This window comes from Callorhinus ursinus, unplaced genomic scaffold (genome assembly GCF_003265705.2).
Source record: "Callorhinus ursinus isolate GAN/ISIS: 27379988/994484 unplaced genomic scaffold, GSC_fseal_2.0 scaffold17, whole genome shotgun sequence".
NCBI classification, from domain to species: domain Eukaryota; kingdom Metazoa; phylum Chordata; class Mammalia; order Carnivora; family Otariidae; genus Callorhinus; species Callorhinus ursinus.
In genome coordinates, this window is record NW_027397079.1 from 8,492,729 (window position 1) to 8,636,907 (window position 144,179).

Genomic DNA, 144,179 nt, shown 5'->3' on the forward strand with positions numbered 1-144,179 from the left:
AAAAGACTAGGGAATTATAAACATGTGGCTTGATGGTTTTGTTTGTTCTCATGTACTTAGGGACAGTCTTCTTGAAAGTGAAAGAGTGACTTTTTAAAAAGTCATAGTCCATAGTTTAAAGGCTTTTAATAACACATGTGTCTGTTTTGGTTACCGAAAAAATTGCTTTTTTCAAGCTTACGCAATTATGTGATCTAAACTTCGTTATTTCAGCATTGTAAGTTACTAGATGAAATGAATGGATGCATATTTATTCAGTGTGTCCTACTGCAAGTAACTATAATAGGTGGGAAAATTAATACAAAATATACAAAAGCTGAATGCTTTGGAATGGCTCAGTCAAGGAGAGTCAATTAAAAAAAGTTGTCCAGTTAGGTCTGCGCAAGCCAACTATCAGTGTTTTAGGCTACTGTGAAATGTAGCAGAGGAATATTATTTTTTTGGATTGCTTTGCAAGTGACATTAATTTCTCAATTCCCTTTAATGAAATAAAAACTCTAAAGCTAAGCACTGCAGGTATTGTATATGCAGGAAAGCATATAGCCAACTCCAAAGACAAGATCTTATTCCTATAACAAAAGCCTAGTGAATTAGTATACAGGCATATAAAAATTTATATTTAAAGCATGATTATATTCTTAATAATCTTCACTTTTTTTCGACTAACCAGTGACTCACTATGACTGCTAGTTATCTGTGGTAAGACCCTTCCACTCCAATACATTGTAATCTTTATTTATTTTTTTTAAGATTTTATTTATTCATTTGAGAGAGGGAGAGAGACAGAGAGACAGAGAGACAGAGAGCACAAGCAAGGGAAGAGGCAGAGGGAGAGGGAGAAGCAGACTCCCCACCGAGCAGCGAGCCTGATGTGGGACTCAGTCCCAGGACCTGGAGATTGGGACCCGAGCCTAAGGCAGATGCTTAACTGACTGAGCCACTTAGGTGCCCCTAGATTTTAATCTTTAGACACAAATTATACCACAAGCAGAGTTTAAAGACCCTTATTATTTTAAGATCTTTAACTTTGGACAATGAAAATTAAATACCTCATACATTCTGTAACTATTGCCAAATTCAATGCCAAGGGACAAGTGTGATTTGACAAAGAATCTCAGTTGAGATTTTGTTACCATTTTCATTCAGAGATGCTATTTTCCCTGCACTTAATTCTCCTTCCACCCAAACTGTTTTTGATTTTAACAGAGATTTTATATTTTTATCTGAAGACCAATAGCCCAAATTCCATTAAAAGGGGAGAAGTTAATCTTACATTTTTCTTCGTAGAAAGCATGTTCACAAGGACTCTTGAAGTGTTACCTAGTTGGTGACTGACAAGTGCTGGTCAGTGCTTCAGTGATGTCTGAGTACCTCTCCACACAGAAAGGTGTAAATTGTAAGATGTGACTTGATTGTGTTCCCATAAACATCGCAGACACAAGAGGCAGAGGGACTTGGGGATAAAATGCCACCTGCCTGGTGAGCAGGGCATCCCTTACTTCTCTCAACTTTGTAACAAAATTCTAATGAAGACCCTTGCCCGCCCCCTCAACCCCGTCCCCCCAAAACTGACCCATGATATGTAGTGTCTGGGAGGAACATGTTCAAACTAGAGAGTTGAAATAAAGTTTTTAAAAAGCTGATGATGGATTGGTCTTTTGCTTTCTGAAGTAAAGCAGTCAAGAGGACCTGAGTAAAATTGAAAGTCCCAGTATAATTCTCCCAGTGTGACGGGTGGCTTGAGAGATCACCAAGGGCCAAGGCAGCTCTCCTCTCCTGTCTTGGTGTTAAGTTTTGAGGTGTCGAGGTTCATACTCTCTTCTTCTTCCATCTTCATACATCATTTGGAGATTACAATTTCCAGAAAGTGCCAGTCAGGAGATTGTGGGGGTGATGGTGTCTTAAGATAGAATCCCTGTGACTTCCAAGAACTAAGAAAAATGTTCAAAAGAAGCAAAATGAGGGATGCTTGCTGTGCCTACCAATACTTAAAAATAATTTAGGCTAAAATATCACAGCACTGATGAAAGAATAAAAAACAGATGGATTAAAAAAAAAGCAGATGGCCTTGGAAGCAATCAACAGTTCATAAGAAAATAATGCATAATAATGCATACATAGAAAAAGAATACCACACACAGAACTCACATGAAGAAATAATTATTTAAAAGTATTGGTAGGGCAATTGGCTAGATGATTTGGGTAAAAGTTAAATTAAACCATACCCTACAATTTCTGTTGGTTTAAAGAGTTGGATTTTGTAAATGCTATTCAGAAACCATTTAGTTGTTTTTAATGAGATTTTTTAAGATGGAATAATTGGTATTTTATGTTCTAGATTCTCCAGCAAATTTGATTGTAAGTTTGTTTTTTCTCTGGGTAATTTTACTTCCTTATGCTAGATATTCTACTACTCTACAAATTTCATATTCTAGGAACAGAGCATGTCTAGTGTAATTCTCATTGTTGTTACTGTTTGAAGGAGCCTCTGAATGTGCCTACCAAGAAATCAAAGTCATTATTGTGGAAAAGGAAAAGAGGCATGACAGACTTGCCCGTAGAACATTTTCCCACATGGAGAAGAGAGACAGGTTCATATCCCAGCTTCCTGTCTTACGGTGACTTGTAGATGTTCCTCTCTGAATAATGACACCATTTTCTCCATCATTGACATAATTCTGAAATACCTTCTAATTACTGCAAAGAGAAGGAGGCTATGCATAAAGGACATGAAAAATAGCAAATAGAGAAAAGGTCTGAGTCTATAAAAATTAAAAAAAATGTTTGTACATAGACTATATAAACTACAATACCAGGCTAAAAACAAATTAAAAAATATATAAACAAGTAGATAATCAAAATTAAATTAATATTGTTGTTTAAAAAGTTCATATTATTTGATAAGTCAAGTAACCCAATAAAAATTGACAAAGAATAGGATTCTCATGGAGAAATAATACACGAAGGCATGTTCTACTTCACTACTGATCAAAAGAATTACAGATTAAAATAATTTAAGATATCTTTTCCACCCACAAATTAGCTGGGATTCTTTTAAAGATAATATTTGTTGGGTTGCAAGGAAACTTAGAGCTCTCGCAAAATGGTAGTGAGAGAACCAAAGGCCATATCTTTCTAGAGGATGATTTTGGGACTATGTATCAGGATCCCTAGAAGATCAACACATTTGACCCATAGATTTTACAGATAGGAACTAGCTTAATTAGTCCCGCCTCTCTCTCTCTCTCTAAAAATAAATAAATCTTTATTTTTAAAAAGATTTTATTTATTTATTAGACATAGAGAGACAGCAAGAGAGGGAATACAAGCCGGAGGAGTGGGTGAGGGAGAAGCGAGCAGGGAGCCCAATGCAGGGCTCCATCCCAGGACCCTGGGATCATGACCTGAGCCAAAGGCAGATGCTTAACAGCTGAGCCACCCAGAGCCCAATAAATGAATCTTTAAAAAAATAAAGCAAGGAGAGACTAATTCTCAAAGGAAAGATCTTGTGGAATTGGACTAAGCAGATCAATCTTTCTGCAAAGGAGTAAACAAATATGGGGAAAAATGAAATAGGTTTTTATCTTATGATGTGCCGAATTCCCAGTGATGTACTAAGTAAATATTTGAGTACCCTTTACATGCAAAGTCTTCTGTTATGGCCTTTGTATACACTGTTGTGTTGAATCTGTATAGCAGTACCATGCCGGTGTGGATTAAGAGTTGAGGCTTAGAGAGGTCATGTGGTCCCACAGCTTTTGAGGAGTCTCATGATTTGAACTGTGTTCTTCCTACTACACTGAAGGAAACTCTGTCAGAAGAGCTGATTTGGGGCAATTAATTTTTTTTGCATTTCATGTCGACAAAATGAGATATGGGAAAGTGCTTGGGATTTAAACACAGTTTTAAACTATTGCTATTTCCTATATGTAGATTATTTTTCCAAAATAAGATGGCTTAGAATTTTGGATAGATATCCAGCCACCTTAAAACTTTGAAATCTAGCCTGCAAAGTTTTTGTGATAGTCTAATCAAAATTTATGTAGATGGTTGTTTTATTCCAAGACCAGCATGTGCAGAGAAAATCATTATAGAAGAGTGTTAGGTAATTACAGCAAAATAAAAGTATCGTCTGAAAGTTGAATTTTTTTAAGGATACTTAGGCTTTCTTGGGATTTGTAATATATGGAGGATGGTTTTTTTTTAATTAACATTATATTAAGTCCTGTTTTGCTTATTAGAATTTTTACATTATATGTGCACACACTTTTTGGTCTGATAATTTTTATAGCTTTATTTTTAAATTATGACATCCCCTTCCCCAAGCTCTCAGAATTTTATACTTTAACCTTTAACCCTTTTCAACAAACTATGCTTTGAACCACATTGACTGAGCTTTCTGTTGTTCATCTTTTATAAAAACTACTCTGTATTTCAGTAGATCTCTATAAATTTATTTTCTTTCGAAGAAGGAAAGAGTAAAAAAATTAAATTCAAATCTGCTAGAAATGGATGAGAATTCCCCACATAGCTATTCCCGAGTTATGGTATTTTTTTTCCAACAGCTGTTTAATAGTTAAGTCTAATCTTACAAGCAAGTTATATGTTCAGGACATAGTGTAGCCTCCTTTGTTCAGTGTAAAGCATGGGAACATTATGCTTTGCTCAGTGACATTTTCCAGATCATGTTGCCTTTAAAAAATGCAGTAAGATTTCTCTCATAGTGTTTGAAAAGTGCTGATTTAAACTGAATTTCTAAGGTTTACGAGTAAAGTGTAGTTTCTTAACAATGAAGGAAATTCATACCAGAGTGATAGGAGAAATCTTAATCAAGTAGAAATTTGAATACCACATTTATTTCCAACCTAATGTCATTAATATTTAAAATTTCACATTTGTTTCCTCTTTGAAACATTTGTTTCCTCTTTCTGTATTTTTTATAATTTTTAAAATTAATTAAAACTGTCCCTTATTTTCAGAATATTTATCTTGATCTTTCAGTCTCTAGACTTTGTGTGCCTCTTTACATATTAAAGGGGAAAGAGTTGGAATTGATATATTTGCAGTACCAAGTTTCATGACCTAATTTGACAAAAAGTATGATTGAATTCCAAAATGCATTACAACATTGTTTTGTATAATCACAAGTGGTGACGAATTAAGGTTCTAAAATTTGATAGTTGGCTGAGTCCTAACATTTTCTCATTTTGCTCTCTTAGAGCTTTGTTGCAATTTGTAAATGAGGCTAAATTTCTGGACACTTTAATTCTGATTAAAAAGGATTTGGCATTTGAAACTTCCAAAGATTATGGGAATTACTTATTGAGGGCTTACTGTGGATCAAGCACTATTCTAAACCTGAACATATTTGACAGTTTTGCAGCCAGCAATCAAGGAATTAAAGAATTTCTCTTGGAAGTCAACAACCGTGGCCTTGATTCTTGTTCCCGGTGCTGAATGGGGTCATGAGCTCATATCTTCTGCTTGGAAAACCATTTATAGATAGCCACAGTTACCTCTGGAGTTCCTTCTGCCAATTAAATAACCAGATTAACAATATATGAAAAGCAGACAGTCCGTATAAGCTCACTACAATAGGAGACATCTTAATGTATCAACTATCTATGCAATTAAATTTAAGACCCATGTTGGGAGCAAGTACATACAAGTATTTTACATACTTATACATACAAGTATAAAGACAAGCATTTTATCAGTTTCACTTACAACTCAGTGGAGCTATTACTCAAAAACCTTCAGGTAGAAGTTCAAGTATAGCTGGGATGTTCTTGAATTAGTTATTCTCTTGGAAGATCTTGTTTACTTTCCTTGCATACCAACATCCAACACTATTCAGGCACTCTGCCTTGAAATAATTACTTTTTTCGTCTCAAAATGTTTTTGATCCATATTCGATTCTTTCTGGCCAATTAAAATTTGCACATAAAGAGGAGTTGCAGTAGAGTAAATTGCGTCCCTTCCAAATTCGTATGTTCAAGTCCTAACTCCCAGTGTTACTGCCTTTGACTATAAAGCCTTTACGGTGGTGATGAAGGGTACAAGAGGTCATAAGAGTCTGGTCTGCTAAGGCTGGTGTCCTTGTGAGAAGAGACACCAGAGATCTTGTTTCCCCCACATGTACACAGAGGAAAGATCATGTGAGGACAATTAGAAAGCGACAAAGCGGCTGTCTCCAAGCTAGGAAGAGAGGTTTCACCGGAAACTTCCAGAAACAACATTGGTGGTACCGTGACTGGGACTTCAGCCTCCAAAACGTGAGGAAATACATTTCTGTTATGTAAGCCACCCACATTGTATTCTGTTAAAGCAGCTGACCAGATGATGGCAGGGCAAAGTGTGTTTCAAATGAGCTGAGTTTATACTGGCTCCTTCTGAAAAATTAGGCATGTCTAGATAAGTTTTCTATTTGCAGATTCAAAATCTTGGGTAAAGCCACTCTTCATAAGGGAAGAGAGAATCAAGGTATATGAATTTGGTCCAAGAATAGTGGCTCAAGGCTAAAGGAGAAGGGCTGATTATAAATCCAGCCTGGAGGATGTTCCAGCTCAGCTCATGTGGCATTGTGTTTGTGCTTTGGTCTAAGGCTATCAAATAAATAATTTTTTTTTTTTTAGTGGGGGGAGGGTCCAAGGGAGAGTGAGAGAGAATCTTAAGCAGGCTCCACGCCCAGCGCAGAGCCAATCTGGGGCTCGATCTCACAACCCTGAGATCATGACCTGAGCTGAAATCAAGAGTCAGACACTTAACTGACGGAGCCACCCAGGTGCTCCTCGAATAAGAATTTTTTTAAAAAAATCTGAATTAAAATCCTTCCCCTAAGTCCTGTTTTAAGCATGATTTTGGCTGGGACATTTTGCATAGGGGTTAAGACCTTTTCCCCTCTCCTGATGAAAGCATGGTGACCTTGTGTGGTGTTCTGAGCACACTTGCTCCCCAATCCAGGAGGGAGGCTTTCATGCTCCCGAGTTTTGGGCACAGCTTCAGCCGCAGCTGCCCCTGTGGGAGATTATGGCTTTGGCAGAGAACGGGAGGTTGTTAAAGTAATTCAGTAAGGTCAACCTCCTATTTTAGAGCAGTGATTTGAAAAAAAAAGAATTTGTGAAGGACCTTTTAGAAAAATAAAATCTTTCCCCTTCAATATCTTGATGTAAAACAGACAAAAGCCGGGCTGCTCAGGCAGAGCGAAGAGTGGAGGTCTGGTGCTCAGCCTCGGACTGAAAGGAACACACACTGATCGTCACTGCAGAAATGGGAAAAATATTTGCTAATCATCACGTGCCCAGTGTTTCCATGTGCTCTCTGCTTTTCCACTGCGTGTCTCCAGAGGAACTTTTCACAGTTCAGGGCTGCAGGCCCTTTTATTGTAAAAATGAAAGGTCGACTTCTATCATTGCTAAAAATCTCTTCTAGGTCTAACTCCAATTCTGGAATTATCTGAGATGCAGCAGAGATTTGGGTGTGTTCAAGAGAACTTTGCACCCTCCGGTATCTCTTCAGCCCGATAGGGAATGTGGGTTCCCACACCATATGTGGAAGACTTTTCTTGTGTGTGTTCTATCAGTGAATCGTGAGGGGACAACGGAGCTTATCAGTGTCTCAGACACAGGGCAAACCAGTTGTGGAACTTGTTATTTAAAAAGAAATCACATCGAAATTCTCAAGTGATCTGAAATTGAGGAAAAAACATCTCTTTAAATCCAGAGATGAGGAAATTCTTTGTTTCCCCAAGATCTTATCAAAAGCATCTCCCCATTAAGTGACTGATGTGGCATCAGGGTGCCACGTACACAAGCCAAGATGGATGTTATTATCTCTTGCCACGTATCTTGTGGTGTTAATGTCAGACTTTTACCAGTGAAATTTTCAAATAATCATTGTGGTGTTCATCACATTTGCTCAGGAGATACCATAAGCCAAGTCAAGAACTCTTCAACAGATAATGTGATTTTGCCTCTGCCATTCTTGTTCACCAATTACAGAAGTTTTTCCTACACATTTCAGGAACATATCCCACCTTCCGTATCACTGTCCCAACAGGTCATGAGACCTCTTCCTTTTTTTAAATTTTCCTTAAAATTCTAATGTGCCTGCTTTTTGTCTTCTTTCCCTTTCTGATGGTTTCTCATTTTTCTTCTGCTTTTTTTTATTATTATTATGTTCAGTTAGTCAACATATAGTACATGATTAGGTTTTTAAAAATTTTCTATTGTTATGTTAATCACCATACATTACATCATTAGTTTTTGATGTAGTGTTCCACGATTCATTAGTCGGGTATAACACCCAGTGCTCATCACATCACATGCCCTCCTTAATGCCCATCACCCTGCCACCCCATCCCCCCATCCCTCTCCCTTCTGGAACTCTCAGGTTGTTTCCCAGAGTCCAGAGTCCCTTACGGTTTGTCTCCCTCTCTGATTGCTTCCCATTCAAGTATTCCTTTCTGTTTTCACCTTTCCTGCATTTCCTTCCTCCCTTCCTTGTCCTCCCTTTTGTTAGCAATGCTAGTCTGTCGTCCTTTATTACTGTGTATCTACAAGAAACATAAGCTTCAAAAATAGCTATTTTAAGACACTGTCTCTTACTTTTGATATCTGTCTATCCAACCCTTCAGATAGAATCAGAGGAAGCTGGGGATAATCGATCTGACACAATCACACCTGGTCTGATTGTCTGATCGCTGTGTGCTTTCTCTTGCTCGCGATACATAGTTTCACCGAGCAGCAACTGACAAAAACGTGAGTAGTACAAACATCAGGATGGGAATAAGGAAAGGGAATAATCGGGAGTTACAGGTCATTGTTTTAGACAAGTAGGAGATAAAGGGAACAAAATAGTGCATTGAAAATAAAATCTGTCCGAGAAAGGCGATAGGAAATACAAGGAATGGGGCATATTAGAAGACACGTTTGTCACACACACAGTAGGAAGGACTGAAATCTTGATGGCAAAAAATATCCATATGACACTAGTACTGAAGAAAAGTTTGTTTTTAACCTGAACATATCAGTGGCATAGTTTTATTTGTGGTGTGATGATAATCGCAAATTTCTACTGAATTTAAATATATAAACTTGAATATAAAGAAGATTAATTTTTCTATTAAAGATTTTATTTATTTTAGAGAAAGAAAGCAAAAGCAAGGGCAGCGGGGAGGGGCAGAGGGAGAGGGAGAAGCAGACTCCCTGCTGAGCAGGGAGCCCAATGCGGAACTCGATCCCAGGACCCTGAGATCATGACCTGAGCCAAAGACAGACATTTAACCGACTGAGCCACCCAGGCACCCCAGGAAGATTATTTTTTTTAAAAGATGAAGAATATGTGTAGCTGCCTTAAAATGAAAAAAAAAATCCATGACTTCAACAGCACACTACAAATGTTATTATAAAGTCATATAAAGTAGTGTTGAATATACAGGAAACATTTTTTTCTTTTAAAAGTATTTATAAATCTGGGGTGCCTGTGTGGGTGGCTCAGTCGGTTAAGTGTCTGCCTTCAGCTCAGGTCATGATCCCAGGGTCCTCGGATCAAGCCCCATGTCAGGTGTCAGGCTCCTTGCTCAGCGGGGAGTCTGCCCCTCCCTCTGTGCCCTCTCCCCTAGCCCCCCACCCCTGCTCATGCATTCTCTCACATGCATGCATGCACACTCATGCTCTCTCTAATAAATAAATAAAATCTTTTTAAAAAAAGTATTTATAAATCTTATTTGTAAAATTATTTCTGATTGAGACCATTTCAAATTCTTACCCAGTGAGTCATTATCTGGTGGATTTCAAAGAAGTTCTGAATGGTGCTTCCCAGTTGTATGTATCAAATTAAAGCAGGTTTTGTTGTCTGTGTGGACAGGTAAGTCTCATCAAGCCTGATGTATACTCAGCCCTGGTGGGTGAGCCCATGAGCAGTATCTGAGCATTTTGAACTGTGTACTTGTAGATAATGTAGATGTCATGTCCTGGTGGTGAGGGCCAGTACCTAATCAGATCCTATCATCTGAATTCCAGATGGCAACGACATTGAAGTCAATCTCTTCTTCAGTGGCTCTGCCTGGATGAAGTATGGTAGATGTGCATCTGATTGAGGTTCGTGACCAGTGCACAGGGAGTCCTAAGTTTTGCTTTCTGGTGGAAAGTTGCTCGGTTTTATTTTTTCACGATAATTACTTTTTCCAACAGTTGAGACTTCCCAAAGTCTCCATGCGTGACCACCTTTGATATGAAGAAATCAGGAAGAATGATTCTTTGAGCTATCTAAATTACTTAGAATTTAAGAAGTAGAATAAGAATTATGGTATGAGGGAGACAGGATTTTTTATGTATAATTTCATACATGAAACATTTTTAAAAAAACATTTCCTCTTAAGGGGGTCACTAATTTCAAGAATAGAGCTTTCTAAACATTGAAAAAAGATTTTTAGGGGCATCTGGGTGGCTCAGTTGGTTAAGAGTCTGTCTTCGGCTCAGGTCATGATCCCAGGGTCTTGGGATCGAGCCCCACATCAGGCTCCTGGCTCAGTGGGGAGTCTGCTTCTCCCTCTCCCACTCCCCCTGCTTGTGCGTGCTCTCTCTCTCTCTCTCACTCTTTCAAAATAATAAGATCTTAAACAAAAAAAGATTTTTAAAAACATTAAAAAAATGTTCCTTTTAATGGGGTTGCTAATCTCAAGAATGGGGCTTCTCTGAAGTTCTTAGGAATGTTCTATGTGTATGTTTTACCCCCTCTGTATGTAGTTTAGTGTAAAGTTTATAGTAAACTTTGCAACTTCAGAGGTGGGACTTCATACACAATTTTAACTCAGGTTCCTTCTTCCACAGGGCAAGAAGCTGAGACTCAGAGGGTTTTGGGGATTGGCTCAGGGGCACAGCGAAAAAGTCAAGATTAAAAACCTGGCACATAATTCCCAATCCAGTGCTGCTTCTGTTACAGCATACTTTTTAGAGCAGTAAGAGTTGTGAGCTATGGAACAAAGAGAAGAAAAAAAGCCTGTGAAACTTAGGTTTAAAAAAAATTTTTATTTTCAAACCATCATACCCATTTGCACTTCCACAAGCTACCGGGTAATTATTCCCCACTTAAAAGATATCCCTAATGTATACTAAAACTTCGAACATGAACAGAAAATGTTGGAATTACTTTATGAAACATGTGACTGACTTCCTTAGATTGTTCTCTGGGTGCACTCTATGGCTTTTTAGGATACACTATTGGATTTATTCAGAACTTTCTAGAGTGCATCTCTATAAAAATCGGACCTGTTCATGCTCTTCCACTGTAGCAGAGTGAAATAACTGTCTTCTAAATATCCTTTTCATTTGCAGTTCAAAAGGTAAAGTCCCTAAAAAAGCATCCTTTGAAAAGTCTGCCAGAGAAAGCTCAGATCTGGGGGGGCAGTGTGGTAGTGAAGGTGAGGTGAGGGCAAGAGACCCTTGCTCAGCTCTCTGCCCAGCAGCTGCTCATTTGTGAACTCTCCCAAGTAAGGACTTTCATGGGCTTTGGCAACGTGCTAAAGAAGGCTGTGTATGAGCTCTCTGACCTGCTGTGTCTGCTTCTTCTCTCCCACTGTGAGTGGAGCAGGGACCTCGGAAACAGGTGAGAGGAAGCATGTGACCCTTTCTCCTTGCCTTAGAGAAGTGCCTTCTCGGCAGGCCAGTGAATGCCGCTTATGGTCACCACTCAGACTTCTGGGATGAGTTGTATGAGGACAAAGGTTATTTTTAGAAAGTCTAATAATGGAATCTATTTCGCTTAAGCCGTTAGCAAATTAAAACCCTCTTCCAAAACAAAACAAAACAAAATCTGGAAGCTAAAAGTTATACAATTGCTTTTTTTTTTTTTTTTAAGATTTTTTGTTTGTAAGTAATCGCTATAGCCAACATGTGGCTCAGACTTACAACCCCAAGTTCAAGAGTCACATGCTCTACGGACTGAGCCAGCCAGGCGCCCCTTCCCAATAGTTTTTTAAACTGAATGGACAGTATTTGGTTTCTAGGCCTAAAATTCTGTGTATAAACTTTTAAGATTTCCATATCTGTATTAACTGTCCCTGCAAGCGTCCAGTGTTTTCGCATCTTTATCCTTGAGATCTGGCGGGGTTGGTATCTCGACACTCATGGGGAGTTTACATTCTCACTGTGTTTTTTTTAGCTTTTTGCTGAATCGTGCTTGCTAACATTCTAAATAATTATTTAGCCTTATCTCTAGCCTAAACTGGCACCACAGAATCTCAATTATTATAATTTAGTGAAGTGAGATTTTTTAATGGTCCACATAAAATTGCAAGTATGTCTGGCAATATATTGTTTTTGTTCATGTTACTTTTGATTTTGGCCAAAATTATTATATCTCCACGGAAAAATTAAGTGCTATTTTTCTGGCATGATTCATACTTTAATTTTTGGTCTAGTGATTTTTTTTTTTGGCTTACCCATATATTCTGAGAAACTAATTGTCAACACATACTTTAGATTTTTTAGGGCTGATAGTAGTCATTGTATCAGGTTCTCATATGCTTTACATGGCCTTAGGGGCCTGATTTGAAACTTTGAATACATTTTTTCCTTAAATTTGCTAAGAAATCAATATATTCCCAAAGTATCAAAACTAAAAACGATTAACCAGATTGCTATAGCAAATTACATAGGTTTGTTTGCTTACATTCTTGGCTTAGATGTGATGAAAAATGATGGCGTTGAATCTCAGCTGAATTTCATAGATGGTGACCAGTTTATGCCCTAGGGGCTATGTCTTCCCCTCAGGTGGAAAGATGTTATTTATGTTGATTCCATTTTTCCTTTGGTAATCATCCCTGACTTGGTTCTTATAGAGAAATATTGGTAACACTATAGCCTTGGTCAAATTTAGTTATCTTTTTCTTTTGTATTATTACTATTATTATTATTGTTTTCTACTGTGCTCACGTTTGAAAATGACCTAGACCGTGGCTTGAACATAGGATGTACAATGCATATATTTTCTGCCTAAAGGCTTCAGCCATTCTCACTAAAAAATAGGAAGATGGTCCATAAATCTATAATGAGAGAATTTCAAAAGATCATTTTTTTTCCCCAAACGTGAAAAATCTGACTTTATAAACTGGATGTTTAAGTTATGCAGAGCACATAACTGCATTTCTCTAAACACAACGTGTAACGTTATTTTAAAAGGCAATACGAAAACACTCAGGGCATGTTTAAGGCATCAGTCTTTTTAAATATTTTTAAAGAAAACTATCATATGGTAAAACACAGATACTAATATTTTGAGTAGTCGCCTATACCATGTAAAAAATGTTTTTGTTAAATTTGCAATCTTTAAGAAGCTCATCTTTTTGTAGCTCTCTAGAATTTTCTTCTCCTTTCAGGACTCCCTGTTTTTGTGGATTTGCTGTAGCTGTGTCCTTCTGTGTCCTGCTAGTAGTTATGTATTATTCTTTGCCAGTAGCTAGAACATACCAGCAAATAATCCTGTCAAGAAGCAAACCACTCATATGGTTGTATTTACGTAGGCAAAATATTTGTTCCCAGAGGAAAGTATTTTAGCGTGATGCCCTTTTAAACACGAGAGAAGCACTTCAACTGTTACTGAAATGTTTCCTTTTTAACATATAAGAGCAAGTAAACATGATTTCCAGTTTATTTTATACACGGCAGATAGGAGCATTTCAGCTCACAAAAAGTATTTTAGCTGGTCAGAAGGAGTTAAATATCTGGGAAAGATTCTTTTTGAGTAAAATTTTATAAAGCCATTTTAATACATACTGAGAGATATGAAATCAAGTGAAGAGTCTGAATGATCCCAGTGCACTGAATAATTTCACATGGACATGCTAAGCAGATGAATTTATAAGCTATGTTCCGTATTGATTCCCTTGGTTATAAATTCAAAAGTGTCATGTGCTAACACATTTATAATCATTACATATATTAAGAGATGAATTTCAATAAAATGTAATAGCAACTGTTGTCCCTCTGGAACTTTCTCTTCTAGGATCACACTTTTTCATAATAGTCAAAATCTGACAGCTGGTTGGAGGAAAGGAGGAAGGGCAGGTGGAGATGAAGTATATCATCTCATATCATCAAGTTTTGCTTATAGTGGAAGATAGTAATGGACTGAACTTACCAGTTTATAATACAATTTTCATTTTATTTTAAACATATTTTGCATGATATAAAAATATTGATCACAGTGAGCTTTACCAATTGTTATTGCTATAAAATGAATGCAGAAACAATATTTTTAGTGGAAATAAATTATATAGTCATTATTATTTTTTTTTAATCACAAGAGAAAAACCTCAGCTGTCTGGTCATTGGCAGAAAAACCAGTCATTAAAAGAGGTCTTTTGCAGACGAGCTCCAGTCCATTTCTGTAGAGTTATCCACACAGGTCAGCAAACGCTGACTTCTGTCTTGCTCTCCATGGTCCCACAAAGGTCTCTCTGTTCACAGACAGTTCTAATGTGGCAACACAGTTTTCCAAGACAGAAAACTGACAAACTGGAAAATAGTACAGTCTTAGTTCATATGCGGTCTTTTCCAGTATGAAGGGACACAACGACATACTTCTTCACTAAATATAAGTCCTTGGTCACAATGCTTTGGTCGATTTGTACACGGTCTTCTGTAACAACTAGGAAAACAAAGAGGAACACATTTTTGTTAAAGGCCAAAGCAATGAATTCATTATGCTACAAACAGTTGTTTTTCTAAATTTAAAATGAGAACAAAGTTACTCATTTTATCATAAAATTATTCTTAGGTTTATGTCTTATTGAAATTTGTGCTGAGAATTACAAACTGTAGGAGGAATGGTAAAGCCTAAAAGCAGTCTTGCTGATAGAACAGACGGGAGAGTGAGATGATGTGAGCGTTGGTTCTTTTGAAGGGCTCTCTGCTTCGCGGAGGAAAGGAACATACAACAGATACTGTGAAAGTGAGTGTGTAAGGTCTTGCCGATGGGGTGTGAGCATAGCAGTATGGCAGAGTTCACAAGAGTCTGGGACTTGTATGGAAGCCCGACTTGGAAGTGATTAAATGAAGCCATGTTGGCAGGACTGTGGTCCTCAGTGGGGAGACCCACCCTCATCCCGTCTCTCTGCTGGGCAGACAGCCGGCTGAGCCATGGTGGCCCTCTCCCCCTCTCCACCTGGGCTCCAAGTGACAAGAAGGTGGGCTGGCGGGGGGAAGGGGCAAGGGACAATGCTTGCTGTGGGCACCCCTCTCTTCCTGTCCTAGACTTGCAGTTTCCAGCCGTGGTGAAAGGACAAATGATCAAACAGCCCCGTTGCTCCAGCAAATGGGAGCTACTTTTGAAGAAGCTGTGGGAGTGTGAGAAAGTCCAGTGCGAGAAAGGGGTGTACGTCCAGGGAATAATGCAAGATGACCCGGCAGGGAAATCAAAAGAACACTACAGAGAAACTGCGAATGTGAGTCTGAAGTTTCATTTCTTGTGCTCTAGCAGAAAAAAAAAAAAAGAGTATCTAGTTAAAATGTTACTATTTTTTTTTTTATTTCTAAGTACAGATGCATTATTATAAGACTTCTGGTATTCCTTTACTAAAAAGATGCAATTATACACAAACAATGAATCATGGAACACTACATCAAAAACTAATGATGTAATGTATGGTGATTAACATAACATAATAAAAAAATAAAATAAAAATAAAAAGATGCAATTCCCAATAATCAATGAAAGTTGCTGATTTAAGGCAGTGGACAAAAAATATATACTCTGCCCCCCCTCTTGGAATAAATATTAAGAGAAAATGAGTGTACACATTTTCAAAATATTCTTTTTTTGCTTCAATATATATGTAAACCTAGAAGTATATCCTTAGAAAAATGAACACAGGAAGAGTTTCAATAAATAGAAGATAGAACTCTTTTCTCGTAAGTTAATATAAGAATTCTGTAGAAAAAATATGATGGCTGGTTAGTCTTATGTAAACATAAAATCAGGCTTTCCAAATACACTAGGTTCATTCAGAAGGGTTCAATATACAAAATGGTTTAATAATCTTCAATAAGATTTAGTATCTACATAGTATTCTGCATTCTTGAAATATCCTTCTGGTAGAGTAGGGATATGCAAATAAAATTGGAATACAGTGATTGCTCAAAATATCCTAAAAAGGAAACAAAAGGATCCCTGTAAGGTACTCTAAAGCAATAATGGAAGAAAAAATGTCATCCATAAGGTACCTAGATTCACTGAAGTTCCCTCATGCAGCAGCTAAAATGTTAGTGTGGATGGGTCATCAGAAATAGGAATTAAAATGGGAGCACAAAACTTGTGAGGATTAAAAGATGGACATTTTATTTGCTGGGGAACGTTAATGAACATTAATGCAGATAGGAAATTGTAAATAAATGAAATTTAAGTCTTAAGTCATGTGAGTGATCATCTTTTGCATGGGCATGATCACCATCTCTAAAGACCGAGTTTGGAAGAAGAGGACCCAAGTGGAGGTGATGAAGCGCAGATGGTCTGAAAACCAAAAGAGCAGCCAGGGAAGGAAAATGTTACGTTGTTACGTCAGCCAAAGCAAAGAAGGGAGCTTCAAGAAAAGGTACAGAAAAGACACGCCACACGAAGACCAACTTGTCCACTGGCTTTGGCTGTGGAGTCTGCTGAGACCTTGAATAGCACTTTAACATGGCACTCTCAGGCTTAACCTGGGTTACAGTTGGTTGAATAAATGAGAGATGAAAGAGGTCAATGCAAGTGCTAAATGCCTGGGTCTTGGAGCAACCTTGAAGAGGACAGAGCTTTATTGCTAAAGTGTGCTCAGCATCATGGTAAGATGCTAATAAAACAGAAGATTGGGAACTCTCATTAATTGAGGGGAAAGAAAAGTAGTCGAAGACGTCAAACGTATGGGAGAGAGAAGGCCTATGTCTGGTGGAGCCGTGTAGAAGGAAATGCCAAAAGCACAGAGCTGGCTAAAAGAGACCACCTAACCATCAGATTTATTAAGAGGAAGTAGTTCCGGGATTAACACTGGGAGTGTTTGAGTCCAATAGTCTCATTTTGTTCTTCTTGGTGAAGAAGGGGGCAGATCAACGTTTAAGGAATGAGTCTGGAGTAATCTTTAACAATAAAATTTATCTCTCTAATTCCGGGAAATACTTAAATATTTTTCTAGATACAATTCTACATTTAGTGGCACTATGCTATCCTTCGGAAATTTTGCATAAAATTTTCTGCACTTGGAAGAGTTGTCCTACATTATGATGGCATCATAATTTTTGTTGGGGGAAGGTCTGCCATGTTTGGATGTTCTGGAAATCCTCCTCACACGACTGTCCTGTGCATCTGTCTCCCAGCGCATGTTGAAGGACCACTGCCTCAGACTCAGCCTCGGGGATGAGCAGTAGGAGTGCATTCTGAGGTTGGATCTGGTTTTGGTTCCCAGGGCTCCTATCTTGCTTTTTTCAGGAGTAAACACAGTCTCAAGGAAAACTTAGCATCGGTTAGAAAAATAACAGAATTCGTCTTCCAGAACTGACTGGTCTCATTCCAAAAAGCCACTGCCATTTTGGTTGAGGAAACAATCCCCAGTTAAGAGAAAGGAATACACTTCATGAAGATTTCTTACCTGCATGTTTGATGTTGAAATTTCTTTCCTTTTAAGAGGCATTTCTGTGAATTTTCTGTACATTCACAGGCACATTTTCCAGGGTTTAGGGGTTGATTTCTTGGGCAGGTTCTTTTGCATATGCACTGGCATGTGGTTTCATCAAATTCTCTGTTGGCCCCACATGAGTTGGGTAAAAGTTTGTTTTTACAGACACACTGGCATGAGTTTCTGTCTAGTTCTTTGTGAGGCCCACAGCTGGAAGGCCGGAGCCCCCCTTTGCAGACACACTGACACGTTTCTTCATCAAGCTCCTTGTTGGGTCCACAGATGTCATGGAATCCATCTGCAGAGTCTAGACAAACACAGTCAGACATTGTTACTATACCTTCCTTAGTTCTGGGTGTGGTGTGAAACCATTAAAAGCATTTAAAAGTGTCTCTTTATGTTTTTCATTAAAGGGTCATACACAAACATGGGTATGTTCCTTTACCAGGAAGTTCAAAACAATATCAATGTCAAGTAGAAAATGTCCTGTTTGGTAGTCACTTATTCCAGAGAATGATGATCTGAATATTGTACGTGTGATCTTAATATTAAAATATTTGTTAATCAAAACAGAGATCCTTGGCATTTCATCTTTAAAATATCATTCTGCTTACCATCTCCAGAATTTGAGGAAAAAATAAAATCTTGCTGAGCCAGGCATCTGCAGAGGTGATTATTCCAGATGTAATTTGTGGGGCAAGTCTTGTTTGCAGCTTGGCACCTTTGGGAGAGACAGACGAGTTAATAGTCTAAGTGGTACCCAGAAGGGATCATCGCTTTTCTTAGCTGCGTATTACAAAACCAATGCATGTTTGTGAAAAAGCTGTAAAATGATATAAGAATATGTGAAATGAAATGTGAAAGTTCCCTCTCAAAGTATCTCCCTCACCCACATATGCGGCCAAATTCTAATCCCAGAGGTGACCACTTAGTGATGTGGTCTTCTATCACTCCAGACTTTGATCTTGTTAAGGCAAATACTTTTATTTGTGTAATCACATGGTGGTTTAGTTTGTGTAAAAAAGGGGATAAGCCTCTTATATTACTCGGAAATTTCCTTCTTCCACTAAACAATACATTGTGGATATCTTCATAGGTCATTTCAAAATGTTCTGCTTGTTATTGGCTACATAGCAGTCCATAAAATGCATGAGTACATTATTCTCCTATTGGTCGCTACCGAAATTGTTTCCAATTTGTGGCCTTTTCAAACAATTCTACAGGAAACATTTTTATACATTTACCTTTCCTGACTTATTTCTGAACCAGAGATACCTATAACTATAAAGGGTCTATTAATCCAAAATTTCCACTCTACACTCCACCAGAAGGTCATTGAAGACCTTGCTTCTTGTTGTTATTGCTGTTGTTCTAGTTTTCCCTCCCTCCCTCCTCTTATATTCTCATTATCTGTTTTAGTAAAAATTATGAACATATGGGCTTCAGTCAAGTACACCAAGTGCCCCCTTGCTCCAGCGGTCTGACGGCTGGCTAACTGGGACTCCTTCATATTGGCACCTACATGAAATGAGCCCTTTAGTGTGAAGCTTCTCTGTCCTCTGGGATGAACAGATGTCACAAGCTCATCTTGTCCATTGTCTCCTCCACACCTAGAATCAGCTATTCTTTCAAGGAGCCCTAATTCTGTCTGTTGGGAAATGGCATTTGGGATTAGGTTTGTTCAGTGCCATCAGGTTACATTACTACTCGACCTTTCCAGGGCACAAAGCTAGAAAACTCACGTATATCCCACAGAATGTCTCCTTTAGTTAACATTTACCCATTAGAAGGATTCTGGGCTCTAAATATCTTTACAGAATATATATAAAGCTCTCACTACCTTATTTTTCAACTGAGATTGGTACAGGGGAAATAACTGTATCTTTCACACTCAATATCGTGAACAATATGTGAGGGAAGAGCCTTGAGTTACATTCCAGACTGGTAGAACATAACGATCATGTATAGACATCTTAACAGGTGCACCGACTGTAAACAAACAGGTCACGTGCTTTGGATGTTGCTGAGAAAAGTTTCAGAGTCCTACTGTATGATAATGCAATGATAGGCCTTTCTTTAAAAGAAATGATGTCTCGTATAGCACCCCAGGAAGGACTTTTTGGAGTGTAAGCACATCTACTGTTGGTAACCATTTTTCCCTTGACAACCGCCTCTAAGGATTTATGGAATCTCTCCTGCTCAGCAGTCTTTACAGCAAGCAGCTCCAAGACCCAGAGAATCTCTACGTGTCCCATTCAGTGGGAGAGTTTGCCTAAAACACCCTCCCACACCTCTCCATACCACCGTGAAGGGCAAGGACTGTCTTACCCTTGTAACATTCTTCAAGGGTCATGTCTCCAGCCTGATGAAGACCATCTATTATGGAAAGTTTTCTTGAATTTATTTTTCATTTTTAAAAAGTTTTTGAATGCTGTGTGTTATTTGCTGTCCCACATCATAAGCTAATAATTTCTCACTCAGCATGCAAATAATAACAAGTAGCCATGTGTTAATAACCATAATAACTGTTGGATGATCAAGGAAACAGTGTTTGAGCATTTTAGATGCTACAGGTATTATCTTTAAGCTCTTTGTAGGAAATTAGTTATGTTTGGGGTTTAATTTTTCCCATTTAAGACAGTAAAAATTTGTTTGCAATGTATATTTTTTTGAAATAGGTTATTGATTCTTAAGTAAGAGATACCTGTACCTAGTTCTAGGGGAAAAACCAGTCATAGTGCTATTTCCAAATATAATTTAACATTACTGGTTTTAAATTTACTTCTTGACTTCATACTAATAACTTCCATTAAAATTTTTGCTCCCAACAATCTTTATATTTGCTTAAGTACATATTATATATGTGTATGTATAATAATAAAATATTTGCCTTACCCTGCATATACCATATGACTTTCTCTTTATAATTTTATTTTTTGGAAAACTTATGTGATGTCAGCTAAAATTACAAGAAAATATATATTCAGAGGAGTTAATTCTGATCCATGTCCACAGCATGCTGATCCTTTTTGCAGTTTTTGGTTTATGTTTTCAGTGTTTCTTTTTGTAAATAAAGAAAATATGTATGTATGTATATATTTTTCCCATTCTGTTATCCAGAAGATAGCCTCCCTTACATGCTCTTCTAGACCTTGCTTTTCCACTTAGCTCTATGTGTTGGGGAACATTATACCTTCCTAATAATTTTATGTATTCCCAAGAGCAAGTCTTTACTTACCACGTATTTTGGTCATTACTGTTTTATTGGTTAATCATAAATGTACATTGTTTCACAAAAAATTCAGATAGTATTTATCAATTCTCCAAAACAATATCATTGTTTTTTTTTTATTTTTCTACTATCCAAATCTGTAGTCCCTTCCATCAAATAAGATGTTGTTATGTTTAGTTATATAACAGTAATGCAATAAATCCTAGCTGAATGAAACTCAGACCACTCCTCCATAAATGAAGGTAAATACGTTTTGCCCGTGTTCCCTCAAGGTTGACATACACATGATTTAAGTGACACACTCCCACGTTGGTATCAGGAGGGTACAGGGCTATGGTGGCTGCAGTAGAAGGGCATGATCATTTTGCCAATATGTGATTTATACCTCTATTACCTAAGCCAGTGTTCTTCCAGTTGTTAGTTGTAATCCATCAGTGGATCATGAAATCCATTATAAGGGTTGGGAAATGCATTTGTAAAGTCAAAGAATGACATGTAATAAAATAAAATATTACCAGAATGCATGTGATAAAGATCGCTTTCTGCAACTATATTTCAGTCTCTATATGCATATATTTTTGTTATATATGCACATATAAATATGCTTGTACATGCTCTCACACATACAACCTCCCCCTCTCCCACATGTGGTGTATGTGTATGTGTGTATATGGTTGCAATGTCCAGTGTATTCATTTTTTAGTTACAGTCATTAAAGTTGATAAACATATCTAAGCTATTTATTTTTATGGAAAAAAGTGTCAAGAATGATCTCAATCATTAGCCTAAGTGAGACTGGTCCATACTGAGGTCTTCAAATGCAGGAGAATGTGCTAATGTCTCTGTGCTGAAGTGAAAGTTGGTCTACAAAACTGTTCACCCTAAAGGGGTAGGAAAATAAAGCATTTCCTATTTCTCATGTAGTGAGGGAAAAGAAAGAGTTTTGCAATATTTCACATCCTTAAAAATATAAATTCAAAAAATATGGACTGTGTGTAGAAACAGATGAAGGAATGCATTTCTGAAAATGTCCTACAAAACAACAAGGTATCTAGTGCCTAGTTTTACAGCATTCAATAATTCCCTAGAATCTGGCTACACCAGCCTTTTTGGTTTTGCACATTCACGTTGAATAAAAATATGGCCTTCTGAATAACAATTTCAACTGTTATACCTGAAGTGTTTTTGCCAACATAAACTTTATATTACAGACTAATTACGCTTTGCTCAAGGTGAACTAAATATTTTAATTTCTAATATTCTTAAAAAGCTTTGCCAAAATTAAGAAATTACTACTTATCAATGTTAACATATTTTAATGTTGAAATTTGAAATCTTGCTAGATACCATTTAATTAAAAATACATATATTTGCCTAGGATGCATTTTCATAATTGCAAAATGAGATTCCCTACCCCAAAAGTGAATGTCAAGTTCTTAGCATTTAAAGCTTCTCATGTGAAAAAAAGACCCATTTCCAAAATCATATCTTAGAATGAAAGAAAATGTTTTTAATGTGGATAGAAGTTAGCATAATTTACTTATCTCCTACATATCTTCATCTCCAAAGCATTTTTATCCTATTGAAATTTTTCAAGTTCTGAATATTAATATGTGTAAACCTATTAAAACTTTTAAAAAGAAAGTATTCTTGTATACTCTATTTATGAAACATTGATCCAAAGATGCATTTTGTCTGCAAAGCCCATGATTATGCAATTATTTGTAAAGTAGGTGTTGAGAAACACATGTAAATAAAGTTTCCTACTTTCCTTTCCCACCCCTCACCCCAAACACAACCACAATCCTGTTTATAATACTCATGAAGGAAAAAGATGCTTTTCTAAGAATTATCTCAGTACCTCACTCAACTGGTTAGGTTACTGTTGCTAGTTAAAACCAGAGGACAAAAATTTAAGGGTATATGGCTCAAGAATGATGAATTTAATGATTAAAATTATTCTGATCTCGCCTTTATCTCTCTTTTGAAATTTTGAAAGACCAGCATGTTCTGTGTGATAAAATCCTACATATTGGGTAATAGTTGCTAGTTCTTGTGCTCTGGACACAACAGTAGGCTGTTTTGTGCATCCCACTGTTTGGGTTCTTTCATCATCTCTACATTTTGGCAATAGAGTTTCTATATGCTTGGAAATTCCCTGACTCCCCAAATCCATATTTAAGGAATGCAGACACACTCCCACCTTATGTTTGGCATTAGTGAGAACTGAGCTGAATGTAATATATTTTGTAATATATTACTCAGTGAAAAAAAAAACCTGCATCTGGATTTATTTAAACTACTTTTGATCCACTTTACTAAATATCTCTTAAAATATTTCATAGACCGTTCAAAATGAATGTCAACATTAACTGAATACAAATTCAGCTCATAGCACTCAATGACTTTTTTAAAAAGCAAATTCTTTCTGTGGACATGAACTGTGCTATTAATCAAATACTCTCATTGGCATCTCTTTTCATAAGGTGTCTTCACAACAATCCAACTGATTAAAATTCTGCTGATCATGCAGTACCTACAGTACACAGTCTTGTTCCTCAAATAGCTATCCTGCCTTAAGTCTTAAATGTGGAATGTGATCTGTGATATTAGTTTGAAGGCATATACTGTGAGCTTTCATACATCCCTTCTAAGCATCTTTATATCATTCAATGATCTATCCAGTAAGATGATCTATATCCCATTAAGAAAACATATACAGGGTGGGGTGGAGGGGACTCCGACCGTGTTAATAATTTTGATAAATATCCAAATATAGTTTTGATTCCCTAAATGCCAACTGTTGATGTTATCTGAACTTCACCCACTGTGACTAACAATCACTCAAACCTGTAATTATATTTTGAAAGAATATCCATCCAGACCCTCTGGCCCAAGAGAGTTGTCGGAATAGCAGCTAGAAGGGCAAAACTTTTCTTTCATTATTAGAACCACAGAGCCCTGGGTAAAATACTTCACCAGTTTTATTCCCGAAGACTTTGAACTGTGTTCATCCTGAGTTCTTCATGTATGACCCTTGAATACACTTGACTATCTAATGCAAGGTGTAGAAAATGACTGATAGATTTGGTCTAATGTAGACATTTCTTAAAAATAATCATCAATGCATTTTAGTTGAACTTGACATTAAGTTGACAAACTCTTTGATCTATTAGTTCCTGCCTCTGGGTAACACTGCAGTCACAACCTCAGTGCAGAGGATATACTGATGGAATATTCTCAGCCATAGACCTTTTGCTATAATTTCTACCAGTTAGTCAGCAAGTCATAGCAATGCTGTGCTTCCAACTGTTATCTTTTAGAAGGCAGAAGCCAAACGGTCCAAGGGCTCATATACTGGACAGCCCAGTTAGCTTCCTTTTAGAAAAAAATACATTCCAGGGTCTGGAGACTCTTACTTGAGTTCCATGGGTGAATCAATTCATATCAATAGGTGCTCATTTGAAGGTGTTGGACAGTATTTAGATAATAACGAGCTTTGTAAAAAAAATGAACAGAAATGTGAATTAAGATTTCAAAAATAACTGCATATTATCATGAGGGTTTTAAAATTATAAAGAGGATATTTTCAGGGCAGAATACAGATGCATGTTTTATGGGAGGAAAAGCAGTTTCTGATCAATTGGCGCAAGACTATGTCCTGGTTTAATTGGCAGATGTGTTACCTCTGCATTTCTGCTCTCATGCAGTTTATTAAATGTATCATGCTATTCTATCTCTCTTTTTGGTGAAGCAAAAATGCATGATCTTGAAATTGAAAGGAAAGAAAAAATTAAAATGAGGAGAAAACCCTCATGGAAATTCAAGCTTCTAAGCATTAAGACTGAGGATCTGTTATAAATTAACAAAGACATTGAGCACTCAAGTTCTACTTCAAAGGTTGCCAGGGCTATAAATCTACTGTGTTGCTTGGAGAAGAGATGACTTCTCACACGAATGAAATTTTCCTTAATAAGCCCGAATAACTCTAACTTCTTAGAAGCAAATATATTTTAGTTGGTGTCTTTGTAAGCAATGTTGACATTTTTGTAAAAGAAATGAAAACCAGTTAACAAATAAAAACAAATAAGCCTTCAGGCTAGGTTTTCCATTTTCTCATCTTTTTTCACCCCTTCTTTTCCTCTCTCACCACACCAGGACTCTCCCCCAAAGACTGATATAACCTCTTTATCAGGTTGAAATCATCCATATTTTCTATTTTTAGTACTTATTAAAAAAAATTCAAGGTACCCTGGCTCTGCTGAGCATGGTCTTGTCATTCCTCTACCAAAAAACTCCCCGTGCTACTCCAGTACCTCTACAGAAAAGGTGAAACTCTTCAGGCTGGTGCCCAAAGCTTCCAAAGCACAGCCTTAGCATTGCTTTTTAAATTTAATCTCCTCTGGCCTTTACCAATTAACACCCAAGTAAATTATTCTGGTCTATTCATTGTCCCCAGAATGTGCTATTTCCTTGAGGAACCCTATAGGACATTGTCAATGAGAACCAACTGACCAATAAATTTACCCCTGGGTAAAATTCACTTTAGGTCACTTGGCTTTCAAATGTGACATCTCTCTCCTTTGATTTTACTCTCTTCCTAATAAGTAGCATAGTGCCTTCCCTATAGTAGGTATCATAGAATAAGCATGAACATTCATTCATTCATTCATTCATTCATTCATACAATGGAATACCATACAGGTATTTAATGAACAAACCAGGCCTGTAGACCTCAAAATGATTAGATGTCTAACGCACACTGTTGAGAGAAAAAACTAATGTCACCACTTTAACATAAATATTTTAAACAAAGCTGTACTATATATTCTTTTGTCATATGTTAAAACATCCATATGCCATAAAACTGGAAGAGCATGAATGAGAATACAATTTCCAGGCAGTGGTTACCTCTGGGAACAGAGGATGCAGAATGGTGACTGGGGCTTTGGGTTGTATCTTAAGTGAATATGACAAAATATCTGTTGAATTTCAAGTCAGGGTGGAGGGATATATCATTTTGTGGTGTTTTTTCTTGTCCTTTAGTATATGTTTGAAGATTTTTTTTTTAAAGAAGTTAAAAATACAGTAAAGACTGCATCCCCAGAAGAATGGATTGGCTCCAAATTTAGTTTGAATCTCTGGTTTGCTCCTCTCAAGTTGTGTGATGTTGGGGAAAATGACTTAATCCCTCTGATTCGGTTTCTCATATATAACTGAGAATTTCACCTTGAGAATTCACCCTGTTTTTCCCTCTGCCTCTTTTCTCAAGGGCATTGTGCAACATAGGTTATCAATAAATAAACACATTATCTCCATTTTATGTCCTTCAGATAATGGAGTCAGTCCTAGTCATTCTTGAGCTTGATCTAATACTTGATCATCTCACCACTTCTTTCCTTGAATTCTCATTGGTTTTTACAATCTCCTTTGGATTTTGTAATAAACCGTTTTTAGTCTTAATTTTTCTGACTGTTCTTAGTTCCCTGCACATTGTTTCTCCCAGTTTCTTCAATAGTGATAATCCCCATGGTGTCACCAGCTGTTTCTCTTTTTACGGTCTATATCTTCCTTGGTTGGGTTTGTCTCTTCCCGTGCTCGACCAGCTCCATGCTGGTAGCTACCAAAGAAGCGTGCCCACCTGAGCACCCTCCCAACTGCAGATCCCACTGCCTACCGAACATTTCACTTTGATTTCTTACAGATACCACAGATACCAATATGCATATCCAAACCAAATTCTCCTTTTCCAATCCATTCTTCCCGTGAACACGTGTTCCATCTTTGTATCATCCTTGTGCTTTCATCCTCAACTTCTGCCTCTGTGTTCTCCCACACATGCATTTCCCAAGTGGTGGGCTTTCTGAAAAATGTCTTTCCACCTCTTTTCTCTCCATCCCCATTTCCACTGCTATGGGTCCCACCCTTGTTATTTCTCTATCAGATTATTTCAGAAGCTGTTTCAATACTTCCACCTCCTATTTTGCTCCTCTAACCCACCTACTACACTGCCTTACTATACTAGACATACTTGTGTTTGTACTCTGCCATGTGAGCTGCTTTAGTTAAGAAATTATGTTACCCATTGTTTTAATATCCCACATCTCCTAGGATGGTGTGACAGACATGTCAGACTCAACATAAATAGCTCATGAATGAATGAATACTACTTCTACCAACTAACAAAATCTAGGGCATCACTTCTTAATCACAAATGACTCCCTCCATAGAAAGAGACCCTCCATGTAAGGGGCCATGGGAATCCATGATGTTCAAGTTGGCAGAAAATATAAGAGGAAATAATTGGAAGGAAAGAGAATAATCTGTGAGAACATCAATAAGAATATTGCTATCTAACCACTTCTAGAGATAATCTCTTCCACCTCTGGAATTTCTGATCTATTTTGGTGCTGCTGGTATAGAGACTTGAAAGGTTTTCTTTTTTCTTTCTTTTTTTTTGGTAAATACTAGAAATTCTATAAGATATTGGGGGAAAACATGGGTTTAAGAGCTAAAAAGACTTGAATTTTTATTTTTTCTGGCACTCTTCTTAGCTGTTAGGTTTATATGTGCTAATTAACATTTCCAAGGCTCAATTTTCTCATTTGTAAAATGTCTGTAAAAATAGCAGCCAAAATTCATTGAATGCTTACTGTCAGGCATCAGGCACTGTGCTAATGTTGAACAGGGATTACTGATTATAACATCACTGCATCCCTATGTGTTGGTTTTGTCTTCATCATTCTCATTATTGCTCTTATTCTATTACAATATTATACAATGCCAGACTAATAGATAATATAGCACAATGTCATTGAATAGGTTGATCATGAGGATGAGGTTATAAATGTTACACTGCATTGTTATTTATAACATTTTGATTTATGTTTTGTTTTGTAGATGAGGAAAATGAGTCATGAAAAGTTTACAGAAGTTAGCGAAACTGCAAGCAGAAAATGAATTTTCTAAGCAGGAAGCCGCATGCAGCATGCACACCCTTCACCCCTGTGCTCTGTGGCGTGAATCATCAGTGTAGCCACCTGGCGGGGCTAGTAGTATGAGCATGAGGCGATATGGGCAGATGATTGTGCGGAGTAATATTTAATGAACTACTACTACTAATACAGATATAACACGTGTTATCTCTCCTTAACTGGATTAGCCAGGCTCATGCTTGGTCCTCTCTCTCACTACCTTGAAGCTTTCTGTGCCCATTTTAGAGGCTCAACAATTATTTTATGAATCACTTATTTTATGAATGATTCATTTATTTATTGAATTATACTTCTTCATAAATAACGCAAAACAAAATTGTCTGCTACTTAATTAATCTCATAATAATGGGAATATAATGCCATGCACTTGAGAAAGGTATGCCTTATCTTCATCCTGACAGTGGTTGCTGAGAGTGCAGGGTTGGGGAAGGACTGGGGCCACTGCTGGGAAATTTCATACTCTATACAAAGGAGGGCTGGGAGGCTCTCTCCGCTGGGGAATCATGAGAATCTTAAGAGATTTGACTTAGTTACCATAAAGATTTTAAGCAATCTACCATTTTAAACCTAAATGAATTTCAAAATTATAGTTAGTAAAAGGATCTGTTTCTCTTGGCTTTTCAAAAATCCATTTTTTTACAAATAATTTGCATGTGATAAAATGCTCCTATTTTAAATTCACTGTCTTCCCCCCCACATTTATGCACCCATGTAACATTACCACAATCAAAATGTAGAACATTCTTATAACCCCAGGCATTCCCTTTGCCTCTTCCAGTCAATCCCCATCACCTGTATCTTCAGGCAACTACCGAAATGCTTTCTCTCAATCTAGATTCTAATATTTGCCTTTTCTAGAGTTCTTATAAATTGAGTCATACACCATGTGTTTTTTAGTTTAGCTTCTGTCACTCAGCTTAATGTTTTGAGATCCATTCATGTTGTGCATATCAACAGTTCATTCTGTTTATATTGCTCTGTAATATTCCACTATATGGATACACTGCAGGTTGCTTATGCATTCACCTTTGATGGACATTTGGGTTGTTGATTTATTGGCTAATGATGCTTATGTGAACATTTGTGGGCAAGTTATTGTGTGGAAATATGTTTTTATTTATCTTGGGTACATACCTAGGAGGCGATTTATGGATTATAATTGTAAGTGTATATTCAAGATCATAAGAATCTTCCAAAATGTTTTTGCAAAGTGGTTATACCCTTTCTCATTCCCATCAGTGATATATGAGTGGCACCTCATTCTCTCCAACACTTGCTTTTGCCATTTCTTAATTTTGGCCATTGTGGCAACTGTTCCTGTTAATTTTTAAGAAATGGTTTTATAACATAGCTATATATTCATTATATATAAATTATCATCATAGCAGTTTTTAATTAAATTGTGGGTCACAATTCACAATAAGTAGAGACCAACATTCAAAAAAAGAGAAATAGAATAGAAAAAAAGTGAGGGCATCACGAGTAGTAAGGCGTGCACTCATAATGGGGACAATATCATCTGTAAGGGAGTAGAAACTGGGTATTAGGGAGGAGGAATCAGATCTTGCAATGGTTTTTGGCTCTCAAAAACCCAACAAAAACTTCTGAATCAGTGTTTAATTTCTTTTGGGTTTTATGGGCTGTCATGTGAGCAGCACTGGCATTGAAGATATCCAAAGTATATGCAAGATAAAAGCTTTACCTCAAAAAGTTGAAAATAGAGCTGCCCTATGACCCAGCAATTGCACTACTGGGTATTTACCCCAAAGATACAAATGAAGTGATCCGAAGGGGTACGCGCACCCCAATGTTTATAGCAGCAATGTCCACAATAGCCAAACTGTGGAAAGAGCCAAGATGTCCATCGACAGATGAATGGATAAAGAAGATGTGGTATATATACACGATGGAATATTATGCAGCCATCAAAAGGAATGAAATCTTGCCATTTGCAACGACGTGGATGGAACTGGAGGGTATTATGCTGAGTGAAATAAGTCAACCAGAGAAAGACATGTATCATATGATCTCACTGATGTGAGGAATTCTTAATCTCAGGAAACAAACCGAGGGTTACTGGAGTTGTGGGGGGTGGGAGGCACGGGGTGGCTGGGTGATAGACATTGGGAGGGTATATGCTATGGTGAGCACTGTGAATTGTGTAAGACTGATGAATCACAGACCTGTACCTCTGAAACAAATAATACATTATATGTTAAAAAAAAAAAAAGAAGATAGTAGGAAGGAAAAAATGAAGGGGGGCGGATATTGGAGGGTGAGATGAACCATGAGAGACTATGGACTCTGAGAAACAAACTGAGGGTTCTAGAGGGGAGGGGGCAGGGGGATGGGTTAGCCTGGTGATGGGTATTAAAGAGGGCACGTACTACATGGAGCACTGGGTGTTATACACAAACAATGAATCATGGAACACTACATCAAAAATTAATGATGTAATTGTACGGTGATTAATATAATAAAATAAAAAAAATGTAAAAATAAATTACAGTGAAGAGAGGGCTGTCATGAAGGAATTTCTCTGGACCCAAGTACTCCATCTCAAAATCATAGAGAGCGACATTTTTTTTCATGTGTCTGTTAGCCGTTTGTATGTCTTCTTTGGAAATGTGTCTGTTCATGTCTTCTGCCCATAACATAAATAAATAAATAAATAATAAATAAAATAATAAAATAAAATAAAATAAAATAAATAAAATATCATAGAGCAATAGGTGCCTGGTGGCTGCTCCTTATACTCAATCTCTGGTGCGTTGGTGAGTGACGTAAGCTTTGGGAATTAAGTAGAAATAGTTTACATTTTATTATTTAATTCTACAGAAGTTATTCAAGCCATAGTATGTCACATGCTGAGAAGAAAGAAGGGGTTACACTATCCTACCAAGAATCTAGCAGCTACAGAAGTTGTAAGTTGTTTTCTCATATGAAGCAAAAGTTAAGTTCTCTAAAAAATTTGAAACTATTTAAAAGAAACTATTTAAAAACTTATCTTCCTTTTCTTGGAAAAATAATTGTTTGGAATGTTTTCTTTAAAAAATATGTTTGTATTGTTAGGTATTTATCTCAATTGGTACTTTCCCTATGGGATTTGATATATTACCACTAAATAAGTAAGTAAGTTACCTTAAAGGTTTCTCAGCAAAAACTAGTTCTAAAATTATGTTCAATGTTAAAAGCTTTTACATTTTTAATTTAACTTTTAACTACGAAATTTTTTTGTCATTTTTAATCCTACGTTGCACTACCTTTTTTATGTGTAAAGCCCAAATATACATATGATACATAAGGAGATATAAATAAGTCTATGGTAGTAAAATTTTACAAGGGAGGTGATTAGAGAAAAGGTCTATAAAAGATCCTTGGGGGGTGATAATGAAAAAAGGGTTGGGTAGCACTACAATAAAGGAAAGTGTTTTAAAATAATACTTTGTTTTACTTTTACAGTTCTATATAACTACATGTAGTTACATAGTTATTTACTTTAAATCTATACACTATATATGATATATACATATCATATAAACATAGATATTGCATTTCTTATTGTAGATAGTGGTAAAAAAAAACAATGAAAAACACAGGTGGATGAATCAGATATGAATCGTAATGGTAATAATAAATCCACCCTTTGTGGATCCTCTCCTAGACGCCAGGCTCTGTTCTAACCACCACAAGAGCATTCAGTATTCCATTCATTCTGCTTTACATCTTTGTGGGTTTACATATAAGCAAACTGCAGTTCAGACACGTAAAATACCCAACCTTAAAAAGTGACTGAGTGGCCAACCAGAATTCGGGCTCAGACTGGGCTCACTGGAAGGCACAGGCTGTTTACTCTTTTTGTCTGTTCTTGCCATTGACAGTATCTTGCCTTTGACAGTATACAGTGTAGTAGTTATAGGGATAAGTAATAGTGAATATCTGGGCAAACATGCAGTTGCTACAAAACACTGCAGATAAGTAAGTTATTTTATATAACAAGCAATGGTTGGTCAGTAGAGTGTATTGTTTAGTCTCCAACTCTGGAGTATGATTACTTGCTTCATCTATAAAATAAGGCTAACCTTGCTACCAACTGCAGAGGTGCCTTGGGGGAGGGTTAGACAAAACAGTGTATGTAAAGGGCTGAAAGCATGGTAACAGCTCAATAATTTTCAAGTCTGATTAGCTGGATTCTGTGGAGGTCATGAACCTACCTGTACCTCAAATGCTCACAGCCCAGTTGCACATGCCCATCTACAGACCCCTACAAATTCATGCAAGGAAAAAGCAAATACAGTGATTGCTATGGGCATTCAAGAAGCAGCGATGGCAGTGGTATTTGGACAAGACAAATGCAGGACAGAGACCTTTACCTGAATGCTGAGAAGTGGAGGGAGCTTTGGGAAGGCAGAAAAGAAAGGGCATTTATTTTAAGCCAGGGCCAGAAAAGAAGGAAGATACAGAGCAGGAAATGAGCTTGGTCTTCAGGGAATGAGACTTTATGAAGCCCAGACTCAGAAATGAGAAGCAAAACAAGAAAGGAAGGCTGGTCAAGGGACAAGGAGGTGAGAAATTTGTGCTCAATTCTTTTGAGTCGCTGGAAGCCACTGGCAGTTTCTGGTCAGATGAATGAAGTGGTGCCTTGTAAAGCTCACGTGTGACATTATGCAGGAGCTGGAGAGAGATCCGACACAAGGAAACCGGTCTGGACAACATGGCCTGAGATCAGACATACATGCAGAATGGAGTGGACAAGGGTGCCAGTGGTGGAAACGAGATACATGCACAGGTTGGAGCAAATCTCTCCTCCCTGCCCCCACTCCCCGAATAAATAGTGCTGGTGTGTGACATCAGGAAAAAAAGTAATTAATGACAACTGTGTGATTTCAAGGTCTAAAAGAATAGGAGAGAAAAGTACTATGAATAATGTAGAAGTAAACAGAATAAATCTTTGATGTCTGTACCTATTCTAATATAATTATAAACACAGCAATATAAGAGATTTGGATGTAATATTTTAAGTCCATTTGAAACATAACTTTGGGAACAGCATGGGGATCATGGCCAAAGCCCTCAGAATGGATGAGTTGCCACAGGAGCTGGGGATACATCTCTCTGACTTTCGTGAGTAACCTGCATATACAACTTCGGGGGTTTTGGGCCCCCAAGCAGCAGACTCAGTTTAGGCACAGATGTCGGTAAGGCCTTTGTGTTCCCATATTAAGGACAGACTGCACTCCAATTAGGCTATCCATAGTTTTTTGTGTGTCTCTGGAAAGATAAGGCCTCCTCTCTGCCACACTAAGTAAAGCAACCCTGGGGAAAACTACGAGCATTATCACATTTATTTTCAAGTTTTAAATAGGTTTTTTTTTTGGTAATATATATGTTTGCACATCAATTTATTTAAAATTTTGTTACAAATGTCAAAGTTCAGTAAGTTTTATTCACGTGCATTGGACATCCTAAAGACCAAAGAGCTGCAGCCTCATTTTGGGGCAGAAGGCAGAAAGTTCCTAGATTTTTGATGACAATGCATAATGAGTCATCATAAACTATTCACAGTGTCAACACTTGATGCTCTATGCAGGTCCTTCGGTATGACCAAGTGCAGCATCTGCTGCCATTTACCAGCCTAAAAAAAATATGCTGAGAAAGGAATCTGAATAGCAAATGTTACTTTGAATATTAATTTGAAATAATAGTAAGAGAAAATTCTTTCAAGTAATTCAGTATTTCAGTATTCAATCCTTGCTGAAATAAAAAAGATGAATAGAGAAAAAATAATCGAGATTGAAGAAAGGCGACTGAAGGCTAATGATATAAAATAATTTTTTAAAATATTTTTTGTTTTGGACCAAAAATCTTACCAAGGCTTAAATGGTTTTAGGTTTAACATCATTTGTGAGTTTGCACACTTGATTTCATGGATGTTAGATCAGTTAGGCCAAATCACTGATGATATGAAGAGTGGTGGAAAGTGTGTTATCCCATAGAAATACTGGTTTTATATTGTGAACTACTTTGTCTATAAAAAGGGCTTCCCTGTTTCAGTTTAATTTTACTATTGTGGTACAGTATCAAATTTGTCTTCTTTTGTATTTGATGCAAAGCATATTATAGCAAATTTCACAAAAATTCTTCCAATAAACTGTGTTTACTTGAAAATAATTTTATATTAGTAGAGGATGCAGAAAAAAATAGATTTAATTCATACTCACTGTGGTAGTGTTGCTGGCAGGGAACGTCTAATAATGGAATGAACTTGTCTGTAAACGTCCAGTTTAGACATGCATCGGCAGGAAGTGTGATTGGCAAAACTGATTGTTACTGGTTTGGGGCCTTGAGAGAGAGGCACTGTAATTTCAAACAACTACAAAGAAGGGACAAAAAGAAGAAAAAAATTATATAGATGCTAGAAAGCATTTTTATGGTAAATGTTGGAGTCCAAAAAGAGTGAGATTAACTCTTTATGATTAGATAGTGCTGCATAATATATGCAGGACGCAAAAGTTTTTTATGATTACATCGTAAAAACTGTTTTGCTTCTAATCAGTATCCTTTATCAAATAATAAAGAGTCCGTTTGCTTATCTCATGTCACTGTTATAAAGCATATTAGAATTTTGATAACCAGCTAATGATTATGGAGCAGAGATGCGACAGACCACCATGTTCAGGGAAAAAGAATTTTTTCCAGAGTCCTAGCTTATTCCAGGGGTTATTAAAAAGTGGCACAGATATAAGTATCTTTGTGATATAGGAGTAAAAAGCTATTGGCCACACAACCCAGAAATGTTTGGTTAAGTCCTATTCTATGTAAACTGAATACAAAGACATAAAATACATAGAAGTGAAATCGATTTTTCATTCCAAATTATATTTCTACCTCAAAGTAGTTTTACATTTGTCCAAGATATCTTATGAATTTATTATGTTCAAAAGAAAAAGAAACACATTTATCACTTAATAGATAAAGGTTTGTTTCTGTTATTTTGACAAAGGTGGTATGAAAGTAATAAGTTTAAAATAAGGTAGGGCATTATACATGATTGTGGGCTAGAGTCTCAAAATTTAAAGTCTCATTCTTGTCCATTGGGAACTTTAATTCTCCTCTTCCTTCTCCAAAGTTAATGTTTTAAATTGAATATACAAAAAAAAAATTAGTGATTAAGTAAAACTAAGTGGATTTAAATTCCTAAATTTCTTAAAATCTGAATTATCAATAATAACGGTAAAAGTGAAATCCTGGCCATTACCTGCTTAATAAGATCAGTCTGTAGTAGTCCTATAACTGTAGCTAAACCGCTTTGGTGTTATTTGGTGCCTTTTTGGCAATCTGAGCAGCGATAAAGATGATGACAAACTCCAGAGCCTTGTGATTGGGCCCGTCGCTCTAATTTCATGCCAACAGTTAAAGATCATTGAAAATCTTTAGGGAATTGTATAAGTTGCCAATTTAGTACTACAGGGAGATTCATGGAAATGGATTTTGAAGACTGAAACACAGAGATATCTAAACTATAAACTGCACATTTTCTTCATTTGAAAGGTATTCACTATATATTCATTGAAAAATTCAGCTACTTACTTAGCATAGGTGCCTTAGAAGGAACAGGGTCACACCCCGATGGGGCATTTTTAAATAGCAACCCCACTTGTAAGTTGTGTGAACTTGGAAAAGTCATTTAATTTATCTAAGCTGTGTATTTCTTTAAAAATCAGTGAGCTGAGGAAACATCTGACCCATTGTTGATACGACTGTTATAAAAATTACATAAGCTAATGTATATGAATGTGATATGCATAGTGATTGCCATTTAGATGTATTATTTTTTGAATATATTCTCAAGATTCTAGAAATTCTCCAGAATACTGTCCATGCTACATAGATAATCTCAACATATAACCTCAACATATCCCAGTATTATGACTCTGGCCAGTTTCTTCTCTAAAAGGACATTTGTTTATGCAGTTTGGGAGAAACCTTTTATTAGATGAAATGTCACTGGCAGAAATTCCTTGCACTAGGTAAAACTATTTTAAGAGAGAGAATTCTGCAATGTCTAAATACACTACTTAGGACATTTCTGGACCCTACATTAAGAACCAGTGTAACAGAAGAAACGTAAAGTTAAAAACCAGTGTTTAAAAAGTTGCTTATTTAATTTTTATATGTATAAAATTTATAAATTATTTAAGCCCTGTAATAGTAGAAATGGTAGGAAGATGTACAGGTCTGCTCATAAAATCGTAAGAATTTATGTCTAATAGGCAGTTAGATTTGGGTCTAGAGCTTAGGAGAGCCATTTAAAAGCCGACAATGTTTAAGCCGTCCTTGAAGTCTTAGACATCGATGAGATTACTTGGTGAGATCACGAATGAAAGGAGGGAATGTCTAATAATAGAAACCCGGGGAACAGGTAAACTTAAGGGATGAGAAAAGGCAAACGAAGTAGTAAATATGTCTGGGAAGAAGGAAGACATGGAGATGGAGAGCCAGGAATGGGTTACTGTCAAACCAAGGGAAGCCAAGGGAAGAGAGGAGAGCTTCATAAAGGTGTCTGTGGAAACAGGGTTGATGTCTCGGGGCAATGGAAGTGTAAGGATAGAGTGGGAAAAAAATGGGTACCAAAAGCAGCACTAGGGGCGCTGGCAGGCTGGGCTACAGGACAGGGGCAGCGGGGCAGGGTGGGAATGGAGAGAAGAGGCTTCACGTGACCAGAGGGAAAGCACTCAGATGACTCACGCCAGAGGGAATTTTACTTAGAGGATAGGATGCATGTAATCACTGCAGGATCTGGCACTGTCTCAAGTGACAGGAGGAAGAACAGAGCCCGGGAGTGAAGCATAAGGCACTTCTAGAGCTCACAGCTATTGTGGAAGCATGCCTGATGCTCCCCAACCCTACGCCTCACGGCACCTTTCCTACACCTTTCCTCAGGGACTGCTGCATCCCAGATTCCACCCCGGCACATTTTCCTAAGGGCAAAGAGAATGCAGTGAGCACCGACAACCGTCAGCCAGTGCTGGGGGGTAATGTCCACAATCAGGACCTGCCTGTGAGTAACAAGTGTACACTTCGGAACTGGGGCTTTGAAGAATGTTCTTCAAACATTCTCATCTCATGAGATGAGAACACTTAAATGCGCATCTAGAAAGCATCTTCCTGAAAATAAGCCTGGTTCTGTACTTTCCAAATGGTGGAAGAGATTTGTGGTCCGTGAACACACGGACTAAAGGGATAAACGGACAGGTAAAGAGGCACTAAAAAAAACAAAAACAAAAAACAAAAAACAAAAAAACCCCAAACAAACCACTGTTTAGAGAACTGTTTTTTCCTGTAAGTTGAACATATTCGTAAGCATTAAATCTACAGTACAGGGGAGCCTGGGTGGCTCATTTGGTTAAGCGTCTGCCTTTGACTCAGGTCATAATCCTGCGGTCCTGGGATGGAGCCCCGTAGTAGGGCTCCCTGATTAGCAGGGAGTCTGCTTCTCCCTCTCTCTCTGGGCCCCACCCCCTACTTGTCCTGTCTCTCTGTCTCATATAAATAAAATCTTAAAAAAAAAAACTACATTACAATGTGAGAGAAAAATTTACTTATATAGTACAGTTAAATAAAACCCCCAAATTTTAACTACTGATGTTTTATTTCTCTTGTTTGAGTCTAGGTAAACAACTGACCAGCTGAATTCAGTTAATTTGATCAAAAGGAATAAATATTCTGAAAATTTAAAGTAAAAAAAAAAAATCAACCCAAGACTTTCCTTTTCTTGAAACACATCTTCCTCCTCCAAATTCTTACCTGAATTTTCTACCTAGTTTCTTTAATTCTCTACTTGACTGTATCAGTGTGGACAAAATTCAAGGGTCCAGAGAAAGATGCCTTGACCAATATTAAAAGTAGAAAGGTTCTTGATAACTAACTTTTCTTCCTCTATCAACGTCAGAAAGATGAGGAGAGTGGCCGTATGTGTGTGCATTAAGGCACAATTGTACATAGAGTGGGTCTGTCATATATTGAAGGGGACTCTTTAGTTTTCCAATTTCTTTCTGCACTGGTCTTAAATGTGTATATTGATTCACTTTTCTCATTAAAAGGATTATAAGGTTTCTACTACCTTTTTACTAAGTATGATGAATTCCGTTTTCTTCCTTACAGACCAATTTGTGAATTTTGAATAGCTATACTGAATCCCTAAATTACTAAAAATATTCATAGGCTTTTTTCCTAAAGATAGTATATGCTTAGAAAATGTAAACTTTTTTGAACTAAAAATATTAATAATTTGAATCACCATATAAACTCATAAGGTGCCCTCTGCAAATAAATATAGTTTCCAAATATCCAGCAACTTCCGTCCTTTACCAGAGATAGAAGAATAACCAAGAGCGGAGTCTTAGATATTTGAGTCCTGCACCTGAAATGTACTGCTTCTATGACTAGGAAGAATTATCTCATTTCCCTTTGCCTCCATTTTGTTACCTATAAAAGAGTGATAATAATGGTGTGATTTCATAGTGGTGTTCTTTGGATGATAATTCTCCTTCAAAATTGAGTTGAATCTTTGAGGAATTAAAATGTTTTTGTTTAAAACTTTACCTTTAGTTTTCAGTAACTATTAATTGAGAACCTATAAGATGCATAGTGCCGAGCACCTTGCTAGCTTCTCAAGATAAGTCATCAATCAATTACCCTTGCCACATACAACTCTCTTAGTACCCCCCTTTCTCTCTCACACATATATGCACACACACACACACACACACATATATGTTACTAGGTTAGAATTTTTGAAATATCAAATAGTTTATCACAAATGCTGTTAGCAAGAACCTGCATTTTAACTCTCATGAAATCTGTGCTTGCCATTATAGAAAGATCTAAACCAACACAGTAAATAACTGTAATTTTCTCTCAAAAGAGTCAAGGTCAATCCATGCACATCACTGTTGAAACAATACATAAATTCTTTAAATTTCAATAAAACAAGAATGCCTATACTAGACTGTTTTGTGATTTTCCTAAGACATTTTTATGCTATAAAGTGAACTGTTCTTGAATAGTACATAATAATAGCTTGTACCTAATTTAGGATGTAAGTAGTAATAAAATTCATAATGGAGACTGATGGTATACTCTCTGCATATGCCTGTGAGAGGAGTTGCTGGTTTTGAAGATCAAAGTTTATATTAAGATGGCATTTAAACAAGCCTGGAAATTGGAAAAAAAAAATCTGTGTGTTCTGTAAAACTTCAATAGACAGGAGGAAACGTCAAACATTTCCAAATGAGATGTTCCCAGTTGTTATCTACTGGAATTCCTTAATAAGAATATCTAAGAGTCGATTCTCACCAATAAGAATGGACTTCATGTAAAGCCACATTTTGAAACAATAGATTGTTTACACCAGCATAGCAACAGTTACAAAGCAACAAGTCTTATTTCTACTTATCTTGCAGGCTATTCCAGAAAAAGGTGTAGAACTTCCTTACTGACGAGATCCTGGATTACAGTTTAGTATTACATTTGAAAGGGATGTTTGTGTGGGAACAAATATCAAACCAAAAAAAAAAAAAAGCCTCCCTTTACGACATCTTTTTTTTATACCTCAAAACATAACCAGTTTCTCCTTCTAGCATATCTCATTGCTATCTTTAATTTAAATATTCCAGCCTTGAGTCCATTAAGTATAGAAACAAGTTGTAGCTCCTGGAGAGTATGGTTAATAATTGTAAACTGGAAGAGAGAAACTACATGGCATTTAAAGAAATAATCCCTAAAAATGGGAAAAGGTGAAAATTAAGGGTCCACTGTGTCAGCTTTTCAAGTGAGCCTACCAACCACAGGGCCTGCTCTCAAGGACCTACAGAATTGAAAGTAGGTCTGGGAAGAGCACAGGAGAGCAGATGGTAATGGATTTACATTTGTACTGAATAAATTTTCATGTATTGTTATACATAAAATGCAGATACAATGCTGCAATTAAAAACCCCAATTCAGGAGTTTTAGAAATACTGAATAAAATTTGTGCACAGGATCAATACCTGGAGAAGTTGGGAAAAAGGGGTATTTTAAATAGATGCATTATTTTTTTTTCTTAAGGCAAATGTTACCCTTAAACTTCTGATAACTGCTATTGCTATAGAGCTTTTTCCCCACATCTGGATAAAACCTGATTTCCAACAACTGTGCTTGCCAGATATTAATTAGCTAAAGATTCCAAACAAATCACATTCCACTTGTTGAATACATATGAATGTAATCTTTCAGACCACTGCAGTGCAACATAATACCTCTAAGTTGCATTCCATAGTTCCACATTTTACTTAGGTTTAAATACACTTTGCTAAAAAGAAAATTTTGTGAAGCACTCAGCTCAACTCAGATATAATCTGGGATGTTTTTGCTAATATATATGCTTATATTATTTCTTTATAAAATAATAAAAAATATAATAGCTTGTTTTTTTAGAATGGCAACACAGAATTTTAAATACTGCTGTGCATGTCCATCAGAAGGAACTAGAGGAGACCCAGCTCCCACAATGAGTTGGCTCCTTCCACTGGCACTCATGAACTCAGCAAAGAGGCTGTGGTTTCTTCAGCTCCAACCCCAAGATTTCCAAGGAAGCCCCATGGGTTTGGTAGTTTTCTTTCTCATTCCTATCTTCAGAAAAACTATGTAAGGTAAATACTAACATTTAAATAACTTTTTAATCCAGATGTTTGGCTCAGAAGCAGATGGCTTTCTTCTGCTTCTACTCGAGTCATCAAATAATTTATCTTCTGCAATATTCACTTTCTCCTTTTTGGTTATATCTCTTAAATATACAACTTCTCGTAAGAAAGTATACTGAAAAGCATGTGTTTATGAAAGAGGTCAAAAAAGACACCCAATCTACTCCTCAGAAGCAGATACCTGGGAGAACTTTGAAGCAGTTGTGACCTATTAGTTCACTTTGGAATGCTTAGTGCATATGGTTTCACTTTTCAACTAATGGCTGGCTTCCTCACACATTCTGCTAACCTGCCCTTCATTGAGCCCCATAAAAAAAATTCTAGGAAGTTTTTATAAAAAACTTGGGTCTTAAATTACTTAAGTACATTGTCCTTAAAATTTATATGATTCTAGTTGGTGACTTTTGTTGCTAAAGGATGTGTCTGGAACTCCTTTAACAAGACAAAAACTCTTTTTTCCCCTTCAGAAAATACAGCAGTAAGAAACTTCTTTTATGTTTGAAAGAGATCCTCACATGCTCCCATTTATAGTACATTGAAAATATAATAAAAAATACACTTAGGAAAGGTACTACTTAGGTGTAAGCTTTTACAAGTTGCAATATTAGCAAAAATGTTAAACACACACGAAAACATTGCCTTCAGGAGTTTCACGTCTCGCTGTCCTTGATGTGTATTTCCATAAAGCTTTGCATTTCTCTTTCACAACACTTAAGACTATTTTTATTTACTTGATAAATGTTGATTGCCTTTCTCTGCTAACCTGTAAGCTCCATGAGTGCAGGATCCATACGTCACCGTATACCCATTATATGGCAGAGTATGAGGCGCCACATGGTAGGTGCTTCATCCCACTTGCTTAATTGAATTTAAATTAAAATAATTGCTTTTACTATTAAAAACAATCTGAGTGGATTCTTTGGGTGGGAGAAGAGCATGTTATTAAGAAATCAAAAGGAGAAATGGATGGGACTATCAATGATTAAATGTTGGCTTTCCCTTGGCATTGGCTTTTGCTCTTCTTTCCTGATACATGAACCCTCTAAGTAGTAACAAGTACAACAGGACTTCAAACAGCATTTATCAATATGATGTCTAAGGATCCAATCACCGCTGCAGAACTCTGGAATCACATGCCCAATCTTCTTCTGGTATCTCCACCTAAATATCACTCCGATTTTTCAAAATCAGCATATTCACGACTCTACCCTTGACCCTAAATCTGTTCCCTTTTCTTTAGTCATCAATTTAGTGCCTAGTGTTTACTATGTGCCAACAGTGTGCCATGCTCCAGGGTAAAAACCAAACCCAGTCTCTGCTTTCATGGAGTTTAGAGCTTAGGGACTAAAACAATCTGACAGATAAGGTAATGATGCTAACATATGGGCAATAAAGGATGATATGGACCATACAACAAGACGCCTTAGAAGTGACATTCATATCTAGGCCTAAAGATGAGCAGAAATTAGCTCGATGAGGGGGGTATCAGGAGGTGTGTAAGGAGATGGTTCAAACACAGAGTTTTGCAGTGACTCCGAGGTAAGAGATATTGACAAAATTTAAGGAGTAGATAAATTTGGGTCCTCGTGGAAAGTAGTATTTAGGGGAGAGCAGTGACAACTGAGGCTGCAGATTTAGGCAGCAGCCAGGTCATGGAGGGCCTAGTAAACCATGTTGAAGGTTTTAACCTAAAGAAGGCACCTAAAGGAGAGCGCCATTCCAAAGATTTAACAGCTTAGGACATTTGTATCGACCAGTCAGAACACATGCTAGCCTGAGCAGGAACTGACTTCTCATTTAGAAAACAAAACCTCACTGCTATCATGTGGCCAGTGGATGGGAGGGAGATATGGAGATATGGGACCAGTCACGAGGCTGGCCCAGGTGATGATGAATGTGACCTGCATCAGATGAGATCAGCAGGATGAAGAAACGGGATGGATTCTAGCCACGTTTGGAAGGGAGATTTAACTGGAATTATTGATTGGGCTTTAGTGAAAGGAGGAATAATTGGGATTAGCCAACAAGATGAGTGGTGTCATTTATAAAGAGAATACTGGAAGAAGAAAAAGGTTTATTTACTTGCTTGTCTATCTGTGTGGGTGGGGTGCGTGTGGGGGAATAGGTCATAACTCCAACGTGGTGCATTTGAACCAGGACCCACCAGAAGGGAAGCCAAGTCACAGGCTTGAGTATGGGAACCACCAGAGAAGTCAACTGGAGATAAGGGTCTGGGTAATCCCCACGAAGAGCAAAACAATGTAGATGAAGACACCTAAGGACAGTGTGTGGAGTCAGAAAGTAGGTGTCCTGGGGCAGCACCCTGAGGACTAAGTACCTTATTTTCAATGCACATCAAATTTTTAATTCAAACTGCAAATCTTTGGAAAATTGAAGTGCTAAAATGAGACTCCTCTGCTGTATAATACATAACATGTAAAAACACTACCACTTTGCAGGTCAGAATTTGTAAGAAATGTGATTATTGCATTGTGTCAAGCCTATCAAAAAGGATCAAAATAAAAGTTGAAAACAACAGACCAACAACAAGAAACCAGACCTCAACAATTTTATAGGTAAATTTTGATTTTTCCAATGAGGAAGCAGGCAAAATAAATGATTTCAACATCATGAATCTGTTTTAAAGACCTTGCTAAATTCTCTAAAACCTGGAGGTGAAAGAGGATGAAATTCAGTGAGAACTGATTCCATATGATCTAACATAGACTTAGTTTTCTTTTAGCAAAAATATCCTATTTGGGGTTACTGGACCAAGTTTTATTTTACCTACACATACCTTCAACTTAGCACTACATGCTCTTAGCCTGGAAGCCTTCTACTTTCTGAAGCCTACAACCTTCTGATGCCTCCAACCTGACAGAGAAGTTTGTGTGCTGTTATGCATACACACTTATCCTTGAATAAATGCTTTCACTCTGGCACCCATTAGGTCGACATGGGACCTAATCAAGCCACTGGAGGGAATAAATATGCAGTGGTCCCAGAAAAACCAATGGTGAACAGAAGACTACATTCATTCATTTTGTTTACTAACAAAGATTTTTCTGTTTTCCAAGTTTAGACTTTATCTAAGGCACTTCTGGTAGCTATTTGGCACATGTGTAAAGTGTGTATTTAGTAAGACAATAGTTAAGAGGAATAGAATGGTGACTTCTGCTCACATCAACTATGAAAGGGAAAAAAAGGGGAGCATTTTCTCTTCCATTTGTTCAAAAACAGGATATTTTTAAAAGACTGATCTGAAATTTATAGCCCATACTTTGATTAGGCAATAGGATTGGTTTATTTAAAAATTACACAGGTGAGTTAATCAACTATTTTATTATTACTGACCTTCAAGGCAGTAGTTTTAAAATCTGCTTCAGTGGATAACAACGAGGGTAAGGACACCTCCCCCTGGAACTGTGGGGTAAGCTCTGTGGATGTGTCCATATCTTCATTTTTTTTTTTCTGATGAGAGGGTCGGTTTTAATGTGCTTCCAAAAGGGGATGTATCCTAATTCCGTAACCGACACTCAGGGAACTGATGAACAACAGAGATATGTTCTTGGCTTTATGGAGGAGATGGACATTAATCAAATAATAATGGCTATATTGTTATAAACTAGGATTATAAGCTGTAGTGAGTGCTATGAAAGATAAGTATGGGAAACTATAAAGCATTTAAAAGAAATATAGGATCCAATCAAGGAGGTCAGAAAAGTCTCCCCCAAGGACTTGTTGAGCCATGTGATAGAAGAACTGGTACCTCAGCAGGGAGGAGACTAGCAGGAGAAGTTGACTTAAAAGTGTGAGCAAGGATGGAGGGCTAGAGGGGGCACAGTGTTTCCCAGGGACTCAAGGAAGCCTAGAGCATTCAGGAGCACAAAAAGTTAAGGACAAGGGACAGTTATGTCAGATGGTTCTGTGGAGGAAGGCAGACATTTAAGGCTGTGATAAAGATTTTGGTCTTTTTCTAACAGTAGTGGGAAATCATTGAAAGGCCTTTATGCTGGAGACTGACACCACCAGATTTGTGTCTTAAAAATATCACATTTGGGGGCCATTAAGAGAATGCATGGGGACGAGGGGAAATGGAAGCAGCAGAGCAGAGGGCAGGGTTTTTCATTAGCTGGAAAGAGCATGAAAAGCATGTTGGACTACAGTGATGGTGGTCGACATGGGGAGTCAAGATACTTAGGGGACAAAATGAACATCTGATTTGGTGACAGGCTGGACGTGTGACAAGAGAAGGGACATGTCAGGGACGACCCCTGTGTTTCTGACTAGCGATGAAGTCACACATCAGGAGGGGAAACCACAAGGCCAGGGTGTTGTTTGCATTGAGTGTGGTGCTGGAAACAGAAAGCTCGTCTAAGGGACTACTGCACAAAACATTTTAGCATGTCTATCTAAAGAAGATATCTTTTGAAATATGTGATTCAAATATTTTTTCAAAGATTTTATTTATTCATTTGTGAAAGAGACAGAGAGAACAAGCAAGGGGAGAGGCAGAGAGAGAGGGAGAAGGAGACCCTCTGCTGAGCAAGGAGCTCGATGCGGGACTTGATCCCATGACCTGAGCCGAAGGCAGATGCTTAACCATCTGAGCCACCCAGGCGCCCCTATGTGATTCAAATATTAAAATAATAAATATTACACCTTAAAGCATGAGGCTTTTTTAAAGAAAATTCATTAAAACATTTTTTTCTATCAACAAGGCATAATAGAAGAATCTGTGGAGGAAATTAGTAATGAAAAATAGCTTTACATATTGTCAACTGGCAACTGATTTTCACCAAGAAAATAAATTAACTCCAACAAAACAAAACCCCAATGCTAAAACAGTTATTATTCAACTTTATACTTTCACAATATGAGCACTTTGAAAGTAAAGTTTCATCTAACAATCGAATCCAATAAGGCATTTTTGAAATGATATATAACGAGCTTTCAGTAGATACATTTTGTTTGATGAAATAATTCTTCAAAATCTGTCTTTTGAGGCTATTTCATGTTATCCCATTTTTTAAAACAGATATAGCCTTTTGGTCTTTGGAAAACACAACTGGCATATCCAGACTTTTGAAGAACCACCAAACTGATACTGATTTAAGTCAAATCCCATAACAATAATAATATAATCTAGAATATATATCATATTGCTTAATCAAAGTATTTAAAAATATATGCTATTAAAGGCATTCCAAAAATGTAATATCCTCACTCATATTTATTTTCTCTATTTTTAAAAAAATGACATTTCAAGAAACTCAGAAGGCCAAAAATCCTTTTATGGAACTTGGCTTAAATATAAAAGCAGCAACATTTTTAATATTAACATCTTTTAAAAAAATAAATGTTAGTTTTTTGGGGTTATCCTACTGGAATAAGTATTTGTTTTGATTAAAAAAAGTGTTAAGTTCCAACACTTATTAAAGATTTTTAAATCCTGTTTTACTTCAGGGTTAAGATAAGATAAACACTTATTATCCAGTAAAACCTGTTAAATTAGTAGTATTTTACTCAGAATAGTGTACAATCTACAGTTTCTTAGCTCACAAATTCCTAATTACTGTTTGATAAAGATGGAGGGGTGAGGGTGGGGGATCCTACAAAGGAGTTTTGCTGTGCTCAATCACTATAATTATGTGTCATTCTATTAAAATATAAGAATTTTATCGAGCACAGAAATGTTATCCCATGACCCATAAACATATATTCTACTGATTAAGTTTCTAAATGTGTGAATATATTTAGAATTATGCTGCGTCTCTTGCTAACGTTTGCCAGAAGGAACACTGTGTCATTGTGCTGGATTCTAGAAGGTAATCAAGAATAGATAATCTCCTTCTGGCTGTGCTTAACTATGATGATAACAGGAATGATGTCAGGCCACAAAGCATCACCTTTTTTTAAAAATTTTTTTAAAGATTTTATTCATTTGACAGAGAGAGCACAAGCAGAAGGAGAGAGAGGGAGAAGCAGGCTCCCTGCTGAGCAAGGAGCCTGATGTGGGACCCGATCCCAGGACCCTGGGATCATGACCCGGGCCGAAGGCAGCCACTTAACCGACTGAGTCACCCAGGCGTCCCAAAGCATCACCTTTTAATTTTTTTTTTTTTAATCTTTAGAGTTTAGGCACAGGTAAGTTGAATAGAAAACTCAGTTTTATAATTTATTTATTTTTTGTTTCCTCTTGCAAGTCTTAGTATCTAAAATGGTTAATTCCTTCATCAGGCATATGAGCAATACAAAGAAATACATTTTTTCCCCCAAAAGGCAGTTTGGATTGTACAAGAGGACAGTGTCTCCAAACCCAGAGCCCAGATGATCATTAGAGTAAAAATTTTAGAAATTTCCAACAGATGAGAAAACGCAGTTGAAGAAACTCAGGTAATCTTAATTTTCATTTCCACTTATTTATATTAAAATCAGAGTAGATTTTATTAATGGGATCCAAGCTTTTGGTCATCTCGTTTCTGTGAGAAGAAGCTTTCATTATATGTATTCCAAGTGTAGACATTATTTGACTAAAAATGTTAATTTGTTGTCATTCCACATTGTATCAATTAAACCTCACATCACATTTTTGGAATTATTTTTCAAAATAATTGTGCAGTTCTGAATGTAGCCACATAAACTGATTGGAAAAGTCTTTCAGCCAAACACAAGTTTCTGTTTTGGGAAGTTTGCATCAGCCCAGCTCATGGCCTGGGCCTCTCCAAACATTTCTGTGCAGAGGACAGTGGTACACAGCCCTTTAAACAACACTCTGTGGTTATCACCAGCTCATAAACATGCCCTCTGATAGCCAGCCTCCTCTTTCACAAAAGACCTACCATGCAGGTTAGCGCATCTGCACTGAAAATCCCGGACCAAACCTTAAAGTAAGTTTCTTGGTTATTATTTTAAAAGCTTCACATCTAATGTGATGGGACTTTACAGGTCACTCAAAATACCTGAGATTTAGTGTCAGAATATTTTCTTTGCTTTCCAAATGGACACAATGAGTATGCTCAGAGTGTTGGCTTATTTCAATATTACACTGCTGTTGTACAGAACACACGTTTTGTTACACATTTTGAACTTGTGATTTGTGCTGTAGCTCTTTAATCAGAAGAAAAGTAATTGATTGCCAAATAACAATATTTAGATCAGACACACACACAGACACACAGACACCCACATTCATATGTATATTTATTACCTGCTTCCCTTGGCTTTGATTAGCACTATTAGGAACAGAGCCCATAAAGCAACAGTAACTTTCTTTGTGAGATAATAGTCTCAACACCACAGAATACTGAGAAGTTCACTTCATTCCCCAAAGACAACGGAAGCAGCTCAGAAGGACCCGGAGTGACTGCAGAGGGACCAAAGCCATGGCCAGGGACTGAGGTCAGGGACTGAGCAGGCCCCCCATGGAGCCAGCACACCTACCGTCTTGCTGAGGTGGCTTGTGCTGGTGTTCATGCACTGTAGGCCCTCGCTGTTACAGCAACCTCCACATCTGTAGACGGACACACATGGAGGTTTAAAGAAGGTGTTTGTTGCTGCTCCAAACTCCTTCCCCACATCTATACACACCTCACGTGGTATGCACTGAGTTTTTCTCCACTCATTATCAATACCTGTCGAGTCATAGGGAAGGCCGTAAGTTACACAGAAGCCAGCGAGGGGGAAGAGCCCACAGCAGTTGGAAGTCACATTTGATTTCAGATTTTCAGACTGAAGTATAATACATAATGTTAAAAAAGAAAGAGTTGACAGGATCCTAAATTGCCTGTGGATTGGAATTCAATATAATATTTATTTAATATTTAACAGAGCAGCAAATGATATTTTCTTAAAAAACAAATTTCTATAGCCAGGTAACACGCTAAATTAGGATTATGCTTTCTTAAAACAACACCGATTTTTCTGCAGCACTTATGTTTGGTTTTCTTTGCTTAAGAAAATGAAAATTTAATAGATAGGTGTTTGCAGGACCTGCAGAGAGAGAGAGTCACGCTCATTTGCTATAGTGTGTGCTATTTTTGCGGTCTCAAAGCAAAGATAAACAACATGATTTAATTTTTTCTTTCTAAAAGGAGATGTAAATGAGGAAATTGCTATGGGTTTCGACTGAGTTCAAAGATCATTTTCAGGCAGGCTATCTGGCAGCTTTGGGGAATGTCACTTGAAATGCAAGGGTATCTTCCATCAACTGGGACATGTATCCTGAACTAAGTGTCTTCAGGAAACTCAAATTTTCCTATTCCTTTTATGCGCTCCCTTGGAATTCTGTTTCCAGTGAGTTAGGGGTTTAGCCCCAACACCGTGGACTCTTTAAATATTGCATTATAGATGATGTACTTCTTAAATGTTCTAGCTTCTTTTTTCCCATCTTTTCCCTCAAGTAACATTTTTAGAAAAAAGAATATAAACTATGGGTTATTCAAACTTGAACCCATTTTGATTGCATGTGTTCTCAAAATAGTTTGCAATCTTAAACCCTGGTAGCGATTACTATCTAACAACTGGAGGGAGTTATTTTTTTTAACATAGTCCACCACTTTATACTATGCCATTTATGCAGCATCATAATTTTTTGTGATGCTCTCTGCTAGATCATTTAGTAGCTTTCCCCAAGTCCAGCTCCCAAGCCACCTGTGAAACAGCAAGGCAATAAGAAATCTTGGAAAAGATGATTTGGGGTGATTTAGAAATTAAGCATTTCTGAATCCAAATCAGAAAATGTACATGCAATTATTTTGTAAGATATAGAATGTTTAAATGGTTAAACTGAGACAGTGTAGAAAATATATCTTCAGGTTTTTAAAATTTTGCAACGGAGTATCACCTTAACCAAAAAAAAAATGTGTTGGTAGGCCTGTACCTTTCTATTTTTATATTTCGAGAAATCCTCTTAACCACTCACAGTGGTTAAGTTATAAAATGCCATATTTTGAAAATCTTTATTCTTATTTTGTTTGCTTTCAGCCCTAAAGGCATTTAGTAGTACAAAGGTTGAAATTAAACAAACAAACAAACAAACCAAAACCAGGCTGGCAGATTTCACTGGGTTGATATATAAAGCTTATCATATATTTTCTTTCCCATACTTACTTTTCAAGATCTCTGCATTATAATATGCTGCAGCAAATTTTACAGTCTCTTCTGTTCTTGCATTGATGTTGGGCTGTTCTTTATAACGCTGCCAGCCGCCTTTCCTTAATTGACACTTGTACATTTTCCAATATTCTGGGTAGAGTACGGTCATGAGCTCATCTACACTGGACACTGACCGCAACTGTTCCTCCAGATCTTTGCCTGCATACGCCTATCAAAGAAACATGCAAGATCCATCAGTTATCAGATTAAGAGATTTGAAAACGAATGAAAATAACCTCTGGGTTTAATGTTATATATGTCAGATCCTTATTAAAAATATTATTAATTATCCCTGAATTACTTAACTTTACTTGGTAAAATTATATTCGTCTTTTAATTTGAAGCAATACCATGATTATTTTTTTTGCCTCTGTTGTACCATTAACAATTTATTATACTTGCTTTTCACAAAATTATCCATCTCTTTACTCATCCATGATTAAAAATGAAGTACTGACAACCAAATTTGTAAACTATATATTTGGTTTTTAAGGCAAAAATTTTGTGAGACATAATTTTAATTTCCTAAGTAGCTTGTTTGATTTATAGTTTTACATAATTGGCAAATTTTTAACTTTGAGAATTTATTCAATCTTGTATTACCCTCCAATACATATAAACTGAAGTCCACTCTAATGCTTTGCTTCGCTTTTAGTTATCAGCATCAATAAAATATAATTAAGCAGTATGCTTGAAATTAGGAAACTTGGTTTTACGGAAACTATTTTAGAATAAATACTTCCATGAAGAATGGGGTTTCAGTAACAGTATTACAGGTTTATGTTTTGGCAGAACCTCCCAAGTATTTCCAAAAAAATCTGATTGTTGAGATTTATTTTTGCTATGAAAAAGACATGAAAGAGTTTGGAGAACATTAATTCTGCTCTTAAATAACTGTCTATATTAGTGTGTCCAATTAAGTAGAACATCCCAAGTTATATTCAGGTAGTTATCACAATTATGAAAAAAAGAGTTTTCTAAATTATTCTTTGAAACTAAGGGAAAATGGGACATTGTTTAACTTCATATACAAAGTGAAATACAACATCAAATGTTTATTTTATACCGTCATGCTTATCCCAGCTTTTAAGTCTGAATATGGGAGGAAACACATCAGAAATTGGTCTTAAAATTTAGCATGCACAGGAATCAGCTGGAGACCTGTTAAATGAAGTAACCACCCCCCACCCCAGAGGTCTTGGATGGAGATCAACAGTCTACATTCTAATAGTTTTCTCCTTTCTAGTTCTTGATGTACAAAATTAATATATTTGCTTTAAAAGTCAAAATACTATTTAAAGTCTTTTCACCATGATTTTGAATAATCAGTTATCCTGATGTAGGTGCTATTTACACTTTATTTTGAGAAATATAACTAATATTTCTTTTATCTAGAGCCTCATAGGCAGTAGATTATAAAAGGTGTTCCTTTCTATTGGATAATAAAATTGGCTATTAATTTTAGGATTTCCCTTTCCCTCATTTATTGTGTCAATGGGGTATATCACTTAATCTCTTTAGGTCTGTGTTCTGAAAATATTGATATTAATCCACTAACATCTGGAATATATAGGGTGATCCCTGATATGCCATACAGCCATACAAAATATAATTCCCTCGAACAGATGGAAGGTGGGGATGGAGAGATCCCAGCTTAAATGAAAGTGACAACATCTCCTCACACAGTTTCCCAATTGTTTATGAAGTATTTGTCTCAGGAAAAATCTCATATATGACACAACGCTCAAGAATCAAAAATATCTCAGAATCTAAAAGGATTGCAAGTGAAGAGAAAGGTTGCAAAAGTACATCGGTAGATTTTTGGTCATTGCTACCTAAAATGAAATGTCATGGATGGGTTTCTGTCTGCCTCTGCTAGCCTGAAGAGCCCTTGAACCAGCAGGAACACCATGGGACTGTGTGACTGGTGGGTCCCTGGGATTCTTTTCCCCGTAATTCGGCTGGAATTAAAGTCAAGTTGTGACCTCAGCTGATCACCTGAAACTCACACGAAGAGGCATGAGTGTCCATTCTGCTAGGAAGAGCTTCAATACACACACACCAATGTTACACGACACAAGGAAAGGTACACACCAAGGCGTACAGAAAAAAGACAGTGGGGAAGAGGGGCTTTCAATTAAGTATTATTCGAAGTTTTAAGACAATCAAAATTGTACTTCAGATTTTGTACTTCAAAATTTAGAAAAAGAAAAGAACAATAATTGTATCTATGACAGAAAACCCCGTTACTCAGTAGATAAATAGAAAAATGTAAGCATACAATTCACAATAGAAAAAATACAATATAAAAAACTGAAAAAAAAAAGCACCAAAGCCAAACTACAACATAGGAATAGAAAATAAAAGTTATATTTGTACTCTTAGGCTGAAAAAAGGCTTTTCTAGGTGAATATAAAGATAAAATGTAAACTGTATGGTAGAAAATACTGTAAACTAAAAGACAACAAAGTAGGAAAACTATTTGCAATATACATGACAGATGGAGAAGGACTAATATTCTTAAAATATCACATGAACATGTTAATGACAAAAAATAAACAGGTACTTCAATAGAAAAATGGGCAAAGATCTTAAACTGAATATTCACTGAGAATAAATATGTTAATATGTATTTGGTGATGGTAAAAGTGAAGGAAACCATAATTTCTTTCAGTCCTGGTGGGAATATAAATTTGTAAAGCTATTTAAGGCCAATGTGTTTTTTCAAATTGAAAGGACTTAAAAACAAGCTCCATTTTAGACAGCAAATTCACTTTGGAATTAAATTTTCCATCCAATAGAAGTGAGAATATAATTATGCCAGATATATGTACAAATTCATCATGGGGCTCTCTATCATAATGAATTTAAAAAACAATCTATACAGACAATAATAAAGAACTGATTAAATAATATACAGTACAAACATAAATGTGATAATACAGATGTATAATTGAGACATGTAAAGAAGTTCATAAATATTTTATGAAGAAGTATTATACAACTTAGGCACAGTACACAGGATGTTTATATATGTAGCAAATCTTTTCACAAAACCAAATTCACATCTAGATTGTATACATACATTTGTGTGTACAGACAAGAGTAAATGGTATGCAGCAAAAAAAAATATATATATATATATATATCCATGTATATATATCTTCTCCAAATTGCAGAATTAAGGTAATTATTATGTTCTTCTTTATACATTTTTGTACTTTAAATTTTATTTTTTTTAAAGATTTTATTTATTTGAAAAAGAGAAAGTGCACAGGACTGGGGGAAGAGGGAGAGGGAGAGGGAGACGCAGACTCACTTCCCACGGAGCAGGGAGCCCAACTCGGGCTCATTCCCAGGACCCTGAGATCATGACCTGAGCTGAAGTCAGACGCTTAACTGACTGAGCCACCCAGGAGCCCCTGTACTTCAAATTTTAAATAATGCACATATATAATTTTTTACTATTAGAATGAAAATTTAAAAGTAATCATCTCTAAGAGTATTGGCTCTTATTTCAGCCTTCATTTGCTTTACTGTTCTTATGTCTCTATAGAGCATGCCTTTGACATACTACTTAATTTAGAGCAACCACTGACAAAAGCAGAAGCTATCATAGACAAAATGGTATAAAAATAGCTTGATAGTGAGAAATTAGTTTACTTATTCCCATTAGACTTTATATTATATCTGTGGAAGTAAAAGAAGCTTTAGTATCAAAAGACTAGATTTCCTTCTTGGCTAAAGACCTTATTTAATTGGGGAAAATTAGATTTCATTTCTTTGAGTCTCACTTTACTCTGTAAAATGGGAATCATAGTATCTTTCTCTTAGAATCTCTGTGATGATGCAAATAGACATTTGATATACAAGTATGTTATACATCTTATCAGTAAGGGTGGAATTACTTGTCATTATAGCATCTTTAGAGAGCAAACACACAGTACAGAGATTGTTTTTTAGATAAATTGAAAATTTACTCAATCTGGAACTGTAACTCTCAGTATTGTACCAGTTCTGGGATCATATTTCTTTCAATCCATCTTCTGCATTTTTGCTCTAAATGAGCAGCAATCTAGGAATTCAGTATTGTCAACTAAGCGATAGGGCTACTGAGTGAAACTGGAGAAGACCCAAATCTTAAGGATAGATACTGCCAGTTAACCATGGCACGTTCACATTCATATTCTACTTTTGAGGAATTAGAGGGGTCCTGGTAAATCTAGAAGGAGTTCTGAACCAGGGACACACTCAAATCTTTCAAGTAGAAGTGCTATCCATGTGAAAGGTTCCTTCTCTTTTCCTAGATCTGTTGAGGTGATCATACAGTTTTAATCCTTCCTCTTGTTAATGTGGCATATCACATCGATAGATTTGTGAATATTGAACCACTTTTGAATCCCTGGAATAAATCCCAAGTGATTATGGTGAATTATCCTTTTAATGTGTTGTTGGATTTAGTTTGCAATTTTTTTTTTTTTTTTAGTTTGCTAATGTTTTGTTGAGGAATTTTGCATCTATGCTTGGTATCTAGGTCAGAGATACTGACCTGTAGTTTTCTTTTTTTTGTAGTATCTCTGTAATCAGGGTAATGCTGACCTTGTAGAACAAATTTGGAAGTTTTCCTTTCTATTTTTTTGGAGTAGTTTGAGAATAGGTATTAACTCTTCAAAGGTTTGGTAGAATTCATTGTGAAGCCATCTGGCCCTGGGCTTTTGTTTGTTGGGAGCCTTTTGATTACTAATTTAATTTCATTACTAGTAATCTCTGTGTTCAAATTTTCTATTTCTTATTCAATCCTGGAAGATACATATTTCTGAGAATTTGTCCATTTCTTCTGGGTTGTCCAATTTGTTGGCAAATAATTTTTCATAATATCTTCTTATAATTCTTTGTATTTCTGTGGTATTGGTTCTTATTGCTCCGTCTTCATTTTTGATTTTATTTGAGTCCTTTCTCTTTTTCTCTTGATGAGTCTGGCTAAATGTTTTCAATTTTGTTTATCTTTTCAAGATCCAGCTCTTAGTTTCATTGACTGTATTATCATTTTGTCTTTTTTTCCCCATTTCCATTCTAATCTTTACTATTTCCTTCCTTCTACTAGCTTTGAGCTTTGTGCATTCTTCTTTTTCTAGTTCCTTTAGGTAGGTGTAAGTTTAGGTTGTTTACTTGAGAATTTTCTTGTTTCTTGAGGTAGGACTGTATTGCTATATCTAAATGCTTTTTTGAGTCTTCATGTTCACCAATGTTTTCCAGCATGTTGAGGCACTTTGCTTAAATGTTGATATATTCCTTTTATTTTCCAAAGGGATTTAATACATCTGACAATAGAAAGTGTCTTACAAATGGATATTCAACTAATAAAAACCCTCAAGTAATCTAAAAATGAATCTAATTCTGTACTCTACTTTGGAGGGATCAATTAGGAGGTTCCAGTAATGACTCTTATTTATGTTCAGCCTGTATGAATTTGCAAACAACAACCTATGTGACATTCAGTGGAGGATTTTGAGTGCTATGGAAGTCAAGCTGAGTGTGTGATGTCAAAGGCAGGGAGCTACAATCAGGAACAAACCCCTTCCTTGATAATTCATGTACCTAGAACACATTCCCTTCTTACTCTAATAGGAGAATGATGATTCCAGAAGTTCCATGATGAGAAAGAATTTTGGGGATTCACTTGCAATCTGTAATTCCCCTAATTATGAAGAATCATAGTATAAAGTGAACACTTGAGGTGGCACTGGCTATGGATCCTAATCACGCTTACATTTTACACACCTAGCTTGCAAAACCTGGTTTCCTCTTGCTTCTCTTTGTTGACTAGGGGTTGTCTAGATGCCTGCTAGGGGCATACAGGTTGTCCTTCCTCTCCCAAACTGTGACAACACAGGGAGTAAATAATAAGTAGCAAGTCATCTAGGATTAATGTTAGTAATGGCCCGGCATTTGCCAGTGAATGAAAATTAGTTTTTTTCAGAAAACCCTACAAATCCAATGTCAATAATCTCTTCAAACAACAATCTTAAGTTAACTGCTATGCTATATATAGACTTGGCACTCATTTGATAATTTTATGAAGTTGAAAATTCATGAGGAAATGTATATACTTTTTGGAAAATTTTCTTTCACTTAAAAGAATATACTCTTATCAAATAGTAATAATCAGAATTGAAGGAGTGGGCAAGAGTCCACCAAAGATAAGTTTGATCACACTACTGTATTTTCATTAAGTGGCCAAAAATGTCATAGGCAAATCTATTTAGTTGTCCAATATATCTATATTTTGGGGGAGAGGAGGTAAGTAACTTATTGTTCAAACTGGAAAATAAGGGATGTTTGCATTTTTTTCTTAAACTGTGTATATACTATCTTTAAAAAGTCTGGCTCAAATACTTTATATTTGAAAAATGCATATATTCATGGACAATTTCATAAGATAAAGCAAAAAAGAAAATTAGTTGGTCAAATTATCAGTTTAATAAGATAAGAAATTTACAGAGGTGCCTGGGTGGCTCAGATAGTTGGGCATCTGCCTTCGGCTCAGGCCATGATCCCAGGGTCCTGGGATCTAGCCCCATGTCTGGCTCCTGGCTCAGCGGGGAGCCTGCTTCTCCCTCTCCCTCTCCCCCTGCTCATGCTCTCTCTCTCTGTATCTCTGTGTCTCAAATGAATAAACTCTTTTTTTTAAAAAAGAAATTTACTAAAAAGTTTAAAAGAAAATATTTTTCATATTATTCCCATCATATACATCATTCCTTTGTTCTAAGAAACCAAATTATCAGTAGGGATCAATCTATTATAAGGCAATTATCAAAATCAGTAACTCTATATTACACTGGGATTTCTTTCTTTCTTCTTTGAAAATAGGGTCAGATCCAATCATTAGAATAAGTAGTTGCTGAAATGATTGTTTCCCTAACACAGCAGAGGAACTTTTTATTCAGTCCTTCTTACTTAACACTGGCAGTTGCACGACAAGTGAACTGTGGGTTGTTCTGTTCCCTTCAGATAACTATCCATGCTAGACAAATTTGTACATTTGAAAAGTATATCTGATTGATGAAAAATACCTTTTTAAAATAAAATCTAGTCATGGCAGAATGTAGAGGGTTTTGGATTTGAAAAATCACCCAATACATAGTTATAAAATTCATTTTATTTATTTTTTTTAATTTTATTTTATTTTTGAGAGAGAGAGAATGACACACAGAGAGAGATAATGAGAGGGCTGAGGGTCAGAGGGAGAAGCAGACTCCCTGCTAAGCAGGGAGCCCGATGTGGGACTCGATCCCGGGACTCCAGGATCATGACCTGAGCCGAAGGCAGTCTCTTAACCAACTGAGCCACCCAGGTGCCCATAAAATTCATTTTAAAAATCACCTTTAGTAGGGAGTCATAAATAAATATGTAAGAGCAAATGATATCCTTCTAAGGAATAGAAACTTGTAAATGTCTTATATAACCTTAGCAAATTATTTTACCTAATGTTTCAGGGAAGGTGTCAGAGTCAGGTTCTTTCCCTCACAGGTCACCCATCACCCATGTCTACACCAACCTGATGTGCCACAGATAGGCATCCTCGGAAGCAGACATTTACATTTCAGTTTAATATTGGAAGTTTTTAATTGGAAGTGTTAAATTTCAATTTTTTCCTAATCCCCTGAAATATATTTTTGTAAATTTTGAAAACAAGGTCATAATAAAGAACAGAATCTTTTTTATGTCTATTATTGATAGCATAAATTTTTTCAAAAAGTCATTTTTAGTTTATCACATATATGAATTAAATTAAAAAATTAAATATTTACTTCATTATCTAAGTAAACTCTTAGATTTTTAAAAAATATTCACTTTCAGTTGTTATTGTTTAGATAACTTTCTAGTTTAATGCCAATGTAGACAGTCATATTTGCATAATCCACACAATGGACAAGATAGCTCTATATATAATTTCTTGCCCCCAACACTGAAAACCATTCACTTTTTATTTTCGAATGGAATTGGTTTTCCTTCCTTGTAGAATGACAAAATGATCTCAGAACTATTAATTCCAACCCCTGTCCATGTATAATGGCAAAAATAGCACCAGAGAGATGAAGCCAAAAATCATGAATGTTTTTACTGACAAGGGAAATACCAAGGAACTAAAACGTATTACTCTAATATGCCAATATTTACATATTGTAGAGCAATGGCTTTAAACCAGGAATGATTTTCCCCTCGGGTGATTTGGCAACATCTGCAGACATTTTCACTTTTCAGAACTATGGGGTAATGCTACTTACTGGCACTAGTTAAGTGAAGGCCAAGAATGCTACCAACCATCCTAAAATGCACAAGACAGCTCTCTACAAAAAAAAAAAAAAAAAAAAAAAGAATTATCCAGGCCAACACTCACTGGTGCTGCTATTGGGAAACTGCAACTGACTAAAAGTGGGCTTTGCCATATATTAGCCTCTTAAGAATACGTCAGAAGGTTAAAATTTGCATGAATTTTATTTTCCAAAATCCCTAGAAGCATCAGAATGAGTAAATGAGTAAATGGGGAATGGTTTTAAATATGCTCAGCAGTTGGACTTAGTAATTGTAACATTCTTTTTTTTTTTTTTTAAAGATTTTATTTATTTGCCAGAGAGAGAGAGAGAGTGAGAGCACAAGCAGGGGGAGCGGCAGGCAGAGGGAGAAGCAGGCCTCCTGCTGAGCAGGGAGCCTGATGTGGGACTCGATCCCAGGACCCTGGGATCATGACCTGAGCCGAAGGCAGACACTTAACTGACTGAGCCACCCAGGCGTCCCTAATTGTAACATTCTTAGAGATACTTTCTTACCATCCAGGGTAACATCTTATTTTTCTTTTTACATAGGCATTTCTCCACACCTTTGTTTCATAAGGAGAAGAGAATGTAGCAGTTTAGACATAGTCTAAACTGTATTTAGTAAATTCAAAACATTTCATAATTATTTTCCTTTGATTGCTTTCACTTTTTCTTTTGAAGTTTAAACTAATTTCAAAATCATTTTGCACATTTTTTCAATGATGCTCTTGTAGAAAGTTATTTTGAAATTACAGAATGTAATGGGTTATTATAATATTTCTTTTCAGTAAAATTTTTTCTTTGCTATTTTAAAGGCTAATTTATGTTAATGCTACTTAATTCTGGAAATAATATTAATAATACTTTAAAAATCCTTAATTAATGAATAATATTCACACAAGAAAGTGAACAAATCATAAGGACACAGTTTCATAAATTGTTACAAATTGAACACTGCACTGTAATTGTACCTAGATCAATGATACAGAGTATCAACCACATTCCAGAAACTTCCTTTTTTCTCCTCCGTGATTACTCTCTACCAAATATTGCCATTTTGTTATATTTCTGCATTTCTGTTTTTGACCAACATAGTTTTTAGTCTTTTTCAAATTTTACATAAATGGTATCCAAGAGCATATAGTATTTTCTGTTGGATCCTTTCCTCACCCTTATGTTTGTCACATTCATCTCTGTCGTTTGAAGCAATTGGTTTTCCTGCTGTCTCGTTTCTCATTGTATGAATTACTGTGATTTATTAATCTAATCTATGCTCAGCATGTCTTTTGATGGACATAATATGAATTTGGGGGTGGTATATAACTAGAAATAGGATTGGTGGTTCATGAGGTATGCATATATATAGCTTATCAATATGACCATTTTCTAAAGTAATTTTGCCAATTTATACTCCTGAGAGCTGTATATAAGAATCCCTGGCTCCATATCTTTGCCAACAACTAGCAGTGTTTGGTTTTCCATTTTAGCCATTCTGATGGGGTTGTGATAACACTCGTTGTGGTTTCAATGTATAGTGAACCTTGATGACCGATGATATTGAGCACTTGCATGTTATTTGGACATTGGGTTATCCTCTTTTAAAAATTGTCAATTAAGAGCTTTTTATTCATCCCTGTTGGCTGTCTTGTCATTGACTTGTAGGAGTTCTTAATGTACTCCGGATATAAGTCCTTTATCGAATATGTATATTGTAAGCATCTTCTTCCAGTATGAAACTCATATTCTCTCTCAATGGTGTTTGCTAAGAGAAATTAAAGAAATCTACATAAATGAAAAGACCTATCATGTTCACAGATTGGAACACTCAGTGTTAAGTTGACAATCCTCCCCATGTTATCTATAAATTCAATGCAGTTCCGGCAGAATTTCTTATAGAAATTTCAAACTGATCTTAAAATGTGTGTAAAGAATCTAGAATAACTAATTTTATTTAAAAAAAGAACAACATTGGAGGACTCATATTATCTGGTCTTAAACTCTTTGCAGTAATCAAGACAGTTTAATATTGGCTTCAGAATAGACTGATAGATTAGGATACAGAATGCAGAAAGAAACAAATAAAAAACATCCATACTGATGATCAAAAGATTTTTGACAAAGATGCCAAGGCAAATAAATGCAGAAGGGGTAGTCTATTCAATAGAAGGTGCTAGAACAATCAGTTACCATATGCTAAAACAGAAACAGAGCAAAACAACAACTAAAAAAAAAAAAAACAGAAAAGCCCCAAAAGACTTCCAAAACCAGGAAACAAAACAACTTAGATCCTTCCTTCTCACAAGCTCATAAATTAATACAAAATAGATCATACACCTCAAGGTAAGCATTAAAACTATAAACCTGTTAGGACAAAATGTAGTTTCATCTTTGTGAAGTTGGATTAGGCCACAGTATCTTAGATATGACATCAAAAACATGATTTATAAAAGAAAAATGGTAGGTTGGACTTCATCAAAATGGAAACTTTTGTTCTTCAAAAGACATCAGTAAGAAAATTAAAAGACAAGCCAAACATGGAGGTAAGATGTTTGAACATCATATTTCTGATAAAGAGCTTGTATCTAAAATATATGAAGGTCTTCCAAGTAAAAAAAGAAAGACCACCCAAGTTTAAAAAGTGGGAGGCAAGACTTGAATAGATGTACCTCCAAAAGATATGCAGATGGCCAATAGGTACTTGAAAAAATGTTCAACATCACTAATTAGTAAGGTAAATTATTCAAATTAAACCACAAGTTGTCATTACACACACACACACACACACACACACACACACACACACACACACACACCAGAATGACTATAATCCAAAAGAATAACATATTGGTGAGGATGAGGAGAAATTACAACCCCCCATTTTGTTCATAGGAATGAAAAATATACACTTTGGAAGATAGTCTGACAGTTTCTTAAATAATTAAGCATATGTTTATATGGTCCAGTAATTCCACTGTTAGTGAAGCAGCCACACAAAGATTTATATGTGAATGTTCATAGTCACACTATTCATAATGGCCCAAAACTGGAAAAAATTTTACAAACGCATCAATGGGCTAAACATGAGCAAAATGTGTTATAATGGAACACTATTCAGCAGTTAAAAGGAATAAGCTACTGATAGATGAATGAACCTCAAAAATATTATGCAAGTAAAAAAAGCCAGACACAAAAGACTATGCACGATATAATCCCATTTATAAGGAATTTCTGGAAATTGCAAAACTATAGAAAGTAAACACAGATTGGTGATTGCCTGAGCCTGAGGGTGGGAGCAAGGATTCAGCACAAGGGTACTTTTTGGGGTAGTAAAGATATTATAAAACTGGACTGTGATGGTTGTTGTACGTCTATAAATCACTATCCATTTACAGTGAGCAAATTTTATGGTATGTGAATTACACTGCAATAAAGCTGTTAAAAATTGAGAGTCTTCTCAATCCCTCCGCTTGTTGTGATGAGCACTGGATGTTATCTGGAAATGTTGAGTCACTACACCTGAAACCAATATTATACTGTACATTAACTAACTGAAATTTAAATAAAAACTTAAAAAAATGAGATTCTTCAACAAAATGAGGGAATAAGCCACAAAAAAGACATACAACCCAGGAAATTAGCATCCTCATACTAGAAAGACATGAAGAGATATACATAGGACTTGAAACTTAACTAGTGGCAGAACGAGGCCTCCAGGAGAGAAAAAAGAAAAAAAATACAATTTCTAAATTAATTGCTATGTTTTGTTACTAATTTTCAGTGGACTTTTATAATTGTTTTGGAAGGTCTATAGAAAATTTGTGGCAAGGCCAAGCAAACACAAACAAATAATTAATAGTTCTAAAAACCCCCAAAAACTCGTACAAGAAGAAAAGTTACTCAACAGTAAATAATACGGTTCATGATAAAATAAACAATGTATGTCTGCCCCCAAATTCAGATATTATGTAGCTCCTTTAAGAAGATGAATGGATAAGAAGTTGTGTGTATGAGATGCAGAGGGTGAGTGGATAAAAGGAGAGATATTGACCAGATCCGTATCTTCTAGAATAACAAGCCAATAAATAAAATCTAAATGCAAAAAATCAAGATAGAGCACCAAAACATGGAGATGACTACCAAGAACAAACATTAAAAGACTTGAAAGAGGTTGTATCTGGAGAACAGAACTTAGGGATAGGAAAGGATGTGGCAGAGGAGTTTTTTCATTAGCAGAGCTGTAATACCATTTTCCTGTTAACTATTCCCATTAATCATTCAATAAAAAGTTAAACTTGCCATCATTCAAGAATTTGGTTGAAATGTACAACCCGATCTCTTAGCATATGAATCCCACTAAGGAGTTTTAAAATCCTCCATAATTCACATCCAACTTTTCACACAACCTCTCTCCCCACTGTTCCCCGACATGAATCTGTACCAACAGATGATTCTCCTTGTGCCCCGGTGTAACTTGCTTCATAATGCAGTCTCTCTGTCTCTCCTCAAATTATTTCTTTTTTTTTCTCATCCATGAAAATGGTACCCATTGTTCAAGACCACGTTTACCTATTAATTTCATCCTGAATTTTTCTTTAGTCATTTAAGCAAACTTCACATCTTGGCTGTTGATTATTCACGCTGTTAATGTGGGGTTTAACTGTAATCCTTTTACTTGCTGAGTTCTCTTTGTGTATGAGAAACTATTCCGTTTGTGGACATGGAGATTGGTAAATAGATTTGAGGGCTATTGAGTGCTAAAATGTAGAATACTTGATCTGTATTAGCAAAGTGAGAGAGAGAGGCAAATGTCTGTGTGAATACAGAGTTTCTGGCATGAGTGACAAAAGGTGAATACAGAACACTGTGGGAGGACCAGATCTGGCTGGGGTGGGGGCACACAATGATTCATTTCAGACACTCCGGTTGGGAAGCATTTAAGACATTCATGTGGAAACTCTGAGTCGACAGAACAGTGACTCTACCAATCAGAAGCAGCCTATCCTGTAAATAGAAATATGACAGTTGTCTATGTGTCTAGATGGAAAATGAAGCCAATTATGCGGCTGAGATTGCCTCGGAAGAAGGTACAGAGTGAGCAGAGAGCCACAGTGAACCCAGGCTGGGGAGCTACAAGACCTGACATTCAGACTCCAGAGCATGAACCAGTGAAACAGCAAAAGGAGAGTTTGGAGGAGCTGGTGTCATGAAATTTAACTTAAGATAAGAGAGTGTTTCTGAAAGGAGGGAATGGCTTAAAAGGAAAGTTAAATTCTTCTGCAAATTTTGTAAGATGACAACCGAAACCATCAAAAGGACCAGAGCCAGGGCAGTGATCCCTAGCTGAGTGCAGGGCAGAAAACAGGCAGAAAAATAAAAAGGTGCAGTAGATTCATTAATGGGTGAATTACCCAGGAGAATGGGAATTCTCCTAACCAGTTCTTGCTAATTTGTTAAAGGAATAAACCGAAGTTTGGAGGTTTGTGCTGGTTTGAGGAGCCCCGAGTAGGTTCTTAGGGGAGCCAGAAAACATCGCTCACAAAATATGTGACTCGCCAGTTTCAAAGAATAGATTTCAAATCACCTCGTCTTTTTGTGGACTCTATGAAAGTAGAGGATAAGGCCTGTGTAAAGAGCTTCAAAATTGCTCAGAGAGCCAGGAAATGAAGTGTGGAGAGAATAAATGCAAAACACAGACATTAAAAAAAAGTCTCAGAGATTTAAATGTGTAAAACCCCATAAAAATTTCTAGAAGAAAATCTTTGTGCTCTTGGGTGAAGCAAAGTGTTTTTAAATTTAATACCAATAACAGGATACTTAAAAAAGTAAAATAAAACAAAGTACAAATTGTATATTTGAAGAAAACTGGAATGTGTGCTTCTGGAAAGACACAGAAGCCACACACAGAGAAGATATTCACAAAGCACAAATCTGATAAACACTTGTTTCCAAAATAGAAAGGAACTCTCAAAACTGAATGATAAAAGATGCAAAAATGGGCAAAAGATCTGATCAGATATTTCACCAAAGAAGATAAATTGTTGGCAAATAAGCACATGAAACAATGCTCAACATTATTGGTTATTAGGAAAATGCTCACTATAGATTTAATGAGATACCATTTCACATCAATTAGAATGGATAAAATTCAAAATACAATACTAAGTGCTAACAAGGGATAATATTATTATAATAATAATTATAATATGGGTACCTGGCTGGCTCAGTCAGTTAAAGCATCTGCCTTCAGCTCAGGTCATGATTCCAGGGTTCTGGGATCATGGCATCGGGCTCCCTGCTAAGCGGGGAGTCTGCTTCTCTGTCTATCCTTCCCCCGTGCTCGAGATCTCGTGATTTTAGCCATTCTAACTGGTATAAGGTGGTATCTCATTGTGGTTTTGATTTGAATTTCCCTGATGATTAGTGATGTTGAGCATCTTTTCATGTGTCTGTTGGCCATTTGTATGTCTTCTTTGGAAAAATATCTGTTCAGGTCCTCTGCCCATTTTTTAATTGGATTATTTATTTTTTTGGCACTGAGTGTAGAAGTTCTTTATATATTTTGGATATTAACCCTTTAGTAGATATATCATTTGCAAATATCTTCTCCTATACAGTAGGTTACCTTGTTGTTTTACTGATAGTTTCTTTAGCTGTGTAAAAGCGTTTTATTTTGGTATTGTCCCAATAGTTTAATTTTGCTTTTGTTTCCCCTGCCAGAGAATATATATCTAGAAAAATGTTTTAATGGCCAATGTCAAAGAATTTACTACCTGTTTTTCTTCTGGGAGTTTTATGATTTCAGGTTTCAAATTCAGGTCTCTAACCTACTTTGAATTTCTTTTTGTGTATGGTGTAAGAAAGAGGCCCAGTTTTGTTCTTTTGCATGTAACTGTCCAGTTTCCCAGTCCCATTTGTTGAAGAGACTATTTTTCCCCCATTGTATATTATTGCTTCCTTTGTTGTAGAATTGACCATATAGGTGTCAGTTTATTTCTGAGCTCTCTATTCTGTTCCATTGATCTATTTTTTGTGCCAGTACCATACTATTTTGATTATTTCAGCTGTGTATTGTATCTTGAAATCTGGGATTGTGATACCTCCAGCTTTCTTCTTTCTCAAGACTGCTTTGGCTATTTGGGGTCTTTTGTGGTTCCATACAAATTCTAGGATTATTTGTTCTAATTCTCTGAAAAAATGTTGTTGGTATTTTAATAGGGATTGCATTAAATCTGTAGGCTGCTTTGGGTAATATGAACATTTTAACAATATTGATTCTTCTAATCCATTAGCGTAGAATATCTTTCCATTTGATTGTGTCATCTTCAATATTTTTCACTGACATTTTACAGTTCTCAGAGTGCAGGTCTTTTACCTCCTTGGTTAAGTTTATTCCTAGGTATTTTGTTTTTTGGTGCAGTTGGAAGTGGAATTATTTTCTTCTTTTTCTGCTACTTCATTATTAGTGTAAATAAATGCAACATATTTCTGTATATTAATTTTGTATCTGGTGACTTTACTGAATTCATTTATCAGTTCCAGTAGTTCTTTGGTGAAGTCTTTCAGATTTTCCATATATAGTATCATGTCACCCACAAATGGTGAATTTTACTTCATCCTTACCAAACTGAATGCCTTTTATTTCTTTTTTGTCTGATTGCACTGGCTAGGATTTCCAGTACTATGTTGAGTAAAAGTGGTGAGAGTGAACATGCTTGTCTTATCCTGATCTTAGAGGAAAAGCTCCCGGCTTTTCACAACTGAGTATGATGTTAGCTGTGGGTTTTTCATATATGGGCTTTATTATGTTAAAGTATGTTCTCTCTAAACCTACTTTGTTAAGAATTTTTAACATGAATAGATGTTGTACTTTGTCAAATGCTTTTTCCGCATCTATTGAGATGATTATGCTTTTTTAGCCTTTACCTTATTAGTGTGATGCATCATACTGATTGATTTGCAAACATTAATACACCCCTTGCATCCCTGGAATAAATTCCACTTGATCATGGTTCCAATATTTTCTTTTTAACTTAAATGACTGGCAAAGCAACTATTTCTAATTTTGCTAAAGATTAAAGATCTCTTGCTATTGAAGGAGTTATTCCCTGGTTTGAAAGAAAGTATTTCCAGTGGCTTTCTCTGTAATGGAATTTTGTTTATTCTCAATCTACTGGGAATCTTTTTTTCTTGCAGTATACAGTTCTCTCTTCCCTTGGAGTTCCTTCCTACATGATTTACTGAATGTAAATACATTCAAAAACACCTTTTAAATCCTCACATTCTATTAACATTTCCCAAAACTAGTTTCAGGTACAAATGAAAACTTGTCTTCTTATCTTCAGATATTTTTCAAACATCCTTCTCTTTTCTCCAGCACTTTTACCTATACTTTAAGGATCAAAGTTAAGATTGCAAAGTACTTCATCATGGTAAAATTAGTGATTATGTGTGTTATTTTAATAATTTTAATTTTGACAGTATGGAATAACTCATTCAGAACAGTGTAAATTTGTCCACCTTTTGGATCTAGAAAGATAGAATACTGACTTATAGGTCTTTGGCCTAGTTCTATTCCATACACATTATAAAATAGGAAAGAAAAGGAAAAGAAACAAAATATTAGGAGCTACATACAACTACCGTTTCTTTTTTTCAGCACTGGATGTTTTGGACAGAGGCTCTTAGAAGAAATCTTCCCAGAAATGAAATTCTTATCTTTTCCTATTTGGTTGTGTAGGAAGAATTCAACGGAGCAAGAGATTGTGAAACATCATATTCAAGAACTTGCAAATGGACGCTTCTGAATGGTGACACTTTGAATACAACACTGCAAAATTTAAACTTGGAGGACCTAACACTGACCTTCAAGTGTGAGGAGACACTGGATCAAACAGCATCACAAAGCTTCAGAGGGGTGCCTGCCATTTGGGTCATTTTCTTTTCTTTTCAAGATTTCGTTTATTTATTTGACAGAGTGAGAGAGAGAGAGAGCACAAGCAGGGGAAGCAGCAGGCAGAGGGAGAGGGAGAAGCAGGCTCCCTGCTGAGCAGGGAGCCCAACGTGGGGCTCGATCCCAGGACCTGAGCTGCAGGATCATGACCTGAGCCTAAGGCAGACACATAACTGACTGAGCCACTTAGGCACCCCTGGATCATTTTCAAAAGGCTATCTGAAAGAACAACGAAATTGTTTCAGTGACATCTCATAATCTTTTGAAGTCTATTTTATGTAAATAGACACATTTAGCCTTCTATAACATCTAAAATAGCAAAGACTTTGGAAACTAATTTGGGGTTAATTGCAATAGATGTACCTGTTCATTTACAAATGGACTTAACATCCATTGTTTCCTGCTAGAGAAAAGGCACTATCTCCACCGTGGAGCATCATCTCCTCCATGGAGACTCTGCCTTAATTTTTGTAACCAGAGAAATTCTGTAAGGGCTCTAGGCTTGAAAACTGTTTGTTGAATAAGAAAATATTGGAATAATGTGCACCTAAGTCACCAATACAGAAATAAAAGGTTATATGCTTTTGGACAATGATGGCTAATTATCCTATAGTTAAATTTTGTGGTGTTTTCTCTTGATTTATAACTTTAAAAACCATGAATCTTTCTATGCACTCAATATAGAAGTTAAGAGCTTAGTTTTTAGATCTAGCCTTAGAGGTTACAAACTCAGCTGCATATACATTATTTAGTCTCTTTGTGCTTCAACAAATTCTATTGTAAAGAAGATGTAATAAATTTTGCCTCACTACTTCCTATGATGATTAAGAGATGATGTGTGATTTCAGCCATTCTGACAGTTCTGAGGTGGTATCTCATTGTGGTTTTGATTTGCATTTTCCTGATGATGAGTGATGCTGAGCATCTTTTCATGTGTCTGTTGGCCATCTGTAGGTCTTCTTTGGAAAAATGTCCATTCAGGTCCTCTGCCCATTTTTAATCAGATTGTTTCTTTTGGTGTTGAGTTGTTTATATAGTTCTTTATATATTTTGGGTGTTAACTCCTTATTGGATATATCATTTACAAATATCTTCTTCCATTCCTTAGGTTGTCTTTGTTGATGATTTTCTTTGCTGTGCAAAAGCTTTTTATTTTGATGTAGTAGGTATTATGCTAAGTGAAATAAGTCAGACTGAGAAAGATACCATATGATTTCATTCATAAGTAGAATTAAAAAAACAAATTAATGAACAAATAAAAAGCAGAATTGAACCTATAAATACAGAAGACAAACTGATGGTTGCCAGAGGGGAAGGGAGATACGGAGTTGGGCAAAATGGATGAAGGGGAGAGGGAAAACAGGCTTCCATTATGGAATGAATAAATCATGAGAATAAAAGGCACAGCATAAGGAATATGGTCTATGATATTGTAATAACGATGTACTGGGTCAGAAGGTAGTTACACTTGTGTTGAACACAACATAATGTATAAACTTGTCTAATCACTATGCTGTATATCTGTGAAACTAATGTAACATTGTGTGTTCGCCATACGCAAAAAATAGAGATAATATGCGTACAGAATTTAGTATAATTCTTGGTATACATAATGAACACCACATAGTGTGAAACTATTTTCTCTGAGGCTCCAAGAAAATATGCATGTTAAAGTTAAATATATGCACATATAAGGAATGAAAGACTCCATCTTGGCTCTATATATTCATTTCAAATGAGAATATCTCTAGTAGTGATTTTTAAAATGTTTCTTCTTTTATGAAATTATTACATATTTCCTAATTGCTTCAACATATTTCATATTTCTAAACAGGGTGCTGTTCACCAAATTAAAAACGATTCTTAGCTAAACATAGAGATAGAATAAAACTATGGAGTAAATATTTATCAATGAGCTACACAATGAACATAATTCGTTTTATTTTTAAGGATACATTTAAATAAAACGATCTTTCTAGTTCAACAAATGATAATAATTGTTTTTTTTAAAAACCATTCTTAAGGGGCGCCTGGGTGGCTCAGTTGGTTAAGCAACTGCCTTCGGCTCAGGTCATGATCCTGGAGTCCCGGGATCGAGTCCCACATGGGGCTCCCTGCTCGGCAGGGAGTCTGCTTCTCCCTCTGACCCTCTTCCCTCTCGTGCTCTCTATCTCTCATTCTCTCTCTCTCTCAAATAAATAAATAAAATCTTTAAAAAAATAAAAAATAAAAAATAAAAACCATTCTTAGGGCGCCTGGGTGGCTCAGCTGGTTGGGCGGCTGCCTTCGGCTCAGGTCATGATCCTGGAGTCCCGGAATCAAGTCCCGCGTCAGGCTCCCCACTCAGCGGGGAGTCTGCTTCTCCCTCTGACCCTCTTCCCTCTCGTGCTATCTCTCACTCTCTCTCTCTCAACTAAATAAATAAAATCTTTAAAAAACATTCTTAAACAAAATATCTAATGTATCAGTGTATAAATTTTAAATGGTTATACAAAACATGCACTATTTATAAACCTGAGTTGTAATATTAAGAGACCACCCACTTTGTTGTAATAACTAATAAACACCCTAAAATAAAATGCAAACCAACACTAAAAAAGAAATGTAAACTACCATAAAAATACATTAATTAAAGGAGGGAATTATTATAAGTTTGTTTGAAAATATTCTAAAAATGTTCTGTAACCGTTATTTGAGATGCTTTTCAGATTAAAAAAATAGAGATTAATCCAGAATTTATTCCATGTTTCTAAAAAAATTTGTCTTTCAGTGTTCATATAGTTAATGTAATGCTCATAGCTAAAAATTATTTGAAAAGGAGAAATACTTTCCTTCACTTTATAAAAAATGCCCCAAATAACAATATAGTGTTATAAAACTTTTATAGCATATCTTTGCTTTTTCCCAATTAAACTCTCCTTGGAAAATCACATTAACTCTTCATAATTCCTTATATTTTATTCCATAGTGGCTATTTAAATATAATCCATGATTCCCATAATAAATAATTTCAAATTTAGTTTAAAATATCCTGATATAGTTCTATAAGCTGCAGATGCAGAAAGCACAAAATGAGCAGAATATGTTTCTGCTCTGAGAGATACTTTTCCACATTTCTTTAGTTGCTGAATAAAAGTGTATTGGTTTGGGGGATGACAATAAATTGAAGAAAAATCTTTCTAATATCAACTTGACAGAATAAGATGCCGGATCTGGGGGCAAACAGTGAAAATAAACTACAGCTTGAAATTCAGAGAGAAAGGCTTTGAAACTTTTTAAGAAATAAAACAAGATAAGTCACGGGTTGAAGCTTTTAAATCTAGATGCCAGGCCAAAGTGAGGTTATGTTTTGGAATTTTAGTAACTTTTGATGGACAGGTAACCCAGGGGAGATTTTGCATGAGGTCTGCATCTGGGCCATAGTGCCTCAGCATGCAGCTGAAATCAAACCTTCAAGAGTTTAAAGTCACTTCGTGGATCACCTTATCAAAACAAATCAGACACGAGACTTTTGGTAAATACCATATTTAAATGACATGCTAACTTGGTAGTTTCCATGCTGATTGTTGGTATTAACCATATTTTTATAGTTTGATGATGGTAATACTGGTCCTCAAAGAAATCAACCTCAAGGCTAATTAATCAAGTGCAGGAAAATTTAAGTGAGCCTTCAGCTGAGATCTGTGTTTCTCTGCTTGTTAGTTGCTTGGGGGTTTTGTGTTCAGGGGCTGTAAAACCAGTTAGGAATATGCCAAAACCATAGGTTTCAGATTTGAAACTGTTTTCAGAACACACACACACACACACACACACACACACACACACACAACCCCTCATCTTTTTACAGTTACACAGATACTTTGATCACAACCAGCCTTTTCTAATATTTGGAATATTCACATTATTTCTAGAACTTGGCCTCAAATGATTTTGGCTGTTATTATATTGGAATTATTTAGAAATATTCTGGAGAAAAAAAACCTGCTACAGATAATGGAGACATTTTCAAAAGCCAATATTCCAAAAATGTCTTAAGCAAACTTCTCCTCTGTCCCAAGTTCAGGTAATTTTTTTCCATTATACCTCAAACAGTTCTTTACCTATAGTATGACCTCAATTAATACTTATTGACTGAAATGAATAGCAAGTACTCAACAAATGCTTGTGGCATAAAGTTGTTAATCCATTAATTAACGAGGCCAATGAGAATTCCCTGAATTTGAGAGATAAAACAACAAAAAAAACCCCTAAGGAATAAATATTTAGTTTTATAGTCTTAATTTATCAATGTCACTGTCTGGTATCTCTTATGGATTGGATCTTTTTGTGTGTGTGTGCCACCTGGAGCTCAGTTTTAAAGCTAAAGCTCCATTTTGATGGTTTTCCATTATGTAAAATCATCATCTCCTAGTACACTGGAAAGTTAGAGAACACAGGAAATGTGTTTGGTTCACTTAAATCCTAACATTGTAGCATGGAAGCATTCTTAATATAAGAAACACACACACAAAAAGGACTATGTTAATTCCAGCTGGTTTAACTGTTGGAATAATGACTTATTTTATGTAGATCATGTGTGTACCCAGGGCTCTGCTAGCTGGACAATCAACATTGATGAAGATTATATTGGGATGCCCTGCAGGCACTCTAAAATGTGAGAAATCCAGGCCAGAGTCTACTTTGGGGCTTGATTTATCTGGTAGGGTTATCTTTAGTATCGTAACAATTGGGAAACTGCCAAATTGCTACTGAATTATGCTGTGTACGTGATGTCTTAGATCTCTAGTTCCTAATTTTAAACTAATCGAGTACATAGTGTCCCTTAAGTCCTAAAACACATTCTGCTGTGAATGATAAAAAAAGATAAAGTGTAACCTTTAGTTGAAAAACCATTTAATGGGTATTTTAAATTGAACTGTTCAGTGCAACTGTTATTGATTGTGCTGTTCATTAAAAAATAATATTCTGGATTATACCCAAGATCTACATTAGGGAAAGGAAAGGGGCACGAGAATGATCATGACTTTTCTTGGCAGTGACCACATTTAAGAAGGAAAACCATAAATGATGTAGTATTAAATTAATTCTGTTATTTAGTTAAGTGTGGTTCTTCTCCTTCTTCATATAGTTCAAATGCATGGCTTAAGGGGAGATCATGGGTTTGAACTGGTTTGGTTCAAATCCTAGTTCTTCTATGTACTTTTTGATTTACCTTGAAGTAATATTTGATACCTTCAAATAATTATTCATAATAATTCTGAGTCTCAATTTTATTATGTTTTAAATGTATTTCATAATAACTATCTTTCGGTCATTCTGAAGGTTAAAATGCTCAACGTCTTCAGTAACTACGTATCACCACATTCATGCATTTTGTTGGCACTAATTTTTAAGTTGACAACTCTATTCTTAGTGAATTCTGTTCAAATTCTTCTATGATTGGTGGTGTTACTCTTGCCCATAATGATGTGAAAGGTCAGAAATTCAAAATTCAATTAACGCCCCACCCCCAATATTTATATGGTAAAACACGGGCCAGGTGCTAGAGATGGCAGGTGGAAAATGTCTCCTAACTTGAGACAGCAATGACGCAGGTATCAAAGCCACCAGTCAGCTAACCACACAAGGGAGCCCATTTGGGTGTTGGATCAAGGGAAGAGGAAGAATCAAATACTAAAGGCCGCGTATACTCACGGAAGGACTAGCAACCCAGGGGAATGAGGAGAGTAAGAGGGAACACAAGAAGGAAGTCAAAAGGTAGACATGGGCCATGGGGCAAACACTGTTGTTGAGCAGGCCTCCCATTCTCATCGTACATTCTCTCCTTCCTGTCACTGGAAAGGCCGTGTGAACTCAAAGTCCCCTGGACAGAGCAGACAATAAGAGCTTGTTTTTAAAGTATTTATTTTCATTTATTTCATTATTATTCATTTATTTTCATTTATATTCATATTAGAATACAAATGCTGAAAATATTTGGGACAAGAAAATCTGTAAAAAATTGTGTAGGTAGCTATTTGATATGCTTTGCTTACTTAAATGAAAATGATACCCAATAAAAAAAATCACACAGTAGAATCATAAAATGAGGGTAAATGATTAAAAGGCTTCTCTGGGGGCGCCTGGGTGGTTCAGTTCAGCGTCTGCCTTCGGCTCAGGTCATGATCCCAGGGTCCTGGGATCGAGCCCCGCATCGGGCTCCCTGCTCAGTGGGAAGCCTGCTTCTCCCTCTGCCACTCCCCCTGCTTGTGTTCCCTCTCTCGCTGTGTCTCTGTCAAATAAATAAATAAATAAATAAATAAAATCTTAAAAAAAAAAAAGTCTTCTCTGACAGTAGACTAGAAATAGGATGTAGCATGCACAATTACGTAGTCATCACATATATATTCTATATAATATATACAAATAATATATGTATAAGTATATAAATATATAAGGCAATATATATTACAATGATATATAAATAATATATAAATTATATAATATAGGTATCAATTATATATAAATAAGTATAATACTCCAGGGTTGAGGATACTCAGGTCTTTCCAGTAGCAATGGAATATTATATTTCTTTTTTCTTTTTTTTTTAAATTTTATTTATTTATTTGAGAGAGAGAGAGAGAGAGAGAGAGAGAGAAAGAGAGGGACAGTACAGAGGGAGAAGCAGACTCCCCGCTGAGCAGAGAGCCAGATGTGGAGCTCGATCCCAGGACCCTGGGATCATGACCTGAGCCAAAGGCAGACACTTAACGACTGAGCCACCCAGGCGCCCCAATATTTCTCTTTCTATCTCAAAGCCATTATCTGACTCAAAACTTTTCCTGCTTATGGCATTAATAGAACTTCAATGTAGTAAGAATCCCCATATTAAGAAAGAAAAATCACTTTATGTTGAACATGTTTGTCAGTGATTAATCCTGGACACTTATTCCTGTGAATTCACTGACTGTCTAGCTATAAAGTTGTTGGTTACATAACTATTTCAGTGTGCTAAGGTATATAATACCAGCCTCTATTCTATAAACACAGTTTGTTGTGAATGCAATCTGTGATGAGTGAGGTTTTCAGCCAGAATAAAGAGAATGCTCAGAACATGCAGAGAATTCAGAGCAGCACACACACAACGGAAGCAGAAAGAAATACCCTATTTTCTCAGAACACCGGAAGTGCCAACGGCAAACATTTTCTTATGAAATATCAAGGTCCCTTTCTAAATGAAAAGGTAACTCTCCATTCCCTTTCAATGTAGGGTCCATATGAGATGGGCCTACAGGTAACAGAGCTCACTAAGACATTACCACTTTCTTTAGGGCCTTAGGATTAAGTCTGATGCTCAGCAGGAAAGATTTCAACATGTCTGCCCCAATATTTTGGTAATCCTCATGTAATGATATACAGGTGTTGGTGGGAAGGAGGCCAATCAACTTGTATAAGCTTATAATAGCAATAGTTATTAAAATTCTTATTGTTAATGACTAGAATCTGTGCCAGTTGTTTAAAAGATACATTATTGCTTCTCTTATAATGGTACTTCTCTGTAAGGTAGAGAATATTAACCTTATTTTATAGCAGGAAACTGAAGTTTAGAGAAGTTAAATAATTTGCCAAGGGTATGTAGCCAGAAAGCAGGGAGACAAGATCCAAATCCATATTCCTACGACATCACAGCCTGTGCTATTTGCACTACAGTTCAGTATTTCCATGTAATTATAGAAATCTGTAAATTGTATAATTTTATACTCTCCAGTAGTAGTGCACATTGGGAATTAGGTGTGTCTTACACTTTGTCTCAATCCTTCCCCTCACAACCAGCTTTTCTCCCAGTCCAGCTGGTGGAAGACACACCATCTTTGGTAAGTGTTAGTAACAAGGACCAAGGTTTTAAAGACAGATAGCCCTGAGTCCGACACCAGCCACTTATCCTTGGAGATTTCCAAATGTCACCTTTTCCTTGAGTGCTTTGGGAAGATTTATCAATTCCTTGCAGTCACCCAGTTGCTTGGGTGCACTGATTTGAACATCCCTTGCTTGCACACTCACTCTACCAGTGATTCCAAAGCTTTTGCTAATGAATATGCCAATATACAAATATATATATTTCTTTGTGTTAAAAACATAAGTTCCTGGGTCCGCCTCCTATAGATACTGATTTATTAGTTCTTTATCACTGGGCATCACTGCATATGATTCCAATCTCTGGACCACTCTTCCCACAACAGCCCCTGCACAGTGTGGCCAGTCTGAACCAGCCAGGAACTGTGGGGTTAGCTGACTTCCCCACTGCCTGCCTACAAAAGTAGGTTCCAGGAGCTTTAATGTTAGACCATGTCTCAAATGATACAGCAAACATCCTGGCCTAACAGCTCATGTGGAAAAGTGTGGGTATTTCAGGTATTTAAAAGTTCATCCAACACCAGAACTGTGATGTCCCACTAAAGTTGCACGGAAGCCTGCTTGATCACCGATCACAGCTGGAGCACTGTTTCCAACTGTAAGCACCTCATTCCAAGATGGAAGAGGATGATCCAGATGTGGACAGAAGGGACAGTTAGAATTCTGAAAGTCAGGAAGGAAGGGATTGTTAGGAGCACTAGAGATAGACAGGGTGGGAAACAGAAATTCAAAGGAAAATATATCTTTTTCCACATACTTATTGTGTTCAGATTTGGAAGACATTTTCTGTTACCCAGGGAACAGAGCTAGAACCAGTGTGCAAAGGTGAATTTTTGATTCATCCTAAGAAATAATTTTCTAAGATCTAGAGCTTTCCCATAATGTAAAGTAGTGAGGTCAATACCAAACAGAAGCAAAGTAACTTGTGAGGGATGGTATGGAAGGTACTTGGCCAGAGATGCTGGAGAACACATTGACACCAGAAGATGATACTGGAGGGCATTTTCTATTTAGTAGTCACTAGGTTTTTTTTTTCCCCCCACCATTTATATAAACAGACAAGCAGCATGTCTCTAGCTCACAAAACTGATATCCCTCGCCCAACTAAAGTCTGTGCTACTCTTCTGCTCTGTGCCTAGAGAACATTAACCCATGCTAGGCCAATAATGTTCGCTCTTCTGGGAATTCCAAACTCATCAAATATAGAGGGAGATGATCTTTGGAACTGGACACCTGAATGTAAATATGTCTGAGAAAAAGGTGTGAAATTTTACTGCTGAGCTCAAGGACAAATCAGGAAACTTTCAGAGTCCTGGCTATGCGGTCTTGGTTCTCTGCACTAAAACGGTATCATTTTTTCTAAAGAAAAAAAAAAATCCCTTTTAAATTAGCAGTCGGTAGGAGTCAGTGTCTGTTACTTGCTAATAACATACTTTTGAAAATCCCCCCCATAAAATAAAATTCCTAAATATTTTATCTTGGTGCTTGTATTTTGGAAAGTTCTTCAAGTTAAGATATAGGTGATAAAACTGAAGGCTACAGAGATGTTGGTTGGTTGATCCTGTGATTTCTAGGAAGCGTAAAGCAAACGAGAGGAAGTTGGTTACGATATGAACATTCACAATAGCACACAAACAACATTAAACCACTACTGCAATTCCAAGCAACAGCAAAAATTATCAAAGGTCACCAGGCATCAGTTATTCATAGAAAGCCACTAAAGTAAGGCAGATGCCAGATGTTGATAAACTCTTGTTTGCTTAATTTATTAACCAGATGCAGAAATTTACTTATTGCTCGAATGCTTGGGTACCACTGAGACATACACTTTAGGAATATGCGGATAGGGAGATAAACAGCATCCTTTGTGCATCATGCTGCGTGACTGTGCATGCTCAATGAGTGGTATCCTCCTGTTCACGGTTCCCATTTCATAATTCAAAGACCTGACACCATAAAAATACATCATGGGATCGTATCCTGTGACTTAGTGTATAAAATCTTAACAGCATGGTTCTATAAACTTCGAAAATGGAAGCAAAGGGAAATGAGATGCACTTAAAAACCAATTAAGATGGATACAAATTGATGTTGTGAACTGATTATGTTCTTCTTTTAGGGCACTGTATTAAAATACACTGATTTGAATTATTTATACATTAATGATGATGCCAATCTTTTTTTGAATAGTAAAAATACAGGCGGAGATAAATTAGATAAAAACAATTCTACTATTTTTAAAGAAATATCACAGTCAGTATTCACTCAGAACTATAACGAATGTGATTGCAAACTCTGGGACAGAAGCAAAGACTGGACAAGTACACCATGCAAAGCTTACGATAAAGCTTTATTAAGCAGCTTATGATACAGGGAGATGACACGAGGGCCAGGACGAAGGAGAAGCTGGCTTAGACCAAGCATTATTTACTTGGCTTTGATCTACCATGAGTTTAACCTCATTTTTATAAAAATATTAAAACAATTCCTTTGGGATTGGCAAAGGCTTTTTAAATATGTGTTGAGGCATTTAATATGTGAACCAAAAATCCTGGAAATTTTTTTATATTTTTTTAATTTATTTTAATTTATTTTTATTTTTTTAAAGATTTCATTTATTTATTTGAGAGAGAGAGAGAGAGAGAGAGAGAGAGAGACAGCATGAGAGGGGAGAGGGTCAGAGGGAGAAGCAGGCTCCCCACTGAGCAGGGAGCCCGATGTGGGACTCGATCCCAGGACTCCGGGATCATGACCTGAGCTGAAGGCAGTCACTTAACCAACTGAGCCACCCAGGCGCCCCTGGAAATTTTAGATTATACTAGGACTGTACCAGATTTATTTTGTATGGATCCCTTTATTATGTGATGGGTCACATTACTATATGATTACATAAGTAAAATTCATTTTAAACTAAGAGAAATTTTTTTGTGTGTTTTAATAACAGCTCATAGATAATTGTTGAGGTGACGAATTATTATTTAGTATTAAAAAACACACACACACACAAGGCAAATCAACATAGAAGTTAGAGCATGGTCCTGGAATAAACAAATATCTGAACCCAAATTTGAGCTTTATGAGGTTAGTGCTATAATATCTATACTTGGCTGTTACTAACTTCATTAAGTCTCCATTTCTTCAGTTATAAAACGAGAACAATAATGTCCATATATTTGGTTGGTTTGTGAATTAAATGTAAAAAAGCAATGAGTACAGTGGCTGGATATGCAGGTATAAGATAAATGGAGTAAGTATAAGATTGAAAGGAAGAAAGAGAGAAGAAAAGAGAGAGAAAGAGAGCAATTGGATAAATAACTTCACATTTCATGTTCTTTGTTTCAGTTTTCTTATCTATAAAATAGACTAACAAAATAAGCCCTATTTACCTTCTATAAAGTTTGATACAAAAATGATTATTAAAAATGAAAATGTTGTTTTTTGAAAAATTTCATTAAATTGTGTTAAAACTTCTGAACTGGATCTTTGCTGTGAGGTGCCAGGAAAACACAGGGCACAATGTATATGGAGAACAGGGGCATGAAGAGCAAGTCCTCTTCGGGTGGCGGTGTGGTTTTTACATAGCTCATACCTGCATCTGTAACAGCCTCCTGACTTTCCATAATCTGAGTGCAAAAGAGACAAGATCTTCTGGCTGTGAAGACACTAATGACACAGCCAACCACAACAACAACAAAACCACCTTCCCCTTCACTCTGCCACTTCAGGACAGCAGAGGCATTTAGATATGAAGGGATGAAATGCAAAAAGAATCATTCCTTCTCCTCATTATTAAAATGGAAACTTCCTCTGAGTCTTTTGGCAGTTCCATCGTTTTACAAAGACAGGCACATCCCCTTGTGAACCTTTTCCAGGTAAGATGTAATGTGCACATGAGATTTCACCAGAAAGGGTGCTTCTCATACATAACTGGGAAACCTGACTTTCCCACAGGAGAGCTGGAATGTGGCCAGTAAGAAGTGAGGCTGTATCGCAAGAGAGCTTCGGCTTCCAAGCCCGTGGGCTGTGCTCCTTACCAGCTAGATAGATGGGTGACTGGGCGGTCTCAGCTTCCTCATTTGTAAAGCGAAAACATGAATACCTATGGTTTGTTGTGATTTTAAAGACCAAAACAACAGTTGACGGCATACGGCTTGCTCAATGAACAGGGCACATTACAATGTATTTTATTTTATTTAAAAAAAAATGTTGTTATTCTTTTTAAGATTTTATTTATTTATTTGTCAGAGAGAGAGAGAGAGCACGAGCAGGGGGAGTGGCAGGCAGAGGGAGAGGGAGAAGAAGGCTCCCCGCTGAGCAAGGAGCCCCACGGGGGACTCGATCCCAGGACAATGGGATCATGACCTAAGCTGAAGGCAGCCGCTTAACTGACTGAGCCACCCAGGCGTCCCCACATTACAATTTATTGATGAAGGGCGGGAACTAAGCGCAAGGAAACAAGTCCAGAACAACTAGCTGGCAGTGACAGCAAGGACCTAAAATCCCTAAGAGAAACTCCAACATACCCGGGGCGGGGGGGTCTGCCTCTCTCTTCCACCTCCGGGCTGATCCTGCTGAAACACTGACAGGTTGCAGCTGAGACATTCTTAAAGGCTGTTTGATGGCTGTGCCATCTGTAATCAAACAGCCAACTGTTTATTATTGTTTTGCTCTGAGCTTATTTTTGGTAGGGGCACGAAAGGCAGGGGGTGTCAAAGAATGATGTATGGGCCACAGGATAAAAAACCTGGCCGCGCACCAGTGCCTCACTTCTAGGGCTTAGAAAGAGAGAAGCCCGCAACCGCACCTTATGGAATTCATCAGTCGTGTGCATTCCTCACCCGAGAGCCCAGGGCAGCCTGGAGTCCTGCTCGGCAGGCAGCTCCTCTGGTTGAAGTGAGGATGACCCTTTCATCAGAGCTGTTCTGTCCTTTTCGGTGCCCCCAAAGACTCTTCGCTAGTATTAAGACAGAGGCAAAGGAAGACTCAGAACGCTATTTTGCCAACACAACGGTTTAGAAAAGCTAGAACGAGAACAGTTTTACAAACCATGCAGAAGAAGATGAAGCAGGGTTTAGTATCTGATATTCCGCTGAAATGTTTTATTCCCACGTTAAGTGAACTATTTTAAAACATCTCTAATTGAGGACAGAAAAATAAGAAGGTCATTGTCACTCTCAGTAAACACTCAATCATTCAACAGAGACTTAGGACTTGTTGATTGGAAATATAATACTTCTTCATTTGATTCAAAAACACTAAGAAATCTATAAATGGACCAGAATTATGTGGCTTCATTTGTATTTTTTGAGGTCTTGATTTCTGAGATGAACTCTTTGGCACTAGCATTTGCTAACAAAGCCAAGTGAGACTGCCCATACCACCTTGTGGTCTAGAACATACTTTTACATGGATTATCTACTCTGAACTTCCAATAAACTCCTGAAAGAGGCAAGAATGTTAATATTGTCCCTACATTCCAGAGGACAAACTTAAAGTGAAGAGAAATGTTAACTGAAATAGACAATAATGAGGGAGAATTCCAAACCAGTTCTGTTTTTTCAAATTCCAAATTCTTTCCAGTGTTCAAAGCACAGCATTCTTTTTTTTCCTTTTTTTCCTCTAATTTTATATATTTATGTATTTATTTATTTTAACTCATAAACCTGAGATCAAGAGTCACACGCTCCACCGACTGAACCAGCCTTCAGCTACAAAAAAGTAACCGATTGAGTCAGAGTCCATTCACGAAAACAGAATCCACTCTAGGTGGTTTTCATGGAAGGAATTAAATTTGTGGTCCTCAATAACAGAAACAATGGAACAGTCATGAAGACAAACAGGGAATGTTTAACCTAGTGTGTTAGCGAGAGCAGGAGGCTCCTCTCACCTCTACAGCAAGAGGGAACATTAGTGTGGTATTCTGCATCCTAGAAACAAGATTTATGTGATGGAAGCTAGAGCTGGTGGGATAGGAGACCCCAGAAGGGGAGATAAATCCACTGCCTAAAACACCAACCTACCACCCCAAAGCAATCGCTGATTAAAATACTTTTTATGGGGCACCTGGGTGGCTCAGTTGGTTAAGCGTCTGCCTTCGGCTCAGGTCATGATCCCAGGGTCCTGGGATTGAGCCCCACATCGGGCTCCCTGCTCAGCAGAGAGCCTGCTTCTCCCTCTCCCTCTGCCTGCCTCTCTGCCTACTTGTACTCCCTCTCTCTCTGTCAAATAAATAAATAAAATCTTTAAAAAAATAAAATACTTTTTATTTATTTTTTTAAACTTTTTTAAAAGATGTATTTATTTATTCGAGAGAGAGAAAGAGAGCATGAGCAGGGGGCAGTGGTAGAGGGAGAGGGAGATTAAAAAATTTAATACAACAGAAAAATGGTATTAGGTAGATTTTGTACTTTTCATACTTTTGCTGAAATGGACACTAAAACATATGGAAAACCTGCCCCTGCTCCTATTTCAACTAAAGCCTGATCTTCTTTATTCAAAGCACAGCATTCTTGACCATATTCATCTATCTATCTTCCTGTATGAAAATTGCCATGATTTCCAAAATACATTTTGGAAATACAGGTCTACATTTTTTCTTCCCTGAGGAGACCTTACATGTGTTTGATTAGGTAGCATATTAGTTTCCCACGGTTGCTGGAATAAATCACCACAATGCAACTGCATTAATTTACAGTTTTGGAGACAGGAAGTCCAAAGTGGTTCCCCTTGGGCTATGATCAAGGGTTGTGGTTATTTTTAAGAGGCCCTAAAAAACTGATATGCGGAGCATAATTCAGCACTAATAAAAGCCCTACTCCCATAAAAAGAAAAAGAGGTCCTAAAAGGGAATTCATTTTCCCGCCTTTTCCAGCTTCTAGAAGCTGCCCACATCCCTTGACTCATGTCTCCATTCCACCTTCAAAGACAGCAATGGTCAGTAGAGTCTTTTTCACACCACATCCCTCTGAACTTGCCTCCTTCTTTCACTTATGAGGACTCCTGTGATTATTACTGAGATAATCCAGGAGAATAATCTTCCCCATCTCAGGTTCCTTAATTTCTCCAAATCCGCAAAGTTCCCTCTGCCATGTAAGTAAAATTCCAGGGATTAGGGTGTGGGCATCTTTGGAAGCCATTATTCTGCCTGCCACAGGTAGGTCTGAGTCATCAAAAAATTACATATTTATACCAGCAGGGTTGGGGGTGGATAGATATATAGAGAAATACTGACAAGTTTGTTAGGATTATCTGCTGATTCTTATCCTAAAGAAGATTGTTCTATATTATATAAATATGTAGCTTTCTGAAATATACCAACAATTCCTAAAACATAGACTGTCACATGGTTTACATCAGCATATACATTCAGAGGGAAACCAGTTTACCTAGAGTATTATCTGTATATTCTATCTCTGCAATTACATCTAAGTCATTCTTATATTTTAGTTTTAATTCAGCTACTTTTCTTCTGTCGGTCCCAATTCATACAGACATATACATGCACAAACGCATAGAAATCACCATATGCATATGGGTAGTTTAGAAGACCTTGTTAATACCTTGCCTATAGGTCCATGTCCTCACTATTTCAATAAATACCTGTCCCACTTCCATCTGCATCTGCATTTTATTGCTGGCTGCTTGCTTTTACTGCCAGAACTCATTCTGCCCACTGAAGGCAGTTAGGATATACTGGGAATTGTGCTCCCCAGAGAAGTCTTCAACCAAAGATTAACAAGAAGTCGTGTGCAAATATAAATACCCCAGTTCCCTTGCTCGTTGGCTGGGCTAACTCCGAGGTTCATGTTCTCTACTGATTCTCAGAGTGCCCCAGCAGAATGAAACTCGATAGCTTGCTTGAGAAGGTACCATTCATTGGCTCTCTCCCATCCTGCCTCATCTTATCACTTCCTTACAAGTGTACCCTGGAATCATCTCCCAAATAAACTCCTTGCCTCAAATCCCCATCCCAAAGTCTACTTCTAGGGAAACCCAAATTAATGATCCCATTGATACACACATATTCATAGTCATAGAATTATGGATTCCCAGTCCATGAGTTTATAACTTTATCATGAACATACTACTGCACTATTGTAAGGCCAGTCTGATATTTTTAGTTCGGTAATTCAAGTAAACAGATGTGTATCCAGTTGATTTATGCATGATTTGTTGTATAAAGACTATATTCCTATGCCAAAGATTATTTTGCAGATACATTCTTTGATATTGTAACGTAATAAAATAATTTGGCACAAGGATGTAGCATGGCACAGAAATTGAAGAATACAGGTAAAGTTCTAATGTCTGACAGAGCTGAGTTCAAATTTTGCCCCTTCCACTGAACCTACTGGATGGCTGCAGGCAAGGTATAAAATCTTTGATTTTTTAAAACTTAAATGACAACGGCATTAAACTCATAAGGATCTCAGAGTTGTGTGAGATTATATTTTCTTATTTAATAAAATGTACTAAATGCTTATAAACACTTTTTGAATGCCAGACATTATTCTAGGTTCCAGGCATTTGACTGTGAACAAAACACTCCAAAGCCCTTAGAGTTTCTAGTAGAGAGTTAGAATCACTTAAGAAATAAAGCAATAAGTCAAAGGAAAATGAGTGGTGATGACAGTAAACTGAGGGTCATGATAGAAACCAGGACAGAGGACTCTTCAGGAATTGGTATTGAAGTTGAAACATCAACCACAACAAAAGAGCCAGCCATGCTTCTCTAGGGAAGAACATTCCAGGCTCTATGGAAAGAATGTGTTTACATGGTAGACAACAAAATAGGGGGAATGTAATCTTTTGAAAAGGGATAATGTGGCACAGTGTAGTGAGGGTGAAGATGAAGAGGTAGTCAGGGGTTAGGTCTTATTTATAGTCCATGGTAAGGATTTTGGATTTTAGTCTGAATGTGATGGGGAACAAGCCATTGGTGGGTTGAGATTTAGGAATGATATGATCTCATTTACAATTTTAAAAGCACCTAGTGGCCATGGGTAGATTAGATTCAAAGAGCATAAAGAGTGGACATACAGGACAATTAGATTCTATTACAATCATCTAAGCAAGGGATAATGATAGCCTAAGTTTGCAGGATAGAGGTTGAAGTACAGAGAAATCGATGGATTTGGGATGGATTTTAGAGGAAGAGAAGCCCTGAGTTGCTGATAGATTGCTGGAGGTTTAGGCAATGAGGTAAAATGAAAAATCTGGGATGTTTCCAAGATTCATTATATAAATTAGGCATAAAGTGCTTTGCTTGATGCCTCACACATATTAAGCACTCAGTAAATGGTGGCTACATGATAAGGTTTGATGGACACACAAGATAATTTAAATGTAGACCAGGGGCACCTGGGTGGCTCAGTCATTAAGCATCTGCCTTTGGCTCAGGTCATGATCCCAGGGTGCTGGGATCAAGCCCCGCATCGGGTTCCCTGATCAGCGGGAGGCCTGCTTCTCCCTCTCGCACTCCCCCTGATTGTGTTCCCTCCCTCGCGGTCTCTCTCTCTCTATCAAATAAATAAATAAAACCTAAAAATATAAAAAATAGAAATAAATAAATAAATGTAGACTAGTAAAATGAGGAATATAAATGGAAAGAGTATGTTAACAGGCAGCAGAAATAAGTATCTGTGTAGAATAATTATTCATTAACAATATACATTTTTTTCTGAGCACCATTTATAATCCACACATACATAACTAGATACTGAATGTTACCAGTTGTAAAGGGACATGCATATGGTAGCAGTCTTGATGATAATATACATTAAATGCCAAATGAATGGAATAGGCAATGTGATGGCCACCCAGGAGTTCAGAAGACAGCGGATCTCTGGATCTGTGACATAAACTCAGAATTTCAATAGAGAAATAACCTTATCTGCTTCTAATCTAAGTCATTCAATGTCATGCACAAGAAATTCAACTGTAATGGACAGTTTGATCTGTTAACAACTTTTTAATTTTTTTTCAGATTATTTATTTATTTTAGAGAGAGAGAAAGAGAGTACAAGCTGGAGGAGGGGCAGAAGGAGAGAGAGATAATCTCATGCAGACTCCATGCTGAGCATGGGGCCTGATGCAGGACTCGATCCCAGGACCCTACGATCACGACCTGAGCTGAAATCAAGAGGCAGACGCTTAACCGACTGAGCTACACCCAGGCACCCTGTGTTAACAACTATTTTAAATAGACAATAATAGAAAGTAAGACTCACACTGTTCTCAGAATTAAATCACAGATAATTACATTCCTTTTTTATGTGAACATGATTAAATTTTTATTTAGTTTCACTTTTAATAAATCACAGATAATTACATTCTAATGTAAACTCTAAGGTATGCATTACCAAGACCAAAGGACTTGATGGAGTATCAAGCAAACAAAAAATTTCTCATTTAATACTTCATATTTTATGCTCTTTATTAATATTTCTTATGATTAGTCATCAGTTGAGTTCAATTTTTAAATTCTCTCTTCTAGTTGAACGTATATTCCACCTGCTCTTCAGCATTTTCATCAGGTTTCAATTCTCTTCTCATACATCTCATTCTTGTGTAATTACTCCTGTGTATAAAGGGCAACGATCCTCTTTGATCTCCCTGAAAATTAACCTAATTATAGATTCAGTATTATTTTAGGAAATATTAACTTATTATATTCAATATATTGCCTTTTCCTAGATTTCCATAAAAGTGAAAGCATAATTTCACTGGACATTTTCTGTATTTCATGAAATTACGTATTCTATGTCCGAGTACTATCTTTTGTAAGTTTCTCACTCATTTATTCAATGACATACATTTGTTGACCACTCAATTATGTGCAAAAATTCTTTGTTTTTAAACTCCAGGAGGGAAATAAATGATTTAGGCATGGTCCTGTTAGGGTGAGAAATAAAAAATATTCCCAAATAATAGCCATTAGAAGGAAGGAAAGACTGGTTACCAGCAGTAAATAAAACCCATTATATCGCTGAGGCCCCATTTTTAGAGGACAGATAAGCATAATTGCTTCTGTTTTTCTCACTAAGGTTTATTCTGCATCATTCTGAGATGCCACACTTTAGTTACCTTGCTGATCCAAAATACTGACTGAATATCCTGAAGTTAAATCTATTTCCCAGTAGTAAATTCATATTTAGATGAACAAGTACCAAGCATCAATCACACCAGACACTTTGTAGTGCTAACACATGCACATCCTTTTAATCTTGGCCGCTGGTGCTAGAAAACCTCCTTCTTGCTGACCAAAGTTGAATTACATGTGGTCTTGATCCATGTCCGGGAGGATTTAAGGTACATCAGTAAGTAGCTTCCCAAATGGACACTATTCTGGACTTGCTTTTTCTTGCTCTATGTAACTTGTCTCCAGAACATGGGCTCCTCCTCAAACCCTGGTTATTAGTAGTACAGTTTATCCGAAGTCTTATCCAAAATCGGAAGCCTTTCCATGATGTTCACCTCGTGCCCCATACTGTGCTCAAATACCAGACTTTAGTTATACCCAAACCGCCAATCTCTTTTCTCCTTAGATGCTCAGGTTCTAACTCTTTTCTGCACTTACAGTCTCACATGGCCATTCCTAGAAGAACAGACCCATGGTTTTTTTCATGTATTTGGTCCTGACTGGTACTGCTGGGTGCTTTCCCAACCCTCCTGAGCTCACCCCACTGCATCCACATCCAGGGATCGTAGAACCAGGATCACTGATCTTCCAGTTCATTGCTATTCAATTACATTTTAAATGCACTAGAAGAGTTCCCTATTGAAAGAACCAGGAGACTTGCTAAGAAACTCTCTCTAGAAGGACAGTTTTCATTGTTATGAATATTATCCACCTTCCAGAAAGAGAACCAGTAAAACGTCACAAATGAATTTTAAAAAATTCACAAATACACTAGAAGCTAAACTAGCATCTGACCAATGTGAAAACTCAGTAACTGTACTACCTACTGAAATTTAGAACTGTCAGGATAAAATTTTCTTAATTTATATTTAGAAATTAGATTTAACAGGCTTCCCCTTGAAAAGTCTTCTTAGATCTGGTGTTTCTCAGGTGGAGCCAATTCATTTAGGAGGGTGGGGTGAAAAAGGTACTTGTGTATTTGTTTATTTATCACACAGAAAAATGAAAATAGTTAACAGCAAGGAGGAACCAAAACAAATAAAAAATGAGGTAATGCAGTCATTAAAATAATATTTTTATGCAATAGCTCATGATATGAAAAACAGGGAATATTATATTTTAAAATTATGCTATGGAATCATATTTTAAGCATTGTTTTATTTTTTCCAAATATGGCTTGGGAAAATATAGAGCAAAACATGGTAAGCACTGATAGTAATGTTACAAAGTCATTTTAATATATTTCTGATTTTTAAAAATTACCTACAAAGATCCAATATATATTTAGAGAAACAATTCAAAATATAAGGTTATTTTTAATTGAATTTTATGCATATATTTAAACTAGGTTACTAAGCAATAGTCTTTCCTTTTATAATTGTCCCCAAGGAATAAAAAAAATTCTCCAAGCAAAACTATCTTTTCGTGGTGGATGGGTTAAGCAGACTCAATTAAGACTGGCTAAGATGTCTTCAGATGTTTTTAGGCTCTACTATCTACATACCTGTAATAAATATTTATCAGCCTGCTGACTGAAAACTCTCCAGAGCAGCAGGTAAAGAGGAAATGTGACAAGAATTCTACTCTGAAACAAACTTTTACTGTTTCCTTTTCTTAGCCCACACTCGCCCTCAGAAGTCTACTCCAGAACTTTTTCCATACAACCTCAAGTTCTCTGAGAAACATGGCATGAAAGGATTTCATTTTCCCTGGCCAGTTTTCTCTGACCAATTTTTTCTTCCCATGCGTAGGGTTTGAAAAAGTCCTATTTATTTCCCAGAAATATGCCATTCATTAATAATCTACTGATTCCAAAACAAAGAATTATTTTTTAAAGAATTGAACAAACACCACATTGAGGCAGTTCCAAATGGCATCAATCTCAGTTAGGATGTTGTCTAAGCTTATTATGACTCACAGTACCAGCAATCGTTTTGCTCATGGTAAAATCACTCAAAGTCAGCATAAACAAGTTTGGCATGCTGCAAGTCTGGCCCAATGAGCAAGGCTAGGGTTCCCAGGAATTTAATGGTATCTGTTCCCTAAGGTGAAAAAGTTCTGTATTTTCCCACTATTGAACTAACGAAAGCAAGTGACAATTTCTGAAAAAATTAAAATAGTGTATAATTACAGATCTTTTATGGAATTGTCCTAAAATTGCTATGAAATTAAATAACACAGTTGAGAAGGAAATATATTTACCTCCTCTTGCTATACATTTTCCCTCAAATATCTGTGAACATTCTAATATAAGTATCTTTAACCAACATCAGTGAATATAAAAACAGCTGATATCATTTGTGGTGCCTATATACACATGTGAGTTTTCTAGGAAAAAAATACATAGTTTTTATAGGTGATCCCTAAAACAAAAACAACTATGTCACAGAGTTATTAAGATTATAGGAGTGTGTAATGTTGAATACTGCATCAAGGACAACAATGAATTCATGTGTGTGCATGTGTGTAGTCTCCGCCTTTGTCAGACAGCTTCCCTGTGCACATTATATACATGCCCATTTAACACTAGAAAAAGAAACATACTTAGCATTTATGTTATTATATCTTATGGCACACACGAATAATAGAGAGGAAGTGCTTGCAGGCTCATCCTATGCAGATGGAAGGATCGAGGGGAGAGAGAAAGGGATGGAGTACAAATGGGATGACAGAAAGTACAAGAATTCAGAGTTGGATGAAATCATCAGCCTGAGGAGAAAATCTGGTCAGAGAGAGAAAGGTTAAGAAAGGGATAGTAAGGAAAGCCCAGCTGTCTCTGACCTATGGAATTAGTTTTATTTAGAATAATAAATTTATTCACTATGACCAAGCAATTTCCCATGGCCTTTATAAAAGCTAAGCTTAGGAAGGAAGTGAAAATCATCTATTTTACCCTGAACCTATGATGAAAAATGCCCATGGCTATGCACCTGGCACCACTGCAAGTAGGTCTCAGATGCAGACACAGAACACAAGTCCTTAAAATCACCAAGTCTTAAGGACCATCCTAAAAGCTCTTATAAAAACGAATTAGTTACTTCTAACAGTTTGGTAGAAGATTCTTTCTAAAAAGGTATCTATTGATATAGCAGTCTACCTACCTACCTACAAACATATAAAAGTTCACGTGTGTGTGTGTGTGTGTGTGTGTGTGTGTGGTGTGTGTGAGCATCTTCATATAGAATGAGAATCAGGTAAGAAAATAAAAATTCCTAGGAAGCCTAAAATGAAGTGAAAGAGGGAAATCACAGACTAAGCAAGCACTCAAGTCATATTTACTCTGGGAACAGGTTTGGCTGGTGAACTTGGGGTTTGAAATTGATCATGTCGTAGGAGACAAAGCCCAGAATTCTCCCAGAGTTGGAGTCTAATGAAAATCCTCACATTAAGCTAGAACCCCCAAAGTCTACAGTGTCCTCTCAATACAAGGGCAAACTGGAGAAAGAAAAAAAAGGCTTATGTCCACAGGAGACAGCAGGAGTTGCCATCTCAACATTTCTTCTGAGTGTAAGAGGGGAAGAAATCTCTTCCTTGTGAGATAATCACAAAAAAAGTTCTCATCCTGGTCTGTGTTCTGAAGTAATCTACCTGTGCAGTTCAAGCAGCGTTTAACCAAAACTACCTTTGAAAGTGGTCTGTATTTATGGTGTCTGCAGGTGCCTAACACAAATTTGCTCTACAGAAATTCATCCTCAACCCACTTAAATATGGTTCCAAAAAAAAAAAAGAGTCCCAAGTGAAAGATCAAAAAACATATTTCCATTCATGGGAAAATACATATTTGGGGGATATTTTTACAATACAATCTCACTACATTGAAAAATGGGGGGAGGGAAATGAAGAAACTACAGCTACAAAATATTAACATGAACTACAGAGACTTGACATTAAGGGAACAAAAATTTTACAAAAAAGGTCTGATTTTCTAATTACAGATGATAAAACTGAGCTTCCAATAGATAAGTGTTTCAAACAGACTAAGTGGAATTCAAACCACAAGCCTATCCAAAACTTTGTTCCCTTAGGTCACTAAGCCATCCTAACCAGATAATTATTAAGATGGTTTATTCAGTGAATGCCACTTCTAACCATGTTGGAGCAGCTTGTGACAAAACAGTGCTTCTGCCCAGAACTAGAACACATGAAATAAAATTTAAAACAGCAAACACCTATTTGGATATCTAACTGTAGAGGCAGCGAAGGCTTCAGGTGCCATGATCTTGGATAGAAAAAAACTCAGAAAGGTAGGCTGACATTTTGAGCACTACTCTTGGATGTGAGTGCCAGTTCCTTGACTGGCCATCCAGGCCAAAAAGAGATTAAAAGTGGGGACTTCTGGCATTCTGTTGGGTTGGAAAGATGAAACATTGAAGTTTGGCACTGAGGGGAAGTCAGGGTTTGAGGGCCTCAGATCCTGGAGAGAAGGCAAGATAAGAGAAGCAATCTGACATTCACAGTTTTCCTCTTGCACTTGCTAAATTTTCAAACTGTCCAGGGCAAGAAGCAAAGCAGCCAAGCAAAAATCTGAAAAGTACAGGATGTTTTCAGCAGTAGAGGAGGTAGGATTGCTCTCCGATAAATCTCTTGAGCGAACTGCACTGGAACATGGGTGAACCAGAGCAGTGACCTGTCCCCGTTTTAGCTGACAACCAGAGCACAAAGTAAACCCTCTCTGAAAGAACAAGCCTAATTCAGTTATCATTCTTCATATATCATGTCAGGCATTTCATCAAAAATTTTCCACCATACTTACAAATTAAACTAACAAAACAGAAGCACAGGAAAAGTAGACAGTAAAGATAAAACCACAGATAAGCCAGATATTGAAATGGGTACTGTAATCTGCTGTGACCAGTATGTTTAAAAAAACAGAAGGCAAGGTGAAGAATGTCATCAGGGAAACTGAATTTACTTAAAAAAAAAACACACACACAGGAATTTGAGAACAACAAAACGTAATAACTGAAAATAGAGATCTCAATAGACTGGATTAATGGTATTAGGGCAAAGAGAGGACTGGTTCCCTGGAAGGCAGGTCAGTAGACAACATCCAGAGGAAAATAGAAGAAAAGCATAACAGACACAGACAATACAGAGATGTAATGCAGAGACACAGGAGACAGTGAGAAACTCTAACATACATCCAATTGGAGAAGCAAGACTATAGGGCAAAAGGAATATTTGAAGAAAGAGTCTGGAATTTTCTGAAATAATTAAAAAAGAATCAAGCTACAGACTGAAGAACTGCCATGGACTCCAAGCATATTAAACCCAAAGGAAGCTACCCCTAAGAGTGTAACAGGACTACTGAAATTCAAAGACAGAAAACCTGAAAAGCCAACAAGGAAAATCATTTCTTGTTCAAAGGAATAATAATAAGATTGACATTGGAAACAATGAAAATCAGAACAAGATGGGGAAAAAATCTTTAAAATATGGAAAGAAAATAAATGCCAACCTAGAGTACTATGCCCCCAAAAAAGTTAGACAATGAAATGCAAGGCAGATACCCTTTGTGATGGTGTCAAAAATGTCAAGTATCTGGGTACCAATAAGGAAGATGTACAAGACCTCTCCACAGAAAGAAAAAAAAAAGTTTTTATACAACAGATAGGAATTTTAAAAGACCTAAATAGAAGGCTCAATATTGCTATATATACCAGTTTTCCTTACATCAATCTTTGGATTCAATGCAATCCCAAAACATATAGCCCAGACAATATTAAAGAACAAACCAGAAGTATTTGTGCCACGTATCAAGTCTTTCCATGAAACTACAAAATTTAGGAAAATGTTAACACTGGCACTAGACAGAGTAAAATAATAAAACAGACAATCCAGGAAGGAACTACATATGTATAGAGAGAACATTCACGGCAAGGTTTAACACTGAGGAGCAGTGATAAAACGTAATACAAAATTAGATATCTAAATAGAAAATATTTACCCTGATGCATACTCCTCTTGCTATACAATATCAATTCCAGGTTGATTATAAATCTAACTGTGAAAGGTAAAAACAATAAAGTTTGAAGACTACCTTCATGACACTGGGTAGACAAAGATCTCTTAAACAAGATATAAAAAGCTGTAGAGAGCAAAACGGAGTCCCTCCTGTCCAGCAGGAGCCTGTGTCAAGCAATAACCAAGCAGTTAAAGGTACGGCAACACGACATATCTTGGGGACCAACATCAGCGGACACCCCAGAACTGATAACAAGCAGGAGCAGAGGAGGTCTGCAGGGGCCCAGGACCGATTAAATCCCTTTAAAATGGGGAGGATTTGGGCGGCAAACTCTCAGACTCTTCAGACATGACCCCTCTGTGTCTGACCACTTAGAAAAGGCAGCTGCCTGGGAAGGCTCTGCTAATGGATCTCCAAACAGAACCAAGATCCTTCCCTGCTCGGACAAAATAAGCAGTTAAGTGCCGAGAACTGACCCAGACCAGACCGAGGCTTTATCTCAACTGCATGCCCACAGATTGACTTCGCGTTTGGTTTCTTAGCTTCCTACACCTCTGTCATCTTGTTTGTTGTGTGGTTTGCCTTGAGTGCTGTGTAAGAAGCCAACTTCAATCACATGGTGAAATGTCACTGAGTTTGGAATCTGAACCTGCTTTATAATGGTGATTAACTTTGCTTTATGGTTGAATAAAGCTGATGTTGTGGAAAGACACAACTTGTGTGTGCACCTTCATAGCGTGCTCATGACAAAAGCATTAACGATAAAAGGAAAAAAAAAGTCACTCTACATCAAAATTTAGAAACCATAGCCATTAAATAAAAGAAAAAAGGCCAGTAATAGGTGGAAGGAAATACTTGCAATATATATCTTATAAAAGTCTGGTGTCCAAATCATGTAAAGAGATTCTAAAAATCAATTAAAAAAAAAAGATATACAGCCAAAAAGAAAAATGAGCAAAATTTTTGAGCAGGCATTTTACAAAAAGGTTATCCAAATGGGCAAAAAACTTATAAAAATGTGTCCAACTTCATTATAGTCACCATGGAAAGGCAAAATAAAACCACAATGAAATACTATTACAGAACGACCAGAATGGCTAAAATGGAAAAGGCTGACAATATCAAGTATTTGACCAGGATATGAACAAAAAATGGGTTGGGACATTTATTCTCATTTATGAAAGTGTGCCCATTCCACACTCTGGATCCTGCTGGGCAGCCCCTCTGTCAGGGTGCTAGCAATTTCCAGGACTAATAACACCATTCCCTCACCCTGCTCCTGCAGGACTGAGGTGGTTAGGACTTCCCACTGTTGCTAAGTCCCTGGGTATTTCATGAATACCCACACCTCCTTAAAATAGACCAGTCATTAAATTCTTTTAGATTAGAACATTTCCAGAATCCTCATTGCTATTCCTTTGTAGAGATTTTGGTTTCTCCTCCATGCAAAACAGGGAGCAACTCTAGGGCCTTCAATAGGGTTGTGGTGTGACCTGCTTTCTAAAAGGATTATTTTTTCTGCTCTGTTGAGAACACTCCACGAGGGGTTAAGGGAAGGACCAGAGAGACCAGTGAACAGATCACTACCGTAATCCCTGTGAGATCAGCTGTGGCTCAGATCAGGATCGGGAACAGATGTGGTTGTTAGATTCTGGATATATTTTGAAGGCTTAGCCAAGCAGACTCCATTCCCAAATATATTTGGGAAAGAAGTAAGTCAGGGATGACTCCCTGGATTTTGACTTGTCCAACTTAAAGCACTTTGTTGACTTTGATTGAGTTTGGGAAAGCTATGGATAGAGCAATCTGATGGGGGGTGAAGGAGAGCAGAAGTTCAGTCTGAATATGTTAAATTTGAAATGTCTCTCTCTCATCTGAGTGGAAATGTCAAATAGGGAGTTGAAAAGAGAGTTGGTTATGTTCTAACGTTAAAAAGAAGGATCTGGACTAAAGACATAAATTGAGGGATATTTGGAACAATGGGAATGGATCACCTCACCGAGAGAGTGAGGAGATAACAGAACACAGGGCAGGAGGTGGAGCCGTGGGCACTTCAATATCAAAAATTCTGGAAGATAAAGAAAAAATTCAGTTAGAAGAATGGCCAGCCGTTCAGGTTCTAACTCTCCTCTGCACTTGCGCACTGGCTGGCGGGAAGGGCGCTTCCCTCCCAGCTGGCGATTTCTTAGAGGTTCAAAGACCACAGTGAGGAGCATGCTTTTTTGATATGTAAACTAACAAGTCCAGACCCATATCTCCTCTATCTGGCGCCTACACCCCTTGAGGCACTACTCCTTTGCCTCCATCATTCCAAGGCCAGTTACCAGGCAGCCAGGGACTAACCCTGCAGTTTAGAGCCCAATGATATTTTTTAAGACCAGCCAGTTCTCACCTGCCCCCCCTCCCCCGCCATGGTTTTCCTTTGGAAATTCCAACGAAGGGTCTTAGTCTCCGCTTTCCCCTCACTCCTGCTTTCTGCTTCCTCACCAAAGTCTTCCTCTGTGGCCATGCATGGCATGCGATGACCCCTTCCCGTGAGTATAACAGATTTTGTTTTATTGTGTTTCTCTTGTGAGTCCTGTGGCCATATCTGACTGACCATCACAGAAAAGAACACAGAACAAAAAGTTCTAATAATTGTGCGTTGGCTTTAGCAACATGGAGGTCATTGCAATCTTAAAAACAGCAATGTATTATTTATATTTAATTACTATGTATTTAGCCAGTAGATATTACATTAATAAATAGATGTTTAGATGAACTTCATTCTATTTGTGGGCCTCTGATCACAAAACCTTAATTAAGGACTCTGAAGACAAGAGTATGAATCCAGCGATGGAGGGAAAGATTTTGACAGGCCCTGGAGAGGGAACCAGTGTTTTATCAGTAGTTAACATGAGGCAGTGCTTAAATGGGCTCTCTTCCAATGCTGTAAGGTATACACTATTTCCTCCAATTTATAGTGGAGAATCGGACTCAGAGGTGTTAAGATCATACAGCTAACTAAAGTGCAGTGTTAAATTCAAATTCAGTTCTGATCCCAAAGTCCAAGCTGTTAAAATACCCTCTGCTCTCTGACAATAAAACAAAATAAAATGATTACAGAAGGCACACTTGAATTATCTGAGAATCAAATCTGGGTCCTTGTACTTCCCCAAAATACTATTTCCTGGTAACATATGCTAAAAAAAAAAACAACACCATAAAACATTCCTACAAGGCTTGGGAAGAAACATCTACTTAATTAGAAAGACGTTTTCAGGCAACTTAAAAAAATACCACCTGATAATTATACATGGTCTTGAAAACAGTAATTCTGAAAAACAAAATTTAACTAGCTTTAACATTCAAATTTCCAGTTATAACTGATTTTATTCCTCTTTTCCCATCACACTGAAAATATTTAGAAAAGTTAAATTAAAAAAACCCAGCTACCTAAAGACTTTAATCAGTATCATTGCTTAAAATTAACAGGCTTTTTAAAACTTTGTTAGTAAACAATCTTCTCTAAACCCATTTACCAACTATATTCAGCTACCCCTAAAGTCTCTTTCCAAACGTGACAAGTCATTTCCAATGAAAAAGGGTAAATCCTAATATTACCAACATTATTATTGTGGAAAAAGTTTAATATATTAGTCACTAGAATGATCTTCTAAATATATTTAGCAGGTTTGTTTGGCTACATAAGAAGTCTCTTTTCAAACCTGACATGTTATTTCCAGTGACCTGAATAGGGTAGTTCCCTGAGAAAGCAGAAAGGCATAAAGTTTCAATGCAGACTTTCCAAACAGAGAATAAGAACGTATCTAATTTCAGCTTTTAAATGATCTATTCCTATTTTTTTTAAGATTTTATTTATTTGACAGAGAGAGACACAGCGAGAGAGGGAACACAAGCAGGGGGAGTGGAAGAGGGAGAAGCAGGCTTCCTGCCGAGCAGGGAGCCCGACGTGGGGCTCGATCCCAGGACCCTGGGACCATGACCCGAGTGGAAGGCAGACACTTAATGACTGAGCCACTCAGGCGCCCCTGATCTATTCCTATTATAGTGTCCTCTGGACCACTGCCCCTGAAAAATCACTGGGCTCCTACTTTAGCAACAGACATTCTCTTGAGTTAGTTTAAAGTAATTAGGATAGAGTTCAACTAAAAGCTGTGGGAATTCCACTGAAGGCGGTGCACATGAAGGCCTATAATATAATCTTGTTTCTTCCATATGATGAGCACGTTCTCACTGCCCCTCTGCCATCCACACAGCAGCACTGCAGAACATAGGGGAAGATGCTCATATCTGGTAGTGATGCACACTCCATCTGGGAGGAGGGGAGGCTGCTTTTCCTCTGTGAGGACAATGCCGCAGCTGGGGCCGTGCCATGTGCGTTACTGGTGGTGTGAAGTAATCTGAGTCATCCATCTCCATCAAAGGGTTAGTTTTATCTCATGGTGTGCAATCTGGAAATCAACACAGTCAAGTCGGGATTATGGTATTCTCTCTTATCAGAGTAGCCTGTCATCTGACAATAGCTGTTCTCCACTCTTCAAACAGATCTGTGTGAGGGAAAGGAAGGGTGGAAATCTCCATCAATACCAAACTGGTCTCACAAAAAGTACAGCTTGATGGAGGGGAAAGAATGAGCACAGTAAATTTATGCATTAAGCAATGGAGATGAATCCATTATTAGAAAGAAGTCACGTAAAATTTGATATTTTTCTGTGTCCAACCTCACAGGAAATGTAGAGTAAAAGGAAGATCACCATCAATATAGTACAGAAAATTTTAGATAAAAAAGGTTATGTTTACTTAATGTGGTATTATGTGTCTTATACTGAAATCTACACTACTTGAGTATCTTTCAAGAACATTAGCTTCTCCAACTTTTTCCCTTCTCTACTACTGCACTTACTTTTGACACAATACAATTCGCAAGTTTAAGTTCTCACGTTCTATAAATGTTTCATATAAGCACTTTTTCCCTCCAAACTAGATTTTTAAACCTTTTGAAGAGTCAAAAGGTCTTATGTGATACATTCATATTACTTAAAAATCAGTACTTCAATAACATTAATCTTTCAGGTAAGTATATAAGGGACACAGCAACATTGCAGGCATGAGGGAAAAAAGAGAAAATTTTGGGGAAAAGAAGTGAGCAATTTTTGAGAAAAAAAAATCTAAAAATCATATTGACATAGTGTTACAAACACTGCTACTCAAAATCCATACTTTTCTTCCTTAGAAAGAGAGTTCCAATATTGTTTGAAGTTGCATGTGCTTTATTTCTCAGCCTCTCCTGCAGCTAGTCATGGCCAAAAGAATTCTAATAAGTGTAAGTGCAAATGTACTAGGGATTTCTGACAAGCTACTGCTCTTCTGTTAAGGCACCCACTTCCTGTCTCCTTATTCTTCCTTCCTGGACATCAGACATGGTGCTGGAGAGGAAACAGCTTGGTTGCAGCCATGAGTGGAGAAAAACAGAGGAGTCGGACGCTTTGATAGCATAATGGAGCTCCACACTGCACCAGTCCTTAACTGCCCATTGGGGAGAAAAATAAACTCCAATTTGCTTAAGTCACTGCAGCTAGATGTTTGTTACATATAGCCAAATCCCACTTTAACGGATACTCTTAAAGTAGCTGGTGAGATCACTAGAGGCAGAAATAAAATTCTTTTATGGTGTGGCCATAGCAATAAAAAAAAAGAACGTACAAACTGAAAAACAAAAAATATCTCCTTAGCGTCAAAGAACAGAAGTGCAGAAGCATTTAGAAGGAAACAAAAAAGACAAATATAAAAGCAAATTTTTAAAAAAGTGCAAAGGCCACTGCAAATAGAAATGGTAAGTAATGGTGGTAGGAAGAACAATGGGAAGTAGCTGTGATTCTTACTTCTTAGCCAAATGATTAAAATGAGGTTATGTTTAACCTGCTTTGATCAACACAATAAAAATATGAGGTTTTATACTTAAGAGTGCTATTTTGCAGGCATCCAGAAAATTCACTTATGAAGACAAACTCATTTCTTTACAATATGGGATAACTGACAATATTGGATACTCTGCTTGTGGAGTTCACTTGTTCCCATCACACTGCTAGGAAAAAAGAAAATAGGAATAAAATCAGTACTATATAATGTACAGTTGACTTATGACATGCAAATAGTTGTAATTCTTGAATAATTTATGGCATAGGACTACTTAATATATAATTAATGAATTTAATAGGATGAAGCTGCATGTTAAATATGAATTCTGGTTGATATTTTCAATTATTAAATTCATTAATCATTGTGAAAATTAACTTTATATGTGTTAGGTTTTAAATACGCCAGAAAGTAATATGTAGTTAATAACTTCAGGAACCGAAATCAAAGAATCACTTTTGCTTGTGACTCAGTAACTGTATCTGGTTATACTAGTAGTCTACATGTGTGGGGTGCGTCAAACATTTATTCTTGTGGCCAAAAAAAATTATCCTGACATAAAATGGCTATACCATGTAAAATGGAAGAATATGAAACTGAAAATTTAAATATCAAAGAATTAAGAAATGGGAAAATATGACCAATTCTAGAAATTAAAATAATATCCCACTAGAAACTCAGTAAGTAAAAATACACTTCATGGTCCAGATTAAGTCTTGAAGGAATACATTAGAACATATGCTTTATTTAATGTTGCTTCTTGCAAATGACACGTCTTGACTTGTATTCTCTAGACTGTCAGGTAAGAATATCTTAGAAATCAACTGGTTTAGCCTCAGAGTAGAACCACTATCAATCAGATTTTAATGACCAGATACGGTCAAAGTGCCTTGAGCATAGATAGGGAGTCCACTGTACAAATATGGCTAACTCACTGTCTAACAATCCCCCAGATGGCAAATAACATGGCAGAAGTGAATTTAAGACATTTAGCCACCCTGGAGTAGAGGATAATAAACCCACAGCTCCAAGGGGAAGCAAGTAACCTTCAGGGAGAAGGCTTGTCAGGTATAAAATCTTCAATCATTGCAGATTACTACAGGTTGGCCTGTGGGCTCCAGCTCCACAATTTTATAGTTAAGGAAAAAAACCCTAACTGAAAGAGAACTGTATTGTGTTTATAAATAAACTATTATTATATATACTACATCTTCTTTATCCATTCATCTGTGTATGTATATATGTACACACACACACACACACACACACACACACACACACACACACAATGGAATATTATGCAGCCAGCATAAAACCCCCAAATCTTGACATTTGCAAGACGTGGATGGAACTGGAGGGTATTATGCTAAGCAAAATAAGTCAATCAGAGAAAGACATGTATCATATGACCTCACTGATATGAGGAATTCTTAATCTCAGGAAACAAACTGAGGGTTGCTGGAGTGGGGGTGGGGTGGGAGGGATGGGGGGGGCTGGGTGATGGACACCGGGGAGGGTATGTGCTATGGTGAGCGCTGTGAATTGTGTAAGACTGTTGAATCACAGACCTGTACCTCTGAAACAAATAATACATTTTATGTTAAAAAAAAAAAAAAGAAGATAGTAGAAAGGGTAAAATGAAGGGGACGGAAATCGGAGGGGGAGATGAACCACGAGAGACTATGGACTCTGAGAAAGAAACTGAGGGTTCTAGAGGGGAGGGGGCTGGGGGGATGGGTTAGCCTGGTGATGGGTATTAAAGAGGGCACGTACTGCATGGAGCACTGGGTGTTATACCAAAACAATGAATCATGGACCACTACATCAAAAACTAATGATTATGGTGACTAACATAACATAATAAAATAAAAAAATAAACTATTATTAGAAAAAGTAAACTAAGGTTCTATATCTCTTACTATTTGATGGTATTTTTCCCCAAATGTTAAGCTGAAACTCTTCTTCCATCTAGAAGGGATTGTATACATTTAAAATTTGTGTTGGACAGAGCTTTTCTTAAGAATGAGTACCCTGTACACTGGCCAATCACATTCTTGCAATCACCTTGAAACATTCCACTGAGTTTTATAATTGCAGTTAAAACCATCCACGTGGTATCTGTAAGCACTTGTTGACGGATGAGAAGATGGGCCTCTATGCCATGTATTTTATTTCCAGCTGCTTTAAATTTAAATTAGCATGTTTTCCTAATTTCCCATCTTGATGCAATGATGACAAATTCAGGCTTGTAAGGGCCTGGAATGAAACCCAATTTTTGCACAGTCCAGGTGTTCAATTATTCATTAACCCAAATGAAGATATGAAAATATTTCCTTGCTTGCACATTTTTTCCCTGTCACTTCTGAGACTTCTCATCCAACTCTCTCTAAATCCCAGGAGAATTTTCTCTCTCTCTTCTAAACACTTCGAGTTGGTCAGGAGTCACTCCCAAGCTATTAACACTTGTAACAGTGAGAAGGGGCAAGGCGTATAGTACTTCTCCATAGACAGAATTTTTATTTATTTGAAATGTGGTTCTTTAAAGTACTTACAAAATATGAACATAAATAACATTTTAAGAGAACCCATCAGACCATGCAAAAAATGTTGGATTATAAAGATACAAATTATTTTAACACGAGGGGCAACAGATGGAAGACATCGTACAAATTCAGAAAGTCACTCCATGGCCACATGCTTACATTAATAATTATAAAAATTTTAGTCCGCAGACATCTAAAAGTGTTCTTTTGATAAGCATAAAGGAATTTTTAAATATAAGCGATTTTTTCCTATTTCCAGGGAAGAAAACAAAACAGGAAGAAAAGCAGTGTCTCATCAGAAAAGCAAAAGTTTTCCCATAAATCTTTATTAGAGTCTGTCTTATACTTCATTGGCCGAACTATCCTATGGCCATGCTAGCTGCAAAGAAAACTAGGAAATAAGTTTATAAATCTTAACGGAGTACATGAAAACTGTCCCATAAAAAAATGAGTCACTATTATATACACCTTTAGGCATATAAAAGCTTCCATCTTAGAATTTTATAGAATTGTTTTCCTCAGCTTTTACTTAATACCTTAAATACTGACACACGGAAGGCAATAACTACTTGGTGAACCAATTAATTTTATAAAGAGACAGATACAGATCTAACAGTTACTATTGGTATATAGAAGGTATCCATTTATAGGCAGAATGTACCTAGAAATGTTCTTTGAGTTAATTCTGCTTGAAGTTATAATCATATTCGAAATAATTCTTCAAATCCAAAAACTTGATGTCTTTTCAGTGTATAGTTCAAAATGACACACATTTTTATTCTGCCCACAATTATAATCACGAAAATATTGAACTTTAACCAGTATAGTATATAAATAAGAAAAAAATGAGTGGGGAGCAGAGAACAGTATGACTTCACACACTAATGATCCAGTTTTCTCACAATAGACATATTTGCTGGTGAGTTGGACGACTAAACCATGATGGGTTACAAAGAATTTCTATTGATATTTGCTTACAATTATAATTGGGAGTGACAAAGAAAATGCCAGATACCTACACACACACACACACACACACACACACACACACACACACACAGAGCAAGTGAACAGGACCCTCTTCTAGAAAAGAATGCTACCAGAGGGAAAACTGTTCCTTAAGATGCCCTAAATCAAAGAAAACGAGTATTTTTTTTTCTCCAACAATCATTAAGCCAGTATTTAGTGCTATGACATCTATTATAATCAGATGTTGATTCAAGTAGGAACTACTTAATTAATCACCTGGCCCTGCCTAAGAGCAAGTTATTTTGCTGAACAACTAAAGCATTATAAAAGCTAATGTAAACTATACTCCTCTTTAATTACCAGCCTCACTGAAATCAAGTTTTGATAACTAAACATGACCCAGATATACTTTAACCATGCCCCAACTCCCTGCTGCAAAACATCCGGTCTGATCCAAAACACCCTCTGTCCCACATGTGTAGAAACTTACCTTCTCAGTTTCCTGAGTCTCATTTTCAAATATTCTTGCTGTCCTTAGAAACTCTAGATACATCCTTGAAAATTTTCTGATTTCAAATTGCAGCAATAGCACAAATCAGTATAACAAAATTATTATAAATTTATACATGTTGCCACACACACAAAAAAGCACTGAAAGTCTGGAAAAAATTCTGGTTCTTCACTCTAAATGCACATACCATCTACTTACTGTTTATATTTCGTATTGATAGACGCAGTATACATACGAAGTTTTCCAAGCCACTGGTTAATGTTACATTAAAATTGAAGCAACTGTGATGTAAAAGCATCATTTATGCATCAAAATAGTGGGAAGATGTGTTGAGGTGCATAGACAACAGAGCCTGGAACCTGGTTTTCCAAAACACTGAAGTTCAAATTTAAATTTACTCTAAGAAAATTTGCCCTCACTAAAAATGTTAACATTCTTCAGAGAATGCCATTTATATACTGTAGTACAAGGTGGTATAAACAATGAATAACTCTTGGCAGTGGCAGACATAGTTATTTTATAATGAGCAAAAGTTGTTTAAAGTGTGTTTAAAAATATTTAACTGCAAAATATTATACTAGAGTAGAAAGATGGAATAAAGGAAAAGAAAAGATCGTGTAACTTATCAAGAATAGTATGTATCATGTGTCTGAAATTTTGGCTTATAAAAGAATGTTACCATGTCTATGGGCACCCAAGGGCACATTATCAAGTGGGATACTTTGCATTGGAGTGAAATATTAATCTTTTATTTTTTTATTTATTTTTTTAAATATTAATCTTTTAATCAGCAGTCGCAGAAACCTTTAAGGGAGACCATGATCCTGGAATTACTGTACATTTTTCCTACTGCACATAGGACAGACCAACTCATGTCAGGGGGAAAGCGAAGCACCCAGACAGAAAAAAAAAATGGATTTAATTAACTAAAGTGGTAATAGTTTAAGCTTAGGCTTAGAAAACTAGAAACTGTCCTGGAAAAGACTCCACTTAAGTATGGAAAGCAATGTTCGGTGTACTGCTCATGAAATCATGCAACTTCAGAGAGTCACCTACCAGTGGGTCTAAATGACACCCATGGTAACAGGTATTGAAATCCATGTTTATGATAGGTTGGTGACATTTTGTGAAAATTTGAAAGGTTTTAAACATAAATATTTAACTGGAACTCTGAAAATTCAGACGAATGGCAACTGTTTGGCACTTCACAGACGTATCTATTAAACTCATGTTTGTTCTCCTTTCTGCCATACGGCAGACACTTTACAGAAGTGTAATAAAGTTAAAATCAAGTTTAAAAAAAAAACTTGGCATATGAAGGCAAAATTTTAGATATTTTCTGCTAGAGGAAGCTTGAGGCAGTTACACGAACATCACCCCCAGTTTAAGAATACAGAAGAGCTTGCACGGTCAAATAAATACAGCAGGGAAAGTTAACACCAATTTTAAATATTTTCATCTTTCCTTCACTAAGGTAGGTGTCTCCATATGCTACATTATGGTACTATAATTATGCTATGCTCCCGTGGCCATGACATAAGGGTGTGTTTTTCTAAAGTAAAACAGAATTGGTCTCCCGAAGAGCAGGCTCTGCTGCTACCAATGTTTAGGAGGAAAAAAAATAATTTGCAGTACAATTTATGACATCATTATTTGCTTAATCTGTGTATTTAAGGAGATTCAAATTACTCAATTTTAAGCGTGATGGTCATGACTGATGAGTAATTCTGACCTTAGTAAAATTCTAATTCGGCATGGATGGCCACCAATTTTTTTTTTTTTAAAGCCCTAGGATTCAAAGAGAACAAACAATGATTCACTACTGTCCCCAAATTTAAATTTGGCTCCGAGACAAAAGGATTAGTTTGTTTTTTAGGGAAGTCTTAAGTGTCATGACCCATAAGCAAACATGGATCTAAATAAGTATTCCATTTTTCAAAACATAAACTTGGAAGAGGGCTTTACGAAGGATAAAGTAACCAAATATACGCAAACAAAGAGAAAGAATTAGAAATATTCCATGTAGGCAATGATACTGTAGTAAAGTAAACCACGGTGGTTTAAAAGAACCTCACATCTGGTATTTGATATTAACCGGCTATTTCCAAGGAACTCGGAGTGAGAGGACATAACAATCCCTTTTCCAGATTATAGGAATTCCATCCTAAGATTCATGGCAGCTGTGTGGTCACTTGGGTTAAAAGAGAACCAGGGCCATTTTCCTTAAGTCTTCAGTCTGAGTTAATTTGTCAAGTTTATCCCCAATTGGTTTTGAGGGGAGGGAGGGAGGCATTGGAAGAAAAGACTCCATGCAACAGTGTAAACAAAGAGAAAAAAATGCACTATTTTCCAGAGGAAAGGTTATAGGGCTCTTATCAACACATCTCTTTTAGTAAGATAATTATTTGTGCCATCAGAAAAAAATGGCATTAAACCTTTGAGCACTAGCTGGCTGGGGAGGTGATAAGCAGTCAGCCTCCCTGGCTCCCAGCCAGTTCCCGGGAGTGTGGCCCTTCTCTGTGGGGGCACCCACTCATGTATGTGAGAAGCTTCCAGAACAACCACAATGTCAAATGTGCTCTTTCCTTTTAGAAACTTTTCATCTGTTTCAAGTACTTCAAGTTGGAAGCAAAAGTATTATTAATTTCATGAATGTTTCCTCCACACACAAAGGAATATTAAATATGCAATGTTATTTTAATCTTGTTTATAACCCAAAATATAAGCACGGCACTTTTAACAGAAAAAAATAGTATAAGCATAAAAATGACTGTGGCGGAAATACATTAAAATTTAAATCTGAAAATGTATTGGCACTTAAATGTAAAGCTGCATCTTATATCACGACATACAGTTCCAGTCCTGAAATAAAAATATGGAAAATCACTTTAAAAAAAGATGATAGCAGTATCTGCATATAGATTTGTATAGATAATCTACATGGATATGTATGGACTTGCGTAGATGATGTATTATCTAATTCTTTATTCATTTATAAATAGGCTAAAAATCTAGTGTCAGTCTTATCTTTTGGTCCAGATTGAGTCAGGAATACATTCTCAGTTTAGAAATATGGTTTCTGATCAAAAGTTCTTAAAATACTTCAACTAACATCTGTATTTGAATCCTAAGGAAGTGAACTTTCAAGATGTTATTGGAGAAATAATATATTGTTAGCTCTTGAAGAGCCAGGAGCTGTGTATACCACTCATTTTGAATTTCCTTTTCTTTGCCTGCTCGCACACCTCCAGCACTGCCCGCCCCCATCACCATCAAGTTTCTGCACCACGAAATTCATTGTGTTTACTGATGGTCTGGCAAACCAGTAAATAGAACCAGCAAACAAAATCAACTACTATGAGCAAATGAGGGCACTCAAGTAAATCAGACTTACTCTAGAAGTAAAGTATCTACTCCATGATTCATCTCAATGACCACACAGACAGGACACACTTTGCTGGTTCTCATTCTGGAAGAGTACCCCAAAGAAGCAGAGCAATTACATTTTTCTAAACAAATCTACACAAGTTTACCTCTTGCATATAACATTCTACCATTATATTTTATTTATATTTTATTAGTCGAAATGGTATTTTTAATATTTTAGATCTTCTGGAATGGTTTCCCTGTAAATGTAGAACGTATATTTTCATAGTGTCCACCTAATTTATTACATTAATAATATAAAGACTTGAGAGGTTTACACACTGAAGCAGCATCATCAGTCTGTTTCTTTAATAGAGATTTAGACTTTAAAGTGTTTAAGCTTTGGGGCGCCTGGGTGGCTCAGTCCATCAAGTGTCTGCCTTCAGCTCAGCTCATGATCCTGGGGTCCTGGGATGGAGCCCTTCATCAGGGGCATTGGGCTCCCTGCTCGGCGGGGGGGTCTGCTTCTCCCTCTCCCTCTGCCCCACCCAGGGCTCATGCTCGCTTTTTCCCTCTCTCTCTCTTAAATAAATAAATAAAATCTTTAAAAAAAATAAAGTATTTAAGCTTTGAAGTATTCAGGATGTTCAGATGAAATTACATGGCATTATAAAACTCCTGTGTGTACCCAAATCCTTTTCGCCCAATGACTTAAGTACAGGGCACTTTCAGGGATGACCATCATCCCCTGTTCCTTGACTTGGTTGTCTGTGGCCAGAGCTGTTACACTCAAGGAAAGACACAAACCCAGGTGCATGGGAGAGGTGGAAACATATTCTAAGCCAATCTATAATACCTAGCCTCCATACACTGAGTGATTTAACACCATGGATTTTCCCCAACTTTCTCAAAATCAAATGTCAATATTACCTCCCCTTTCCATATTTTAGCAATCAGGAAAATTGCTCATAAGCTTATAATACAAATGTAATAAATTAGGTGGAAGGTGCTGGAGAATCACTCTGAAGACTATCACAGACTTCATATGCCTAGGACCACAGTACTTATGTCTGTGATGTTTTTCTGACGATGAAACCTATCTAACAAAAATTTACAGAATTTGATAGCTCATTTCTGCCCCCATCCTCTAGTCTTACTGTTGGCAAGAATATTTTTAAGAAGATTTTAAAAATAAGGAATTGCGGGGGTGCCTGGCTGGCTCAGTTGGTGGAGCGTGTGACTCTTGATCTCAGGGTCTTGAGTTCAAGCCCCACACTGGGCATAGAGGCTTCTTAAAAAAAAAAAAAAAAAAAGAAAGAAAAGAAAAAGGAGGGTTATCAGTGCCTCTCACTCTCACTGTCCTGCTCTTTAATTGTTAGTTGAACTACAAATTAGTGTATAGGCTATAGAGAATATAATAAGATCATATACTCTGTTTTTATATTCTTTTTCAATGTATTGTCCAAAAATATTTAGCTAGCCAAGAAAGAATACATAAGCCATGGCTGGCAGTTTGAAGAGTGATTGAGGTAGGGGGAAGGAGGGGCAGTGTGTGAGTGTGAGTGTGTGTGTGTGTGTGTGTGTGTGTGTGTGTGTGTATCTAAGCATGACCACTGTTTACACTGCTTGCTCTGTTTGGTATGTGAGCCATAAAAGAAAAATGTCTGTTATTAATATGTTTTATAAATGCTTCCAGATAGCACAGTGATGGGTGCTTACATAAGTCTGCACTGGTCATCACTATCCATCAGAAATAATCAGGGGCATATAGTGGAGCTCAAATACCATATATGGGTGGTCCATGGAAAGACAAGAGCAGTCACCGACAGACACTTCAAGGAAGGGTGCAGCTTAAAAATGGCTTCGGGGAAGCTTGTGGCCAGCTTCTAGCTCTCTTTTTTAGATACTTCTGCACAATGATCCTAAATTAAGCTCCTTAAGACACCACTTCCAGCCTATCACTCAAGAATCTTCAGTGGCTCCTGTTGTTTTCAACCACGATCCAAAGTTAGGTCCTACACCTTCTACAATATTGCCCTCTGTTTCCCTTATAGCTCTGGACTCTTCAGCCCAAGTCGTATTCTCCCCGCTCAGCTCCCCAAGCCCCCTCTTGACGGCACTGACCTTACTGCCTCTGTGCTTTGTTCTCACACTTCAATACCCAAAATATTCCCCCTCCTTTGTTTCTGTAACCAGCATCAACTTGTTTTCTGCAGCTGACCGAACGCCAGTCCAGCCTTTCCATGCTCGTCCATGCAGCCACCAGGGCTTACCCAACAACTTCTGGTAAACCAGGAGACTTGCTTACAACAGCTCTGACACTGTCTGCATTTACGGTGTAACCCATTTCTGGTATTTTAAATGAGTAAGCTTCTTGTTCCTCAAAAAGGATCCCACGCTTGTTATAGACAGGAGTCACTCACTCGACTCTTTGGGCATCATTCACCACAATGTCATTTCCTGCTTAGAGTTGAAGCTGCCACGAGTGAGAATTCATTAAAATACTCCTGAATTGAAGTAGATTTAAGTGGGAGAATTTGGAGTAAGAAATCCATAAATCTGATACTAACAGGTAAGCGGTGTGAGCAGCATCACCATGACCTCCTTCCAGAGTCCCTCAGTTTCCCCTCCAGGAGGTCACTGAGGGAAGCATTTGGAAAAGAACCACGTGACAACCCAATCCCATACCCTTGCCCTGGGGACTGTGCTAACTTCGGATCCCAGAATTCTTCAGGAAACTCAGTGCCTATATAAACATTTTAAATGTAGCCAATATAAAACCAGCCCCTCACAGGGCTGATCTCATAAGTAAATACATTACTATTTCTTTAATGAAACTTAGAAATATTCACGTTTAGAGGATAAATACTATAAACAGCTTTTCATTAGATCAGATCAGGGTTATAGCCCAAGTAATTTATGAAAATGAGTTTTTGGATTTCAGAACTGCACCAATGCCTCCTCACACTCGAAAGCCACTAGCACACGACTGGTACCAGGAAACAGTAAGAATCTACCAGTGAAAGGTATTTCAAGGCATCCAACTGGTTGACTCTATGATGGATGTCCAGTAATATAGCGTCTTCATATAGTGTCTTCTTTCTCTAACAGTTAAACTACAAACTCTGAAAAAGAGTAAATCCACCACCTGAATAATTTACATGAGGAAATTTCAGAAGAAACAATTATACAAATCTATAATATTTACTGTAAATTTTAGAATTACATTATAAGAGAAATGAACTATTATCCCTTGTTTAAAGTTCTCTGCTATATCTCTTTTTTCTATTGTGAAAAATCAATGATACCTTAACTCACAATTTATACAGATCTGAACTCACAAATGTGCCTTCTGCAACAATCACAGGACTAGGTAGTATTTACAGAATGCACATCTACCAGAAATAATGTAACTGGTACAAGATGAAACATTGTATGACTGGAAATCAGAGGAACTGTAACGCTTCTACCAACCCCAGTTTATTCTTTCCAGATCCAATTATTCCTGAAAGCTCACTTGGCATAGGTGAGACTGTAAACTTTCACTTAAGTTCTATTAGTGCAACTTGGAAAAACTGTGTGATTGTCAGGAATTCTGGTTAGAGTTCTTGTTATGCAGTCATTCTTGCAAGGCTACTATGGATTTAGGCCATTTGTGACCACCCTTTCATCAGGGGGGCACCACATGGTAAGGCCTGGAAGAAAGTACAAGTTTATTTCAGAGTTGTTCAACTGTAGGGAATTGGGACTTAAATAAATGAAACTGGATAGGCCCTACGTGCTGAGTACCTCTTCCCTCTGCCTTCTCGCCCACAGCTGCAACTTGCAGAAAGAAAGGAATACGTATGGTCACGGGTCTTTCACAAACCCAGAAGGCCCAAACCCATTATCACACTTTTCTAACATATGGGCTGCAAAAGTTTTTTAAAGAGAGAAGCGAAAGAGAAAAGCTCTATCCTTGCTCCTGGCTAAGTCATTTGAGTCTTGGGTTTATTATCTTTAATGAAATGTATTAACATCCATGTCAGAAAGATGTAGTGAAAAACAAACTTAACTTGTAAAGCTCTCAGCTTGTCATGCTCTCTTCACGGCACATGGAGATGCTCAGGATATTGCAGAGGAGACCTAATTATTATTGGAATGCCTACTCCATCTACAGAGGTATGACTAGTCCCCAGGGAGTGATCTGAACCTGTAAATACCCCTATAGCTGCCAAAGACACCAGTGCCAGGAGCACAGGTGACTTTCTTTCCTCTCCCACCAGCCTCTGAGTCCCAGAACATCCTGGAAAGAGCTATGAGACAGAACTCCTGGTTGATCCCATGTTGATAAGGAGGCCAAGACTTGCATCTCAAGAGCCCCAGAACTGGAAGGCCAGAAAGAAATCTCCCCAATCTACCACCCTCCACCTTCTCAGATAGACAGACAAGAATAGAGACCCACTGGCCCTAAAGCTGTGCCACTGATAACCGAAACTGCTTCCTACAAAGCAATTTTGATGATAATCGATTCTTTTTTTTTAAAGATTTTATTTATTTGACAGAGAGACAGCACAAAGCAATTTTGATGATAATTGATTCATAGTTTTTTTTAAAGATTTTATTTATGTGACAGAGAGAGACGGTGAGAGAGGGAACACAAGCAGGGGGAGAGGGAGACGGAGAAGCAGGCTTCCCGCGGAGCAGGAAGCCCCACTCGGGGCTCGATCCCAGGACCCTGGGATCATGACCTGAGCCGAAGGTAGATGCTTAAGGACTGAGCCACCCAGGTGCCCTGATGATAACTGATTCTTGAACAAATGACAGCCCATCAGGTGTCCACAATTCAGAAGAAAGAATACAAAGAAGTAGAAACCAAAATGAAGGATGAATTGAGCTCTTTTATGTTTCAAACCATAGATCGCCAGCACCATTCAGAGTTGGGTCAGAAATCTCTTACAAGAGAGGAGGCTTACGAAACACTTCATCATATACTCTATGGCAATTCGTAATCATAAAAACTGTAGACTTGCCATTAAAGAGTAGATACTTGGGGAAAGGGGACAAGAGTCCAATCCTTCCATTATGTAATCCTTTGCCCTCCTCAGTAAGGGGCTCTTAGGGACTGCAACTCTGGGCCCCCAACGTAAATTGATGCAGAGTGAGGTGAAATCACAAGAGCGTTCACAGGTTTCCACTTTTCACAGACATTTCATATTTCCCTACCATTGGACCTCCTTTCTAAAGATTGCTGCCAGAAAGTATGGACATTTGCAGTACATCAGAGAAATGTCGTGGGTACCGCAACATGAAGCACAGAGAAGGCTGCCAGTCCATGACTCCACATTATAGTTGCATTTATGGCCCAATTTAGTGGAATAAAATTTACCTCTCCATTTTCAATGCAGAGCAGCACGATATGCAGACTGTTAATTTTCCTTTTGGGATTGTAACAGTACTTGTCAAATGCTCAAATACTTTAAGGATATTACACATTTTAAGTCCTGTTGATCCTAGGCAATTATTTTCCTCTAATGGGATGTAAATTTGTAAAGCTTATTTTGTTTCTCCAAAGAGTTTTTAGACTACTAAAATCTTAAGTGATTTACGGAATAACGCTGTCATCATCCATCAATGATCCATGAAAAACAGTCTCTGCTCTTCTCTGCAATGCCCTAATCCTGCAAGTAGGACCCACATTGTCCTACGATTAAAATATCGATGCCAAGGTTCATTTCTTCCACTCCCTAATCTTTCTTATGAATTAGTCAGCAAATCTATGGGTTCTTCCTCTGTGACAGCTTTGGCTTCTCCTCCCACTGCCCCAACTCTGCTCTCTTCATCACTTCCCTTCTAAAATACTGTTGTTGCTTCTTCACTAGATCATGCCCCCCCGGCAAGTCTTTATGACCTCTAATCAATCCCAGAAGTGATTTCAATACTTTTCTTATTACCCGTGTCCTTCAGGTGCTCAGAGCATGAATCACCCTCCGTAATCCACCTTAAAGTAGCTTAGATCATATGCAATGCAACCCCACCCATCTCCAAAAACTTATTCATAGTTAAGATTCTTCACTGTTACTCTATATAACCCCTTCCCTTCCTACCTTCTCACCCCATCCACGGCATGAAAGGGATTCGTGTGCTTGATATAGTCTAGTCATCTGCTGGAAATTCTCACCCAGGTTACAGCCCAAGTTTTGCCTCATGTCAAGACACTCAGACCAAGTAGGCCACATGGCTGACTCTCCTGTGCAAACTTCAGGACACAGACAATGCTTCGGTGCCATTCCCCTAATACCTCACAGTATTTTTTGTGCGTAAGCCTTTATTTTTTCTATCTGAGTTGTAAGCTCCTTGAAGAGAGGAAAAACGGTTTATGTCTTTTAACATGCTCCACGCCTAACAGATTACCCTGCAAACTCAACAGTTACATAATGAAGAGGCCAAAACCAATGAAATTAGTCATTGTTACACACCATAGATCAGTTACTCTAAAACTGTCATTGTGCGTGAGAATGACTTAGGATGTTAGCTAAAAATGTATATTCCTAGACCCAAATCCAGAGATTTGGTTGGTCTCAGGTAAGGGGAATAAAATTAAAGACCTCTAGGGAATTCTAATGCAGTTAACACATACATGGTATTTTGAAAAACATCATCACTGATTAATCTGAATCAGGAAATACAAATAAAAACAAGTACAAAAGTATGCAGAATTATAAACAGTGGAGAAAGAAAATCTGGCATGTTGCAAACTAGTTGCCATTATTAGGAAGTTTTTTGTGATAGTAACCATAAACCATATGTGCTTTTACTATTTTAGTTTAAAATAGCTATTCTCATTAAAGCAATTAGTATTAAGACTAATCTCTTTTTTGCATTTAAGCTATAAAGTAGATATATTTAAAGTTATTTATGTAAAGCAGAAAATAAGTTATACTTGCTCATTCAATAATATTTGATCTTCTAGATCATTCCCTTAATTGATACAAGATTATAAATCTTTAAGCTTTCTTTTGTTGACTTTGATCTTTAACATAGGCATGTGCAACGTAAGACGTGCTCTCCTTGAATTCATTGCTCTAAAATATATAAGGATCTAGGTATTTATACTCCCTGCTAACCCACTTTTTGGAATAAAAGTATACTATACATAATTCTCCCTTTTTAAATTATAAACAATTTTTTCTTTTAAAAATCAAAACTCAACTCCAACCAATCAGAGTGAACTCTACGCAATCTCATGCGGGCAAATGATTGCATTTTAGCAATCTGGTGCTCTTTCTAGGTTTTGCACGTTTTTTAGTTGGATGATAATTTTAAATATTTCCTCTTTTTCTCATCATGCCTACTTAATTTTAATTATAGAATAGGCAGTACTTTGTTTGCCTAACTTTTCTGATGTTGGCTTCCTTGCACTAACAGGAAACATTTTAGGATCTTTTAGTAAGTCATATAACTAGGAGTCATTAGAAAGAGGAACCTAATAAATGCAAATGTAAGTCAAGGAACAAGGAAATCTTGTTTGTATTTGTGATTTTACCTCCCGTTTTCTGTATGGCTTTGGGGGTGTGGTGAAGGACTGGATGGCTAAGCTCGGTTTATAGTTTGTGAGCTGTTTTGTATTTTTTAAACACAAAAATACTTCCTAAGTGTAAAGTACCAAAACTCTGCATTTGTCAAAGATTTTGTATATTTAGTGTCTTTTATTTACCTTCTGAAATCTCTTCTTGGGGCTTCTGTAGTTCACAGGAAATTAATAATCAGTTCCTCTCCAAGCTTTACCTCCTCATGAGTCACTTCTTTAGGCCACTAGGGAGAGACATGGAGTCTTTGGACCAGGTCTCTTGGGAATCTCATGGCAAGGACATAGCAATTTCACTGAAAGCATTAATGACACTTGCCCTGTCAAGCCTTCACTCAACCAATGAGGAACACTTTAGTGCAGAAATAATATACTGTCTTATGGGCTGTGGAACGCAGAGATCTAAAGTGATGTTTCATCAAGTGAAAAAGAGTCCCTATCACATCCAGAATATCAACTCATATTCACCATACAGGATATAAAAGATGGCTAAATATGAAAAGCAAATAAAGATACATAAATCTTTTCACGGCAAAAGAAAGATTTGATTACATCACCAACGAAGATGATTTTGAAGATGAAAAATAAATTAACTTGAACCTCTGACTGCAAGCCCATCCATAACACACATGCATGCGCACACATGGGCACGTGTTCACTCAAAGCTGACCCAGCAGTGAGTGACTCTCATACAGGCTTTTGGCTTCTCAGGAAAGACTTCTTTTACTTCCTTCTTCACACGTTCCTACTATAAACTCAAGGAAGTTACCACAAGCAATAACCTGCTCTCAAACAGGTTACGTGATCTCTTTCACCAGCCACCTCTCTGGGTGTTGCCTTACTAAGTCAAACTTTTAATAATTTGACTCCTCAGAGACAGAAAGTGAATAGATATCATGATATCCAAGGCATTCAAATTACAGGAAGTGTTAATGGGTCTAATGCTACATTTTTGTGGCATTTAAGCACAGGAAGACATTCTCATGATAATAGTTCTACCAACATTAAGTATTTGTGTTGAAAATTATCTTACAAATCACATAATACACTCTGTTCTGCAATTTAACACATTTTTTTACTCTCAAGGTTTTTTTTCCCTTGACCCCTATATTGAATTACAAATTCTGTTTTTTTTTAAATAATTTGTCCCCCAAATTTAAAATTTAAAGGTAGTTTGGTTTTTTAAAAATTATTCTTCTCAATGGTAAAACGTGTTTCAAAATATAACTGTGAAGGCAATTCAGTTTCTACACATTGAACATATGTTAAGTCACCTCCCAGTTGACAGTCACATACCACTGGCCAGAGGCTGAAATAAAGCATTGCATTCTGTACCCAGTCAGGGGTACTGCAAGTCTTTGAAAAGAGGCGTCCCATAGTATGTCCAATATAAAACTTCTTCAGGAGTTCCAAAACTCTATTAAGCATACTATCCATCCTTCTGTCAGATCTGAACGTTTTAGGTACACATTTGGAAGAGCAAGTCAGAAGCAGGCACAAATACAGTAACTCCTTTTTGAAAGTCAGAATATCTCAGAAGTGCCTTGGCAACATTTTCCGGCGAAGGGTTAAACAACATCTGTTATTTGATAAACAAAACAAAACGATCCACCTTACTTTTCAGTATTTTCCCAGATTTCAGAAACGCAGAATTTATAAAGTTGAAAAGTCATGCCTGATTGTGATCTACATGAGATCCTGTTGCAGCCCAACTTTGGCCAACTTCCCCAAGTGAATCTGAAGTCTTCAGCCCTCAAGCCGGTGACTAAATTCTTTTTACACTTTCCCTAAAATCGCCTAGTGCTCCAAGTAAGAGGACCGCTGCGGGAAAATAAACCTCGGCTGACTGGTCGTCCTAGCCCCTGATGGACTGCCACTGACCTGACAGGGAAAGAATAGAGCACTCCCGACCGGGACGAACTCGGGCTCTCCTGAGCCGCGCGCCCCGCGAGGGCTCAAGCCCGCTGGGCACACCCGCGGGGACTGCTCCCAAGCAGGTTGTGATCTCTATCACCAGCCACCTCTGTGGCTGCTTCTATTTTGCTTTCTCCTGACTTGCTTTCATACTGAGTAACCACTTTATGCAAAAACAAAAACAACAAAAACAAACAAACAAACAAAAACCAAGAAGAAAACTTTTCTCCGAGGAAGCGTGCAGTCAGCTCGGTTAACTTTGGACGCAACGTCCGGACGGTGAAACAGCGACACGCACTTTGCGCGGCCCCCGGGTCCGCGGGATCCCGAACACCCCCGCGCCCCCGCAGTTGCCCCCGTGCGACCCCGGAGCGCGCGGCCCCGCACCTACCTGGGCCTCGTCCGCGTCCGGCTCCGCGTCGGAGAAGCCGAGTCCCGATTCGAAGGCGGCGGCGGCGGCGGCGGGCGCGTCGCGCGGACCCGGGAGCAGCGCAGCGGCGAGCAAGGAACACGCCAGAGAGAAGAAGCCCAGCAAGTGCATGGTGGAAGGACCGGGAGCGCGGCGGCCGGTCCGCGGTGGGGGCGGGGTGGGCGCGTGGCGCCCCCGCGACGCTGCGCTCCCTCCGCAGAGAGCCGCCGGCGACCCCCGAGGGCGGCCGGAGGCGGCGGCAGCGGTCCGCGGCTCGGCGCTCCCAACGCTGCGCGTCGCGCTCCGGGCCAGTGCCGGGGAGGGGCGCGGGGTCAGGTAAAAGCCTCACAGGAAACCGGACGTCCGAGCTCCCCGCATTCGGGGCCCGCGAGGTGAGGCGAGGGCGAGGGCGAGGGCGGACGGCTCCTCGGTTCGCCTTTCTGTTTTCGCTTTCTGGCAAGAGGGGGGCAAAGCCGACCCCTTCGGCGCTGCTCGGCCCCTCCGATCCCCCCGAGCCTGCGGCCCCCTCCTCCCTCCCCTCCCCTTCCCCGGTGCAGCGAGCGGCGGCCGGGAGGAGGGCGGCGGGGCGCCGCGCGGCCAGGCCGGGGAGCTCGGCGGCGCGGGCGGCTCCGGAGCGCGGGGCGAGCGGCGGCGGCGGCGGGCGCAGGGGCAGGGCATGGCTGACGCGCCCTCTGCCTGCGCTTATGTGAGAGAAAGCGGCCGAGGGAGGGAGCGTGCCGAGCCCGGCCGCCCTCCCCTCTCACTTTCCCTCGGAAGCGCTCCTCCGCTCCCTGCTGCCCGCGCCTCCGCCCCGGCGCCCCGCGCGTCCCCACCCCTCTTCCCTCCCCCTCCCGGGAGCGCGGCCCGAGGGGCAAGTTCAGCTGGGGCAGGCTGGCCGCGCCGGGCGGAGGGGAGCGCGACGAAGTCGGCGTACTGCGGCGGGCCGGCCGACCCTTTGTCCTCGGCCGCTCCCGGGCTCCTGCCCTGTGCCCGGCACGCCTCGCCCTCCGCGCCCCGCTCGAGGTTTGCAAACGGTCCCGGAGTTGCAGAAGGTCCGAGAAAAACATCATCACAATGGCGGAGACCCCGCCGGGGCCTTGGAGCCCGCCGCGGGCCCCTCTTTCCCTGCATCTGGGTAACTTAATGCGCAGCCCGAACTAAGGGAGAGAGCTCAGAGTGCCGTGCGGGCTATTGGGATGAATGCTCATGATCCCCTTGGAATCCCAAACTTCTGGCGGGTGGGGATGAAGAACCTGAATCTTCACGGGAAGGAAAGACACACAGTGTCAGTTTCTGCAGGAAAGTTGGGTTTCAGTGAGAAAGAGAGTGATAAAGAGACACGTGTGTTGTTCATATGGTAGAAAGTGAAGTCACTGCATTTCCCCCATTGGAAAATCACGTTGTGGCGCCGATTGCCCGGGCTGTCTCCCTCCTTGGGGCTGACTGGACGAGTTGCCTATGACCTAGCTACAGGGTTTCAACGGTGTACAGAACATGAAAAACCCGAGCCACTTTTAGATACACTGATCATAAAATCTTAGACTGAGAAGAGACTCTGTTACCTGATTCAGCTCTCTTCAAGTTCTGAAACTCCTCCCACCCATTAGGTACTTGAAGGCTCAACTATCTCCAGGGACAGGGAGTCCTCTGTGCTTTTTGAAAATCAGCATTGCCGAAAAGCATTTCCTTCCACGTCTCCGTTGCTTTCGACTTCTGGACTTTACACAATAAATCTAATCTAACTTCCACATGTGAGTTCTTAGAATATTTTGAAAACATCTGTCATGTTCTCCATATGCTAGCTTTCCTCCCAGCTAAATATCCTTTTTATGAAAATGACAGCTCCAAGTCCTCGTCAACCTTAATCTAATTTTCCATGTTCTTCATATAGTCAGTCTACTGCTCAGAACAAAGCTCAGTACTGAAAGTGTTCTACAAGCATGTAGAAAGGGTCTTCCTTGTCCAGCCATTGTGCATTTGTTGATACAGCCTCGAATGGAGTTTATTTTCTGGCAGCCAAATGAGTATTGACTCACACTACACTTAAGATCTAAATTCCTCAAGAATTTTTCATGTGTACTGCTGTTCAATCCCACGTACATTACCCTGCATTTGTGAAGTTGGTTTACTGTGCCCAAGATCTGAGCTCTGTTATTTATTATGTTCTGTCCACTCAGTGAGTCAGCCCAAGATCACAGCATGTTGAGATGTTTTTGGGTTGCTGGCGCTCTGGGTCTCTTACACTTCTTGCTGTCCTTCTACTCATATTTCATCAGTTTGCCATATTTGTCTTCAGATACTGATAAAGCTGTGAAAAGGGAAGAGCTAAGGCCAGTCTAGTAGGACTGAAGTAGAAGCTGGAGCTTCTTTCTAACCATTACCTATTATAGCTATTCTCAACTTTGCACTTAAAATACCAAAAGGAGATTTCAAAAATACATGCTTGAGTGCACCATCAAAGAATTCTGGTTTAATTGGACCCTAATAGGCAACCACATTGAGAATCTCAGGCATTTGCAACACTCCTAGGGCCTGGCAGAGAATGAAGACTGCCAAATCAACAGAATCAAAATGTATCAAAAATGTATCATGTGAACTGATTTATTTTATTTGAAATACAGCTGTAAGCACATACAGGCTTTTTTTCCCTCTCAAAAATGTTACCGTTTTACCACTTATTATTTTAAGTAAAAGAAGTGCTGGCAGAAAGTATCCTTGAGAGAAAAAAAAGACCGCAGTCTCAGAAGACCATCCTGCATTCATTGTTGGAGTGTCTTCACTGTAAAAATGGAGAATTCCTCTGCTCTACCTTTATCTGCCACTTTTGGCTGTTGTGCATTCTTTGGAGAGCAGTTGTAAATTGACCTTAATTTTCTTTGGACTTTTTTTCTTTGAGATGTTATTCGATTTTCTTTTTTTGTTGTTGTTGGAAAAAGATGTATGAAATTTTTTTCTAATAGTTTTTATATTTTTTCTAATAGTTTTTAATTTTATTATACTTAGTTGTAGTCTAGATGATGTTGAGATTAAAGCTGCATTGAGGCTTTCTTGGTGACTTTGTACACAGTTGATTTTGGAACCAATTCTGTATGTGCTCTTTCTGTTGGGTATTAAGTTTGAGCTTATTGTAATATTTGTCCTGAGAGTGAATTTTATTTGTTTATTTATTTTATTTTATTTATTCATGAGAGACAGAGAGATAGGCAGAGGCAGAGGGAGAAGCAGTCTCCCCACAGAGCAGGGAGCACGATGTGGGACTTGTTCCCAGGATTGTGGGATCATGACCTGAGCCGAAGGCAGCTTAACCGAATGAGCCACCCAGGTGCCCCTTGAGAGTGTAATTTTAAAATGAAATGTTCATGATGTTTTTCTAATTTATTTTTTAAGCGTTTATTTATTTATTTGAGAGAGAGTGAGCAAAAGAGAAGGAGCAGGGGGAGGGGCAGAGGGAGAGGGAGAAGCATGCTCCCGGCTGAGCTGGGAGCCTGATTTGGGGGCGTGGCTTGATCTCAGGACTCCTGAATCCTGACCTGAGCCAAAGGCAGATGCTTAACCTCCTGAGCCACCCAGGCACCCCCGTGATTTTTTTTTTTTTAAATCAAATTTTTCGTTTACTGATGTATGCCCGAACATTTTTGTAACGTCTGATGTTTTTGTTTGAAATTCTACTTTTATTGGTATTAAATCAGTCTTTGAGAATTGAGACCATCTGTGAATATGACTTGTGGGAAACCATAAACCTACTTATAACAAAGTGACTTAGTTATTCCTTATAGGAAACTTTAGCCTAGGAAAGATAAGATTGCAAACTAGTAAATAAATCCACTGTTTGCTTCAGGAAATGCCAACAAATCAATATATTTGAGACAATAACTGAACTCTTTCAAACAGCCTTATCAGTAACAGTTTAATCAAGACCCTCACCTACATGTGTCAACCAGTCCTAAACTGTGACATCACAACTTTGTCCAATCCTACCCAACTCTCCACTTTCAAAGACCTGCCTTAACATACTTGAGTCTTGACTCTAAAGTCCTACAATTATTCTAGTTCTGACTTATCTCTCCTGAGACATTGCTAAAACTGTCACAATGATGTTCTCCCTTATTGCAGTAAGTCTACTAAATGTGACTTTTGTTTAGTGAAGGGTTATCTGGTGATATTTTGGGGAGTTCAACCACCTGGAAGTCTTACCAAGATCCTATTGAAAATCCCCTTTGTACCAAAGCCCAAGTCCCTCAATTCAGAAATGGGGAGCCACGGAGGCCCACAGCGATGAGGTAAGTCTTGCGTTAGATCTCATTTCCAGCTTATCTTCATCAGGCTATCAAATGCTAAGTGTATTTTGTCCTGGAAGTTTGCCTTTCAGGAATTCTTTGGTTATTTGATCAGATTTGTGGATGTATATCCCTGGGAGAAAGCTGCCTCATTATTAGCAACATTGCTTTTTGTCACTACTCTTTTCATTATCTTCTGTTGTTAATGGTTAGCAGGAAGTTCATGTTCAAATATTATGTCTTCTAAGACCTGTCAGGTCGGCCATTGGAAGCTGCCTCACCATGAGTTTGGGTGCCCAGGACATAAGGTCAACAAACCACTGATTTGACTGACCATTGCCAGACTGTCATCTCAGCGTAAACCCAAATTGTGTCTTCTGAAAGTGTCTTGAGTGTATTTACTCTGTAACTAATACAGGGAAGTCACTTCCTAAATGGCATAATTTTACCAACAACAGTTTAATGTCAGTAGCCATTTTGGGAAACCTTGCATTGGAAAAAAAAATTATTCATTTGAGAAGTGGTTTAGAATGGAAAGGGAGTAAAACTGCAAACGTTCAATGACCTGTATTTTTTTATTGGTATGCGAAAGCTTGCAAGAGAATTCAGATGCCACAGTTGCCTCTCTAAATATTCTGGTGAAGGAAACCAATGAAAAATGTGAAAGACTATCTCTTTTTTTAGATCTGCTCAAACCACAACTTGAACATGAAAGTTTTGATCTTACTCTGCTTCTGTCTTACGGCCCTCGATTATTCCCTGCCTCCAACACTCCGACCAGCTCTCCTCTCCTGCTGGTCAGCCACCCACTCTGAAAGCTGAATTGTCTCTTAAAGTTAACCAGATCAGAACAAGCCCCTTATGGTGGAACTTAAGCCCTGATTGTGGTTTGAGCTGAGAGTGATTTTCAAAGGCTTTCCAAAGCCTGTGCAGGATAGGCGGAAATTTACAGAGCAATTTGCAGTGGTTGTAAGAACATTTAATTCAGCGTTCCCAGATCTGTATCAATTGATTTATAGGTTATTAGGAACCTCATATATGATAAAATTCAATGGAAAAGGTGCTGTGAATATTTTGATTGTGGCTTAGAAGACCCCAAATCCCACAATAAAATCAGAGGAACTTAGAAAAACTATAAATATTAGACAAAAATTTTGGAGACCATTCCTACAAACAAACAAATAGATGAATACATTGGAGACTTGGGGAATAGGCTCTTTAACCCCTTTGGAAAACATTTAGGTGTAGCTCTTAAAGCAGATATGACCACAGCTCTTTCCTCACTGAATGGCCTTAAGTCAGAAATAGGGGATTTAATATGCAAGCAAAAACTGAAATGGAAAATGGTCTTGTTGCTAGACCTCTAAACCCTTGATGAGTAAAACCAAAGGGAAAAAAGGGAGTATGAAATCAATGAAGTTGTCACAAAGGACAGTGAAGCACTCAATTTCTCATTTTCCCTTAAACTCCCAAAGATTCTTACTGAGGGATATTTTTTGTAACATAACACCTGTTTTAGAGTATGAAGATTTTTGGGGGGAAAAATGCATGGGGATAATCTCTGTCAACTTGGCTGCTTGGCATCATCAGAAGCCTTCAACTGGAAACTTGCAAACATTTAATAAGAAATTACTCACTCCAAGGAAGACAAATTGATCATTGTACTTTTATCAGCATTGGTGAGAAAATTTTATTAAGGTTGCTGAGGATGTCTCTGGTTTTATGTCTCATCTGCATCAGATTAATCTTGGTAAAACTATAAAGATGTAATGTGGAAGAACCCAAATTTTAGGGTACCCTTGAATACTTAAAAATGTGTTCGTAAAATTACACCTTGTGGTGGAGTTTGAATATCCTAGTTAATATTTGCTAATTTCAAGGTGGAATGAAACTTTTGTTTGGTGGAAAGGTGTAGTTCTTATAGTAGCAAAAAAATTACTTGACCTTCTGCTTTCATTCTGGGGAATTCCAACCTATTTCTCCAGTACCAGAGGCACTCAGTGTACTGGGATAGTTACTGGAGAACTTTGCAAAGCCTTGATGTTACCTCAGAAATTTTATTGTTCGTATTACTCTCAATTCTCTTGAAAAACAGAGAAGGTGAGTAGTATTTTTAAACTCAAATGAGCACTCACTGACTTTTTTTTTCCCCTTAAAATTTTTTATTGTTATGTTAATCACCATACATTACATCATTAGTTTTTGATGTAGTGTTCCATGATTCATTGTTTGTGCATTACACCCGGTGCTCCACGCAGAATGTGCCCTCTTTAATACCCATCACCAGGCTAACCCATCCCCCCACCCCCCTCCCCTCTAGAGCCCTCAGTTTGTTTTTCAGAGTCCATCCTCTCTCATGGTTCATCTCCCCCTCCGATTTACCCCCTTCATTCTTCCCCTCCTGCTATCTTCTTCCTTTTTTTTTTCTTAACATATATTGCATTATTTGTTTCAGAAGTACAGATCTGTGATTCAACAGTCTTGCACAATTCACAGCACTCACCATAGCACATACCCTCCCCAATGTCCATCACCCAGCCACCCCTTCCCTCCCACCCCACCCCCATTCCAGTAACCCTCAGTTTGTTTCCTGAGATTAAGAATTCCTCATATCAGTGAGGTCATATGATACATGTCTTTCTCTGATTGACTTACTTCACTCAGCATAACACCCTCCAGTTCCATCCACGTCGTTGCAAATGGCAAGATCTCATTCCTTTTGATGACTGCATAATCCATTGTATATATATATACCACATCTTCTTTATCCATTCATTTGTTGACGGACATCTTGGCTCTTTCCACAGTTTGGCTATTGTGGACATTGCTGCTATAAACATCGGGGTGCATGTACCCCTTTGGATCCCTACATTTGTATCTTTGGGATAAATACCCAGTAGCACTCACTGACTCTTACCATAAGAATGCATCACAGGTCTCCTTTCAGGATGTGCATTTCTACCCCAATTCTGGGCTCTACTTTGCTTCGGGCAGATGTGGCAAAACACTCTAAGAGACTCAGTCTTAGTACTAACAGTGATGAGTTGCATTTCCTTCATCTTCTCCCAAGTGGCTTCTACATGACCTAAAAAACTCAGACTTTGTCAGCTAGAAGAGACACCATTAAAAATGATGAGGACCCACAATGGATGAGAACTCCAGTAATTTTTGACCACTAGAACAGCAGTTAAACTTGAGAAAGTAAATACTTAGATTCATGTGTCCCAGCTAAAAAAAAAAAAAAAAAAAGAAGCTTAATCCACTGACAGCAGGACAACAGGATTGATTTTCCTTTAGAAAATTTAAAATTAGGAATTCTTAAGAATTCTTTAGAAGCAGTTGGTCTTGGGTGGAGAGAACTTCCTCAACAGAGCTTTGTGCCAACACGGCAAGATGGCAACCTCAGGACATGGCCATCCTCCAGCAGAGACCTGCAGAACTGGATTTAGATGACTGGGACCATGCTGGAACCCAAATGCTTTTTTTCCTTTTCCTCCTAGCAATTTTCCTTCATGACTGTAGGCTTAAGGTGCTGGGTAGGTAAACAATGATTGTTATTTCTTAACCATGAAAAGTCAAGGTCTCTAACTTTAATATTGCTTTCTCTGTCCTTAGTCATTCCTTGCTGTGACTCAAAAACTGGGAGAAATGTATGCATGATTTGTCCAAAAAAGACAGTGGAGCTCTGTGTTTTGCACACATTTGCATATGAGTGCCAACTGGCTAGTGCCAGTCCTTTGTTATGAAATATTTGGTTTCATCCATCATTGGACTCAACCACAAATTGGCTTTTTATGTGGAAGAGAACACAACAGGACAGGTAACCAAAATCCAGACTCCTTAGAAAGAGTTTCTGCCTCCACTGAACCCACACTCAAGGACCATTTCTTAGAGATAACGTCTGTAAACAAGCTTTCACGGAGGAAAGACTCAGAAAGGGAACAAGGAACAGATGGTTTGTATTTAAGATCTGTCTCACATTTACAGACCTTACAAAGAAGGCTTAGTATGGAGATACTCTTGATTGCCTATCAGACCTACCCAGACTGACCTTTGGTGAACCTCTCTTCACCTCATGGGGTTTATGTGAATATTAAATTAGTTAATATATGTAAAAACTTAACATAAAATGTAAAAAACGTAAGCTTGACATTTAATACTCTGAATAAATTTTGGATAAAGAATGACTAATAATTATGAATTAATATTTAATTATATGCTATTAATGTGTTGGTATATTAATCTTTATTCCTTTCTTATATTTTTTCTGTTATTCACCCTTATAATTAAATAATTGTTCAAGTGGATATAAAATTCTTGCACTGTCTTTTCTTGAGCATTTTAAAAATGTCATTTCATTGCATTTCTCCATCAAATACTGCTACCAAGAAATCTGAAAACAGTAATAGTGTATACCTATATAATGTCTATTATGTATTTGGCTGTATTTTTATGGGTTTTATATATTGTAATATATTTAATACTCCCAACAATCTTATGACATGGAAATTATTATGATCTGTATTGTGTAAATGAGAAAATTGAGCTAAGAAGAAGTTAAATATCCTGTTTAATGTTAGAGATAGTGCTCATGTTTGATAGACCCTGGGTTCAAAGCAGGTGGCACCAGACCAGGAGATTAAGCACTGCCCCTACTTACTGCCTCCTTCCAAATATTGCTGTGATGCTTTTCCTTGTTAGATGATCTGCCATTTCTTGTTAGAAAATTTTAGAATGTTCCCTTTGTCGTTGCTGTTAACTGAATTTTCCTGTAAATATCCCTAGTGGTTTAATTATAACTTCTTTGGCACACTTTGTGTTTTTTTCTGTCTGAGTTCATGTTTGTGTGTTTATGTGTGTAACTTTTGCAAAATGATGGGTCATATGTCTTCAAATAATTTATACAAGCTGTTTTCCCTTTATATTTTTCTAGAATGTTTTGTATACAGATGTTGACATTTTACCTTTATTTTCGTGTGTTAACTTTTATTGTTTTCCACTCCATCTGTTCCTTTCCTAATGCATCCTAAAATTTTCCCCTAATTTTGAACTTGCCCCCCATTGTTGATATCATCAATGATTCTTCTTTCTCCCTATGTATTTATACGTATGTAATATTTCTGCCATAATATGCAGGTTTCATAATTTACTTTTTTGACAATTTCCTGTGATTATTACAAGGATTATTGAAATTCCACCACTCACCAGTTGTAATTGCACATCCCTCATACTTAAGAAAGAATATTGGCCAGCTCAGTTGGTAGAGCATGCAACTCTTGATCTCAGGGTTTTGAGTTTGAGCCCCATGTTGGGTGTAGAGATTACTTAAAAATAAAATCTTAAAAAAAAAGAATACTAGAAAGCCAGTTACTAAGTATGATGTTATTAGAGGGAAAAATCTTGATCAACTTTTAAAAACTGTATTATTTACAAACATGAGTGGCATAATCATTATAATTAATGAATTATTTGTGAGCCATCTCAACTGATTACAACAATTGGTAGTCATACAGTTGTTCTTAAATATCCATGTGCTTACAGAATTGATTCCAAAGTACTTACTATGGGATGCAGTTTCTTTCACAATATTATGACAGCCCCACCTTTCTGGGTTAATTCCCCATTACTTTTCCATTATGTGTCCTATTTGCCAACCCTACTAGAGGGATTTTTGTTCCTCAATCACACCAGATAAGCTGTCTCACCAATGCACATTTTTCGTACTATTCCCATAGGAGGAGAAATTCTTTCCAGTCTTGATGTTCACTGAAATATTTTTATTTTTATTCATTTCCTTATCATCATTGTCATGGTCAAACATTCCTTTTTAATCCATCAGAATGAATTCTTTCCTCCCTCATGCTTCATTATTTTTCTGTATTTCATGATCTAAGTGTATGTTTTATTTCATTGTATGCTTACTTATTAAAGGTATTTTTTCAGTGATGAGCATGGTGCCTGGAATCTTATAAATACTTAGTTTATGGTTGAACAATGAGGGAATCTCTTGTTTCTCAGGTTGACCAAACCCCAGATGTTTGTTCTTCTTTTCATTCTCTTTCTCTTCCTCCTTCCCTTTCTTCTTTTCCAGCCTTCTCCAAATCACAATCTGATAAAAATCATATTTGCCACTGCCTTAGCCCCCATGTTTAACACCAACCAGCTTCTGTGTAGGGACTGGATCTCACTCGTCAGTGTATTTATTGTAGCATCTAACACAAGAGTTTATTGAATTTAATTAAATGTGAGCAAGGAGTTTGAGACAAAAACTTACTCATTTATTATTATAACTGCTTTTAAAAGATATAAGTGATATACAGTAAACTGCACATACCTAAAATATGCAATTTGGTAACTTTTGACATATGTACACATCCATGAAATAATCACCACGATCACGATTGTGACTATATCTATCACTCTCAAAGGTTTTCTCAAGTCACCCACTTCTGCTCCCCCATGTCCAGGCAACCAATGAACTGTTTCCTGTCATACAGATAAGTTTACATTTTCTCTAATTTTGAATAACTGAAACCATATAGTATATATTCTTTTGGGTCTGATCTCTGTTATACACCATCATTTTTAAAATTCATCCGTGTCATCAACTATGTGACAAGTTCATTCCTTTTTGTTGCTGATTAGTATTCCATTGTATAGATATACCATAATTTGTTTACCCATTCATCTCTTGATGAGCATTTACATTGTTCTAGTTTTTGGCTATAACAAACAAACTTTATATGAACATTCTTTTAAAGAACTTTATGTGATAGAAGGACAAAAGCTTTCATGAGATGATCATAATGTTTTTTTTTTCATTTTTAGCTTTTTAATATGGTAAATTACACTGACTGATTTTCAAGTATTAAACCAACTTTTTTTTTTCTGGAATAATTCCAAGAGTTTGCACAGAGTTGGTTAATTTTTTATTTGTTTATTTTTTATTGTTTTAAATTTTAATGCCTGTATAGTTAACATAGAATGTTATATTAGTTTCAGGTGTACAATATATATGTGCAATTTAAGAAACAAAACAAATGAGCAAAGATATTGTTTCTTTTTTAAATGTTTGATAGAATTCACAATTGAAGCCATCTGGACCTTGAGTGTTCTTTGTAGTAAGATTTTTAACTGTGAATCCAATATCTTCAATAGATATATGTCTATTTAGATTATTGACTTATTCTTGGATGAGCTTTGATAATTTTACCTTTCAAGGATTTCTTTCATTTTACTTAAGTTGTCACATTCATTGGCATAAATTTTTTCACGTTTCCTTTTTCCTTTGAGTATGTGTAGAGTCTGTCACGATGTTACTTCTCTTGTTCCCGATATTAGTGGCTTATGTCCTCCCTCTCTCTCTGTCTCCCTCTTTCCTGACCAATCTGACTAAAGGCTAATCAATTTCATTGATTTCCTCAAAGAACCAACTTTTTATTTCATTGATTTCTCTCAGTTTTTGTTTTCTATTTCATTGATTCTACTCTTCATTATTTTCTTATGTTTAGATTGGGATTAATGTATTTTTTAAAAGTTCCTGAGCTAAAAGATAACATTGGTTTGAGACATTTTGTCTTTTATGATACAGTTTTAGTGTTACAAATTTCTAAGTACTTCTTTAGCAGAATACCACAAATATTGATACGTGTACTTTTATTTTCATTCAAGGAAAAGCATTTTCTAGTTTGCCTTTCAATTTCTTCTTTGACTCATAGATTATTTATAATTGTGTCATTAAGTTCCAAATACTTGCAGGTCTCCCAGAGATTTTTCTGTTATCCCTCATTTATATTGTGATCAGAGAATATAGTTTATATAGCTTGAATCTTTTAAAATTTATTAAGCCTTGTTTCCTTGCTTGGAATATGATCTGCCTTGCTAAATGTCCCCTTTGCACTTAAAAAGAATGCATATTCTTCTGTTGGCAGGGTGGAGTTTTCTATAAATGTCAGTTAGGTCAGGCCGATTGATAGCATTCTATCTGTTCTCCTGTGTCCCTTCTGACTTTCTGCCTACGTGTTCTGAGTTAGTGAGGCAGGGACATTGGTGTCTCCAGCTGGGTTTGTCCATCTCTCTTACACTTGTATCAGTTTTTGTTCCAGTATCTTTAATCTCAGTTATGTGTGCCATGTAATATATTGTCCCCCAAATCAGACTCTTTTGAGAGTAAAACTGGTTCTAATAACAATGACACTGTAACAATGGATGCAAACCTAGATTTTCCCAGGAATACTGGTACATATATCAATCTACTTAAAAAATGGCAGATTTTATATATATATATGTATGTTTCCTTACATAATATGAGACTATAGGTGAGAAATAGAAACAGTCTGAATGCTGTAATTTATTATTCCAATTTAGAGAATTCCCGTCTTTATTAAAAATTGCAGCACTCCCTACTAGTTTTGTTATAGTCTTACTGCCCACAGGAGGAAGGGGGTGGTTATAGTTGCTTTACATTTGCTATTCCTCTACCTCCTTCTTGCTAGCTGCAGGTTTGATACTTTGAAGTACAGGGAAGGGAAAGAAGAAAATAGAGGGATGAGGAGATAGAAGGAGGAAATTATTTCTTGACTTACTGTCCTCATGGTCTACTTTCAGTGTTCTCTGGGCTTGGAGAATGTTAAGAACTAACTTTCTTTGGCTATTGTGGATCTTTTTGTAATTTTTTAGGGGCACCTGTATACATGGCAATTTTTTATTGAAGTGTAATTGACATGCAATATTCTAGCTCAAGGGTACATCATAGTGATTGAATATTTTTATGCATTCTGAAATGGTCCCCAAGATAAATGTAGTTACTCTGTCACCATACAGAGACATTACAATATTATTGACTACGTTCCCTCTGCTGTACATTACAAAGAGCAACCTTCTTTGGCTATTGTGGTTCTTTTGAAACACCTTGTATCAGTGGGGATATTATACCTACAGTTTCTTGAACTGCATGGATTCATTACTTTCCAGCTGATGGCTTATGACTTCTCAGCCAGATCACATAATGCCATATCGGGCTTCATGTACTTCTAAGTTAATATCCTTAACTACAGTGCTGAAAATGGAATGGGGCAGTTTATGAGCAAATAAGAGGGTACAGGATATGATTATGGTAGTTCAGTCAAGAGAGGACCACAAGTTTAACTAGGATAGTGGCAGTAGAAGCAGAAATAGGTGGGTCAATTCAAAAGAGTTTTATTGAGTCAAAAGAGTCTGTTTTATTGAGCAGTGGGTGAACAAAAGGAAAGTTTTAAGGCTAAATCTCAGGTTTTGGCTTTCGCCATTGGGTTGATGCTGGTATTTTTCAGCAAGATATGAATGCTGAATAGGACCAGGGGTAAGGAGTGGCCTACAAATTAGAAAGGCAGTTGGAGACTGGATTGGCAAGCCAAGAGAGGAGAGTATATTGAAATAGAGGCATCCACTAGCAGTGTCAAATCCTGCCAAGAAAGTACATAAGATGAGCTCTGAGGAACACTCACTGGAACACTCTGCTGACCTCATTAAAATATTTGGTGTAGTGTTGGAAGCATAAGTCATATTTCAGTAGGCTGAGAAAAGAAGGGGAAACAAGGAAATAGAGCCGACTATAGAAAATGCTTTTGTGGATAGGAAGGAGAAGAGAGAGTTCAGGAATAGCTACATGGAGATGTGTATAGAAGGAAAGTATGATGGAATTGCAGAATGGGGGCTGGGGGGGCCAGATGAGAGTTAGCTGAAACTGAAAACACATTTGAGATTAAATGTAAATTTGGTTATTAACTTGATTGCAGTGACCACCCACTGACAGGCTTTAAATAGAGTTGCTTGACGCCATGAGGAGAGTGTTGGGGAAAATGAATTTTTATCATTATTCAGCTAGAATAATGTTGAGAGGGAGAAAATGAGATCAAAGGTAGGGAAACAGGATAAAAAGTTTTTCCAACAATGTAGGTGACAGATGGTAAGGAACTAGATTATGGAATTTTGAACTTAAAAAGCAATATGCCGATGACTATAAGAATAAGCAAAGGTTCTTTTATTTGCTGAACATCTGTGTGAAAGGCAGGAAAATTGCGCAAATATCATCTCATTTTTACCCTAGCAATCCAGTGAGGAAACCAGATGAGAAACATTCATTTGCTTGAGTTTACACTGCTCTTCAAAATTAATATGACTATCTTCAAAATATTTCTCATTATTCTAACCATCTCATTTTATGGTGTACAGTGAGGACAAAAGAACCAGATGAAAAAATAGGGAAGTAAGGAAAATAAGTTCGGTTTTGGATCTGTTGAAAATTGAGGATAAGCATGTACGGCAGTACTTTTGATTCCTGCCTGTTTGTTTGTTGCAGCAATAAACTAAGGCATTAGAAATGAATTCATTAATCCTTTAAATGGCATTTCTTGAATCCAATCCAAAGATTTTATTACCCAAAGTGATTGATGGAGGTTTTTTCTTTCTTTCCATCCTTCCTCTTTTCTCCCTCCTTCCTCCTCCACGTCTCCCCCCACCCCGCCCCTTGCTTCCTACCTTTTTTCTCTCCTCTCCTCTATGACTCACTGTCTCTTCCCTGTCTGTACAAATGACCATTCACCTGGACAGACATCCATCTATCCACCCATTATCTATTTTCTCACTGTTTTCCCAACAGCATTTATGTCACTTTATGATATATAAACAAGATAAATTAAAATCAGTTATTAAGAAAATAAGCTCAGGGAAGTAACCTGAAGAATGACTAAGCAGGCGAGAATAAAAAGCATATGAAATAAATGTCGCATAGAACTGAGCAAATTACTTTATCAATGATCATTATTTGTAGCCAGTCAAGTGGTTATTTGTGTTGAAATACAATCTTAAGTTCAGGTCAGGATACACTTGCCTATCCATTCTTTGAAACAGTTTTTTTTTGCGGTTCTGGTTGTAAAGAAAACAATAAGGTGTTTAGAGCAATTTCATTATAGCGAAATGGCATGCATACAGATATATATGTGTTTTAAAATTAGAATGGTTTCACCCATTCTTAGTATGTTTTAAGATACAGATAAGCTGCCAAAGAAATAACAGGAAATGCCTCTTTTCTGAAAGAGCACCACAAAAAAGCTATAGATACTATCACTTGCTATTTCTGTTGCATGGGCCTTTTGGAGTTGACAGCATATATGAATAATTATAGTTTCTCATATGTTTTTGACTGTTCATCTATTGTTTACTAAAATAATATTTATTTTGAGGGAAATTCACAGACTGTTACGTTTAAAAATGATGGTCATATCTAAGAAGGCACTACTAATTCTGAATGTTTAATTTAAACAAAAGTCAAGCAAAAATTCCCTTAAAATTATTGATTGGTAGAAAAAGTCACATGGACTTCATAATTTTGAATTAATTTTTTCAGCTTATACCTTCTCCTTTTCTCTATATAATCTGAACTCCTAAATTCATTTATTTTTAATAATAAGTTAAATTTGTTTTTTGTTTGAGTATATTGACAATGTTACATTAGTTTCAGGTGTAGAACCTAGTGATTCAACTCTATGTATTATTCTGTGCTTACCACAAGTGTAGCTAATATCTGTCACCGTACAATGCTATCACAGTATCCTTGATTATATTCCCGATGCTTTTATGTGTCTGTTGGCCATCTGTTTGTCTTCTTTGGAAAAAATGTCTATTCAAGTCCTCTGCCCATTTTTAATCAGATTGGTTGTTGTTGAGTTGTAGAAGTTCTTTATATGTTTTGGATATTAACCCCTTATTAGATGTGTCATTTTCAAATATCTTCTGCCATGCAGTAGACTGCCTTTTTGTTTTTTAGATTTCACATATGAGTGAAATCATATGGTATTTGCCTTTCACAATCTGACTTAGCATAATACTCTCTAGGTCTGTGCATGTTGTCACAAATGGCACAATCCCATTCCTTTTTATGGCTGGGTAATATTACATAATATGTATATTATGTACATTATGTATATATCATATTATATATACCCTTTCTTCCTTATTCCTTCATCTGTTGATGGACACTTAGGTTGTTTCTGTATCTTAGCTATTGTGAATATTGCTGCAGTCAGCATAGGGCTGCATGTACCTTTCTGAATTAATGTTTTCATTTTCCTTAGGTAGATAGCCAGGAGTAGAATTATTGGATCATATGATATTTCTACTTTTAATTTTTTGAGGAACCTCCATCCTGTCTTCCACAGTGGCTGTACCCATTTACATTCCCACCAACAGTGCATGAGGGTTCCTTTTTTCTCCACATCCTTGCCAACACTTGTTATTTTGTGTGTGTGTGTGTGTGTGTGTGTGTGTGTGTTTTAGTCAATCTGACAGATATAAGATGATATCTCATTGTGTTTTTGATTTGCATTTCCCTGATGATGAGTGATGAGCATCCTTTTACGTGTCTGTTGGCCATCTGTATGTCTTCTTTTTTTTTTTAAGATTTTATTTATTTATTTGACAGAGAGAGACACAGCGAGAAAGGGAACACAAGCAGGGGGAGTGGGAGAGGGAGAAGCAGGCTTCCCGCGGAGCTGGGAGCCCGATGTGGGGCTCGATCCCAGGACCCTGGGATCATGACCTGAGCCAAAGGCAGACGCTTAACAACTGAGCCACCCAGATGCCATCTGTATGTCTTCTTTAGAAAAAAAAAAATGTCTATTCAAGTCCTCTGCCCATTTTGAATCAGATTGGTGGTGGTTGTTATTGTTGTTGATGAGGTTGAGTTGTAGAAGTTCTTTATATATTTTGGATATTAAACTCTGATTAGATATGTCATTTTCAAATATCTTCTGCCATTCAGTAGATTGCCTTTTTGTTTTGATGTTGGTTTCCTTCACTGTGCAAAAGCTTTTCATTTTGGTGTAGTCCCAATACTTTATTTTTACATTTGTTTCCCTTGCCTTAGGAGACATACCTAGAAAAATGTTACTATGACTGAGGTCAGAGAAATTATTGCCTGTGTTCTCTTCTAGGAGTTTTGTGGTTTCAGGTCTCACATTTAGGTTTTAAATTCATTTTGAGATTTGTGTGTGTGTGTGTATGGTGTTAGAAAGTGGTCCATTTTCATTCCTTTACATGTAGCTGTCCACTTATGCCAGCAGTTTACGGAAGAGACTGTTTTTTCCCCATCGTATATTCTTGCCTCCTTTGGCATAGATTAGTTGACCATATAAGCATGGGTTTATTTCTGGGCTCTCTATTCTGTCTTGTTGAATTGTGTGTCTGTTTTTGTGTCTGTATTATACTGTTTTGATTACTACAGCTTTGTAGTATATCTTGAAATCTGGAATGGGGTACCTCCAGTTTTGTTTTTCTTTCTCAAGATTGCTTTGGCTATTTGCAGTCTTGTTTGTGCTTCCAGACAAATTTATTATTATTTGTTCTGGTTCTGTGAAAAATGCTAATGGTATTTTGATAGTATTTCATTGAATCTATAGACTGCTTTTGGTAGTATGAACATTTTAACAATATTAATTCTAGCCCACGAGCATAGTATATCTTTCCGTTTGTTTGTGTCATCTTCAGTTTCTTTCCTCAGTGTTTTACCGTTTTCAGAGTACAGGTCTTTTACCTCCTTGGTTAAGTTTATTCTTAGATATTTTATTCTTTTTGTGCAATTGGAAATGGAATTGTTTTCTTAATTTCTCTTTCTGCCTCTTTGTTATTAGTGTATAGAAACACAACCAATATATGGTTATTATTGGTTGTATCCTGCAATTTACTGGAATCATTTATCAGTTCTAATAGTTTTTTTTTTTTTTGTACTCTAAGGTTTTCTATACATACTAGTATGTCATCTGCAAATAGTGATAGTTTAGCGTCTTTTTTACCAATATGGATGCTTCTAATTTCTTTGTCTTGTCTGAATACTGTGGCTAGGACTTCCAGTACTGTGTTGATAAAAGTGGCAAAAGTGTACATCCTTGTTTTGTCTTTCATCTTAAAGAAAAGGCTCTCAGTTTTTCACCATCTTGAGTATGATGTTAGCTGTAGGCTTTTCATATATGATCTTTCCTATGGTGAGATACATTTCCTCTAAACCCACTTTGTTGAGAGTTTTTTTCATGAACAGATGTTGAATTTTTTTCAAATGCTTTATCTGCATCTATTGAGATGATCATATGATTTTTATCCTTCATTTTGTTGATGTAGTATATCATATTGATTGATAAGCAAATAGTGAGCCATCCTCACATATCCAGAATAACTTCCATTTGATCATGACAAATGATCCTTTCAGTGTATAGTTGCATTCAGTTTGCTAATATTTTGTGAGGATTTTTGCATCTGTGTTCATCAGGGATATTGGCCTGTGGTTTTCTTTCTTTTCTTTTCTTTTGTGTGGTGTCTTTGTCTGGTTTTGGTATCAGGGTAATTTTGGCCTCATATGATGAACTTGGAAGCTTTCCTTTTCCTTTTCTTTATTTTTTGTAATAGTTTTAGGAGACCGGGTATTAACTCTTCTTTAAATATTTGCTAGAATTCACCTGTGAAGCCGTATGGTTTTGGACTTCTCTTTTTTGGTAGTTTTTTGATTACTGATTCAATTTATGTTATCAGTCTGTTCACATTTTATATTTCTTCCTGATTCAGTTTTGAAAGATTGTATGTTTCTAAGAATTTATCTATTTCTTCTAGGTTGTCCAGTTTGTGGGCATATAATTTTTTGTAGTATTCTCTTATCATCCTTTATATTTCTGTGGTGTCTGTTGTTATTTCTCTTTTGTTTCTGATTTTATTTATTTGGGTTCTTTCTCTCTTTCTTGATGAGTCTGGATAAGGGCTTATCAATTTTGTTCATGTTTTCAAAGAACCAGCACTTAGTTTCATTGATTTTTTTCCTACTTTTTTTTTTAGTCTCTGTCATTTATTTCTGCCCTGATTTTTATTTTTTCTTTCTTTCTATTCACCTTGGGTTTTGTTTATTGTGTTGCTTGTTCCTTTAGGTGAAAAGTTGGATTGTTACTTGAATTTTTTCTTATTTTTTTGAGGTAGGCCTGTATTGCTATGTATTTCCCTCTTAGAACTGCTTTTGCTGCTTTCCAGAATTTGGACCACTGTGTTTTCATTTTCACTTGCCTTCATGTATTTTTTTTATTTCTTCTCTGATTTCTTCATCGACCCATTGGTTGTTTAGTATCATGTTGTTTAGTCTCCACATGTTTGTGTTTATTTGTTTTTTTCTTGATTTATTTCTACTTTAATACTGTTGTAGTCAGAAAAGATGCATGATATGATTTCAGTCTTTTAAAATTTATTGAGACTTGTTGGGATGCCTGGGTAGCTCAGTAGGTTAAGTGTCTGCCTTTGGCTCAGTTCATGATCCCAGAGTCCTGGGATTGAGTCCCACATTGGGCTTCTGCTTCTCCCTCTGCTGCTGCCTCTGCTTATGTGCCCTCTCTCTCTAACAAATAAACAAAATCTTATAAAAAATAAAATTTATTGAGACTTGTTTTGTGCTATAACATAATATCTATTCTGGAGAATGTTTCATGTGCACATTAAAAGAATGTGTATTTTGTTGTTTAGGGATGGAATGTTCTGTATATATCTGTTATTATCCATCTGGTCTAACATGTCATTCAAAGACATTGTTTCCTTAATGAATTATATGCCTGTATGATCTATCCACTGACATAATTGGAGTGTCAAGATTCCCTACTATTATTGTATTACCATTGGTTTCTCTTGTTGTGTGTACTATTATTTGCTGTATGTATTCAGGTTCTGCAATGTTGGGTGCATAAATATTTACAATTATATCCTTTTATCATTATGTAATGCCCTTCTTCATCTCTTGTTGCCATCTTTGAAAGTCTGATATAAGTATTGCTACCCGTTTTTATTTTCTTTTTTTGTTTCCATTTTCATGACTAATATTTTTCCATCCCTTCACTTTCAGTCTGTGTTTGTCTTTATATCTGAGATGAGTCTCCTGCAGGCAGCATATAGATGTGTCTTGTTTTTTTAATCCATTCCCTATGTCTTTTGATTGGATTATTTAGGCCACTTACATTTAAAGTGATTATTGATAGGGATATACTTGTTGCCATTTTGTTCACTGTTTCTGCTTGTTTTTCTAGTTCTTCCATATTCCTTTCTTCGTCAATTGCTCTCTTTGCAATTGATGAGTTTCTGGTCTAATGTTTGGTTTTCCTTTTCTTTATTTTTTTGTGTATCTATAATAGATTTTGGGTTTGTGGTTATCATGAGGTTCATATATAACATCCTAAGAATATAGCCGTCTATATTAAGTTGATGGTCATTTAAGTTCAAACACATTAAAAAAAACTTTTTTCATTTCTTTTTACTCCCTCCTCCACATTTTATGTATATGCTGTCATCTTTTACATCTTTTATTCATAATTTTCTTACATCTAATTATGGCCAATTCTTTTCCATTTAAAGAAGTCTCTTTAACAATTTCTTGTAAGGCTGGTTTAATGTTGATAAACTCCTTGACCACTAAAGCTCTGGTGGGCAGAGGCCAGTGTGGTCCCTGGGCTCTCCATGCAGTGGGTGCCCTGGCAGGACAGCTAAAGCTAAAGTGGGTGTGGGCTGGGGTGTCCTGAGACTCTACTCAGAGAAGGGACCTGTAGGATAGCTGGAGCTGAAGTGGGTGCAAGCCAGAGGATCCTGTGGCTCTCTGTGCAGTGGGTGCCCTGTTAGAAGAACTAAAACTGAAGCTGATGCAGGCAGGAGTATCCAGGGGTTCTGCATACTGAATGCACCCTGGCAACAGCTGAAGCTGAAATGGGTGCAAGCTGGGGTGTCCTGGGGCATTCAGTGGAGGGTGTGCCCTGATGGGCCATCTGGAGATGAGGTGGTGTGCCAGCCAGGAGGACCCTGGGCTCTCTCTGCAGAGGGTGTCCTGGCAAGATAACTGAAACTAAAGAGATGCAAGCCACAGGGACCCGGGGCTCTATGCACAGAGGATGCCCTGGTGGGGTGGCTGGAGCTAAGGCAGGGCACAGATTGGGGTGTCCTGGAGTACTCTGCACAAGGAGCACCCTGGCAGGACAACTAAAGCTAAAATGGATATAGGCCAGTGTGAGTTCTGGGCTCTCTGCACAAAATGTGCCCTGATAGGACAAGTGAAGCTAAAGTGGTTGCAGGCTAGGGGTTTCCAGGGTTCTTCACACTGAGAATGACCTGGTAGGACAGCTAAAGCTGAATTGGGTGCAAGCTAGCACTCACTGCAGGGGATATCCTGTCAGAGTAGTTAGACCTGAAGCTTCATCCTGAAGCCAAGATGATTTATTTAAAGTCAAATTCTGGAGGCTTCTGTGCTAAGAGTGCCCTAACAAGCCATCTGAAGTCAAAGTAGTATGGGACCTGGAGTGTCCTAATGTGGTTTGCCCCTATGTCACCTTGGCATGAAGGCTAGAACTGTAGTGAGCACTAACAAGGGGTGTTTAGGTGTACACTGCCCCTGGTCACCTTGGTGGGACTGCTGAGACTGGTGTGGGCTCGGGGCCAGAGCTCTCTGAGATAGCAGGCTGGAAAGGGCACCCAGAGGGCATGTGCTTTCAAGGTGGAAGGGGAGTTGAAACCACTTCTGTTAGACCCTCCCATGTGCAGAGAGTTCTAGCATCTTCCTTGCCATTTGGTGGAGTTGTAGAGCTGGCTTATTTATATGCTAGTTGTTCTTTTAAAGAGGCTTTTTTCCTGTGCCTAAGACAGGAGTATGTTCCCTCAGTACTGTCCCTCCCCACTGCAGTTTGCAGTGTTGGGTGTTGGGGTTCCCTTTGTTATGGAGTCTCTCTCTCTCTTGCTATTCTCTTTGCCATTCTCTCTCTCTTTTGTTGTGCAGAAGCTGTTCAGTGGGTCTTCGGTTCTTTAAGAAGACTTGCTCTGTTAATAGGTATAATTTTGTATGTTCTGTGGAGGAGGTGAGTTCAGAGTGTTCTAACGTCACCATCTTGGATCCAACCCCAAATTCATTAGATAGAACAAAAGAGCAAACAGTGGGCAAAAGTAAAGGTAGAAAATGCAGATGTCACAGGCACACATTCTGGGGAAAAAAAATTATATTCAAATCATTCAGAATTGAGAAACATAAATACCCTCCCCAGAAGCAACCTGGGTAAGCTTTGTTTAATTAACATCCTTGAGAAGAATTATTTCTTACATTGGTCTAAATCATTTATCAGCATCTCAAAATAAATTTTGTCTTGAATTGCCCTCTGCAGAAGATAAGAGCACCTGGTGTCATTCTTTTAAAGATTGTTCACTCAACTCTCTCTTAATCACCTGGACAGCTAGCATTCAAGTTTTTCTTGATTATGGGCTCTTGAATTTCTTATTATTTAGCTGATCCTTCTATATATTGGGCCTTTTATTTTAGCTTATATCACTTAATTTAACAGATAGGGTGGAAAACTTTTTTCTGACTATTTTCGTATCAATCAAAGCAATCTCTATTCCTAACATGGTACCTATGGCATTATTTAATTTTAACTACATTTTGGGACTTTCAAATATCTCTAGAGGACAGTGGTTCTCAAAATGTGGTCCCACAGACGAGCAGTATCAGCAGCACCTGAGAACTGGTTAAAAATAACAAATTCTCAGGACCTGTTCTTAGCGTATTACATCAGAAACTGTTGGAGTGGGACCTAGCAATCTTTGATTTAACAGGTCCTCCAGGTGATTGTAATGCCAGTGAGGTATGAAAACCAATGGCTTTAAAAATTCTAATACCCAAGCCAAACCCCAGAACAATTACTTCAGCCTCTCTGGGTGGGATCTAGATATAAGTATTTTTTAAAAACTCACTTGGTGTTTATGTACACTCTGATTAAGAACCACTACTCCAGGAAAAAATTCCTAACTTTTGGGATACTGGGCTTCTAATCTTATGAGATGTTTGGGTCCCTTCTTGTTTAGTGTCCTCTGCATACAGCAGATGATAGGAACTATTGTTACATATGTCAGGGAAATGTACGAGCATGTTTATTTATTTATTTATTTATTATTTATTTATTTGACAGAAAGAGACAGCGAGAGAGGGAACACAAGCAGGGGAAGTGGGAGAGGGAGAAGCAGGCTTCCCGCCGAGCAGGGAGCCTGATGCGGGCATCCCAGGACCCTGGGATCATGACCTGAGCCGAAGGCAGACACTTAACGACTGAGCCACCTAGGCACCCTGTACTAACATGTTTAGACATCTATATCAGTAAAGCTTAGAAGAAATAGATATTCAGAACTTAAGGTAATTTTTTCAGTGACCAAACTTGGGATCAATACCTTCTATCAAATCACTTTTGCTTACACTCAATATCTTAATCAGTCCTCAGATTTTGCCTCCTGCCTCTCTGATTTCCTCTCCTCCTCTTTAAATCCACACGAATTCCATGAGTATTCCAACTGATCTTTTTACCCATAGGCTTTGCTTCATAAATTTCTTCATGCATGCGATTGGTCTTTCAAAAGCCCCATATTTGTATATGTTTCTCTTTTGTTTAAATGCCATCAACAGCTGCTTATAACCTACAGGGTAAAATACATGTATGTTTCCATGGCTATTTTCATAATAGACTGCTCTCCGCTCTCCCCAGCATGCTGTCTCCTAATCATATCAAATTACTTGGAATTCTATGAGTAAGGTTTGCCTTTATTAATGTCTAGCACATTTTAAAGTCCAAATAAGGGTTTCTTTAGTGAATAAATAGGACTACTATTTAGTGTGTTAAAATATAAACAGTAGGGATTTCAGCTTCTGCTGATGCTAAAATGGCTTGGTCCAACTAAGCCAGCTGCAGATAACAATCCTAAAATCTGTTCCATCCCCTAACTCCCTCAAAACTCCCACATATTTGAAGTTGCCAAAATAAGACAGAAAATGGAGGAGTATGTACTCTTGAAAAACAAACTGAAACAGATCTATACTACAAGAAATGCTAATAGAAGCTTGTCAGGCTAGAAGGAAATTACACAGCAAATAGTAACTTGGATCTATAGGAAGGAATGAAGATCACCAGAAATGTAAATATGTAGTCAACATTTAAAAATTTAAAAATATGTAAATACACACACATATAATTTATTTTCTTAATTTCTTTAACAAAGCAATAATTGTAACCTATTGAGGAATTTATAATGTGAGGAGTTGTAACATATGTAACAAGAATAGCACAAAGAACAAATGAAAATATAGCTATACTGTAGTAAGATTTTATGTGAAATGGTACAGAATTAACACTAAGTAGATTTTGTCCATTTAAAGATATATATTGTAAACTTTAGAGTAACCACTTTAAAAGTAACACAAATCACTGAAATGCTAATAGAGAAATCAAGGTGAAATACTAAAAAAATCGAATTATCCCATAAGAAACCAGAAAATGAGGAACAGAGGAGCAAGAAATACTATTAAGACCAAATGAAATCATAATAAAATGGCAGACCTAAATTAAATCTTATTAATGGTTACATTAAACATAATTAAATGCTGCAAATAAAAGACAAAGATTTTTAAACCAATTAATGAAGCAAGGCCCCACTGTATAGTCTCTAAGAGACATACATTAATTATAAAAATATAAAGTTTGAAAGTCAGAATTTAAAAAAAGATATGCCATGCAGACTGTAAAAATAAAAAGCTGGAATGTCTGTATCATATGTTGGGGAAAATCAACTTCTAGACAGAAAATTTTACCAAATGCAAAGAGGCACATGGAAAATGATAAAAGGATTAATGCATCGGAAAGCATAAAAATTATAAATATATATGATCCTAGTAACAGGGCTTTTAAATGCATGAAAGAAAAACTGAGAGGACAAAATAAAAATAGACAAACCCACAAGTATTGTTGGAGACCTCAACACCAATCTTTTTAGCAGAACAAGTAGACAAAAATAATCAGTAATGATGTAGAAGATGTGAATGGCACCATTAATCGTGTTGGCCTAAGAGACACTATTAATCATGTTGGCCTATATATACTGATATTGCCAACAATTGCAGAATAGACATTCTTTTCAAGTGAACATGGAACATTCACCAAGATAGACCATATGCTGGGCCCTAAAATGTCTCACTCCACAAATTTCAAAAGATTGAAATATTATAGGGTATGCTCTTTGACCATGATGAAAGAGATTAGAAATCATTAACAATCGATATCTAAAAAAATAAAAAAGCCCAAAATATTTAGAAATTGAAAAAAACACGTTTCAGAATAACTCATAGGTCAAAAAACAAATTAAAGGAGTAATTAGGGAGTTATTTGTCATTAAGAGAATGGATAAATTATAGTATAATCATACAGTGGAATTCTACTTAGCAGTAAAATGAACTACCGATATGTGGACAGCATGTATGATTGCCTTAGGCATCCTTTGAAGAAAAGAAGTTGGTGTAAAATATTTTGAAAAAATAAATTCTATGATTATATTTATATGAAATTCTATAACAGGCAAAACTACTTTAAGGAGAAAAATGAGAACAGTGGCCTTGAGGATGAGGGAATTTTAATTGTGAAGAGAAACAACATTTTCTGGGGAGATGGAAATGTTTTATATCACGATGAGTTCAGGTTACATAGCTGTATCCGTTTGTCAAAATTTTTTGGCTGAAATTTCAATGCCTTTTAGTGTATGAAACTTACACCTCAAATGAAGACCTATAATAATAATAGTAATAATCATTATTCTTACCCATAAAATAGTTGTCATTACCATTATGATTTTTAATATTATTGAGTGGGAAGTGAGAAATCAGTCAAGGTATAGATATACAAGAATGGCAGAATGTTTATAATTATTGAAACTGTGTGATGGTAAGTGGAGATTCTTTATATTGTTCTGTTTACTTTGTATGTATACAATATTTTCTATAATTAAAAGATAAGAGAACATAAAAATAGTGACCATCTCAGACTTTCTTTTTAACACTATTCAGTAACTGGATTATGAAAAAAGTATTCTCAAAATTAACACAAGGAAACATTGATGACCTTGTTCCTTGAAATTCCTTCTGTGGGGCTAGGTATTTTTTAAGGAAGCATTTTTCATTACTAATGATTTGAAGAAAAAATCTTGACAATAACAACAACAAAAAACAAAATTGAGAATCTAAGGATTAATCATTCAAAATTCATTTGTTGAGATATCTCAGAAAAGACCACATCCACATTGTATACAAATCCACTTGTGTTTCACTCAGTATTTCATGAAGCTAATCTGACCCTTGGGAAAGTTCTGAAGTAAATTGTTATTACATTTTTTCTCATTTTACAGAGGCTATAGTGTATGATGCAAAGATACGGCCATTGTGAATGGCTATGTCTAGAATTACTAAATTTATCACTATTGCTCAAGCCCTCTGGGTGCTTCATTTTATTATAAAAGTGAATTAGATTACACTGACTTTCTTGTTCCTCACAATTCATAATGATTGCTGCCCAGTGTATAATTCTATTAAAGATGATGTTAAATTTAGTCTGTAATGCCAGTTTGCAGAATTTAAGAATGTGTTTTATGGTTTTTGATTTCTAATTGTTCTTACAGTTCAGCCACAATCACTACTTGCTATCTTATAACTAAGGACTAAATTATAAAGTTACCTACTAATGACCTACCTTAGATAAAATAGTAAAGGCACAAGATAGAGTCAAAAAACAAATTGTCATATAACAGAACCAAAAAAATTAATGGGTTGTCATTTCTGCAATACATTGTGAGTCATGATCATCATTTATAACCTTCTGCTCCTCTCTGCATTTCACAACACAGCTGGTCAGGATTTATTACCAGATAGTGTAACCTAAACCCTCACTCCAACAATTCCGAACACCTTTCAGTCATGCCCCTATGGGGTAGCAGTTGTTGTCAATGAACATTTTTTAAAAAGACTTTAATTTTTATAGCAGTTACAGGCTTACAATAGAATTAAGAGGAAGGTACAGAGATTTCCCCACACCCCCTGCCCCCACACATGCATAGCCCCCTGTTAATATCATTCATCAGAATGGTCCACTTTTTGCCAAGGATGAACCTACATTGACACATCATAATCACCAAGTCCATAGTTTACGTTAGGGTTTGCTCTTGGTTGTGTACATTGTATGGGTTTGGATAAACGCATGATGACATATATCCATCATGATATCATACGGGGTATTTTCGCGGACTTAAAAATCCTCGGTGTTTTGCCTGTTCATTCTTCCCCTCTCCCAGTCCCTGTCAGCCACTGATCTTTTTAGTGTCCACATAGTTTTGCTTTTTCCAGAATGTCCTATAGTGGGAAACATACAATAATTCTGACTGGTTTCTTTCACTTAGTAATATGCATTTAAGTTACCTCCATGACTTCATGGTTTGATAGCTTATTTCTTTTTAGCACTGAATAATATTTCATTGTCCAGATATACCACAGTTTATTTATCCCTTCACCTACTGAAAGACATTTTGGTTGCCTCCAAGTTTTGGCAGTTATAAATCAAGCTGCTATAAATGTCTGTGTGCAGGTTTTGTGTGGACTTAAGTTTTTAGCCCATTTAGATATATACCAAGAATCTTATGGTAAGAGTATGTTTCAATGAACTCCTTACCACCAGATAAGGTATTACTAAGAGGTGTCCTAGAGCCTCACTCTTTAAAGGGTCATCCTTCAACAACAGCCTGAACATCACCTAGGAGCTGGTTAGAAATTTGGGTTCCAATGTCCCACCCCAGTCTCAGTCTAAATCTGCATTTTAATCAGATTGGCCCAGTGATTCATGCCATGTGAAATGTTTATTAAACATTGCTCCTAGAGAATCCTTTGGGTCCTTGTTGCAGCGTTTACTGCCTCTCTTACCCAGCAGCAACCATAATCCCCTCCCTAATCCTTATATATTCTAACCAACGTGGAGTCTCCTAGTGGTCACATTGACTTGATATTCAGTAGCTGGTGTGTATTCTACGTTCACAGCACATCTCAATTTGGACTAGCTATAATTCAAGTATTTGGTAGCCACATGAAGTTAGTGGCTACTGTGCTGGACAGCACAGTTCTAGACCATTACTCCAATGCCCAGTGGTAAATCCCACACCATCAGGCAGTATTTCTTTTTCTCACTGCCATATACTATTTCTAAGGATGTTCACATTAATTAATGATTTGCATGCCCAAGTCACAGTTTCATCTTTTATACAAACTCTGGATTAGCTGCATGATTTCAATGTTTATGTGAATAAGCAACTCACATTCTAATTTTCAGTTCCTTGGTCTCTTTAAATCAAAGGAATTTCATCTCCCTTCAGCTTCTAGTATTCTCTCTTAGAACCATACCAAGCACTTTGCATTCAAATGGAACCACAATAGCTCTGAAGTCTTCCACTTTTGCTGTTTCTCCCAGCCCACAGCCTCCATTCTTTCCACTTGATCACTCCCTCATCTTTGCTCTTTGGCCACATTGAGGACACAGCTCCCTTGAGACCCCGTTTTCTCCCTCATCCCCTCTGCAGCCTAGTCAAGTTTGTTTATGAAGCATAGATGGCTCAAGTTTAAAGGGCCAGGTCTTAACAGAACTATAAACTGCCTCTGGTAGGGTGGTATTCCCTCAAAACAGGGGCTTTGCTGTGTTTTCTTCAATTCCTCTTTGCTAATAGACCCTGATAGACCTGTCCCACACTATTTCATTTTGAAGATTCTCAGACATATCCATGTGCTAGCAATA

The 144,179-nt window shown here is 37.2% G+C and overlaps 1 protein-coding gene across 2 annotated transcripts; it reads right to left on the bottom strand.

Moving 5' to 3' along the window:
* Positions 1–14,157: 14,157 nt before the first annotated feature.
* Positions 14,158–115,832, bottom strand: VEGFC (vascular endothelial growth factor C). Of its 2 annotated transcripts, none has more exons than XM_025886113.2 (7): positions 115,220–115,832; positions 49,729–49,942; positions 48,061–48,251; positions 34,096–34,247; positions 18,262–18,368; positions 17,621–17,954; positions 14,158–14,649 (listed from the first exon to the last, which is right to left on the bottom strand). In XM_025886113.2, the coding sequence occupies exons 1-7, from the start codon at positions 115,367–115,369 to the stop codon at positions 14,535–14,537; spliced, it is 1,263 nt and encodes a 420-aa protein (XP_025741898.1). In that variant the 5' UTR covers positions 115,370–115,832; the 3' UTR covers positions 14,158–14,534. The 2 variants fall into 2 exon arrangements, with proteins under 2 accessions (XP_025741898.1, XP_073758372.1); XM_073902271.1 differs by lacking the exon at positions 115,220–115,832 and adding an exon at positions 51,609–51,627.
* Between the last annotated feature and the right edge of the window lie 28,347 nt (positions 115,833–144,179).

What these genes read in the sequence shown, in the direction of transcription:
- VEGFC (XM_025886113.2), bottom strand. Translation starts at nt 115,369, where the DNA reads ATGCACTTGCTGGGCTTCTTCTCTCTGGCGTGTTCCTTGCTCGCCGCT. An exon ending in CGGACGCGGACGAGGCCCAG is followed by an intron (nt 49,943 to 115,219) that starts GTAGGTGCGGGG and finishes TTTCTTTGATAG; the next exon opens with GCGTATGCAGGCAAAGATCT. An exon ending in TAATGCAGAGATCTTGAAAA is followed by an intron (nt 48,252 to 49,728) that starts GTAAGTATGGGA and finishes ATGACTCGACAG; the next exon opens with GTATTGATAATGAGTGGAGA.